Genomic DNA, 123,686 nt, shown 5'->3' on the forward strand with positions numbered 1-123,686 from the left:
GTTTACAGTATTCCGTGCATATGCTGCAAAGAATACATTGGAGAGACCGGTCAAAAAATATCAACTAGGCTCGAAGAACACGAAAGAGCCTTACGACTAAGACAAATAAACTCATCAGCAGTTGCCGAATGCTGTGAGATACTTATGAAATACGCTGTATTATACTAACTATTTTTATCCCATGCTGCACATCCAAACTACCAAATTGCGCATTTAAAATTTGCAAGAAAATAAGCTATCACCGAAGTATAAAATAATCACACAATACCCTACATAATGTCGAGAATATTGCATTGAGTAAATCCCAAGTTTAATAAATTATTGTAGACAAGTTTTTTCATCGTGCTTTCCTTCAGAATTGTTATGCGTTATAAAAGAGACGATCCCGTCATAAATTTTCGACTTTACGACCTAACAGACGTCTTACAGTTGCGTTCGATGGCACCTTTTTAACTTCAAGGCTGTATATACCTTCTGTCACGTGACGAGTTTCCGTCGGCCTGTAACTTAGTTGGCCCTACATTTTTCGTCTGCGTTGTAAAAGCACTTGTAAAACAAATATTTGCTCTGCTCTTGCCGAATTTCTAAGAGATATTTTTCAGAGACAAACAATATCGTTGTCTTTAATGACCAATAGGGTTATTAACTAACCAAAACTATAAGCGCTAAAAGGCAGGGTGTCCCAAAATTAGTAGGCCACACAGTAACAGCATATTGTACCTCCAAAATAAGGCCCAACTTTCTAGGTAAACATATTTTGAGAAAGGCAGCCACAGGTCTTAAACGGAATTGTCCTCAAAATGGTATTTAATTAATATTTCCTAAACAAAAATATGCTATCTATCCATTTATTCATCAAAAAAAGTAGGTTTGGTATTTGTTAATTTCTATTTGATAATCCACAAGCAGGTTATTTTTATAAAAAATAAAATAAAATTAACCAACTCATAATTCCGCATTGAATCGTTGACAATGAATAAAAAAATCGACACGATTGTTACTAATTTGATTTTTAGCACCACTCATTCGTCTCAGTAACTCGTCTTCACTTTCTATGCGGCATAAATAGAATTACACATATCACAGATAATAATGTAGTGAGTCAATTTACTGGGCAACCTCAACCACTTATTTTCAAAATTTTAATCTAACCAGTTTCTTACACACTGCTCAAAGAAAGCTGGCGTGATATCATGCTGGAAAAACAGTGAGTGCGTGTAGGAATATTATTTTACAATTAGGCCAGATCATTTGTAAGGAAATTTAAGTAAGTGTAATAATAATATTAATAATAATAATAATAATAATAATAATAATAATAATAATAATAATAATAATGATAAATAATAATAATAATAATAATAATAATAATAATAATAATAATGATAAATAATAATAATAATAATAATAATAACAAAAATAATAATTATGATAATAACAATAATAATAATAATAATAATAAACCCTCAGAGTGTTAAGTTTGCTATGTTAACATTTCAGAAATGTTATAGTTAACGTTGACTGATGTTTTTTCAAAACAATTTTTTTTTTAATTTTAACACAGTATGTATAATTGTCCGATAATAAAATATAATCATTTTATAAATTTTACCTTCATATACTCAGAAAAGGATTCTCCTGCAGAACGTATTCAAATGACACTTTCCTTTTGCTTCGAAATTTTCATTAACTCACGGTCTAAACATAACAAATAATGACTGTAGCACCACTAATGGCAAAACTCAAATGATATTAACAGTTCGACACCACTAAAATAAAAATATCACCCTATAGTAGTTTATTGAGAGTGAATTGCTTTGAGTGCTGGACTATACAATGCGATGCCAATGGAATTCCGCTAAGAGAACCGAGTTTTACAGTTCAGAACATAATATGACCGATTTTACATAACAAAAGTACCTAAGTTTTTTAAACCGCAATTTTTACTTTTATTTTATTTATTTTTGGCCCATCCTGCGTATGTATAATTTGAAAACAAATGTGCGCTACAAAAGAATACAATGTGCAACTTTATCGGCGCCATGCTGGCAGCATCTGTAACTTTTTTTTCGTGTTGTCGCTCGTACAAGTGGTTGGTCATTTAAAACGAACGGAAATTGTTTAATCAGACCGACTCGTCGAAGAGTATAGCCTAAAAATTCGAACCAACTAAATGGCATTTCTGGTATTAAATTTGATTAAGATTGCACGTAGATCACAAACAATCTGTATGTGCAAAAATCTAACTAGTATTACGTTAATTACAGAATTTTGTATAATTTAAAATAAACGTGACTAATAACAGAAAGGGAAGGAAAAGTGAAAAGGAAAAAAACGGGAAAAGAAAAAAATATGAAACCAATACCAAAGGCGTTAGGATCAAAATACAGTAATACGTTATATGAACCCGAGGAACGTTCTATAATTGATATATACAACTGGCTTACACTTCCTGGCAAATATTTTGTAATTAGAGAAATTTCTTATGCAAACGTGTAAACAATTATATAACTTTAGACTCAAGCCTGCAACAAATCTGTGGTTACCGTCCTTTTTATAGAAGGGAACAGATAAGTTCTGGTTTGATATTTGTTGGGTTTGGTATGCGTGCTCAACTGTAAATTTGTGTTTCTTTCCATCAGAAGACAGGTGTTATAGAAATATAACATTATAATATTTAATATATTTTCATTATATAAATCGTTATTTGAAAAAACATCTTTTTTTTTTAAATACAATTTTAAGCAACGTTTAGAGGTTCAAGTGTAGAGACTACCCCATACAACTATAGCATATTGAAAAATAGACTCAGCCAATGTTTTATAGATAGATGTCAAGAGTTTCTTACTCATAAATTTTCGCAGTTCATAAAATTTGTCGACAACTCTTCTAGCCTTAACCTGATAGGACAACTTTAGATTTTTGTCAATTATAACACCCAAGTATTTAATGTTATTCACCTCATCAAACTTCAATCCTGTTCTTGTTAATTCTAAAGAACTAAAGTCCGGTTTGTTTAAGTTCGTAAGAGAGAATGCAACATATTTAGATTTATTGACAATGATCGTTAATTCATTAAAGTCTAGTCAATCCTTTACAATTTCAATACCTTGCTCTGCTTTATATTTAATTTCATGACAATTTATTTATTATTTATGACAAGTATTTTATTTGTTTATTGAATTAATATATAATAATATAATAATAATAAAGATATTAGTATCCTTTTCTAACTAATCTAAAGAAGGAAAAAGTACAAACTACAAAAGTAATAATAACCAAAATAATAAATAGCTTTATTGCTTAAACTGTTAATAATAAAAACAATAGCCAAAATTTACAAAATTATACCCTGAATTAAATTTGTTAGCAAAGGGCTAAGAAAGTTAAACACACAGATACTGTTGCAGCCCAAAATTTAGCATAAAATTAACAGACACATAGAAACAGATAACGCTGGGAGTGGGAGTGGCAAGGAATTAAGCATATGTAAGAGAAGGTTTAAATAGGTAGAAAAGAAAACCTTGCTAGCTTTGCTTACCAAAGGCAACTGTTAATCTTATTTTTCAGGACCAATAGCGTCACAGCTTCAGATTTATCCGTCCGAAATCTATTTTTGTTATACAGGGTGAGTCAACGATAGAAAAAAAATCATTATTTCATTAGTTTCAAAATTAATGAGAAATACGTAAGTTGTAAAGCTTGTTAGGATGCACAATTTAAAATTATTTTAAAGAATGCACTTTTTAAATGGAAATGTTTAAGTTCTGTTTTCAATTAGTTTTGAAATTCTTCAACTTTTATATTAATAATAATACATACCTAAGCTTTGAAAAAATTAAGATTAAAAACTGAACAGAACTTTGTTGGAGCCGTAGCTAAAAGCAATAGATAGCTATTAACAATTCTGATAGAAATAAAAAGTCAATAATATTAAATAACTATTACTACAAATTAACTTATTTTATTTTTAATTATTATTATGGCCCAACAAATGTTCAAAAATATTCTCTTCTACTTGGATATTAATGTTTAGTCTTTTTCGTTGCGTTTCCATATCTTCTGGTGTTGTAAAGACGATTTTTAACATATCCCCATAAAAGGAAATCTTCCTGAAACCACGTTTGTTGGATCTCAATGTTAACTTCTTGAAGATATTGAGGTAAATCATGTTGAGAAAATATTCCGGGATATCATCCGCTCGCTTGTTGAACTCCGACACTTAGCATCTTCAATGCTCGCGCTTCGAAAACACTTCGAACACTCAAAGAATTAAAAATTAATAACTAGAATATATGTTACAATAGAATAGAATATTATTATGCTAATCTTAATAATGGAATAACCAATATATAAAGTGAGTTTTACCTTTATTTCTCTGTTTGTCCTATACCATTTTGTATTTTATATATTTTGTATTTAATAAATTCAATTTAACCAAGAACTTTATAATTATCACTTTGTGTTTCCCTTGATATATTAATTAGGTAAATCTATGTTATAATTATACAATGTTTTTAATGTCACAGCCGCAAGTACCCCGAGTACAAGAAAACGCCAAATCGTAGATAAGAAAATGGCAACAAGAGAAAAACGTGTTTCAATTTATGCCTTTATTGATCAATAGTAGAATTTACCAGATACAGATAAAAATATTAAAAATATTAATAATATTACCCGGAACATAATAAACCATCCCAAGCAATTCCTGCCAAAAGCAAGAGAAATAGAGACAACAAAGATAGAAAAAATCTAAGGTATTATCACTGCGCTAGATTAATATGCTAATATGATAATATTGCTGGAAACCTACGACAAAAACACTCAAGAAAAAAACACCTCTTCCAAATTTCTTCGAAACTTATGAATATTGTTGGTTAAAAAATCAATATGTCTATAAACAGAGTTCACAACATACTGCATTCTATGGGCAAACAACATTATATTTATTTTGTCCTTGGGTATATAGAAACAATTTCCGTTGTGTCTAGATAATGTCCTAGGGATAGAAAAAAAAGTATATATGACTATATAAGTATATATGACTATATGACGAAAGAGTTCGATAAATTCCACTCATTTTTAATTTAATAATATTAATTAATAATATTAAATAAATATGTTACAAATTTATTTTGAATTCTTTCAATTTCTTCATGAAAATATTCATAATTCTTGACCCACATTATATTATCTTATAATTATCTAAAATTTTTATTACGTTTGCATTTCTCAGCTCCTTGTAATTTCTGATCAGAAAACGCAGCATATTAAAGGCTTTGCTAATAGATTTTTCCAAATGATCTGAACATGTAAATTTCGAATCGGCGTACTACTCCAGGTAGCTAACTCCTCCCTCTTTAAAATATTGTGCATTTTTTTTTAGATTAAAATAAAGTTGGTTTTCTATACTCCGGTTAAGTATGCTGTTAATATCCTGTTGCAGATTGCGACAATCCTCAATTGAGTGTACTCTAACGCAAAATTAAAAAAAAATATATTTACTATGGAATATAACATTATGAAGATCATTTACAAAAAGTAGAAAGAGTAAGGGACCCAAATTAGTACCCTGCGGAACTCCTGATAAGACATCATATATTAAAGATTTATAATTATTAAAATGACATATTGTTTTTTTTTTGTAAGAAGACAGTTGATGTCATTAATAAGATCATTATCAAAATTAAAGGCAGCTATTTTTTTAAGAAACAATGCATGAGGCCTTTGCCATATCAGTATATCCTGATTCTTGCATGCATATCAAAATGTTTGTTGTTTTTGACATGCTGAAAAATTTTATTAATTAAGAATTATCATAAGAGGATATATGCAGGTATTTCATGTGTTCCCACACTCTTTTCTTGATTTTATTTGTCCGATAACAGCTATATATTTTACTAAAGTTTTTTCATAGAAGGCAGCACTAATACATCTATTTTAATGTAAAAATTGATTTTAAATTATAAAATTACCGGTTAGCTTAATAACAAATTCAAAATAAATGGTCCATCTAAATAGACACTGGATCTCAGGAGGATAAAATCATTGGTAGCTATATCTTTAATTACCAAAGAGACTGGTCTCAGTGGCGTATCACGACCACTAACAATGAAATTCAGATTACCCTAAAGCAGATCTAACAAGATTGCTTTCTAAAAATCGTCGCCGGGAGGGGCATGTTCGTCGCAAACAACGCTAATCAGCTTTTTGTTTTAAAAAGAAGGCGCTTCGTGGATTCTTGTCCTAGAGGGACGCAATGTTTTTCTATCGTGCTCCTGCGAACGACTATGAAACTTTCGCAAAATCGATGTAATTTGATTGTGGATACACCCTGTATAAAGTGTCCTTCACATATCGTCGAACTTCAAAGTTACGGCACACTTCGGTAAATATTAAAATTTGTACTTGTAATTGCAATTTACAATTATATTTTTTGAAATATCTTGCGTCCCCTGTATTATAGACGAAACCTTAAACTATTTTTCGACACAGTTTACAGTTTTTCATAATTAACCCACAAAAGCGGAAATTTCTAGGATCTATCAGAATTTTTGCCCACAAACGACGTACCCTGTATATAATTCCAACAATGTTCGAAATAAAGGATATAGCCCTGGATCTCCTTATCCGAATTTTTCCAATGGAGTAAATGGTTTTCAGAAAACTACTTGTTTTCTGAAACCATGCAACACGTGGTAATATTAAATGACGTCATCGCGTCTAGATTGTGGCCGAGAAATGGTGATTTTTGTTTGGATTTTTTCAAATATCTCGAACAGAGTATGTGATAGACGAAAACCGTAAATACAAAAATTGTAGCCCTTGATACGGCCTATAACACTGTTTACGGTTAATAGTTTAATCTCTAAAAGATCAATTTTCAGGGTCTTTTAGATTTTTGTCCATAACTAAAACACCTTGTATATACTCGAAAAAATGCGTGAAACCAAAGTTCTAGCGCCGGGTGCCCCATATATTACGGATGTAAAGTTTTTCCGATCGGATGAATGGCTTTGAAGGAAAAGCTGTTTTTCTGGATGCCAAAATAACCACAAAAAAAATTCTAAAATTAAAAGAAAATACTTCGCGTTATTTTATTGCTCCCAATGTAAAAAGTCTAAATGCGGGTCCAGACTGCTACTCCCAAGTCAGAAGTCGGTAGCTGCAAATTAATTTTTCATTTTTTGAATTTGCAGCGCACTCCGTATATTTTTGAAAAATTGTCAAGAATAAAAAATAATGGTGTCGTTTCCTCTGCGTCTTCTGGTTCAAGAATTTTTTCGGTCTTGTAAACGGTTTTTGAAAAATTGTAGAAAAATTGTAGACCCTTGAAAAAGCGATTTTTATTTTTTTTTTTAATACTTCCCGACCCCCCAACCCCCATTTTCAATAGGTTCCGTCACGGGGCAAAGCTGCATAGATGTGCCAAATTAAAGTCTATTGCTTCAAATTTCGGATACTTATCGTGTTTCATAGCAAGGTCCACAAAACAGTCGAAAATCGCGAAATAAAGATGGATACCGGCTTCGGATCAGGGCCATTTCTTATAAGCTTATGTGCCTCGTGGAGGGTTAAAAAGGGGGCAAATTTCAATTTTGTAGCTCCAACGGTTCGAAAGTTATTCAGCAAAAACTAACAGACGAGTACAGAGAACGGAGAACGGACAGACAAAAAAAAATTTTTTTCGACGGTGATGATTTCTGTACCAACGGCGATCCCATAGGACCTACCGTTACCGAGATATAAAATTTTTATACGAGCGCAGATATTTTCGAAAAATTCAATTCAGTAACAAGCAGTGATTCGTATTTAAAACAGGATATAACAACAGTACAACAGAAAACTCGACTTTTGACACCTTTCAGGGATAAATTATATTTTAATATAATAATAATATAGCAATTTCTGATTGTTGTTTTGGTAACCAAAATTCTATATTTATTGACCTTTATAATGGTCACGTCGAAGTTTCAGAAAAAAAGTGTGGTGACGTATTTTGCTGCTTGGGAAGTCACCTTTTTTTAATGCTAAATACAAATGCAACGCGCAAATTTTAATATAACAAAGAATAAACTATTAGATCTTTAATTCATTCTGGTTGGTTAGCGGTATCGGGCATAATGCTGACTGTGGTTGAAACAAACCTAATTATTAGTAATAAAATGTGACCACTTTATCCGATCCCAACCTTCACTTTAAGACCTTCCACTTTACTATTAGAGTTCACGGAGAGGCTTATTATTAGTATTATCGCAATTCGCCATCTGCATCTGACTAGGTTATAAATAACGGAATTACACTGTCAATTTTAGTTGAAGCTAGCTTTGTTGGGTTATAAGTCATAAAAATGGATTACAACACCTGAATGGATTTTCAGTAACGACCGCCCGCAGCAAATAAAACAGTTAATAACTTTAGGGTGTTAAGTTATTAATTTTAGTGCCCGTTTATATCGTTCAAGCTTAGGCATCGGACGAGAGTTTACGAAATTGCTTCCTGGTATTATCGGATAGTTACAGTTCTCCAAAAACTTGGGACAAATGCACAATTGAATTATTGGTTTGGCAACTTCAAAAGTAATAAGTAAAAGCAAAAGCCTATGTTACAAGTTAAGAAAAAAAAATGTATGCTCTGTTTTGTTATGTCATGCTTGCTCGAATCTGTTTCCTAAACCTACCCTCAGTAGTGAAAAAGTCGTTCGTTTGTTAAACTCAAGTACTTCCACTTGAATGAGAACGCCATACATTTTTTTTCAAAATATCAATTGTCAAATATCAATATCAAAATATTAATGTGGACGAAGATGTTGCTCAAGGTAGTATTATTGGTCCACTTATGTTCTCTTTCTATACCTCAGACTTCAATAAACTAATTAAGTATTGCTCCTTTCACCAAAAAGCGGTTGATAACTCCACTTGTGCTTCAAATACCTGGAAGCTATAGCGGCTCTTAATAAAAACAATCGAGATCTAGAAACTCTATTAAGCACCTTCCTCAGCACCTCAAACTAACTACCCTCCCATCATCAAATTTAAATCGTATATAATGCAAGTTTATACACGTGATTTCTTCTCCTTTAAGTTATATTTCTCTTCCCGTTAACTGCCTGGCATGTTTTGTTTTTTAGTGAAAAAAATAATAGCTTTTCTGTTGTGTTAAAATTATTATTTAAGTAAAATTTGTAGCTTCTGGAGTTGTATTACTTAAATGTAATCTTTTCATTGAAGTTTGAAGAAATAATAAAAACTCTTTATTATTGTTATTATTATTATTAATATTATTATTATTATTATTAATATCACTATTATTATTATTATTGTGCGCGCCGTGCCTAACCTTTATTGTGCATTTCTATCGTCTCTAAAAACAATCTCTGTTTGTCTATTTCAAGTCAATTTAATTTATTAAAAACGGTTCATCGTGCGATTTAGTGTGTGTAGTACGTAATAAACTGTTATCAGCATCTTTCGTTTCGTAAAAAGTGTAATCTCACGTGCAACACGTGTTCACGTTAGAATTTAGACAATATTTTTTTGCTTCACGTAGTGTCACTGTGCTACCGGGAAGCGACGGCGTGCACGGTCGGTGAATAGTAGTCAATTTTTATTGAGATCAATATCGTTTTACAAAGTAAAAATCTAGCCGACTGTGCGGTTGAAGGCTCTTTTGGTATAGTTAAAATTATGGCTGATCAAAGCAATGCTAAACCCGATATCGCATAAATCGTGCGTGAAAATCATGAAAAACACGAAAATTTTAGGAGGCAACAAGATTGATTGCTGTTCCTACTCCAATTCCTGATGATTCGGGAGCAAACGCTGCATTTGATGCCGCAAAAGAAATCATGTATTTAAAAGAACTTTTGAAGCAAAAAGATCTTGTTATCGAGAATCAAGCCATAGCCATTACCGCTCTAAAAGAACAGGTGAGCCTACTAAAAAGCAACAGACTCCTTGAAGGGCAAACTCTGGATTCTGCAAATAGGGCTAAATCATCACAGACAGGTCCAATTAAGCAAAACGCCCCCAAGTCGGAGCACCTGAATAAAATTACAAATAAAGAACTATCTAGTGCAGTCAGTGAGGCTGTATCACGTCAGATATGCTCTGAAATAATAGAACTGGATGGTGGGTCCAAACGCAAAAGTTCCAGAGTCCTAAACATAAGGTCAAACCGCTTAAAGGATCTCTTAGCGATAACTCTAAATGTGCACTTCGAGTTGCTGAACGTAAAATCAGTTTTCACATTACTAAACTGCATCCGAATACCAAAGCTGAGGAGGTCCGACAATATCTAGCACCGATAGTTAGTGGAGTAGAAGTGTTCCAGGTCCCATCAATGTATCCTGAGAGTTACTCCTCGTTTAGGGTATCGGCCATGGATCACGAAGCGCAAAAAATTCTGGATACTTCCATCTGGCCCACGGGTGTGTTGATAAATCATTTTTTCCCCAGGCGTCTGACAAGAGGAAAAACCGATCCAATTCCAGTATCAACAGAGAGACGTCTAGTGAGGGAGAATCCCGACCCAAGACTACCGATGGAGGTAGGAACAGCATTAATATCTTCAGCTACAATGTGCAGGGTCTCCTAAGTAAAGTCGATGTGGTTACTGAATATCTAAATTCTATTGGTTTTGACATTGTATGTTTCTGTGAACATTTTGTAAATGGTGAGGTGTTGCTTAATATTATTAAGGTTCACAATTATAAATTAGTTGGATATTATTGTCGTCTCAGTACCTCCAGAGGAGGAACTGCTATATATGTTAAAAATAATATTGCCTATAGCAGCCTTAATCTGAGTAAATATTGTCTGGATCTTCACGCAGAGTTTTGTGGTGTGGAGATACCAGTGCTTAATCTTATTTTAATCAATGTTTATCGCTCTGGCTCTAGAGGCAATTTTTCTATATTTGTAGAAAAACTTGAACTCTTGCTCGCTGAAAGCTTAATATTTTGACCTTATATTTATTTACTATACAGTCACTCTCATACATGAGTTAAAGAACGATATGCCTAAGCACTGTGATCGCCACAATCACTACACCAGGGGATCTGAATTAATTGTCCAGGGCCATTCTAGGCTGCGCACATCCGAGTTAAATAAATTGTACATTAATTACTACAATGTTCTACCAACCGTTGTCAAGGATCTGCCATTCACTAAATTTTGTAATATAATAAAACAATTTCTATTGGAGAACGCATTCTATACTGCAGATGAGTACATCCGTGTTGCGTCACGAGTGTCTCCATAATACTAATTGGGAATTTATTTATTTATTTATTTACTTATTTTTTTTTACCTAATTTTTGTTTCAATGTTTGGTGTTTGTCTATCTGATAATTATGTTGCTCTCTATGAATGTTATTAGAATGTGTTTGATATTGTGACTTGCCATTTGTTGTTCTTGTAATGTATTTAATGGCCAATAAAGTCTAAAGTCTAAGTCTATTATTATTATTATTATTATTATTATTATTATTATCGGGATTCAAGAAAGATGTAGCATATTCATATTCCTAATGGTGTCGAACAAGAGTACAATACAGGAGTTTTATGGAATTCACATTTTGAAAATCTAGTTATGACCTCTTAATAATGCCCCACAATTTCTTTAACATTTGTTACAGCTTTTAGGTTTTCATTCATCCAAGTATATTCGAAAACTATAGCACCGACTGAAAACCATATTGATGATCTGTAATTGTATTTTTGAAAGAAGTTGTTACTTAGTTTTCGAACAACTTTGGTATGGCACTTAATATGAATACAAGTCTATTTATTGCTTTCGAATATACGTGGTGTCAAAGATTCGCCAGTTTTGCATCAATTATAATTATCCTGTTGAGTTCTTCAGACTTAAAATGAAGAAAGTTCGATTCAGCAACAACCAACGCAGGAGAAATCCATAAGATATGTAATTAGTACAATAGCCTGTGGAAGTTTCTTCGAAAAATTAATACCAGAGAGTAATTGGAGACAATGTGTTAATCATGTTCTTGAACTATTAATTATATCCTATGGTGATACTAACTAACAACTAACCAAAACTATTCTGACTAATAATTTGATTTAATATGCATTTATTATTTATATAATCACAATTATACAGTACGCAATACAACAGAATGTGTTAGTATATTTTGTGTTTTAATTTCCTAACTACTACCTCAACCAGTTTGATTTATTGGCCCGAAAATTCCTTCGAGTAAATGAAAAATATCATTTATCGTGTGTCGGACTATACTTTTACCTCGTACAAGAAGAATATCATCTGCTTCTGGGATTATTGCCTATTTATTTACACTAATTCGAATCTAATTTTTGTTATCTTTTATTTCATCATTGAAGTAAATAAGCAAACTCGTATAATATTGTTATTATTCAGTAATCAAAATGAAAGATAGACTTTTTCTTCTCTTAGAAACCGCCGAGTGCCGTTTTAATTGTTAAGAAGTACCATTGATTGGCTACCGCACAGTTCCGGATTTATAGCGTTCCGCGTTCCCAAGGAAACGGCTTATAGTTTATGTCGTCCAATGAAAATAATAACCTTATATCCGCCCGCAGGTACGTTATCTCAGTTCGTTGCAACTTCTTTTCCTTCGTGCGCTCAGACATCAATTATTACGCTCTGGAGCAGCTAAAGTTTTAATATGGTTTTTATTTGTCCAGTTACTTTCTGTCCGAAAGTGGAGTAACTGAACTAAACTAAATTAAAATCTCTAAAATTTGATATGTATTATACTACTTATACTAAACTAATAGCCGATGCACTGAGGGCCCCCATAAACTAGGTTGCAATAAATCATTATTAAAAATGCAAAATTTGTCAATGTTTTCAATTTAAGAACATACTGAAACATGTAAAAACAGTATTGCCTTCTAAAAATACTTTACCAAGAATTTTTTATGAAGGCACAGTATCAGATGTTTAAAAGAAAGTCTATTTTTATTGCAATCGCTTCAATAAAATAATGAATTTTTCGTACTTTTTAAATGGCTTAGTAGGCCTTGAAATCAAATGCCGCTTTAAGTATTTGACAACTGATGTCAGTCCTGTTAATTATTTTAGTCCTGTACATGCAATGTAGAATGTTTATGTTTTTTCTGCAATTTGACAAGAAATGACGGGATAAGTACCATTAATATTTAATTTTTCAAATTCTATAAAGTAAAAAAATATGAAGGCCAACGAGTGCCAAGCAAAAATATACATTTTTTATTAGGCAAGGGTGTAAACTACTAAAAACTGTTAGCCAAAAATGTCGCAAATAGTCGCAAAGCTTATGCCAGTTAAAAATGTCAACCTCTGAGTGATAAAATTATTAACAATTAATATGCTCTTAAAGTTGTTTATCGCATGTATTGCTTGCGCAATGAGACAATTATAATGCATTATTTTTACACATATTGTTTTCATTTTATACACACGTTTAAACTCCAAATTGCAAGACTACTTTTGTTTTTTCGTTTTTAAAAATGTACGAAATATCGAAAAAAACGTTTCAATTCAGGAGTGTCTCTAGTAAGAAAAACCTTATAGAAGAAATATTTAAAATATTTTAGTCTTTACTCGTGGTATTATATGCCCATAACCGTCCAGAAACTGCTATACCATTCCACAGATATTATTAAACATTGTATTGTGCCTATTGGGCAGCTCTCTGAGGAGGCCCAAGAGGCACGTCACAAAGATTGTCGGCGATATCGTGAGCATCACACCCAAAAAAAATCGCGCATTGCCATGAATAAAGACTTGATGCGAATGTTATTAGTGTCCTCTGACCCCGTTATAGCCAGTTACCGACAAAAAACTGTAAGACCAAAAAAACCACTATCACCTGATATATTGACTCTACTTAAAAGCTTCCATGCCTTACAAAAAATGACTATTTTTCGGAGACCTCCGAATATGACTGTGAGTGTATGGGTAGTGAGTCTGCCATGTCATGACAGCGAGAATGACTAAAATTATAATTTACCTAATGGGTTTCAGGGTTAAAAAAAGTATGTTAAATAGACAACATTTCTGCCAAAAGGTTATTTATAAGCCAATTCTAAGGCTTTTTCTTATCCTTTAAGTTTTTTGTGTTTTGTATGATCTCTTACTTGGTGTGTTGTTTTAATAAAATAGTTATATTTTCAATATGTTAATGTAATTTAAGTAAATAGTTCATATTTGGAATTTGTTAACCAGTGTGTTTTCTGTTTACTTAAATACAGTTAAATTATTTCACGTGACTGGAGATGCTTTTTGAATAAAACTGTGCAGTAATTGCAAAATGGTTCCAATTTTTTTTATTCTAGTATTGGTATATCTTTAAAATATACTCCGAAAAGTACTAATGTGGCAACGCTAGAAAGTTGAAAAAAAATGTATTATTATTTACCGGAAATGTATAATACTAATAAATAATAAAATATTTAAGGTTTTTAAGTAACTAGAAAATAATCGAATTAATGTAACCTAGTTTGGGCAATGGGCCCACAGTGCCATGGTTGTCAATTTGCTTATTTGTCTTATCTAAATTTGTTCTTTTCTAATGCCCCCAGATTTTATACACATATTCCGGGCGTCTATCGAACTAAGATATTTTCAATGTTGCCGCTTGTATCCAAAAGATTTTTTAAATGGGACAATACACAGGTGGTCTGTTAGAGTAATATATTTTATGGTCTGTTAAAGTAATATATTTTATTTATTACTCCTTTTCGAAAAAATATTAAATACAAGCGTTATAGATAACACTAATAGAAACAATTTAACAGTATTTTTAAATATACAGGACAATTCATAAATATGTGGGAAACATATGAAATATGTTGCGAAATATATTACTTTGACTCACTACTTGAACACCCTGTAATTCAATAAAATTTTGGGCTTTAAGAAAGGCAGGATTTTGAAATTAACGGAAACATTTTTTTCATAAAGTTATAAATTTACCAATTTATTTTTATTTTTCTTGGCTTGTTGTGATACTTTCTCATAAATTGGCAAAGTGAAGTTTGTTCGTAAAAATATGTTTGTTGGTAATATCCCGGAAATGTCTAAAGTGGCTCGGATCCGTGCAAAAGGAATCTGACGTGGTAAAGTGACGCTTCTCGCACGCAAGATCGGTTGTGTGAATTAGGTGTTTTACAGACGGGAGTAGAAAAAACTTATTTTGTATACTAACTACTACCCTGCTGCTTTGATTTGTTGGTCCAAAAATTCCTGGGCATAACATGATAATTTATCGTGTATCGAACTAACAGTTTAACAAGCCGGCAACTATGTGGAATAAAACCAAAGAAACCACTTGGGCATGCAATCCCTGCTTAGATATTGCACAGTCTCAGTCAGGAAGCAAGCAAACTTCGAATAGCAACCCTCGGCGCTCAATTGGACCGGGTGCTGCGTCGCTCCAAGATATCTCTGGTGGTGATGTCTCCAACCCAGCAATAACCCATAACCAAGTATCTTTGAACGACATAATGGAGAAATTAATAGTCATCGAGGCTCAGTATGTCAACCTGCTGGCGAGATACGAAGATCAAATCAAAATTAATGCTGATCTTAGATCTGAAATGGCAGAGTTACGGAATCAAATTGCTAATAACAATCGCAGTGACAGCACTACAGCCGCCGAACAAAGTCATGAAAACGGCATTCTGCAAGAAGTGCTGCAGAGACAGGCACGCATTAACAATTTGATGATTTTTAATCTTCGCCGAGACGAGAGCATTCCTAAATCACTTCAAATCTCTTCACTGCTCTCCAGCAGTGGGTCTACTCAGATTGAAGTCACCAACGTTGTTTCCGTCGGTAAACCAAACCGCAATGGCTAAAAGCCAGTTAAAGTGACGCTGTCTAAACCCAGCGACGTGTCACTTGTGCTGAAGAGTAGGAGAACACTCGCTGTGAATCAAGAAATTTACGTCGAGGCAGATCTTTCTCCGGCGCAACGTAAGCATATTCAGGATATTAAAGAAGAACTGCAACATCGTCGCTCGAATGGTGAAAACAATCTGATTCTAAAATACATCCGTGGTGTTCCCACTATCGCTACAAAAAACCCAGCTCCGCTGCCACCCCAGCCAAAGAATTGACCTGTATGTACCAGAACGTTCGGGGTCTCAGAACTAGGACCCATGTCTTTTACAGTGGCGTAACTTCCTCAGGGTATGATATCGTTGCTGTTACTGAATCCTGGCTTCAACCAGATTTTCGGGACACTGAACTCTTTCCTAATTCTTATCTGGTCTACCGCTCAGACAGACGGCAAGATCTAACCGGAGTCTCCAGGGGCGGTGGTGTCATGCTCGGTGTTCGTGACAGTTTTGAGTCCGCACTTTTGGATACCTCCGGCATCAGCAACAGTGCTCCAAGCATAGACTTTTTAGGCTGTAAGATCTCTTTAGATTACTTTGTATTTTATGTATTTTTAGTATACATTCCTCCCACTGCTGCCAACTTCGAAGTTGAGAACTTTTTTGAATCTTTGTCGTCGCTGGACTTGTTGTTTGGTGGATCTGTCTTGCTATTGGGTGCCTTCAATATTCCTTCTTTCACTGTTTCAGCTCCTGTCAATGTCCGACATAGATCCCTATTCAACCTCAGCGCCATATTGAATCTTAAACAGCAAAACTCTGTAACTAACCTAAATCACCGTTGCTTAGATCTCGTTTTTGCCAATTTCGACGTTGCGATAGTGAGAAACGCAGTACCACTTATCGACGAGGATCCACACCATCCCTCGTTAATAGTTTTTCTCCAAGTCGCTTTTCCACACGTCTCTAATTTTCCAATCAATAGGAATGATCAAACCGAATTTAACTTTAGGAAGGCCAACTATCCTCATATGTATGAACTGATGCAGCATGCAGACTGGAATAGTGTTATGGAGTGCTCGGATGTCGACAGGGCTCTAACACTTTTTTACGACATGCTAAACAATATTTTTGCCCTTTGCACGCCCACTAAAACACCGAGACGAAGGCGATTTCCATCATGGTTCACTAAAGAAATGATCGCAACTATATTTGAGAAGAAGAAAGCTTTCCGCAATTTCAAGCAACACAAATCTGCTTATTATTTTGGTCGATATACCGCGCTACGCAAGTCAATCAAGTTCCAGTCACGCATTGCCTATACTGATTTTCTTCGTCGTGCTGAGTTAAGTATACATGATAGTCCTACCAATTTCTGGTCATTTATTCAGCGGAAGAAGGCAGATTCGCGAATCCCAGTCTCGATGTCCTATTCTAGTCAGCCATGCCAAGGACCTAATATGGTTGTTGCAGCTTTTGCTAAGTACTTTCGTAGCGTTTACACCATATCCCAGCCAGATCCATGTTCATCTTCAAGCATGTCCTCTAATCCGGAACTAGTGAACATATCTAAGCTTACTATCCAGGATGTCTTGTCAGCAAGCAAAGCACTCAAGAACAAAATTACCGCTGGTCCTGATGGCATACCAAGTTTTATCGTGAGAGACTGTTCCCACGCACTGTGTGCTCCTTTATGTCACGTTTTTAACCTGATACTTGAGACGGGTGTTTATCCAGAGCCTTGGAAATATGTCAAAGTTTATCCTATTCTCAAAAAAGGTGATCCCTCTGTTGTTGAAAACTACCGGCCTATTTCGATCTTGTGCAACTTTTCTAAAATATTCGAGATTATATTTAATAAATTTATTTTTGCTCAAATTAGAAATAAACTATCTACGCAACAATATGGTTTTTTTGCGAAAAGATCATGTATCACTAACTTATGCTCCCTGTCTTCGTATGTCTGTGACTCTCTGAACAAGCAAGGTCAAGTTGACGTTATATACACTGACCTCCACAAAGCATTTGACCAGATAGATCATCACTTACTGATTGAAAAAGCATCTCATAAATTTGGTTTCTCTGATTCGCTGATTACAGTGTTGAGGTCCTATTTGGTGAATCGTCGACAGTTTGTTGAGATTGAGGGGTTTAGATCAGTTCCTTTTGTTCCAACTTCTGGCGTGCCTCAAGGTTCTAACCTTGGACCTCTGCTTTTCAATATATTTATAGATGACCTCGTATCTTCGATCATCTGCAACAAGCTTGCCTATGCGGATGACCTAAAGCTATACGAGAGCATTGAAACTGGCATGGACTGCGCGACTCTCCAGGACAACATCAATATTGTCAGTCAATGGTGTACCAAAAATAAATTACATCTAAACATCAGCAAGTGTAATGTGGTTTCTTACCACCGCACAAAAACTCCTATAGTCTTTGATTACAATATGGATGGTACTGTCCTGACTAGACTTGCTACTGTGAAGGATCTGGGGATTTTATTTGACCAGTCGTTCTCTTTTGTACCTCACATTACAAAAATGGTTTCCAGTGCAATGCAAATTTTAGGATTCGTAATAAGAAATTGCAGGCATTTTTGTAGCTCAGCTACTGTTAAATTGTTATTTAACTGTTACGTTAGGTCCAAGCTTGACTATGGCTCACTGATATGGTCACCAATTTATAACTGCCACACTCAGTCCATTGAGAGTGTGCAGAGAAGGTTACTAAAGTATCTAACGTTCAGGGAGGACGGTTTCTATCCTGAGAGGGGAGTTGATCACGATCTTCTACTAAGAAGGTTCGCTATACTACCTGAGCTTGCGCAGAGACTTGCAATCTCTTTCATTTCTCTATAAGTTAGTTCATTACGGAGTCGATTGTCCTTGTCTTCTGGAACAATTACGTTTTCATGTGCCGCGGCTGAAAGGGAGACATCAATCAACTTTCTTACCGCAGTTACCCAGGTCCAATATCCATTTTCAAAACCCTATTTACAATATGTTTGCTACCTTCAACAAACTATCATCGTACTGCGATTTATATTGTGATGGTCTCCAGGCCATACTTCAGCAACTTCGAATGGCGTCGAGTTATGCGTACCGATAAGTCTTATCCTTTTCTTTCTCTTTCTCATTCTATCCTTCTTCATTTTTTTTTTAGTTATAACATTAGTTTCTACGTCCCCTAGTATATATATTGGATGATTTATTTTTAATATTTCCTGTAATTGGGTCATGTTACCTGTTGGAAATAAAGTGCTATTATTATTATTAAACCCATGATAATTTTCAAGCGTTAAAAAGTTATTGGCAAAGTTCCTTATTGAAAACGGTAAATACTCAGTTTCGTTCCTCCTACGTCTGCCATAGTCACTGATAATGCCAGCTACTACTAAAGACGGAAAAAAAACTAAACCCCTTTGTACTCAATTTGTTGTTGACGAAATAGCCATAATAGTTTTACATGGTTTGTGAGAGAGAGTGAGTGAGTAATATTTAAGTAGGCTTGAGAGACTCTTTCCAAATATTAAGTAAAAAATGCAGGTCCGTATTTTAAAAAAATAAATTAGTGAGAGGCACACTAAACCGAAACGTCATACTTAAAACTTAATAATGCCAGGGAAGAAAACGTTGCAATGAGAAAGTGTCATTTATCTTGTCTCTATTTTCCGGTATTCCAACATTCTCCCTGGGATTGGGGACACCCCGTACATTTTAACCATCAATCGGAAGTAAAGCTCTTAATGTATGTTTTAAGCTAGCAATAGCGAACCTAAAGAAAAAAAAACAGAGAAAAATCGCCAGCCAAAATTGGTTCACGAAAAATTATATATATTTTATATTTATATATAATTTTTACAGTTCAATTCAGTTTTCTCTTCAACTTTAATTAAGTAATTTGCTTAATAGAAGAGGGCTTTAACTCATTTAGTTGTGAATTTTGATAATTATAGGGGGTGTTTCACGGCTGACGGTACCTTACGGTGAACGGTAATTGTTCTGAAACTTGGTTGGTTCCGTAACCGGCTATGCTCTATCGATCTAAAATGTTTTCAACCCTCCGACGTTGTTGCCTCTTCGATAAAGCAGCATCAACATGGGACACCATGTATATCATTGCATTTTCAATCCGCCAATACTATATGGTTGTTTTAGAGTAATATGCTCCCGTTATATATAATAACGTAATATTTTAAATCAATCATACATGGTATCATACACCATACATTTAAAATTTCCATGTTGATTCTACTTTCTCCAAGAAGAGGCGACGTTAGCGTTAAAAATATTTTAGATTGATAGAACAGAACAATCCAAATCGTTCGCAATAAACGTCTAAATTGAAACCATCAAAATTGAAAATGCAAAAAAAGGCAAATAAAGAAAATCATCCGATATGTGGAAACCTTACGGCCTTATCTTATGGATTATATGCGCGCATTATACGCGAGATGGATTTAGCTGTAAATAAGCTGCAGTAAAGTTAAAATAAACACTGAACAGTTCTAAAACAGGATGGTGCACCCTAAAAAGAAAAAGAAATTATTGCTAGAAATAATAACTTCAAAATATTTTTAAACGGAGAAAAAATATTGATATTAGTCTTGAAAAATATTGTGTAGTATCGATTCTAGTTGGCAGTTGTATAATCATGTTAATAAAATATTGCAAATATTATATTATATACATAAATCCCTATATTTGCCTAAAAAAATGAATGAACATATAAAACGCAAGCTTTGTGAGAGTCTTCTTATTGTTATTGTGAAATAGTCTACTGGTCAGCTATAATTATTAATACGGATAGAGGGACCCTTCAAAGGCTTCAAAACTCACTGCTATGAACTGCGCAAGTTGTATCACATATAGATGATATAATAAGAGCTGTTTTCTATAAAACTCAAAAAAGTGGATTTCACTTGACATGGTGGTTTGTATCGCATCGCCTGTAATGAAACAGCTCTGTTTAAAAGGTGTTCTAGTTACAATATCATGAAGTGAAATCACACCAACAAGAAAAAATCTGACTAACGTTATTATCAGAGCATTTGAGTTCGAAATCAGGAAGTTTTGGTAAAATCATACTGCATGTGCATTTTTTTTTTAATTTTTATATGCTTGCCTTTTTTGTATTTTGACTATTTAATCAAATTTTGTTTTTAATCTTGTTAGCGTGCGACCTTTTGTTTTCTATTTTTGTTGCTTTCTTTTGTTTTCTGGTGGTTCTATTGAAAAGCGTATTAAATACGAACATAATTTTTATATTATTATTATAACTGTTTTAAACGAAGCATTATTTATTTATTTATATCTTACAATATTAAACATGGAACCTCAGTTTGTTGAATTTATTGAACGGATGATACCCCGGAATACTCTAAACATTCCATAAATAAAGTTCGTAGTTATAGTAGTTTAACTAGTTATCAACAGAAGTAAATGTTATTTCAACTTGAAGAATATGTCTGTGAAATATGGTTATTGAATTTTAAAAAACATTGTATTAGGAAAGTAAATGTTATCGAATTACACGTATTGTCGTTAACTTAATTTCAATGGGAATCTCTAGAATTTAAATGTCCTCTGAACAAGGATATAACTTTTTAAATATTTAAGGAACTACCCTCGAGTCAATTGGCAATAGCAATCTTCCGTTATTATACGAGAAAACAGAAATCTTTCTACCTGCTTAACTCCATTTTTATTACTTTCTGCGCACCAATACATTTTAAACACAAAAGATTTTTGTAGTGTATTGGGAAGTTGAAATTCGAAATGTAAGGTTCGATAGTGTGCGGGTGAATTTAGTGCTGTCTAAAAACACCAGAGGACCAAAAGACTAAAGAAATGATGAGTTTTGTTTTCTAAAACATTGATGATTAAAGGTGAGTTACTAATTTACTTATTCGTTCGATAAAACTCAATAAACAATTATTGTTATAAAAACCATGTTACGCCTATATTGTACATATCATATCAATATCTATTTGACGAATTTCATTTTGAATCACCAGAATAAAACAAAAAGAAATTTGCTCTAACGTGCTTTGTTAAAATAAAAGGCAATATTATTATAACTTTATTTTCTATTTAACTTATACGAACAACGTCACAAACCAATCTTGGCTTTGATTCACCTTAGTACTGCATACGCAATTTAGCACATTATCTGGAAAATGAAATAGATGTTTTAAAATTAAATTTAAAAGTTAGTCAAATTTTATAATAGAAAATTATGATTAATAACGGGTAAAATTGTCTTCCTCTTTCTCATTCATACAAATCGGAAAATGTGCTGTTCTCATTATTTGATTTTTTTTTTACTGTTTACCGAAATAAAATCATTTAAACTTACATATTTATTTGATGAACAAACTTTTTTTATTTAAATATTTTAATATAATAAAAATACTAGTTGATATTGTAATAGTTAATTTTTATTAATTTGTCTTTTCTATGGTATTAAAAAAAATATATAGGATGATTAAAGAAAAACTTAAAATACGGCTCAATAATATTTCTTTTTTTAATGTTAATCAATACTTACAATCCAAATAAATGGGGTGTTTCAAAACACATGTACCATCACTGATGTTAATAAGGGGTGTTTTTTTTCGATGTATTGAACTTTAAGTTGCAATAAAACAACGATGGGTTATTCGATTGATATGAATTTTATTTATGCGAAAGATAATCTTGTGGCATTACATTTTAAATATGACTTCTGGCATATCACCGCCAAGGCTGGCGCGGATGTAGTCCAATCTGGACGTGCAATTTTCGATGACTTTTTCCGACATTTGTGGCCGTATATCGGCAATAACACGGCGAATGTTGTCTTCCAAATGGTCAAGCGTTTGTGGCTGATCCGCATAGACCAATGACTTTACATAGCCCCACAGAAAGTAGTCTAGCGGTGTTAAATCACAAGATCTTGGAGGCCAATTCACAGGTGAAATTAGGCGGTCACCAAACGTGTCTTTTAATAAATCGATTGTGGCACGAGCTGTGTGACATGTTGCGCCGTCTTGTTGAAACCACGTCTCCTGGGCATCATGGTTATTCAATTCAGGAATGAAAGAGTTAGTAATCATAGCTCTATACCGATCACCATTGACTGTAACGTTCTGCCATTTTCGTTTTTGAAGAAGTACGGACCAATGATTCCACCAGCCCATAACCGCACCAAACAGTTAGTTTTTCTGGATGTAACGGTGTTTCACTTGAGGATTAGCTTCGCTCCAAATGCGGCAGTTTTGTTTGTTGACGTAGCCATTCAAGCAGAAGCAGCAATAGCTTCTTCTGTACGCACCGTACGGCGTCTCTGGGGATACGAGTTATCAATAAGAGTAAACGTGGTGTAAAAACGTTCCATGGTTAATCGAATTAACTGCTCTGATGAACGATTTTGTCGACGATAAAATGGACGTAGTGCGCGATACGTATTCCGCACAGAACCATTATTTTCTAAATAAAATTGCACTATTTGCAAGCGTTGTTCAGGTGTGAGTCTATTCATGATGAATTGCCAAACCAAACTGGGAATCAGTCACTTGACAGCTGTTAAATTGGTGGCCATCTTGAACAGTAATCCCAACTTAAAGTTCTGTACATCGAAAAAAAAACATCCACTATATCAACACCTCAACACATCGACTGGGTCCATTTGAAAAGTAAAAAAGCACTATGTATCCTAGTGTAACACATTTTTTGTTAAATACACCAGTGGCGATCGCCCGAAATTTGACCTGCAGATTTTGGCAGATGTTAAGATAGTATGTCCGAGTTTTCTCTTAAAATAACAATAATTCTAAGAATCTTCAATATTTTTCTAAAGAAATTTAATTTCTTGAATTTTTTCAACCTGTCTATCTGTTTTATGAAAACAGCAGGCTGGAAAAAAGATCTGAATATCTCGCACATCTTGCTTTGGAAAATTGTTGGACGATTTTCTATTGTACCCATATCGTATTCACCGTTCAAGCGTTACTTCCCAGAGATTTTCCCGTGCTTGTTTATTTTTGTCAATGGTTTTTGCTCATTATATCTTGTGTGGCTATGAAATACTATTTACCGATAAAGCTAACTTTTCCAGAAATGCAAGTAGAAATTTCCACAATAACCATATTTGGGCCGATGAACACCGCCATACAGTTGTAGAATTTAAACAAATTAAATGTTTGGGCTGGAATTGTTGGAAATTACTTAATTCCCGACAGAAAAGCTAAATGGTCATAATTATCGTCGGTTTTTAGAAGAGAAGAAGAAGAAGTGATCACTTGAGTGTTGAAGTAATAGAATTTTTTTTTTGAGTGCATATTAAAAGTATGGTTTATCGCACCCCAGTTAACACTGAAGAACAACAGCTGAAGGATCGTATAAGAGCTTCCTAAGATTTAATAAGAAACACTGGACGTATACTTCAAAAATTGTATTCATCATTTACGATAATTATTCCCTTTACCTGTACTGATATATAATTCTTTTAGTGGCAAATATGGCCTAACCAAACAAATTATTTTCTGTTGTCTACAAAATTTGCAACCCTTACCAGTTCTGTTTGGCAAATGCTCAACACCTAGTTTTCTATCTTCTACTTTTTTTTTAAATGTTATTAATACTTTTTATAAAACTTCTGGATTCTTCCTGGGTCGGTTTTTGTTGAGTCGAACTAGCTAACGTTTCGCCAATAATGCTGTTGGCTTCTTCAGAGCTTGATTCAAACCGGCTCGCATTTTACTCTGTACCTGCTTTTATATTGTTTGAGGAGGGCGGAGCTAAATAAGTGACATGTACGCAGTCTCGGATGACTGATTCCCATATTGATGACAAGTAAAGACCTAAGTCGCGATTAAGATTGTTAGGTTGCTTATAGATTTCTATAGATTCTCGGATTTTTCGTTGGTACAAGGAATTTTAGTGTTATGGAATAAAATTTTATGTCCGGTTTCCTGATTGTATTCGAGCACTGCTGATGAGTTTATTTGTCTTAGTCTTAAGGCTCTTTCATGTTATTCAGTTTAACTAATATTTTTCGTCCGGTCTCTCCAATATATTCTTTGCCGCATATGCATGTAATGCTGTAAGCTCCTGGCATCTAAAATGACGTTTTGACGTTATATTTCTTTAGAACTTTTGATATATGGTGAGTGACGTTTTGAATGTAAGGAAAGTGGCAAGTGTGGGATTGCTTATAATTGCAATTTTTGAATAAACGTTGAGCTATGGGTTCTCCACTATCACAAGTCATCACGAACATATTTAAGGCTTTGAGAAGAAAGCTCTTGACAACTTTCATCTAAAACCAAAATTATGGAAACGCTACGTCGATGATACTTTTTTGTTATTTGGCATCATGGTCAGGAATGCCCAGTAGGTTTTCTTAGAAATTTAAACTCTATACACCCGGACATACTTTTTACTATTGAAATAGAAACTAATAACAACCGTCCATTCTTAGATATTCTTATCAATAGAACATCAGACATTGGATCATTGTGCATACAGAAAAACTACGGACAAAGACCGATACCTTAATGCATTGTCACATCGCCATCCGGCCCAAAAATCATCGATTATCAACTCTCTTGTTTACAGAGCCGTAAAAATATCTCAGCCCGAGTCATTGAACCCAGAATTAAAACATCTTACCCCCGCTCTTCTCTCGAATAATTTCTACATTAAAGATATAAAGCGTTGCATCATAAAATACACTTCACCTCAACCTTACAATAGCACTGAAACGGAAAGCAATCCCACACTTGCCACTGTTGTCCTTCCTTACGTTCAAAACATCACTGACCCCACTGACAAAAGTTCTAAAGAAATATAACGTCAAAATCAGAATATCAACCGGGCTCAAAGAACATGAAAGAGCCTTAAGACTAAGACAAACTCATCAGCAGTTGCCGAACACAATCACGACATAAAATTTTATCTGATAACACTAAAATTCTTGCATGTAATCAATTCTTCTACCAACGAAAAATCCGAGGGTCTATAGAAAATCTATAAGCAAACTAACAATCTTAACTGCGACTCAGGTCTTTACCTGTCACCAATTAGGAAGTCAGTCATTCGAGACGGTGTTTATGCCCCTCTTTAGCCGCCCCCCTCAAACAATGTAAAAGCAGATACAGAGTAAAATGCGAGCCAGTTTGAATCAAGCTCTGAAGAAGCCAACAGGACTATTGGCGAAACGTTAGCTAGTTCGACTCAACAAAAACCGACCCAGGAGGAATTCGGAAGTTTTATAAAAAGTATTACAGTAACCTGTGAAAGTTTCTTTTAAAAAGTAAGGTTGTTATTAATTTATAAACACAAAATTAGTTAAAAATTATTAATATTAGGTAGCGTTTTTTTTTTTAAATTAAGAATCGTTTATTATTTATCGTGTTGTTAGCATGTTATGTTATTTCATTAAAACTGTAAATGTAAAAAGAACCGTCTTCTTAATTTTTTTTATGAAGGGCACTAGTTGGTAACTAAGAACTGGATATTTTGTTTTAGACAGATTTTTTGATTTTTCATAAGTTCTCAATTTAACCAGTGCAGTGGCGACTTCATTAAATAAAATATTATTGTTACGTTTATAGACGGTCATTACCACGCCACTGATTTCCTTGAAAAAGAATGACAATTGCATTCAAAGACCGTCGCACTAACTCTAAACTAACTTCTCTGCATGCTGTCGTATTAACGATATTGTACTGTTTTGATCATGCGGAGAAGAAGTCTTTAATTTTTTAAGTGAAAATCGTACATGGAATTACAAAAAATCAAGTAGTTATTTTTTTTTTAGAAATTATTAAGAGAACATAGTGGCGTACAATGTCTGCCAAAATATATGAGATTCCGTACTCTCGCCACTGGCGTATTTTACAAAAATAGCAGAACACTAAATAATCCCTCTTGATACTTAGTGAAAATATCTAGTGGTATTATACATATTAAAAAAATGTGTCATTTTTTAAACTTTACCGTTAAGTTAAGACGTTTAAGATATATGTTCGTATATTTTTAAAATGAACCCATAAAACTCCCCCTAATTATTGATATTCAATTAGAAAACATCCTGTATTAACTGGTCTAAAAGTTGTCAATGCCATTGACTTGTTTGTCTTAGAAACTGAAATTTTACTATTTGTTACAAGTTATTTATAAGTATTTTGTCATTTGTTGCCTTTATAGTTCTGCTATGTTTGTTAAACATTGCACGCCTTTCAAATGATCTTTTGTCATTAGAAGTTGGCTGAATTAACTGACATGTTTATGGGAGAGTGAGGCAAAATTTAAGAGAACCAACTAGACCAAGGCAGATTTCCAGAACGAAGAGCACTCAGCAAAAATATTTTTGAAAATATCTGCAGCGGTTTAACAGACACATACCGGCGAACTGTTCGAATTAAGCAGTCAGTTCTCGATCCAGTGCAACTATACCTATATACCTTAAGTACGACACTAAAAAAAAACAGTTAAATACAAAAACAGTTTGACCCTAACTACATATTTTATTTATAATACTTTTTGGGCCCAACTTTATTTTTTTAAACTGAATACTGTTAATATTTATATAAAATCAAATTACTCGCTTGATTTTGAGTACTTTTTGGCATTACATAGTATACGAAATTTTGAGTAGTATTTGAGAAAAATGAACTTTTCCATTTTTTTGCGGAAAAATGTGTTATTTACAGTTAAAACCTAAAATTGGAAATTTTTATTATGCATCGATGACTGCTATGCTATGACTTATCTATGACGAAAATATATTTCACAGGGTGGTCACAATAGACCATCAAAAAATGATTTTTCTAATTAAAAAAAACTCGTTCTTGTTAAATAGAAGATCCTGTATACGGCAGACCAAGGAAATTCGAAGACTGGATGAATTTCTGTTTCGCTCGAAAGACTTAGACAGATCTTTAGCTGCAGTTAAAAAAATGCTTGATTACCGGAAGAGAGGAGGCGAGATGAACATTGGTAATAAATATATGAATGGTCGTCAGCAGATAATACATTTAAACTGATTGATACTCCCCATTACACCCAGTTTTACTGTTATTACCTCTGCATAGGAGGCATTAATAGTAATGGCAATATATAATGCAGTTTTTGCATGTGGGTACGAAATAGTTTGTTTATCGGATGAGGTCGTTCCTGGCATACTATGTTCATCAAACAGTAGTTTTCTGCTAAGTAACAATGATAAGATATTCATTCCAGAATCTTTTATGCTATATTTTCGTCTTAAAATTCGTGCTCCTGCGGACCGCTATGGAACTTTCGCAAAATCGATGTCATTTTATTGTGAATACACCCTGTATAAAGGGTCCTTCACATCTCGTGGAACTTGAAAATTACGGCAAACTAAATATTAATAAACTAAAGATTAATTATAATTAATTATAGACGAAACCTTAAACTCTTTCTCGGCACAGTTTACGATACTGTTCATATCAAATTATCACATCTTTAAAAGTTTTTCGTTTATCGCCAATAATTCACCCACAAAAGCGAAAATTTCTAGGATCTATTAGAATATTTTGCGCTCAAGCGACGTGCCTTGTATACAATTCCAAGAATGTTGGCAATAGAGGATATAACCCTGGATCTCCTTAGCTTTCTGGTATACGAATTTTTCCAATGGAGTAAATGATTTTCAAGAAACTACTTGTTTTCTGAAACCATGCAGTACGTGGTAACAAATGGTGACTTTCATTTGGATTCTTGCAAATGTCTTGAAAAGCGAATGAGATAGACGAAAACCGTAAACACAAAAATTGTAGCCCTTGATACGGTCTATAACACTGATTAGCTATTTTTCTACGAATTTTTCTTAACTCTCTAAAAGAATAATTTTCAGGGTCTTTTAGATTTTTGTCCATAACTAAAACACCTCGTATATAATCGAAAAAATGCGTGAAAAAAAGATTATAGCGCCGGGTCTCCCACGTATTACGGTTGTAAAAATTTTCCGATCGGATGAATGGTTTTGGAGGAAAAAATGATTTTCTGGATGCCAAAATTACCAAAAAAAAATCAAAAATTAAAAAAAAACTTTCCGTTATTTTGTTAATCCCAGTTTAAAAATTTCTAAATGCGGGTCCCGACTTCTACTTCTCTACCAAGCCTGAAGTCGGTAGCTACAAATTTGGGGCACTTATGTTTTTTTATATGGCACGGAATATCGCGAACACTCTGTACAATATCTAAAAACCTTAAATACAAAAGTTTTGGCTGTCTATGCAGGCTATATCGCAATATAAACAAAAGTGAGATCTTAATCATAGTCTTTCAATTATAACCAATTTTCAATAATAGAAGGCCCATTTTTTAGATTATTTTTAAATTGCGGCGCACCCTGTATATTTTAGAAAAATTGTCTAGAATAATAGCTTATGGAGCCGTATCTTCTAGGTCTTCTGGTTCAAGAATTTTTTTGGTCTCGTGAACGGTTTGTGAAAAATGATCTTTTTTGTAGACCCTTGCTTGCACACGCGATTTTTATTTTTTTTAGAATACTCGTCGACCCCCCCCCCCCTCTTTTTCAATAGATTCCGTCATGGGGCAAAGCTGCATATATCTGCAAAAATGAAGTCGATTGCTTTAAATTTTGGATACTTATCGTGCTTCAAAGCAAGGTCCAAAAAATAGTCGAAAATCGCAAAAAAAGATGGATACCGGCATCGGATCAGGGCCATTTGTCATTATGTGCCTCGTGGAGGGTTAAAAGGGAGGCAAATTTCAATTTTATAGCATAGGACTTACCGTTACCGTTATATGAGCGCAGATACAAGTGTTCTACTTTTCTTCTCTTTATGGTGTTGAACAGTTGAACAGTTTGGTTTGCCGCCTATCATGCTGAGGACGTTCTCATTGATTGAAAATAAATACTTAAAATAAGTATATAAGTACTTTCAATGGAGTCGAATAAGACCTGATTTTTTTTTTCATTTCCAACTACTTCGAGGGTGGACAGATAAAGCAAAAAGTAACCGCACGAAGGTCTGTAAGTAGCATGGCTATAACCGTTGTTCTTTTAATATCATCCATACAATTGATGCATCAGTATTTAATTCTGCTACAATTTTCATAGTAATTGCCTCCGGTTGTCCTTCAACAACACCAGCAACTTCTTTTGAACATTTGATAAAGACACGGTGTCGTCGAAGCAATTGTCATGTCAAAATATATAATTTCGTGAAAATCTGAACTTGTAGTTCTTATTTATTTTGGTAGATGGATTTTCATCAAGTAAAAGCTACCTCAGTTCAATACAGCAACTTCTAATACGGGTATTCGAACTTTGCGATATATGCTATATCAAAACTCTTTTTTAATGTAGCCTGATAGACAAGCTGTTATGAGGAACTCCACGATTAGCAGACGCTTGTATATTAAGACGACAAACTTACGAGGAATTTCCGTTCGCATATAAAGGGCATATCTGCCGTTTCTGTGTTAGAGTTGTTCGACATTAATGAGTTGAAACAGTTAGCCATTGCATAAGTTTTTCTTTAAATTTAGTTAAGAAGAATGATAGGGTTAGTTTAATTGAATTCCGTCCTCGTTCCAAAACAAATAGCAAAATATGCGGAAAGTGTGTGTTTATAATATAATGCTTCCGTAATATTTTATTGCTTTTATCTGCTTTCATTGTCAAGATGTCAAAATAAATACATTATTACACTAATGCTTTTCCATCGACCCAGCTTTTATAAAACAAGTTACACTTTATTTTAAACAAGGACGTGCCCTTAAGTTTTTCGCATTTCTTTTGACGGACCCTGTAATAATAATAATAATAATAATAAATGCCTTTATTGACAAAAAAATACAAATAAAATGTACGTTATCTATTGCTCTAGGCGAATTTAAGTTCAGCCAGAAAACTTATAATAATATAATCTTTCTTTAGCATTAAGCTACATAAAAAATATAAAAAATACAAAATACAAATTCTAAATATAAAATATAAAATTCCAGATAAACGGAAACCAAAAGCCAAACACACAGATATCAGAATTTTGCCAATACATCGTGTCTTAAAAGTCTTTTAAATTAATTAAGAGTATCACAGTTTTTAATATCATGCGGTAAATTGTTAAAATGATTTAGGTCTTTATGTAATATAGAGTTTTGTACTTGACTAGAATAACATTCTCTTAACATAAAATTGTCACAATTCCTTGTATTGTAAAGATGAATGTCTCTGAAATAGGTAACTTTTTCACAAACATAATTGGGAACACACTGCTGTTTAATTTTAAAAATAAATACATAGACATTGTTTTAATACATCAGTTCCATAACTGTCTGTTTGGTTAACCTAAGAGTTGACTTATAAACTAGACACCAAAAATATATTTTTTATAAATTATAAAAACAGTAAATCGTATGAAATTTGAGAAAGGGAATAAAGCAACTTTGTCTGAAAATTAAAGAAAGATAATTCAGCCACATAAAGGAAGGTAATAAGAAACTGTCAAATATTATTTTGCTCGTACATAGATGCAGTGAGAAAAAGCAAGTATATTCAGTAACGTTTAATTTGCATATTGGCTGCAGAAACGCCAATGCATTAAATGTTTAGGTGACAACACGGCGCGATTATATGCAACCAATCATACGCTTGCGAATTTTCTCTAATCCGTTAAAAAGTTTTTTTTTTCTTGATTGTAAGAAAAAAGACCCGTTTGCTCAACTTTTTAAGTTGACTCCATTAAATCACATTTTTATTACGGACAAAGCATCCTACAGTTTCTGAAAAGAACAGTTGACTATTGCTGCCCTGAAATAAAAGAAAATAAGAATATGAAGTTACAGTTACAGATACAGCGGTACAAAAATTGTTTTTCTGCTACGTAACTAAAAGGAGCCCGATTGCGATTACTTTAGAAAACACATACAAGGAATCGTATCATTAATAATGTATCGATCGTCCATTCGAATATCCCGCCAGCTCGTCTACAGCGCCATCGTTGACGTGACGGCTGAAAGGCGAGTGATCGCTTGACCTGGCGTCACAAAGTCGTTTGTGTGTTGATATTTTTTAGACATTTTAGCCGTTTTTCTGACAAAATTGTGCTCGGAGGTGTCCCAGCAGCGTTATTTCCTACTCGATAAAGGTAAGCACCTCCGTGGTTGGTTAATACGGGACAGGATTGCAGCGGTGGACATTAGCGAGGCATCAAATGCTCTCTGACTCGGTCATATCTGCTTTATTTTTGTTGTTCGCAAAAAAGCCTATTCAGTTGCTCCTGATAAATACCAAGTTTATCGGAAGCGCGCTCTTAGTGCTGCACTTCTGTTTGAAATGTGCGCTTAGCGCCACTTTAAATCATGGCTACGGATTATGAATTTTATGTGACTCATTTTAATAATTCGTGAGTCACTTGAATGTTTGTTATTTACTAGATCAATTGCTCTGTTAAACCGTTTGGCCATTTTCGCAGGTTTAAGAGCGACTGATCTAGAGTACACGCGCCCGCTTAACGTAACAAAGTTGTTTGTTTGTAGCTTTAATATGGAAACCGATGAAGGCGAATCTTCAAGTAGTGGACCAATTTCGACACTAAATAGTCTTTTTTCGTTCACGAGCCCGGCGGTGAAAAAACTCCTCGGCTGGAAGCAAGGTGACGAGGAAGAAAAATGGGCAGAAAAAGCCGTGGACAGTTTGGTGAAGAAGTTAAAAAAACGGAAAGGTGCCATAGAAGAGTTAGAACACGCATTGTCATGTCCTGGACAGCCTAGCAAATGTGTAACGATTCCGAGGAGCTTAGATGGACGGCTTCAAGTTTCCCACCGTAAAGGCTTGCCGCACGTTATATACTGTCGCGTGTGGAGATGGCCTGATCTCCAAAACCAGCATGAGCTAAAACCACTGGAGCATTGCCAGTATCCATTCTCGGCCAAGCAGAAGGAAGTGTGTATAAATCCTTACCATTATAGGAGAGTGGAAAGCCCAGTGTTACCCCCTGTTTTGGTCCCAAGACACAATGACTTTGTACCTGGTCACTCATTGCTGCCTTTCCAGCAGCTGGTGGAGCCCACTTTGCCTCACAATGTTGGTTACTCTTCAAGTACATTTAACTCAAACCATTTGAACCCGGGTTCACCAAACTCAAACGTTTCTAGTCCAGCCAGTGTCATTTCCAACAATCCTCAGTCGCCCTATGCGAATTTGGCAGAAACCCCTCCGCCAGCCTACAGTCCGACAGACGAAAGTGCCACAAACACTAATAATAATCCCAGCCCTGAGCCGTCTCTTAGTCAAGATGTCCAGGCCGTCGCTTATCAGGAGCAACCTTTTTGGGCTTCCATAGCGTATTACGAACTTAACAGTCGGGTAGGTGAAGTGTTCCATTGTCACTCGACATCGGTTATAGTAGATGGATTCACAAATCCTAGCAATAACAGTGATCGTTTTTGTTTGGGACAGTTGAGTAATGTGAACAGAAATTCCACCATTGAAAATACTAGAAGACATATTGGCAAAGGTGAGTTTTGTATTTTTATAGGGGAGTACAACTGTTTTTTTTTGTCTTATGTGTCTTACTTCATGAAATAGTTTACTTGAAAAAACCCTTTGTTGACTTTACTTATCATTTTGTGGTTCTATACTAAATTTATTTTGAACACTCTGGTGCTGTATTTTATTGCAAAACAAAGTGGAGTTAAATTCAGTTCAAAAAATTTATTGAGATGCATTCCTTCCAAATTAAGTGAATATAAAAGGACTATTTTGAACCATCAGCAAAAACTTTCAAGTCATTTTTATTTTTTACACGCTCGCTGAGAATTTTTTGCATCGAAAATGAAGTAAATATAATTTTTGGGGGCGATTCAATAGTTTAATTGGTTAAACTTAATTAAAAAATCACCACCACTGCTCAAACCAGCATTGCCACATGGGGTTGAAAATTTAGCTTATAATGCATATATTTTTTTTAAATCCCTATCTTTAGTGTTTAATGTTTATAGGGTGTTTCTTTGTGAGTTATTAGTATAAACTCTCGAAAAAACTATTCTTGGATGGGATCCATTATTTTAAAAAGAATCAAATTCTATAATAAGTAAAAAACCAATGAAATCCAAAGCTAAAGCTTAGTTCAAAAATTTTTCATGCAGAGTTAAACAATTTATATATTGACATATGAAATCCATATATCAAATAATATTATTTCCATCTTTGTCTTTTAATAACTAATAAGTAGTTATTTTGTTAGTTATGCACCTAGTTTCATGATATACAGGGCAGGGCAGGGAAGGGAGATACGGGGTGATTCTTGGTTTATAATAAAGGGTACTTTGTTATATAAACGTTCAAAAGTCAATCTTTAGAGATATATCGCGCTTCAAATACCTCCGAAAAATAATGTTTTTACTTTTTACCTCAAAAACGAAGTTAAAAAAAAACAATAAAATATTACGGAAGTATTACTATTATAGAAATACTTACTATTTATAATGTTAAAGAAAATTACGCTATGACATCATGAAAAATAAATTTGGAAAAACATTTAATTTTTATTTTAGATTTAATTTTTTATTTGTTAACGGTGAGTATTATACAAAAAATGCTGGAAACAAAAGCTTATAAATATAACAAAATAAAAAACATATATTTTTAGTGGTAGCCTAGTTCGAGGTCTATCAAATCTATGAAATTTTGAGTTTTTAGCAGTTTCCATTAGTTAGATCATGTTTAAAGAATAAACAAATTACTCTAAAAAAATCGAATATGTTATTAAATAAATATTTGAAACTTGTATTAATTTTCTTTTTTTTTTAATGAACTGATGATTCACGGATAGAACATTATTATTTGTTGAATTCAACAAATTTTTAACTTTATTAGTTATAAAGCATGAGAAAAAAAATATTTTCTCTGCTTTATTTCTTTAATTTAATTACCTTCGAAATTGCTAACTAAAAAATTAATCTAAAAATTAAATAAAAAACCAAAATTTTGAAAAAAACTCGGAAAGAACATTTACGCCGTTTTGAATTTTCACCACTTAAGTGTAGTTTCTATATATTTTTGCTTAATAGTTTTTTAATTACTACGGAATACAAAAATTATCCACATAAGCTAAAAAGTATTTTTTAAAGTTGCTGAAACCTGGTGTACCAATTTTGGACGGTGATTTATTTGTCGCTCCGGAGCAGTCTAAAATGAAGTATATGCAGCAAGTGTCTTTTATAATAGTAATATTTCCATCGAGACTTTCATTTTATTATTCTATCCATTTTCGTTTTTAAGATAATAGTTGGCTTTTGACCGAACGTTTATCTACCCTTCACCCCTTCAATTATTCGCATTTGTTTTGAAACACGATGCTTATTATATATCGTGTATTTTTTAGGTGTCATTCGATTTAGGAATAGAATTTTTTTCTAAAGTGACTGCCGCCAAAGACATTTCTGTTCCTTTACCTATATTTTTCGCGAGATTTTCCTATTCAAACGGGTATTCCTACTGTTTTTACAAGTGTTATCATGAAAAGAATAGGAATAATTTTCATCAATTATAAAATGAGTGCATCCGAAGGACAGCAAATAGTAATGTCTAAAAGTTCAGATTTTCACGAAATTATATATTTTGACATGACAATTGTTTCGACAACACTGTGTCTTTATCAAATTTGATAACACCAGTTCGGACACGGTGTTGTCGAAACAATTGTCATGTCAAAATATATAATTTCGTGAAAATCTGAACTTTTAGTTCTTATTTATTTTGATAAATGGATTTTCATCAAGTAAAAGCCTCCTCAGTTCAAATAGTAACGTTATATTTCTTATTATTTTTAAAAAATCTCGCCTCTAAGTACCATTCTTGTTAAGTTAAAATAATAAACTCGACAATAAATGAATCACTGTATTATCAGAATCGAGATTAAGATGTTGCCAGAGCAATTTGTAAAAAAAAATTGCAAACGGTTGCTTATGTAGCTCATTTTACGTACCCAACTTGTTCCCACATTTTTGTTATATTGTTAATATAATTTGTTTAATATAAATAACCGCATTCGAAAAAAGTCCGTTCTTAACAGCAATATTTTAAAACCATTTAATGTATTTATTATTTAGGTTTCACATCTAACAAGAGTTGCTGATCTCTAAATGGTCTAAATGATTTTTCAGATTTCAACGATCTTGAAAAATAATTTTTAAGTTGTGAAAAATTTTTCTATTCCACTTTTTTTTTTCGTCCAAAAAAATAGGATTAAAGCCAATTAGAAACAAAGTTTTATGCCTTGTATAGTATAACCTTAAAAATACCAAACTTGGGGGAATGAAAGTGAGGAAGGATCTTGCCGATTATTATTACTAATAATCATTGTTATCATAATTAAAAGATTTATTCGAACATCATGCAGGAAAAGTCAACACGTTATTCACAGTTAGTACGATAAAAAACATTGGTATCTTTCATATATATATACTATCATTTTATTTTCAATTTAATTAAAAAAAAAGCTTAAAATTTACTGAAAATATCAAAAATATTTTTTTTTTAAATTGCTTATCAGTGACTTAGTGTGACGAAGTTTTGTAAATATTACGCCCGTCAAGTTTGTTGAATGCAGAATTATGTATACATTTTTGGGTTCATTTTAAGAAGAAAACTTCATATGAACATATGACCTAAACGTCTTAACTTCTGAGATACAGGACCATAAAATTTTCAAAAATAAAATATATATTTTTTTAATAACCATACCATTTTAGATATTTTAATGAAATTTGACACATATGAAGCATTATTTAGTGTACCACTTTTTTTTAAATATGCCAGTAGCGGGAGTACCGAATTTCACCTGTCTATTTTGGCAGACATTGATGGTACGCTACTGATTTCCCTTGAAATATAAATTATTCTTATGATCTCCAATCATTTCTAAACAAATTTAATTTATTTTTTTTATCGGATGTACAATTTTCGCTTAAAGGAATAAAAACCTTTTCCCTGCATGGTCATAACAACATCGTTTATATAACAACATGCAAAAAGAAAAAGTTTTTATTTTTATGTGAAAACCGCGCGATGGACTAATTAAAACTTGAAAATTAAGAGATCAATTCTGCTCATAAATGAATGTAACTGTCTTTTTTTACAAAAATCAGTAGCGTGCCACTGACTGTCTATAAACAAATAATATTTTGGTTAATTAGGTCGCCACTACACTGGTTAAATCGTGAATTTTAGAGAAATTAGGAGACCGTTCTTTTTAGTTTTACAGTTTTAATGAAATAGCGTAACATCGTAACAACAAGGTAAATAATAAGCGAATCTTATTTTTTCAAAAATACTACCTACTATTGATATTTTTTGAAAAAAGGAGAACATATAAACTAGTTAAGTTGTCCACCTTGAAGGATACGCCCTTGAGCTCTTTTTATCATATTGCCACCTACTACAATGATAAAAAATAATTAAAAATTAATATTAATAATTATACCTACTTCGTATTCATACTTCAATTTTTGAAGTATACTTCGACCAGAATTATAGTGCTTTTACAACCGACCCCGTGATTAACTTTGCCTACTGTTTATTACTCCAAAACTGCAGCGCCTTATAGAACACCCTGTCGAGCAGACCCTTGCCCGTAACCATCCAAGACCCGTACTATTAATTTACATACCTACACCCACAACCGGGATATAAGTATGTTTTCAATCTTTTTCGCCGAACAATTCTTGAAACATGTACATAAAAAACTTAGTACAAAGTAACAATTTATTACGTTCTAGGTCACTTGTTTGCTTGCTTTCTGCTTTTGCTGCTCCTATTTCTCCTTCTGAATTTCTTATTATTTGCTGAGGTAGTTCGTCTTCTAAATTGTCATTTGGTTCGACTACCATCTCCACTTCGTCTTCAAATTCTGCGTTGTTTTCCATGTCTTCTTCTAACAGGGGAACATCTGCTTTATTCCACGGTCTCCATGGTGTTAAAAAACCTTCAAAAAATATTTAATTTTAAAATTGTAATATATATTTATATGTATTCTTATGACTATCTATCCTTTATCTACCGCGAATATAATCTATAGTCTTAAAAAAGACTGTTGTTATTTATAAATCGACGAACTACGTAGAAGACACCAAAATACAAGAAGAATGTTGTTAATCGACAGGCACATAAGAAAAAATGATTATTTTCAAACTTATCTGTAAGATGGATAGAGTACAGGTACTTACCCTTACCCTTTGAACTATCGAGTGAAAACAGGCTCTCATAATTAAAGCTGGAGAATCAGGTAAAGTCTGTTCATAGATATAAGAAAGTAACTTACTGATACGAATTAAGGAAAGACCCGGGCAAGCTGTAAGAATTAAATATGGCCGAACAGGTTCGTACTTTGCTTAGAATTTAATTATTTAGGATTTTGTTAGGAAAGATACTATACAAGATTTATTTATTTATGTATGTATTTATGTTTAAATCTAAAATAAAATTACAAATTATTATTATTACCTACTTAAATTACTTAAAATTATTCACATAATATATCGGTGTCACTATCGCTGTCATCGCCTGTTCTAATTATTATTTGTTCTATATTATTTGCAATATTTTAACAGAATTTGCCCAACTTTATGGAGGGATGTTAAAAACTTCGGTTTCTATTAGTTTGAGGACCTTGGAGTTAACACGGAGAAAAACATTGTTACGACGAATGGCAGATTTCAGTTGGTGCCAAACATGTTCAAATAGATTAAATATACAATGGTAAGGTGTAAGCCTTAAAACTGTATGCCGTAGATTTTTTGCATAATTATCACAGACGTATTCTTTTTGTAGGTTCAAGCTTTGTAGAACCTCAATTAATTGGTTTTTAGTATAATCTTCGTGAAAATAAATGTCGCTATTGTACATGTAGTTTTGGATTGTTGCTTTTGTGTCACATGAGAAAGGGGTTTTAGTCAACTGTCTACTCTGATAACTAGCATTGTCCATTACAATTGCGCTATTAGGAGGAATGTTTGGAACTAGTTTGTTTTTAAACCAACTTTCAAATAAATCAGCGGTGGTTTCTTCATTGCAATCCAGAGAAGAATCTTTAATATTTTTCGCAGACAGAGAAAATCCATTTGGAATCCAACCATCTTTAGAGCCAGCATGCAAAATAGTTATTCTTTTAACTCTTTTTGATGGCGCGTTTATTTTACACTTATCAGTTGAGTCAACCCAACCATTTTTCGGGGTATCATAAGTGTCGAACCAGGTTTCATCCAAGTAAATAATTGGCCTTTGTTGATCTCTGTAAATCCAAATTTTTCCTAGATATTCCAGTCGCCATTTCCGAATTCCTTAAGCTTCCATTAAAACTTGCCTTTTGTCAATTTTTTTAAATCTAAAACCCATGTGTTGAATACACTTCCATAAGATAGTTCTGCCACATTTAACGCCGGTTTCATCTTTTTCAAGCCTCCTAATTAAGTTATCTAATGTAGGCACGCTTTGTTCCTCGTATAACTGGTAAATTTTACGTCGTATTATATCTTGATCGCTTTCATCTACACTCAAGAAAATGTCAGCATCGCATCTTTTTTTCATCGCTGAAAATTTTCATCAATTTGGCCGTTTCCTCTAAAGATGCTTGCTGGCACCACGTTCAATGAGAGTCAAATAAACATTGTTTATAATTTCCTTAGTCTCAATACTTGGGGCGGGAGCATCTCCTGAGATATACTAGACTCACACATATTTTGCATAATTCGCAAACGATTCAACACACGCTGTATTACACATGAAATAAGAATGATTAGGAATAAACTTAAACTAAGTAGTATACCAAACCAATGAATATTAAACACAGGTAGGTATAAAATTGTTTTCTATTACGGAGCACAATTTTACCTGAATTTAAAGTTCGAAACTTTAGGTAATAATCTTGTTGCAAAAGCAATTGGTCACTTTTTTATATCTATGAACAGAACATACATAAATACGTACTTACTGGAAGGATCACATTCTAATACCTCCGTATCATATACGAATATATTGCAATTTAGATTAATCTCAAATTAAAAACGCTATATTTACATTTCAAATAATAATTTCAAGTTTCTATAAATATTCGTTACGGTCCATCTAAGGCAAGACCTAGTTAATGCAGAATAAACATCTGTTGTAATGGGTTTTACCACGGTCCTGGAAAGGTCTGCGGTTAAGGTACAGTAAAATACTTAAAACGTCAAAGCAATAAATGCACAATAATTTTGGTCTTACAATATTTTAATAAAACAGAGAGACAAATAATGATAATAATTCTCTGCATGCCGACATTTTAGCGATATTAAATGAAGAAATTAATTTCTTTAGAAATGATTGATTTATCAATATCTGTCAGGTGAAATTTCGTTCACCCGCCACTGGTGTATTTAATTAATAATTAAAGTGGTACCACCCTCAAAAGTTAAGACGTTGGGAACATATGTTCATATGAAATTTTCTTTTTAAAATGGACCCAAAAAATCGCGTCCAAACACTTTCTGGTGTCGCGCTAACCATTTTTTCATTAATGTGCTTGTCAATGTAAATAAGTGGCGTGTGTAAAATGATTTCGTTAATGCCGGTATTTCCACGTTCCCATTCAAGGTGTCCACCTGTACTACGTGAATGGCGAGGTATACGCCGAATGTCTCTCGGATTCACCTATATTCGTGCAGTCGCGAAACTGCAACCACCACCACGGTTTCCATCATTCGACGGTGTGCAAAATACCAGCCGGTTGTTCCTTGAGGATATTCAACAACGCCGAGTTCGCTCAGCTCCTGTCTCAGTGCGTCAATCACGGTTTCGAGGCCGTTTACGAACTGACCAAAATGTGCACGATCCGGATGAGCTTCGTCAAGGGTTGGGGCGCGGAATACCACAGACAAGACGTGACCAGCACCCCCTGCTGGATCGAGATTCACCTTCACGGACCGTTGCAATGGCTGGACAAGGTCCTGACCCAGATGGGGTCGCCTCACAACGCCATCAGCTCGGTATCGTAATATATTGGGGGGTAAGTCGTGTGTTTGGTTTCGTGGCGAGTAGGGTAGGTGAACGTCTCATAGGAAGTCCTGGTTCCAAACTTTGTCCCATTTAGGATGAAGACAGGCTTGAAGTTTTGCACATTCACACAGATTGATCGGTCACATTTTTTAGGTACTCAACGGAAATTTAAGTTTTAAACGCGGATATTTTGCTTAGCGTTAGTGATATCGGAAAACGTTATATTATTCTAACCCTACATACCAAACTTAATGACATTATTTTGATCAGCACTCTTCATTTGTCATAGACGGCTTTTATTGCTTATTTAGGTTTTTCCTTTCTTTTCGTTGTAATTTTATTAAGAAATTTTTTTTATTATTACAATACTGGTTGTTTAGTGTGTCCGTTTTGTATTATTTCTGTATCATATCTCTCGCGTTCGGTTGTACAGTTCAGTACCGACCAACTTTTTCCATAAAACCCCTTAAAAAAATACTTAAAATTCTCGCATGTTATGCAAGAACTGTGAATATTAATTCAGTTTCATTTCAAGCGGAAAGTCCATGAGGCTAAGTCACTGTTAGCTCCAAACGCTATACCGTTTTTACAATATAATCCGGTATTTTACTTTGGTAAATTTTTACGAAGGTCTAACCCCAGGCCTACCTCGCTTGGGTTTCTCTTTGTCACCCTGAATAATTAGATTCGCAATTCCACAATGACGTTCCATTCGGTACTTCGTGCATACAAATGCTGAAAGTTGACGGATTTGTGTAGAGTTTTATCGGTGAGATACAGTGAAAAATACATTCTTACTTTAAAATGTTTATTATAAATATAAATGAAGGACTAAATTTATAAAAAAAAGTTATTCTACATCAAAACAATCACATTGATAATTAATTCTGGCACTAGTCAACTTCTGTAAACATTTCCTTCTTCGATGACATGTTCTACACATTTTTTTTATCTAAAAGCAGATATGTTTCTACTTCGCTTCTAATTAATTCTGTTGTCCCAGAACTAAATTTCGACGAAGTGTTGGGTATGGAAGACGGACAATAGAATTCCCGCTCCATTTCCACATTATACTTTTTGTCAAACGTTCCCGTCCTAGGAACTTCCTTTCTTGGCGGTATCGTAGCTATCAAACCAGGTGTCATATGATGATATGAAAAATTATTTTAGAGTCATTATGTTAAATTCTTAAATTGAAAATCAGTTTAAGCTTTCTAATTCAACGACTTGAAATCGAGCTACCTCAAGTATTGACTGTTTTAGGAACATTTATAAAAAGCACACTAATATGAATTAATAGTTCAATCAAAGAAAATTTCCCAACTCTTAAAATGCAACAGTTCCCACGGCACAGTTCTTGTCTGCTAACAGCTTAGGTACGGCCCTGGCTTGTGGTACACGTGCTAAAAAAAATTGTCCCTTCCGCTTTACAACGGCTGTGTCTTAAACTCATTCCGAAGTCAAAACCATAAAAGTTTGTAAAACGCTATATGGTTTGGTAAACTTTACACGATTGACTTGAACTCACCCATAACACCCGCTACGGGGTGAAACAAATACCTGCACAAAATTGTTAACAGTTGATTTTTTTTATTTGATAAATTGCATCTCAGGCAGAACTTTGAAATAATAATAATAATAATAAAGGTGTTTATTTGGATTATAAACAGTATAACAATAGCAAGATTCAGTCTACTAATGATTAGTATACTAAAATCTTAAAATATTTAAAATATTTAAATACGGTATTTCTCAGACAGTGGATTGGTAGAAAGGGATCAACGGCATGCAAGGTCTCCCGATATTACCTCCCTGAATTTTTTCGTCTGGGGATATTTAAAATGAAAATTATATAAGGAAAAACCAAGGAAAAAATTGAGATGATTGAAAATTTAGAATTAGATGCGAAATAAGGCAAATTAATGATATGCGTGAAATTTGACACAGAATGAATAATCATAATAATAAAAAATAATTATTCCCAAAAAGGGACTGAAAGCAATTGAGAATTGATCCAAGTTCAGCAAAAAAAGTATGTATAATCGGGAAAAAAATAATAAATCCTCAGAATTATATGTGTAGACTGAAATAAGAGTTGAGTTTTATGATACTTATATTAGATTTTGGATTAACAACATAAGTGGTAGAGAAAACAAAACAGGATTTAAATGCGTATTTAGAATTGGGGGTGCTGTTTATATTTTTTTTTAAATTGACCATCAAAGATTTAAATTTTCTAGGAACACTATTGCGTAGTATATAAGGGCTCTAAGAAGACGACCTTTCTTCAGACGTTCCATAAAGTAAGGTATAACGAAGAAGAGGTGAGAGATAACTCCAAAATCTTTCTAAAGTTCAAATTATGAAAATCGGTTCTGTATTTAAACTTATTTACTAGATATGAACGATATTGAATATGTATAATACTCTATTAAGTATAATAATAATTATAATTAATTATAATTGAAATGTGACTAAGCATTTTAGATCTTCATTTAACCTTTCTTGGGTGGCTACTGTTTCGTTGGGCGGAAAAAAGCTGGGTGTATCATCTGCGTATAAATGTACACTACCATAACGTAAACAATTACTCAAATTACAAGTGTAAGTGGAAAAAAGAAGCTGCCCAAAATTAAGCCTTGAGGTACCCCACAAGATGATATTTCGCTAGATGATATGCCTTTTCTAGTTTGTACAAATTTCGCAAATAGGTTCTAATAAGTCCAATTCGCGCTCTCCGAGGCGCCAACAAAGTACAAAATCGCTAAAAGTAACTAATGGTTTAACTTGTCAAAAGCTTTAGAATAATCCAACAGCACAAGTTGCCTTACCAACATCAGCAGCTCGAAATATGTCATCGGTTATGCTTAACGCAGTTGCACAACTTTAACCTGGTTTAAAAGCAGACTGGTGCTTTTAAATATATTAAAGCTTCTTAAATGTTCCTTAATTTTACAATTCACAAATTTTTTCTACAAGTTTTGAAAGACTAGTAGTATGGTATCGACATCTATTTTTTAACCTGCAAAAAATTCGCTAGAAAAAAATTTGATTGACTTGTGCGAGCATTCACTGTGGGAGCTTGGTTTCCAAAGTTATGAGAAAATCACGAATACAAAAGTTATAAAGATTGGTCTGATGTACAATTTAAAATTATTTTAAAATATATAGGGCAGCGTTTTGAAATTCTTCAACTTTTTTTATTAATAGTAGTACATACCTACCTAATAGTTTTTTCAATTTTTTAAACTTTCTAAAAAAATACTAGTTTTCACACAAAAATTACGATAACATCATTATTTTTCCAGGTAGATCACTCGTATTTGTATTAGCATTATTTGAAAATTACGTAACGCAACGAATATATTTGCACATTTTATTATTTTTTGCCAAAGATCTTACAAAAACCGCTATACCTTTTATATACCTACCTTTAATACTTTGCGATTTATTTTAAGTTTGCCAATATTTACCCTTCTTTCTGTCTAAGACCAAAACTAATCGCAAACAGGGCTCTGTTAAGGTTAAAAAATGAACAGGGAAAAGAACTTTGTTGGAGCCGTAGGTATAGCAGTTTTGGTGAGAATAACTTAAAAGTTTTAAATGTACAAACAAAGTAAGTAATATGAATTACCTATTACTACAAGTTAACTTATCTTGTCCTTAATTATTGTTAAGGCTTAATAAATGTTCGGAAATATATCTTTCTACTTGGATGTCTTTTTCGTATATTTCTTGGACGTGCTTGTGGTGTTGTAAGGGAATTCACGTAAACCCGATCTTTAACATATTCTCACAAAAGAAAAATCTAGTGATGTTAAGTAACAGGATCAAGGGGGCTATCCGATTCATTTCTGCGTGTAATGATTATTTAAACATTCTCGATATTCTCAGTAGTAATGCGGAGGAGTTCCATCTTGTTGAAACCACATTTGTTGGATCTCAATGTTATCGACTTCTTCAAGAGATTGAGGTAAATCATTCTGCAAAAGGTTTAAATATCTAGGTTAACGAAAAAAATTTTATCGGCTCTATTGCTTTATTTATAACGGCGCGGAAGTTTTGCCTTTGTTCAAAATTACGGGTCTAGGAATTCTTCGTTCCATAAGGAAAGGGATTGGGCTTTAGAGTGGTGAGATTAACGGTAGATTGGCATGTATCACTGATTGGCAACTGACCTGGGGGTTATTTCCAATTCCTCTTCTTCATTGGTACTATTCCGGTTTTCCACTTTCCGTTTTTCATATTTAATACGACCACTCCATTTACCACTGAAGAGATTTTCTAATTGGTATACGTCTATTAGAATCCTTCGCCTTAGAAAGTCCAAATATATGCGTTTATTTTGAACACCCTGTAGCACCTAATTCAAATTCTGTTATATATATCTTTTACGTCATCTTCCAATTGCGCTTATATCAAATATGCGCTATCGTATTTTTTTTCCATTGTGTGAAAACTAGTACCTAATTTTTTAGAAAAATTAAAATATTGGAAAAACATTGAGTTTAGGTATGTATTATTAAAAAATAAAAAATATATCTACGTTCTTATGTTTCTAGGACTTGGTTCAAAAAGTGACAACTGTACTAAACAACTGTGGTGTCGACGCTCTTGCGTCGCCTAGGGAAGCATGGAATAGAGCCTGGCATTCGTCGTCCATCCACCGCAGATCTCGATTTACCGAGGGCTTTTGGTAACGTGTTAAAGGTGGAGAGAAAAATGTGACCATCAACAGCTACAGCGTCAAACACAACGAATACGGTTCGGTGTTTAATTCGCTCCCGATGCGATTAGTGGTTGGATACACGAATCTAACTGTGATCTGTGGCGGAGACCGAATTAAACGACCGACACTTCCTTCGTGTCCGGTGGTTGTTCCGCGAGTTCATTTTCCCACGTGCGAGAAACCAGTTCCACGATGACGAACGATTTAGCCGCCGTGAAAATTGAAAATTGTGTTTGTTGTCGATAATTTGCCGTTATTTAGCGTAACAGGTGGGACTTTGCGCATAATAAATACGCTTTCCGTGCGACTCTTCCACATTACACTGGATGTCCTACGACCGCTATTGAAAGATACAAATTAAAAACCATCTTTAATGACGGCTTTTAATTTGTACGTTTGAAATGTCTGCGGAAGAGTTTTTTTTTATCTAGTGGATACGAGGGCGTCATTGGTGATATTAAATTGCCCGTTCGCGGTGAAGAATTTAAACGTTTATATTTACCAAAATACTGAAAACGGTGACGGGGCAGGTGTCACAAAATCTCGTCCCGTAGAACTATTAATTCTAGTAAAATAATTCGAAATATTTCGTATTACAAACGCAAGACAAAATATTTTTTTTTTATAAAAGGGATGTTTATATATATTTTTTGTTCAAGTTCGCTATTTCCTTTTTTTTTTTTTCATCCGTTGGTAATGAAAATCGAGTGTCTCAGTAAGGGCGACGAAGTACGGTATTAAAAAAACGGACGTCCCTAGAAATTAGAACAAAAATTTTGGGTCAATCGGTCAAATTATTGATTAGTGTCTGAAATGGCCGCCAGGGCGGACTAGCTGCCATCAAAAAATTTTGTTAGTACTATTTTAAAACTGGAACATAATAAAATCTTTTTTGCTTAATGCTTAACGCTGTCTCTCTGACTTGTTGATATCTCCAGAAAGGCTTAGTACGTTTTAGTAAACTTGCAGTCGTTAAAAGTGCTTCGAGTTATGCACCACCATAAATGCAATTTTTTTTTATATCATACAGGCTGTTTTGTAATTTGTGGTTTTTCTTTTAACGATTCCTATAGTAGCGCGTCAAACAGTAGTTAAAAAAATTATATATAGGTTATGTTGAGAGCTTTGTTTACAATGTTTTATGTTCTTATTTGTAGATTATGGACGTAGAGTTCATAATTCCAACAGGATTGGTATCCTAACAATTATTATAAAACTAATTTTTGCATAACAACCTGCCTAAAATCATAGCAAAACTTTTTGTTTTAGTGTTTTTATTGAATTAGATCGATTACAAGAACCACCCAAACAACCAATTTTTTTTAAATAAAAATGTTCACCTACATGTGTCCATTTAGAGAGCTCTTTTTAACAAAATTACACATACATTACAATACATAATATATTTTTCCCATCTTAATAGATTCAAAAAATGTGTAAGCACATGAATGTTAATTTTAGAAGAAATTAAAAATGCAATCGAAACACCTCAAATTTTAATAGTGTTTCTTTTGAAACTGTGTAATGAATATTAATATAAATATCCTTTTCCTTATATTTACTTGCATTTTGTTCACCTTGAGTTTTATACAAAAACATCTGAATTTCGTTATCTAGGGCTTTAAATCGCTCAATCCGGCATCATTTTCAAATAACTGTTATAACACTTTTTAGACCAATATCCCTTATGATGTTTCTCAAATTCTGACAATCTAAGTGGCTATACCTCTCAAATGCACCGTACAAAAAATTACTACTTACTAATGTATAATAATTAATAAAACAGGTTTGTCTAACAATTAATTAATTGTGATTAGTTTACTAAATCCAATTTTTAATGACATAATAAGTGATAATAATAAATTGATTGAAAACGGGCAATTTTATGGACTTCCAAAGTATTACAAAAAAGTAAAATATAAATAGCATTTTATTTTGATTTTCATTTGACATCCTAAATAATAAATTTATTAATAGCGTTTTATTTAATAAATACTGGACGACATATATATTTATAACCACCCAGAAACTGGAAATATATTTATATATGTTAGTATAAAAATTATGAATAAATAGTATTATTTTTATCTTTTTAAAACGCCACCTGGTGACAAATTTTACCAAGTTTTTTAAAATACGTCAAGCTTTTTTGCAGCTGTGGACATTTATTTTCGATAATGTTCTCACACTCCTCAGTACTATCTTTGCAGTGATAGAGCAAAGAGCAGTAAACAAAAAGGATTTCAATTTGCTTCAGCTTTAAAATAGTATATTCGGTTTATGGTTAATAATAGAAAATTTAGAAATAGGAAAAACTATCCTTGGCCAATTTACTTACTAAAAGTTTTTTCAAATACCTTACCTCGTTGCCGATATTAGGACAGTGGTATAGAGCGTCTTTTGGCGGAAGGAAAGCATTAAAAATATTGTCATTTACCTCGGCTTGAAATTTGAATATGTTTTCTTTTTTTTTTCGATTTTGCGAGGAAGGTACGCTTTTCGTGCCTTTTGTGTCGGATGTATTTGGGTACTGGGATACAAAAAGCTAATTCGAACGAAACCAAAGTTGTGATCTCAGTGATTTTTTTTTAATTTAATGTCAGCGGTGAAATGTTTCCGCAACTCCTAAGCCGAAAATTAATGAGTACTTTAAAAAGTTGCCAGTAAACCAAAAACAAAAAAGTAACACGCCTTCGGGACTCGATTTTATCGATAACTATTCACTGCTTTTTTGTAAATTCTTTTTGACTTCTAAATCGTTTAAAAATTTGAATGGTCTTGAGTATAAAAAAATGCTCTTTTACTTAAATTGAAAAAATGGTATTGTTTAATAATAAATGACAATAAATTTTGCTGCCCATTACCCTTTTTTCGCGTGTGGAATTTTGTAGGTGACAATATTTTCGACCAAAGAATCTTTGTATTAATTGATATTTCTCACTCAATCCGGTACAATAAAAAAAAGTATGTGCCTATTAAACTTGCAACCCGGACGCTCTGTCGGCTGGGGAGAGATAACTTCGCCTAATGTCACGTGCCTGTTTTTGTCAGTGGGTTTTTGTCAACGTTTCTACAATAAGACCGAATAACCGCTGTTACGATGTAAAGAGTTTTTAAGAGAAAAAGTCTATTTTTAAGATATTCAATATTATTCGTATTATCCAAACTGCTATGTCTACTGTATCGGGAATCGTATGTGTTAAGTAAAAATATGTTGTTAGTGTCGCTGAAAATGTATGCAAAATATTTTCCTGTCTCAACATAGCGTCAGTTGTGACTGTATTGTGGCTTAACAGTTAACTAACTTACCATTAATCTTTCTATTTAAAGGATAAAATTATATCGATGGGTTCAAGTCAAAACGACAACTAGAAAAAAACGTCTAATTTGGAATAACTATTTAAGTTTTTTCTTTTCCCCAAAAAAATGATTTTTTTATTTTGGCACTTAAAAGAAATACAGTGCAACATCTGTAATCGGGAGAATTGCATGTAACAGTAGATAACGTATATGAAATAGATTTGCAGATATATAGGAGCATGCTATTGAAACTATTCTATATTAGAGCTCAGGTGTTTTATTTAACATATTGAAAGAAAATTAGTATTTAAAAACAGTACATAATTATGAAAAAAAACGTAATATATACAAGTACTTAATAAAAAAGTGAATGTAGAAAAAAAACAAAGCACATAACTTGAATTTACAAAATAAAAAAGAAGTCTGTAAAAACAGAAGAATACAATCTTCAATTGACTTTGGTTTATTCAAATTCATCTCTTTATCGACAGCTTTATTGAGAAGGTCGATAGTTTTTTACAAGTGTTAAAAGCTGCTTTACTATGTTTAACAACATTTGAATGAACTTCATCCTCACTGGAGCTAGATTCTTTATCTGCAACCTCGTTGATTGTATCAGCATCTGTCAAAAATATCGCCGTCTCATTTCTTGCTGTTGCGCAATCTTCAACCTCTTTAATTTAAAATTGTCCTCGGCTGCTTTTTTTATATAAATTTTAGTTCAGTTAGCCCTTTTAGAGTACATATCAAAAACTGACAACGTATGAAATCTTCATCATCAAGCTGAGGTAAGATAGGCTTCATCCATGGTTTTTTTTATTGAGTGGACAAAATCCTTCAAGTTAATGTTTTTGAGTGTTGTAGGAATACCCGGTTCCCAATCAAAGATTGTTTTCGGCAATAAAGCTCCAAGGGTTCAATAACATGCTGATCGATAGATTGCATTAATGACGTGCAATTGGAGGGCATATACATAACGGTTGGTTGTCATCTCTCGTTAAATCGTCAGGATGACCTAGAGCGTTATCTAAAATTAGAAGCACTTTTTGAGGTAAATTTAACGCGGCATAAACTCGATATGGACCCTTTCCTTTGCCCTTGAGTGAATTTTTTGTGTTTGTGTTGTAAATCTGGTCTATTTTAAGATTTTTCAACGGGTCTACTGCATCGGAGTTGCTGGAAAGTGATACTCGTGATTGTCTTACCAAACCTGGTCGAATTTCTGAAGCCACCCTGAACTCGCTTTTAATTCCCCATTTTGAAGGGTTATTTGACGATGAAAGAATTTAACTTCTTAATATATTTCACCTGACAAAGGGGTACCTGTTGATAATCAATCTAATCGGGGGTCGAACCATGAACTGTAGAAAGGCTATAATAATTTCTAATAACTGCTTTCATGTTAGTATTTCCTTGAGTCTATGTCTATGTCTGTGTTAACCATGTGGATAGTCCATTTTACATGATAGTCGTAAATTATTCCTAGTTATTTACTACTGCTACTACTACTCTAGCAGTTTATTTTGATGGAACTAGGAGTATATAATATCCAGAGTTCATGACATGGCTGTCGAAAGTTCGGATCATGATTTTGCTTTGGCAATACAGTATCATCCGCATATACTATTAAGTTATTTTGCAAAACCAACAAATCATTTATATATAAGATGAACAATATTGGTCCAAGTATTGAGTCCTGAGGTACTCCAACCTTTATTTTAACTTGTTGCCTTGCTGCATTTACCCTTATACCTTGGCGCCGTATCTTTCAGATAACTTGCTATCGAGGTGAAACTTGATTTTTATTGGTATATTATTATTGTCAATAGATAATTTCGTTATCTATTGTTACTATTCTAATGTATTCAAAGAACACTTCATTTTCACGAGCTATTATATTTAATCTAATATTACAGCAGTTGTCAGTGTTTAGTTGGGTTCTGTTGTAGCTGTTTTTTACCTAGCACCATTTCTTTGCAAAATGGCAGGGGCAAGGCAAATCCTTTTTTGCCTTTCTTGGAAAAATGTAAAAAACAGTCATGTATAAATTTAAATTAAAAAAAATACCAATAATAACAGTCAAATGAAACTTTAAAATAGGTCATAAAGATACTAGTTCGCTTTAACATTTTGTTCGAAATGATTGAGCTGTTAGTTGATACCACTAAAAGTAATGGTGTTATTATTGATATCGATGTATATTTAATGATTAATCTATATTAATGAAAATAATAGTTACACTTAAGGCTTAAATTTCAATTTTTTGGCGCTTATGTCGTTTTGTCTTGAAAACGTCGATACTTTGACTCGTCACATGACCATGAAAAATTTCAAGACGCGGAAATGATTTGCTAACATGTTTGATGTACTTAAAACTGATTTTTCCTTGCCTAAATGAGTGCAAGCGTGTCTTAAAGCGGCCAGTTAACGGGAAAAAGGCTCGCTTAATTGGACCAACCTCTGTAGAAATAGCGTCCGTGTATGTGCAATTGGCGTTTGATCAAAAATGAATTTTGGTTATCTAATTTCAAGCCCGTATTGTAAAATATTTTCGCAGTTAATTAGTGAATTAGTGTTTTTTTTTTTTCATTTTTGTAGCTTAATGGTAGTTTATAATATGACCGTACGTATGCGGAAATTCGTTTGTTGTATACCTAAGTGTCCGAAATTTGTGATCGGTCGTTATTAGTTTCGTAATGTTGCCATTCTTGCTTATTTTTTTTTTTTAGATAATTATGTTACTTATGTATTTAATATGTTGCAATATTTTATTTTACTTTTCTGTTACTACTTGTATGTTTTGTATATATATATATATATATATATATATATATATATATATATATATATATATATATATATATATATATATATATATATATATATATATATATATATATATATATATATATATATTATGTGTGTATATAATATATTTATATATGAATACCGACTATCCCGAAATTAATCCGCAAAACCGAGGCAAAAGTCTATCAATGATTTGATATCGATTTGGCGTAGCAAACCCCTAGTAATGAAGTATATTGACTTTTTTGTTTAAATCAGTTTACTTAAAATGGTGAATGAAAAGGCAGAATATCAAAATGCGTCAGTTTAAAAAATAAACCTTGGTGTGTCATGAACTTTAAATTTGGATCTCCATTTTGTATGAAACTGTAACATTACATAGAATTTGTTATTATTTAGTTGGCTCTGGGTACGGAATAAAAATGCTAGTCACGCTTAACATAATACCTACTATAAATTATTACGAACAATTTTAATGTTTTGTCATATATTTTTATGATTCAGGTTTAGTTTTTCTTAACACACTAAGCATTCCAGTTGACAAAAAGATCCACATTAGAAGAATGTATTCACATAAGAAATTCACATAGAAAAATCTATTCACATAACCAAAGCGTGACTGTTCTAGATAAACTAATAAAGAGTTTAAAAAAAGCCATTCCCCCTTTGAAAACATTCTTTAAAAAAAACTGTTGGTAAAAGCGATTTGCAATCAACAGAGATCGCTGTTTTCGACTATCGGTTTGGTTTCGGATCGTCCGGTATATATAGTGTGAGTAAAAAGTATGGAACGATTGCGTTTTATATCCTAGAAATATGCCTTTTTGAGTTATTTGTCCGTATTCCTGTACCGTATACACTTTCTTCCATAAATTGAACAATTCTATCAGAAACTTGTGATATTTTTTTACAAGCATTTTCCATACTTTTAATCTAACACGTATGTATACACACACGATTTACCTTTAATTAAAACGAAATAAAAAGTTGCTGGACTTTGGTTGAAATCCTTTCCCAAATATCACTTCGACATGAAATGGCTACACGGGAGGATGAATTGCAGAAATGCAAGAACTATTTGAAAAAAATGACTAAATTATCAATATGCTGCATATACTCTACTTCTTACCTCAGCCCAATTTTAAAATTGGGACTAGTTTTCGTTGAGCTACAAATGTGTCGAAAACGAGATGTTTATATGAAGCGTAACTTTTTGCTTAGAAACCATCACTTTGTCCTTATTAAACTTACACATGAAACTGGCTCGCATTCTACATTGTACCTGCTTATATATTATTTAAGGGGTCGGAGCTAATGAGGGGCATAAATTGACTTGCTGATTCCCATATTCGTAAAAGTCGCTGTTAAGATTGCTTGGTTTCTAGATTTCTATAGACTTTCGAATTTTTCGTTAATAGGAGAATTGATTACATGCAGGAATTTTAGTTTTTATCGAATAAGATTTGATGATCAGTAACTGCTGTCCGATCCGGTAAATGTTGTAAACTACTGGTGTGTCAAACAGAAATTTGTCTTTGACGGACGCAAGATGTTTTCTTGAATGTGACGAAGGACAACAGTGGCAACTGGGGTTGCTTTCGAACTGATTGTTTTTGGAAGGTTGTGGTGAAGTGCATTTTATGATGGAGCATTTAATTGCATTTTATGATGGAGCATTTAATATCTCTAATATGGAAAGTATGTCTCGGGTTGAGATAGTTTTAAGGTTCTGTAAACAAGAAAGTTGATAACCGGTGATTTTTGGGCGAGATGTTCATGTGACAATGCATTTTGGTTAGTGTAGGTTCTCTGTAAACAGAAAAGGTTTTGTTACGTTGCATATTAACATCATACATATTTTAGAAAATGATACTTTTTCTCATTCAATATTAAAAATTGAAATATTTTTATTAGATTCGAAATGTTGCTTCTCTTAATTTTTTTAAATCAACCATGTACATTTTTGCATTTTGAGATAGCATTTTAAAGAATGAATCCAAGGATATATATGAAACACTGGTCTGGACGAAATATATTAACGTAATTAACCTTAATTCTGAATGCATCTCTAATGTTTTTTGTAAAAATATTTTATTTTTAAAATTTTGAACAACTCAAGTGTGCAAGTATGGCATTTAATATATAATTGGTCGCATTTAGTTGATTAATTCCAGCCCGAATTTGTTGTAAAATATTTCTTTGCAAGTGCCCCACAAAAACAAGTTCAGTCCATAAATTTTTGCTCCTTGGTAGCTACAAAATGGTTCCCTTTTGACCAGTCTAAGTTTCTAACATTTTAAAATTTCCATTTAAAAATTCACTTATAAGGACGCCATCTTGGTACCAAATTAAATTTGGTTGTTCTATTTCCGGAATAATGTTGCGAATAAGAGGTTTAATAAAATTATTAATAAAATGCTGCACCAAACTTTAATCGATCTTCTATTTTGTTTTGTTTGCCTGACATTCTCAAAAGGTTTATTTTTAGAGCGCCAGTAATGCATATTTTTTCGATTATGTAATGTTACTCATGTTATAAATATGATTAAATTAATATTAATTGAATTGAAATGATTAAATAAAATAATATTTATTTCTTTATTTTCTAATAAAGATTTTTTATAATATTTAACGGTATTTGAAATATCCAGTATTTCCATAAAAAAAATATTGGAAACGCATTCAGAATTAATTAATGAATTAACTACTCAGCATGACCGTTGCCTTTTTTAAAAACTTTATTTAAATTTACAACCGTTTAAAATTGTCTGTTACAATAACATATCTAGACAGAACTCTGCGTCAACGCCGTTAAACTACGTTTTTATATGTAGAAATAGGCCTCTGCTGGGTCAGCATTCTTGGATCTTCGCTAGTGAGATAATTCCTCCCCCGTAAGCTTCAACTATACCGTCAAGAGGGGCAGTTGAACACATTTTTAGGTTCTTCGACTTGTTGCTCCTGTTTCTTGCTGGATTTGGTACATCTCGGCTGTAACAATCTTCTATAGCAAATAAATAGACACAAACTGATTATGGCCATGTATGCTCGGATATTTGTAAAATTCCGAGAACTTCAGAAGTGGGTAATTTAACTGAATTTCATCCTTTAAAAGGTTTAGTTCGTCTAACTTCATTTAATTTGACAGTTAAATCCGTCTGGCTTGGTTGTGTTCGAATATCTGGCAGATCAGGAAATAATATTGGCTGAGTACTAAGGTTGATTGATCTGACATCACTAATTATTTGTTTGATGATCAATTTTGGAATATTGGAATTTTACCTGTTAAGGGATCAAGAATTTTGTTTTAGAATGCCTTCGGCTAACTCATTTTGGTTCCGCTGCAAGTTTTTAATAAGCTGTTCATAATGCTCGCCTTCAAATGCGTCAAGATTTCCTGTAATAGCTTTAAAAATAGATCCGAGTACATTTATTAGCCCTTTCTTAGATCTTTTTTGATGCGGAAGGATTTCTATAATTTTATTTTCAATCCTAGATTCCAAAATGTTTAGAAGTTTAATATAATTTTGACTATCGTTATTGTAATATCCCGGGTGGCTAGATATTATTTTTGAGATATTTTCCTTTTTTAAATATAATTTATTTATTGTTAAATAATGGATTAAAGTGTAAGTGTATTCGATTGATTTTGCATTTCCCAATTCTACTGGCATAATTCCGGGGTTGTTGTTCAATTTTCTTAAAGTTATTTCATCATAAACAAATAAATAAAATGTTAGGAAAAGGTATAATCCGTCCTTCAACGAGCCCTTAGAGCTCACCCATTTGGATCGTTCCAAAAAAAATCGATGCTTCAAACGTACAAAAGTGGCGCGTAGTAATAGATTATCGTAAATTAAACCTTAAAACAATCAACGATCGATACCCCATTCCAAACATTTCTGATATACTAGATAAGTTAGGATAATCACAATACTTTTCGGCTTTAAACCTAGCGAACGGTTTTCACCAGATTGAGTTGGCACAAAATTCGATAAAAAAAAACAGCGTTTTCCGTGGAAAACGGACAATATGAATATCTCCGAATGCCATTTGGATTGAAAAATGCGCCGAGTACTTTTCAACGCGTTTTGGACGCGGTACTTAAAGATCTTCAGAATAAAATTTGTATGGTCTATATGGACGACATAATTATTTTTAGTACAGGCTTGCAGGAACACATTCAAAATTTGCGCCTTGTATTTTCGAAATTACGCAATGCAAAATTAAAAATTCAACTGGACAAATGCGAGTTCCTAAGAAAAGAAATCGAATTTTTAGGACACGTAGTAACGCCAGAAGGCATCAAACCAAACCCGAAAAAGATCGTGGCCATTCAAAAATTCGCGATACCCCGTACACAAAAAGAAATTAAACAATTTTTAGGCTTGCTCGGATATTATCGTAAATTTATACAAAATTTCGCGAAGATTAACCATTAACTCAATGCCTAAAGAAAAACCAGAAAGTAATGCACTCCAAAGAATTTGTGGATTGTTTCCAACATTGTAAAAATATACTAAAATCAGAACCAGTACTTGCGTACCCCGATTTTACCAAACCTTTCGAATTAACAACTGATGCATCAAATTATGCTATAGGAGCAATATTATCGCAAAATGTTCACCCAATTAGTTATGCATCCAGAACGTTAAACCCCGCGGAAATAAACTATTCGACCATCGAGAAGGAACTGCTAGCAATTGTATTTGGTCGTAAATACTTTAGACCATATTTGTTTGGACAAAAGTTCTCACGGACCATAAACCCTTAATCTGACTTCCAAGTTTAAAAGAACCAAATAGTCGCTTAATTCGCGCCTCAAACTCGAAGAGTTTGATTGTATTTTAAAATCTCAAAAAGGAAAGAAAAACCAAGCCGCAGACACACATTCGCGAAATCCCGTAGATACTAGCGAAAACATTGACCTTAACGCCTTGGAAACTTTATCTACGACTAATGAACTCGGTGACGGGAACGAAACAATAGAGAAATTCCTGGAAAATATCGAAGAATTACCTGAATTAAATCCGGACGAATTAAAATCAATTCTAGGCAACAATTCCCAAAAGAAAATAAATATTTTGTCAGACATTATTCTGCGACCCGCTCAATATTCACAAAATCAACCGCCATTACTAGATACTAGCGATTTAGAAACGGTACATACATCTCACGAAAATTCAATTTTTAACACTCCCTTTACAGAAAGAATATTGAATATTTATAAAAATCAAATAATTGTAACCGAAGGAGATATTAATCAAATCCAATGCCAATTTTCAAATATTTTCAATAATACTAGAATTTTAGTGGTATTTCCAAAACTTGAGCCTTTCTCACATATAATTAAATTCTTAAAGGAATTTATAGACCCCAAAAATCTTTACGCACTTTATTTTAAAACCGAAAAACCAGCTCAAACCTTTACTGTAACACTACAAAAAATATTTCTAAATTCTTCCTACAGGTTTGTTCAATGTTCAAAATTCTTAGAGGATATTGAATCCCAGGACGAACAACAGGAAAAATTCAAAATTTACCACACCACAAAAACTTGCCATAGGGTCAGCTCTGAAATGAAAATAGCATTGACCACTAGATTCTATTGGCCTAAAATGACCGACGATATCGAGCGGTTTGTAAATATTACAGATATTACAAATACGACAGAAATCCCCCTGCCATTAAATTTAGTCCATTAGAACAAATTCATATTGACTCTTTTAAAATCGACAACCAAATATTTAAAAGTCTGACAGGAACAGCTGTCATTGATTGCCTTCTAATTTTTGTATCACACCATGGTATACCTTTATAAATCACGTCAGTTTAAAAATAAAGACATAGAGGATTTTTGCAAATTGTATAAAATTGAGTTGCATTATACTACTTCAAAGAACAGTAACTCTAACTCCCCCGCGGAACGTTTTCATTCTTCTATAATTGAAGCATATCGATGTCTTAAAGAGGAACATAAACAATACAACCCGGAACAAATCGTAAAACGCGCTTTATTAAGATATAATAAATAACTCCATACACAGTATCGCGAAATTTACGCCTTTTGAAATAATCAAAGGTCATATAAATGACACAAATGTTTTTGACGTTAGTGACCACGTGATAATTTCGGACTATGTTCAAAAACACAAAGAGAGTTCGAAAAAGTTTTACCAATTAATTTCGGAAAATAATCAAAAAACAAAAGAAAAAATAATTGATAAAAGAAACAAAGAACGCGAGGACCTCCTGAATTTCGATATTGACGAACCGGTCTACATTCGTACTAAGTTACGTAATAAAGCTTTACCTAAATTTAAGAAAACTACTCTAAAAAATCAAACAACCTATAAAATTGAAACCAATTCGGGAACGTATCATAAAAATTCTGCCAAACGACAAAAATCTAAACAAAAATTAAATTCGCAGGAAAATGAACCTCCCGAGGATCCTAGTGGCATCGGCGTTAGCAACTCTAGCCCTTCGACGAGTAAATAGTGAAGATATTAAACTAATCCTCTTGAAAACTTTAAACTCTCAAATATCTTTATCGAAACGGCTGATTGATAATTATAACTTAACGATTTCAACCCTACACCGTAATCAAAACCAACTAGAGAAAGCAATGTATATATTCAAAGGATCTGTTGATAACACGATCAAAAATCTTCAGTTATATATAACCTTTCAAAGTGTTTTATCCCACATTATACTTGACTGTCAAAACCTGATAAATTTTCTGGATAATATAGAGAACGCAATTGTGTTTGCACACAGTAATGCTTTACACAATTCAATAGTTTCTGTTTTGGAAATTCAGAAAATGATCGATTATTTAAAATCAGTTTATGATATAAACGAATTACCAAAATTTAATAACACGTTATCTTATTACCAATTTTTAGGGACTCAAGTAACATTTACAGATAGTAAAATAATTTTTGTTATTCTCTTCCCTATTTTAAGGCTTAAATGTTTTTCTTTCCATCACCTGTTTCCTGTTATCCAAAATAACACGATAATTATTCTAAAATACCCCTATGTCGCACGAGAAAAAGAAGATATGCATTTCAAAGAGTCCTGCTGTCCCGAAATCGAGCATACTTTCTACTGCCATGAAAACTACAACTCGAAGGGTGAATGCACGATTCAATTGCTTGATCAGCCTATAAGCAACTGTCGAAAACACCATATCGAATTATTACAACCTCTTGCAGAGCAAGTAACGCAAGAAAAAGTGCTTGTCTTACCTGTAAAAAATACGTTGGTATTTGCTAAGTGTAAAATTGATCGATACCTTAACATCGATATTCCAACACATATAGAAATTCCAGCTGCTTATCAAATTACCTTGGGCAAGAAAAATTATTATAACAATGCCAAAACTATGAAAGGAAAGCCTTTGCTTTTACCTGAAGTCTATATAGAAGAATTTAAACCAATTACGTCACACAGATTAGCGAACATCAGTCAAATTAACTTGCAAGACCTATATCAATTGGTGATATAGGTCTATATCAAATTGGCGAGTCTATGTCTACAAGTTTAATAACTAATATTATTGTTATTATATTTTTTCTAGCGGTCATTGCAGCCCTAATGATCGTTTTTAGAAAGAAACTTCTACCGAAATGTCGACATAATCAATCCGAACCCAATAAATCCAATCAGCCGGAGCAAACTCATTCCATTATGTTTGCTTCTTGAGGAGGGAGGAGTTATGTACAATGATTTCTACGTAATAAGGATAGGACAGCGTGAGATCTACGATGTCAGCATTTGGCCACGAAGGTACTATGAAGAGACCGTGAGATTCACATTGTCAGCGTTTCGGACACGAACCTATAAAGTCTTAGTTTTAAGTAATATGAAGGATTCTTGTTGTAACTGCTGCTGCAGAAACTCTTAATTTTCGATTGTATTTTGAAAATAAAACCTCGTCTTTGCTTGAACATAATACGCACAAATTACATGTTTCCAACGGTTCTGTGTGCAGTGTTACTCGAAAGAAAGCACCGTCTAAATATACCTGATTTGCCGCTAATCCGACATGCAATATCCGTTTTTCTCAATATAGACATTTCTTAACCTGGCGCCAATTACTATTTTGTTACTATGTTTGTTAAAATACATTACGCTGATAATGCCGCACCAAACAAGATTGCATCGAACTTTATAGTTAGGGCTAACTTCGGAAAATGCAAAAGTTTGTACTAGTAATAGCGATTTTCAATGATTTTCATTTTTTTCAAAGATCTCGAGCACCCTGTATGATAAACGAAAACTGTGCAGACGCAAATTGTAGCTCTCGACACAGTTTATGACACTATTTAAACCAAATTATCCCATCTTTTACAGTTTTTCATTTATATTTTACCGCAAAAACAGCGATTTCCACGGTCTTATAGAAATTTTGCCCATTACTGACACACGCTGTACATAACTGAAACTTCCACAGGCTACTGTAATACTTACTAACGTTTCGCCAATCATCATGTTGGCTTCTTCAGAGCTTGATTGAAACTGGCGAAACGTTAGCAAGTTCGACTAAACAAAAACCGAATCCCGAAGTTTTGTAAAAAGTAACTGAAAAATTGCCAGAAATAGAGGTTATAGCCCTGGACCTCCCACTTTTCCCGGTCTACGAATTGTCCCAGTAAATGGTATTCGAGAAAATATTTTTTTTCTGAAATGATGCAGTAGGCTGTAATAGTAAATGACTTCATCGCGTCAAGGTTAAACGCAAGAAATAGCTATTTTCATATGCATATGTAATACAAAAATTGTAGCCTCCGATGCGAGCTGCAGGACTTTATAAATGATATAGCCATCTTTTTTACGAATTTTGATTTGCAGCTAATAATTTACTCTGAAAAAGAACAATTTTCAGGGTCTCTAGATTATTACCCACAACTAGAACACCCTGTAAATAAACAAAACAATTCTTAAAATAAAAATTATAGTACCGGATCTTCCGCGTCTGCTGGTTAAATAATCTTTCCGATCAAGTTAATGGTGTCCGAGAAAATATTTTTTTTCTGGAAGTCAAAATAAACCAAAAAGAAATTTCAAAAATTAACAAAACTAAACTCTATACCTGTGCCAAATTTAAAGTCAATATATCACTTATCAAGTATCATGGTGATATCCAAAAAACAGTCGAAAATAAAAAAAAAGATGAATGCCTGCGTCAGCCCGGAACCATTTTTATAGGCTTATGTGTCTCGTGAAGGGCTCAAAAGGAATCAGATCTACAAAGAAACGGTGAAACGAGAATAGAAAAAAAAAAGATTTTTTCGATGTTGATCATTTCTGTACCATTGGGGGTCCCCTAGGACATATCGTTGCCAAACGCGTATGCTTTCGAAAAATTCGATTTCATCGATTTTTAGAAAGCAATAAGAGAAAGGACACAAAGGCGCATATGAAATTGGTACCACAAAGTAGTTAATAATAATAATAGCATTTATTTCAAAATTGTTATATAATATAACAACGTAAACCGACGTCAAAAAGAAAGTAACAAAAGGGTCATACGAACAAAGACATATACAGAAAACTTAACAAGCCTAGAACATATTAAATAGTAATAATAAATCAACAAAGCAAAACTGTTCCAACTGAATTAATATTTTTCTAATTTCTCCCTTGGGCCATTGCAGACTGTCAATGCGTTTAATACTCGCTGGTATTATACAATTTGACAAGCATATATTCTGGACCTGTTTCAGTGGTTTGTACGTGATGTAAGGGGGTAATTGAAATTGTCACCTCTTGTCGCTCTCCATTTCGACACTATTGAACCCCACCCATTTTATCTACAACTCCTAAAGAACCCATCCACGCCCAATGGCCAGTTTCAAATTACTTTTACACAAATAAAACCAACATGACAAAATTTACCAATATTATTAACTAGGGGGGCTGTTACTTACTTAAAGAGGGGCCTAATTTTTTTGTAATATTACATACAGGGTGGTCAACTAAAGTTTTATTTTCTTAAATGAAACACACTATAATTTATTACATTTTTAAATAAAATACCTATATTTCGCACGTTCTTAGCAAATATCTTCGGGGTTCAGTTTATGTTAGAAAGGTTGTTAGTAGTTTTATAAGATACGGTAGAACTGCCCCATTCCTCTACCTTTTGGGGAGTGTCCTCCTTCCCCACGGCCACCTAGGACCTCCCACAAGGCCTGTAGACCCCGCCCACTTTGCCCACAATCCCTCGAAACTCTCCCCATTGGACAAGCAAGCACCAATGTGGATTTAATCAATCCTCCTCCTCTAATATACTCCCTCCTAAGCGATGGCGGCATATCTAATCAGAGCCCAGATATTTTCCCACCCGTAAGAAAACTAATAACTGTTCCCAAAGGTGTTAATGAGACAAGGATAGGGGAAATAACACACGAGAGCTAAGAAGTTTATTATTTATATCCCACAAATCTGCAAAGAAATTTAGAAATTTAGGGGGTGAGCGTTATTGTGGAAATAGCTTGATGATGGTACTTTTAAAAATGTTCAACTGCCACTTCTTCCAAATGTAGCTCTCTGTGCTACTCCTCGAGCTTGGTGAACCCGCTCTAACTTCGTCTTCTCCGCCAGGCCGTGGGCATTCGACTGTCTCCACGCGGAACTCGTCGGAATCAGCGTCATATAAGCTACTTGTAGTTAAAAAAAGATATTAATATTTTTATTTTAAAACATTATTTAACTTACGCTAGGGAGAGTTCTTCATCTGCTACCAATATGACCGGGTCCGGTGTTAGCCCCACATGGTCTACGCTGCAACATAAGTTATATTTTAGCTCCAAAAAAAAATCAAATAAGGGTGAAATTAGTTACTTCGGCATATTTTGAATATGGAATCCGGATGGAGGGGTGGGTATCCTCTGCATTTTTTGCCGTTGTTCATAAAGAACAACAACAATGTATTTTGCTTCCTTATAAACAAACATTTACCTTTCTTCTAAAAAAGCCATGCGTTTCAGCACCCTTGAGCGATAAATAAAGATTCAGCAAAACGGGCATGTTAGCGGGGGTACACATTGCAACCATCCTTGCACAGCGACACATGAAGCGCAGATCGTATGTACCTCAACGCCCTCGCAAACTAATATCGCTTCACGAGAAACAGTGTCTACTCTGACTAGGCACAAGCACCATCTTAATACCTGATTAGCAATGCACTTGGATATTGCGGATAAAAAAATAATAAATTAAAAATAATGAAACCGTTGCCCTCAATTAAACCATAACAAACCAATAAGTAATATTCAAGAAAACAAGCATGATATAACTACTTTCGACAAAAAAAAATGCACCAAATATATGCAAACTCTAATGTAAACAAAAATATGAACAAAAAAACGAGATAAATTTCGGCATCAAACAAGTAACTATGAAGGTTTGGCAGCTGTCTTTTGTGCGTTTAAGGCGCCAGAAAACGAAATTGCGGTAGTGGTCTTAGGGGTAGATATATCGAGAATCATCTACGAATCTGGGAGTTTTTAGTATACAAAGAAACAACACATCTTGCAAGTTGAGGAGTTTATTTTAATCGCTGGCTAGGTATATCGACCCACCCACGAATCAGTGGTTTTTGGTATACAAAGAAACAGCATATCTTCCAAGTTGAGGAATTTGCGACATATGCAGAGAAAAGTGTGAGAAAATCCCTTTGGACGGGAATTCATCATGCAGGGGCGTATTTTTGAAATTGATCCTCCATTCTGGTGTAATTTAGGTAACGTATTATGCAGTCATTAAGCTGAATATTTTTCTTTTAAACATTTTCTCTTGATCAGTGCATTCTTACAAAAGCTCAAATAAGAATATTTTTATGAATAACTCGATAATATCACTCAATATGGAAATCGCACTACTAAGCCAAATCAAGTCCGGTCCTGTATTTTTAATAGACTTTTTTATTTAGAGGAAACCAAACGTGATCAACGGTTTAATATCACCTTGTTTTGATGCGTGATACAAATTGATATTTATTCGTTTTAATACCATTATTATTATTTTGCTCGTAACCAAGTAAACTAGTTTGTGGTGACTTTGTCGTCAATTTTGGTTAGTTTGGTGTTTGTTGAGTTTCCAAATAAAAAAAAACAAAAGCTATTTTGTCATTTACGTTAAAGGTTTTCTTTGGTAAATTAACTGGAATGAAGCAAAAATGTCTGTTGAATTTTATTACATGGTCGGCAATAGTATGTTATGCAACAAGTGCTATAAACGGCATTTGACTCACTAATTTATTTGACATGAGCGGAGCGAGTGTTTAATAAACGAGTGACTTAAAAAGTTTAATACTAATTTTTCTGCGACCGTTAGTTTTTGGGTACACGGCCCCAGAGCGACCCAGTAATGTCCCTATATACACTTCGAACACTGTGTTTTCGGAGCGCGAGCATTGAAGATGCCAAGTGAGATTTTGACGAAACGTCTGCAGGATTCCAGTCGGATGCAGGATTTGCAGGATTCCAGTCGGAGTTCAACGAGCGAACGGATGATATCCCGGAATATAGTGTCATCACATTTTTCCATCCGTGAATCAATACGTGAGAATATATATATATATATATATATATATATATATATATATATATATATATATATATATATATATATATATATATATATATATATATATATATATATATATATATATATATATATATATATATATATATATATATATATATATATATATATATATATATATATATGTATATATATATATATATATATATATATATATATATATATATATATATATATATATATATATATATATATATTTATTATTAATGTAGAGGTTACCTTTGTTACCTAGGTTACCTTTGTCCTAAAAATAAAAAATATATTATAGGATTTTACTTGGACAAGGCACTGTGGATTCTATGTCAAATACATGAAAATGTGGATGGAAAAGAAATATGGCGGAAATACTATGTGTTGGGAATAATTATTAAAATACTTGTGCTTAAAATTTTTGTTTCATTTCAACTTTTTGAACAGTTTTACATCATAAAAGAGAACAATCAGTACAAATATTTTCTGCTACACCAATTCAACAACAAAAGATTTGATGGGGCGATTAGGGACATTACTGGGTCGCTCTGGGGCCGTGTACCCAAAAACTAACGGTCGCAGAAAAATTAGTATGCAACACGTTCGGTAAACTTTTTAAGTCACTCGTTTATTAAACACTCGCTCCGCTCATGTCAAATAAATTAGTGAGTCAAATGCCGTTTATAGCACTTGTTGCATAACATACTATTGCCGACCATGTAATAAAATTCAACAGACATTTTTGCTTCATTCCAGTTAATTTACCAAAGAAAACCTTTAAAGTAAATGACAAAATAGCTTTTGTTTTTTTTTATTTGGAAACTCAACAAACACCAAACTTACCAAAATTGACGACAAAGTCACCACAAACTAGTTTACTTGGTTACGAGCAAAATAATAATAATGGTATTAAAACTAATAAATATCAATTTGTATCAGGTATAAAAATAAGCTGATATTAAACATTCATCACGTTTGGTTTCCTTTAAATACCAAAAAGACTCCTAAAAATACAGGACCGAACTTGAATTGGCTTAGTCCTGCGATTTCCATATTGAGTGATATTATCGAATTATTCATAAAAATATTCCTATTTGAGCTTTTGTAAAAGAAAAATACTCAACCTAATGACTGCATAAGCAGTTACCTAAATTACACCAGAATGTGCTTTTTTCGAGAAAGATCAATTTCAAAAAAAGGCCCCTGCATGATGAATTTCTATCCGATGAGATTTTCTCACACTTTTTTCCGCAGATATCGCATAACTTACGCCTATATAAAAAATTCCTCAAAATGTGAATACCAAAAACCCTTGATTCGTGGTTGTCGATATACCTACCCTTTTCTGCAGGTGTCCTATAACTTCGAGGAATTGTGGTCAGTTTTGCCGAATCTTCAGCCCCGTTTACTCGTATTTCTTTGTGGATGTTCGAAATACGTAATTATGTAAAAAGTAAATATTTAAAAAGGTGCAAGTATCATTTAATTTTCGAAACGTTTGTGGTTTTTCGGTGTGTCGGTTACGGAGAGAGATACAGTTGGGTTAAGAGATCGTTTACTTTTTTTTTGAGATTATTACCATAAATAATGAACGGGCAGTAACTAATTAGATATTTATTTGTAAATCTGTGAATGCTTTATCCTAAGCATTTTAATTAACTATTCGATTCCGGTTTATTGAAGGTTGTTTCGCAACATTCAAAATGAAAAGAAAAAGGAATGCCTCTTCGAAAGAGCAATAAACCAAGGGTAGATTTTTTTCCTGGTGTGTAGCCTAGAGAGGTAATTTAGCTGATTTAATTGCGAGCGCTTTAAATTTGTTTTTTTGATTACTTATCCATTTCTTTTCGATGATTACAGTTATCGTTTCAATAACAGTTACTTTTTTGATATCGAAATTTATCTCTTTTTTTTGTTTTGTCAAAAGTAGTTATATAATGCTTGTTTTTTTGAATATTACTTATTAAGCGATGGAAATGGCTCTCTCTTTTAACGGATTGTTATGCTTTAGTTGAGGGGAACGTTTTTATTATTTTTAATTTATTATTTTTGGATCCGCAATATCCAGGTGTATTGCTAATCAAGTATTACGATACTGCTGGTGCCTAGTCAAGACAGACACGGTCTCTCGCAAAGCGATATTCGCTTGCTAGGGCGTTGAGGTACATACGATCCGCGCTTCATGTGTCGGTGTGCTAGGATGGTTACAACGTGTACCCCCGCTAACATGCCCGTTCTGGGTGTTGAAACGCATGGCTTTTTTAGAAGACATGTGTTTGTTTAAAAGGAAGCAAAATAAATTAAATTAACTCGCGATATTCTTGTTCTTCATAGACAACGCCAATAAATGGAAAGGACACCCTTTCTTCCAACCGAATTCCATATTCAAAATATCCCGAAGTAATTTCACTCTTATTTGAATTATTTTTTTGAGCTAACATATAATTTGTGTTGCAGCGTGGACCATGGCGGGCTAACACCGTACCCGGTCATAGAGATAGCAGATGAAGAAGAACTCCCTATAGGGTAAGTTAAATAATATTTTAAAATAAAAATATTAATACTTTTTTTACAAAAAATAGCTTACATGACCCTGATTCCGACGCATTCAGCGACGAGACAGTCGAATTCCCCCGGCCTAGCGCAGTGGACGAAATTAGCGGGGGTTAACCAAGCTCTGGGATTAGCACAATTTTGAAGAAGTGAGAGTCGAACATATTTAAAAGTACTATCATCAAGCTATTTCCACAATAACCCTCATCCCCTAATATTCTTTGCAAATTCCGGAATATAAATAATTAACTTCTTGCCTCTCCTGTTTTATTTCACCTTTACAAATGTTTTGGTCAATATTCACTAGGAAAATCTTATTCTAAGACTCTGGTTTTCATTCCAACACTATAGGATAGAATGTATCTAGCGCAGTTTTTTTAAACCAATTTGCGTGTTATGCTTTAAAAACAATGCGGTATTCATTTTGGCTAAAAACTAATTAATAAATATTTTACATTTCTGTATATAATGTTATCTAAGCTTAAATCGTCAAAAAAAGTTTCGAGACTATCACAACCATCACCATCATCGCTTTTCTCTATAGGTTTTTAGTTTTAATTTCGATTTTCGCGATCCTACAGACAAACTTGAAATTAATGGTTCTCATGTATCCATCCAAGCTCTATTGAATATGTCGGTAAAAGTATTAGTCCTGCTGTTTTTTCGTGCATGGTTTTCCCGGTCTTTGTAAAATTTATTGCGGAACTCTGCTTCTTTCTTCCCTAGGAATGCTGAGTGGCAACAGACAGTTTTGTATAATTTCTCTATTATGAATAAGTACCTTATGGGGACTTGCTGGCATGGAGAACCAAGAGTATGTTTTCAAAAAAAAATCAGATTTAACCAAATTTAAAGGTAAAAGGTAAAATTAAGTAAAAGGAAAATAAGTTTACATTCGAAAACGCTTTTTTGTGGGTATTTCCGTCATTTGTTGAACCAAATCCGTTAGGTTTAGGTTTGTCAACGGGCAACGAAAGTTCCAGAAACGAACTTGAATAGATTTTTTTCTTTCAGCGAAAAGATTTTTATTTTCAACCTCTAACTTGCCAAACTTTAAGATGGACTCTATAAGAAATATGTAAGATGCATTTGAAAAATCGTATCCAACAGTGAAGAGGACTTATGCCATATTAACGTAAAGTTATTGTCATAATTGTCCATTTGGAAATAGTTTCTAAGAACATCTTCTTGAACCAATAATATTCTCTTAGTCGTATGATGAAGAAGATTTTCTAGGGGCACCTTAGCTATTCCTTCACTTAATTACAATTATATCTGGTGGTCTGCATTCAATTTAGGCAAATATTGTTGTTTTGTGAACTTGTTTTCCAGTAAAAAAGATACAATACTTGTTAAGAACTGTGGTCTATTAAAATTTACAAATAACCTGACATTTCTCTTAAAAGCATAAACATTAGGATAGCTAAAAATCGTATCATTTCAAAAACTGACGTCATCTTGAAATTCATAATGGCGTTCGGTTTTTTTACCAAGTGGACGGGCTTAGTGTTTTGCTATCATTCAATGTTTGATTTATAAAAATCGGTCAAAAAATAAAAAAAGTTATTAAGAAAAACATTTGTTTGGCTTTTATGATCCACTCGGCATCGGTAGTAAAAATATGCCTAAAACGTGTTTATGCAAAAATATACCACACGCTATTTAGGGTAATGCTCCAATACACAGTAAAATGTTACTTAAATATCAATGAATTGCAATCAAATTTTTGTAGCTCTTACTTAAAAGAAGTATCGAATATTTTAAACAACTTTAAACCCTGTTTAGGTTTTTTAGATGTAAATCTACACATTTACATAATTAATTATTTTGAACTTACCCTGAGTATTGGCTTCACTTCAAAATCTATTTAATCACGCCGTTTAATTAAAATGACACTAAATTGTCACAAAAACAAACAATTGTTTTCTTTGACAGGCAAAGTTAAGTTTTTCATCCGTTTTAAAATCTGAATGATTAAAGGGGTATTTGATAATGTGTATGTATTGTTTTAATGGTCAAAATTAATTCAATCTATCCCAAAGTGTAACCGCTAGAGGGTACTGACGGTCATTAGAAAAATGTCTTCATGTCAAGTCTCATTGACACCTTTGGGGGCCGTCATTACTTTTCTCACGGGTGGGAGAATATCTGGGCTCTGATATATTGCAATGAAATTGAAATATTTTTATCAAACGCGCAGTGTTGCGATGTTTCGCGGGATGTTACGGCCCTCAATTTTTTAAATCAAACAACGATATGCATGAGATTTACCGTTTTGAATTTATTAACTATTTTTATTAATTCCGAGACCATATTAATGCAATTAACCTTAATTCTCAAAACGTCTCTAATATTTTTTTATGAAAGTGATGTATGGATAAACATTTATTTAAAATTTTGTAAAAATTATAAATTCTTTCATTTTTAAAACAGTAACATTTGACAAACCTTTCTAAAAATAAAAGTAATAATTTTATATAAAATGTTCCACTAATGCAAGTGGAATATATATTATATATTGCGTTTATATTCCCTGGGAATTCTCAAAATCGCCAATAAACTAGCATCGCACGCCAATGTTCACATATATTGTTGGATTCGTCTTTTAAAGGGCTATCCTAAAATGCAAAAATATACAGAGTGTTTCATTTACAAAAAATTGAAAGAAGTAACAATTTGCGATGCATCGCAACACAGCGCATTTGATAAAGACAATTAAATTTTGATTTCGTCTTTTAAAATGGTATTTAAAAATATAATAAAATATCGGGTGTTCCTTTTAAAAAAACGTAACTTTATTTGACCACCATGTATCTAATTGAGTGACAACTGATATAATAGATGAAAATTAAAGATTATTTTACTAGAAACAATTTTTGTATTCAAAACACTCATAGATTTGAAGATAAGGTATAAGCCGTTCTTAAATCGGCCGCCCCGTACATATACACAATAAATATACATAATTTTGGACAACAAATATCACAAAAATGTCAACTTATGATTCTTTTTTAACATTTTGTTAAATATAAGGATCAAATTTTCGAAAACTTTTGTAGATGTATTTCAAAATTGATTAAACGGAAGGGTCAAAGATCAAATATTTCAAAAACGGTAAGACATAGGTATAAGACATTATATAAAAAATATGTTAACAATTTCACACAGAATCTCAAAATTGAATAATATACGGGGTGTTCATTTGACATAATCAAGTTGACAACAATTTCCGACTAAACAGGAAGTGGCCAGGCGTTGAGACACTTGCCCCTTACGTTAACCCCAAAAATAGAAAGGTGTTTTCTGAATTACATCCTAATAAACTTTAAACGAACGGGTTGGGTGAAAACGCCTGTATATGTATATATAACGGTAACTATTTTCATTGCATGGGATTACTTTCATTCAAATATCACTTGCATTTAAAACTGTTCGATAAAGCTAAGTTATAAGGGTAAAAGAAGTCCACTGTAATGATCTACCTTATGCATTGGAAAATATAAAAAATACACTTTGTGTCATTTAAAATTCAACAGTGGCTCTCATTTCCAAAACTTGAGGTATAATCATTATAATGTTATAATATTGAGGAGTTGGGCGTATAGGTTACAATATTCTTAAAACACAAACTGCTTAAATATATTCTTCTATTCTTATTTTGTGAGTACAGAAAACAAGAGGCAAACCGTCTCGTATCACGTGCCGATATACATGTGGGTACCCAGCAATTAGAGTTTGAACGTTTCATCTTCCTTCATTCGAGATTTCTCTGTTCAATACCTTAACTATGAGTCATGGTTTATGTTTCAAATTACAAATGGCAGCTACTCATTTTTCTTTGGTATTACTAATTTGTACAAAACGCATGACATGAGGATACCTGAATAATTGAAACTAGTTTGAGAAAGGCTTCAACAAGAGATTGTGATACATTGGTAAAACAAAAAAAAATCCACATATCAAAAAATCTACTAACAAAAATGATTAACAAATTGGCAAACCTCAACAAAACAAATCATAATCTGGACACTGTCTCTGTTGCAGTGACACTAGTTCTTCTATAATCATATTTGCTACTAAACCAACTACCCAAACCGATAATTATGTAGACCAGTGCCAGAATAATGTGATAAAAACCGTAGGCGAAATACTGCCGCCTGGGAGGAAGAGCAAATCCCATATCGCCAGTAACAATCCCCAATGTCAAAATAGTTTGGAATGCTAGTGCTGCAAATGTATTAATCCCAAAGATCAGACCATAACTATCTTCTTTAATATGTTTCGCAATTTCACTACTAGCTACAGTAATCATTAAATGATACAAAGCACCAAATACTATGTAAGATATATAACTAATTACCACTTGAGTCGTCTGAGAAGCAATTATCATAGTGAAACCTTGCAAAAGAGAGCAACATGCTAATGAAAGGTCCCCTTTGGTTTTCCAATCAATTTTTAACAATCCAGACACCAGGGCTCCCAGAAATCCAATTACAGTAAGCACAGCTTCCACAACTCCATTGTAAATCTTTTGCTTTGGATCACCAACAATTGCCCACCATAGAGGCTGCATATAAACTTGCACTTGGATAAACCCACAGGTAGATAATGCCCACCAAACTGACCATTTGGCAGTATATTTATTAGAATATGCCTGTACAAAGTGAGACCACATTAATGCATAGGCTTCCTTACTTTTTTGAAGAAATGGCATCTGTTGCATCATGTTGTGATGAAAATAAATAGATTCACCAGCTGGTGGCAAGAACAAACTCCAGAATGTTGCTCCTATCATAGCACTCAGGGTAATATAGTTGAGTTCCCGGTAGTCCATGAGTTCAAACGAAATAAGTAACTGGGCCATAATTCCTGACAAAGCACGGCCCAGTAATATAGCCGCACGAGTGTGGGATGTTACTAGTTGATACCATTCGCGGTCAACTTTAGCATAAATGTATGTAAAATATGCAACCTCACAGGCGCAAAATGTTCCATAGAGTACCTCCAATATTTGAACTTCAAGGAGGCTAGTAGTCCATAACAACATTGCCCATACTATGATACCTGTGCTGCCAAGTAATACAATGAGAGGTTTATATCTGCACAAATCTGTTATCAAGAAAACTATCACCAACTGTGCAAGATAACTGTAAGTGCCCACAGGATAAACCTGTTGATTCACTTGTAAATCGGTCAAATTTCTCCAAGGCCCAATCAGGAACTCATAAACAAAAGGTTCAGATGGTCTGATCTCTTTCAGAAAGCCAAAAATGCAGAGGAGGATGGATATGATCAACCATTCGTCCAAGCCCCTACGTATTTTTTCGACGAGCATGGTTTGAAAGTGTCTACTTCAGGACTTGCTTTAGTAGGGTTCACGTTTCAACTGCTGATGGCTTCCAATAATTGTTCAATTGCATAATTAAACAGGCACCCATAGAATGCCACCAAACACCTAATTAGAGACAATCTAATCTAATCTATCATAGATTAGAAATAGATTCCCAGATATTCCTATTACCTATGAAAAAGATTGTGGGATTAGCTTGCGATACCATCAGCTGCTTCAAAGTTGACACAGAAATTGACAAATTTAAGGATGCATATCTATATCACAGATAATTCTTCTTTTTGACAATTTTCTTCCAAATGAGATGGCATAGGTAATAGGTTCAGACATTCTTCCACTTGCATTACGAAATGACTGTAGCCTTTAGCATTGAATGGAATCTTTTTGGACCGCTTTTTGACACTCCGTTGTGGTTGTGGTAGCGGTGGCGCTGCATTTTGTGTACTAACATATTTTTAACCAAAGGTCACAAATCCATTTCGTTGTGGTAGTGTTATTTTTTATTGTTAAATTTTGAATATTTTCAGCATGATAAAATATCAGATAAAAATGTGAAATATTAATTTTGTAAAATAAGCTCAAATTTCTTTTTTTTTAATGTCCATTAACCAACCAACTGCAACTAACCAATGTGCAACCTGTGACGCGTATTATTAAAATTCTGATAAGTTTGGCCCGTGATAGTCGTAGTTCGAATTTGATTTTTTTTCTTTATTTTTACATCGCAAATCTTTTCAATATTATAAACAGCTGGGGTCGCCTTGCCGCTGTATACTCTGTTCTTAACTGGCAGGAATATATTAACTAACCTAATGTAACTTAAACCCCCTAATTATCGTGTTTGAATCAACATATATTCGACTAAGACTATTGTTTTGAATTAGAAAACTGGGTACAAAGTTAGGTAAGCAAGTCGAATTGCCTAATATTACTTTGCCCAAACAAACAGAAAGAAGAAAATGACAGGTGGTTTTAGGGCATAGAACTAATGTTTAACGGCCAACATTAATAAAGTTCAAGTTCAAGTATGCGTTTCACAAAAAAATGTTGGGCACGACTGCTAGGATCCTTCGCCCATTGCCGACTTCCGTCGAGGATCTTCGCTTTTGGTCATGGACCAACACGTACAAAGAAGACATATAACCAATATTTGCTCAACTAGCAAAAAAACAAATTTGACCGATACCAAAAAAAACCGACACCCCCCGCTTCCGCCGCGGACCATCCGGGCCCATCCGGCCTCTATACCGGCGTGAACGGGGAAAAACGAAGGGATCGGCGACGATTATCACTTTACAACGTTCACAAAATACTGAAAACACTAAATCCACTCAGTGGAGACCGATTTCAAAATTTTTGGACGATTACAACGGATTCTGTAGGGAACGAACGGAGGTTAAACCGCCGCGTGCAATGTTCCACCACAGAATCCGCCAACATTAATAAAATTTATTATATTTGTGGTGCTTCCAAAAGAACTTGAGTCAACATCTTTATAATAAAATGTCGGAATTCCTGCCCCTATACATGTACATTCTCTTTTGTTTCGCCCATCCAACCTCGAATTTATTGCACCCGTTATAGGAAAATTCTTGCACGCTTGTGGTATTTGCTTGTAAACTAACTAAGTGGGTGGTTTATGGCTGGATCTAGTTGTTTCTTCTGGTTCTAATTGCTTTAGTAAACCCTCTTTCTTTATTTCGTTTACATAAACGCAGATTAATATGTCTCTCAAGCCGGAAAAGAAACCAGACTCATCAGTGGATACCGGAAAATGGGCGAATTAACACTGGAAATGTAAACATAAAAAGAAGAGGCGAAGTAGTTAAAATGAACGATTCCTGTATTTTTTTTAAATAATGTATCAAAATTATTATAAACTATTTTTGTGTAAAATGATACTTACGGGCCTGCATTTTATAAAAATTTAAACAATGGATGTGATGGGTAGCAAGGATGGAAATAGCACCTCCAAGGCAATATATCTCCTTTTTTTTTGTGATTATATCCTTTTGATTGTATAATTTCACAGCCTACTACCATCCAAGGATTTATTGAGGATGTTTCGTCGGTTAGGAGTTTTTCGAAAGACCTGAAAACTTTTCAAGATCAAAGGAATGAAAAAGAAACATTACATCTTTGCAAGAACACAAACATTGAAGGTTGTGTAAAACAACTCAGTATAGCTGAAGACTCTGAATGGATTACACTGAATGTGGGAGGAAAGTATTTTACCACTTCCAAGAGAACTTTAACTACTAGTGAACCATCCAGTATGTTGGCCAGGATGTTTTCCGAAGATAATAATTTGTTTTGCCCTAGTAGTATAGATAAAAATGGAGCATATTTGATAGACCGAAGCCCAATGTACTTTGAGCCAATCCTAAATTATCTGCGATGTGGTCAATTAATTTATAACAGAAACATCAACCCAGAGGGCATTTTAGAGGAAGCAAAATTTTTTGGAATTGAATCAATAATTCCTATGCTAGAACATATGATGAGTAAATCAAAAGAATCACGAGATAAAGCCCCTTTGACTCGGAGGGATGTTATAGATGCTCTGATTAGAAGTTCTGGAACTACAGAGTTGAGGTTTCAAGGTGTTAACCTGGCTGGTGCTGACCTAAGCAAGTTGGATTTGCGTTGGATTAACTTTAAATACGCCAATTTACAAGGGTGTAACTTGTCCTGGGCTAATCTAAGCTGGTGTTGTTTAGAGCGGGCTGACCTTTCCCATGCCATTTTGGATAATGCTCAGCTATTAGGTGAGCTGTATTATGGTAGATATTTGTTAACAAAGATATTGCAGGAAATTATGGATCAGTTCTCCTAGTTTCCTTTTGGAGGTTAATAGTTCAACTGTATTGTCAAAAAATATATAATGATCCTGTCCTCTCTGCTAATAATATGTAAAGGAGAACGACCTGGTACATATTGTTTTATCTATACATAATTGTTATTAAAATATTTAAACAATAAGTTTATATTTGTTGTAAATACATTCTGATCTCGGTAACACAGCACATTTGCCAAAGTTTTAGATTAGGTATTATATATTAAGCCAATATTTGGAAAGTTAGGTCTTCATAATTTTAGTAGGGCCTGCACTTATCCATAAATCACCTGCTGTATTAAACGAAATTCAAAATACTCACCTGTGACCTTAGACTTCAAAACAATTTCTACTTTATGGCTCTGGTCCACCTTACCACTTACCATGGTTGATTGGTATTTTGTCCAGACGCCCTGTATGTTATAAATGATGACATTTATTCTAATTCTGGCCAACATAATTCATCACAGGAATAGCCTTGTTTTAAACTGAAGTAGAACCATCATATATAGAAAAGAATACCAAACTTTAAAAAGAAAATGCAAATTTAGTTGAAATTCAAAGCTTTCTGTAACATGAAATATTTTATTTGATTTGTTTCATTTTGATGTATTTTGGATTAGGTATCAAGGGTCTAAGGGCCACCATGGAAGGGGCATCAATGAAAAACTGCAACTTTAAAGACCCCGCGGGGCAACGGGCGAACCTGGAAGGGGTTAACCTTAAGGGCGCGTGTTTGGAAGATAGTGATATGGGCGGAGTGAACCTCCGCATTGCCAACTGCAAAAATGCTAACTTGAAGAACTGTGATCTTAGAGCGGCAGTGTTGGCGGGAGCCGATCTTGAGGTAAGAGCTTGCCGTAAACAATACAGATGTTGTTTAACATTCCTTTTAGAAATGTGATTTATCTGGAAGCGACTTACATGAGGCAAACTTAAGAGGTGCCAATTTGAAAGATGCAGCTTTTGAGTTAATGTTGACCCCTTTGCACATGAGCCAAACTATTCGTTGATGAAATTTTCCGCCTTTTTGTATTGTGCTTCTTTTAGTTAAATGCGAATCTTTATAGCCTTTAGAGCCTTCATTTTTGCTGATATCATATATAAAAGACTATTTCTATATATTGTGATGTTTCGAATAATATTGTTCAGCTATTATGTTTAATTACTACCAAAATATACAAACATTAAAATGAAGACTGATGCACCTTAATATTTATTATTTCACTGCACTGATTACTTTTCATTTAATTTCACATAAAGAGAACAATCTCTTTTGCGTTTAGAAAAAGCCACAAGCCTGTGTTCGATTTTAATTTTTTTCCTTCACACCATTTGTTTATCCTCTCGAAGCCTTGTTACACCTTACTAAAATTTGTAGGAAACGGACAATATTAAATTAACTTAAAAAAAAAACTTAAAACTTAAAAATTCAACAAACCAAAAAAGCTGCTTTTGATGGCTTTATCGAAAAATCAACCAATAAAAACAAAGATGTCTGGAAAATCGTTAACTATGTGATAAAGAATCTGATTTATCAGCAAATAATCTTAACAGTTTTTTTAGTTCTGTCTCGAGTAATATTATAAAGATCTTAACGGTGAATCACAATATACAGAGTGCATGTGTTGAAGGGATTCCACTGGAGGAAACTACTTTTTTTTGCATCCAATAACTTGTGAGGATACGTACCGAGCCATACTAAGATTAAAAAAATCTTATTCTAGCGATGCTTATGATATCAATAGTGTCTTCGTGAGGGACTGGTTGAGTACATTACACTGCCATTAACCACTTTATTTAATAAATGTATTGACACAGGTGTATTTCCGTCGCTGTTTAAGATTTCGAAAGTAGTTCCAATCCATAAGGCAGGTGATATAAATGATGCTAACAACTACAGGCCGATTTCAATCGTGCCTTTGTTCGGAAAAGTTTTTGAGATCTTACTAAAAGATCAGCTAACTTATTATATTAATAAGATCGAATGTCTTTGTGCTGGTCAGTTTGGATTTAGGGGAGGGTGTTCGACGATCCAAGCAGTGTCTAAAGTTGTGAGTGGGATAGTTGAGGGCCTCGAGGGGGGTGAATTAGTTGGTTTAACCTTGAGTGATCTCTCCAGGTCCTTCAACTGTGTTTCTCCACCCGCTTCTTATTAAAAAGCTATATAGATATGGTATACCAGGTCTGCCCTTAGATCCTATAGCGTCCTACTTGCAGGGCCGACAGCAGTTTGTAGAATACCAGGATGACCGTTCATCACTTGAATCAGTAGTAAGCGGGGTGCCCCAGGGTTCCGTCCTGGGCCCGCTACTATTTACATTCTACATAAATGACCTTTATCATTTCTTGGCCCCCAATCAGTGCGTGATGTCTGCCGACGATACATCCTTCACTACATCTGCTAAGAGTATCGAGGAGTTGTCTGTTAGGGTTGGCATGTTGGAGGACAGGACTAATGTCTGGTTCGAAAATAATTATCTTAAATTAAATTTAGACAAGACCCAGAGTATTGTGTTTTCCTCCAATTGCTTGGTAAATAGTGGACAGTCCGTCAAGTTGCTTGGCATTAGGATCGATGATAGTCTAAATTGGAAACAACATATCTCAGACCTGAAAAATAGATTGTCCAGCAACATATTCGTTCCTCAAAGACTAAGAGGCCTGATAGGAACAAGGACTCTGCTTATGGTCTATTTTTCTTTGTTGCATTCACACTTATGCTATGGCACGGTACTGTGGGGTGACTCCTCAGCTGCTGTGGAGATTTTTAGAAGCAGAAAAGGGCCATTCGAGTCGTGGCTAATATAGGATATAGGGACCATTGTCAACCTTATTTTAAAAAATTCAAAGTGATGCCCCTTCCTTGCATCTATATCTACTACCAGTTATTAGAGATACAGAGAACGAAAGGAAACTTTAGCGCTAATTCCGAATGCCATACCTATTCAACTCGTTCGGGGGATCTCCTTAGACGACCTAGGTTTAGACTGAGGAAGTCTGAGAACAACTCATTGAACCTGAAATTGTATAATGTTTTGCTAGGTACCGTGAAAAAGATGAGCAATAGAACATTTAAACATACTATTAAAGAATTCCTGCAACGTCATTGTTTTTACTCCCTGCCAGCATACATTGACACTGTCACTGGTATCGATGCGCTATAAAACTGTATAGTACTGTCTAATTTTGTTTGTATTAGATGTGTGTTTTTATGTTATTTATTAATTTGATTTTATTGCACTTGAATATCACTTCTGACTTGCTACAATTGTACGTCCCTTTTGTACGAAACGTAGTCAAAAAAATGAATCTATCTATCTATCTATAGCCAACATCCGACCGACAACAATATGTTAAAATTAGTTGAAATTAGTTTAAATTTGTAATAAGATTTGTGACGTCTCATGTGATTGAAAGGTATTTTTGTCCATGTACAACTTGACTTTATCAAACCATACAAGATTAACGTGGATTTAAAGATTTATTAATCGGCAACAATGACTATTTTAATTTGATCAAAGTTAAAGGTAAAAGTTTATTTAAAGGAATATCTTTTTAACTAAATTATCCACACAAATAAAACAATTTTTTCACAGTGGTTGCTATAAACACTAATTCTTTAAGCTTTTAATCTATCTATAATCTAGTCCCTTTCTACCCGTTGAGTTATTTAATATTGGGTTTGTTAATATATTTGTAAAAACCCGTTACAAAATATTAATACCAATTTAAATTTTTCATTTGATATAAAATAAATTTTTGATGGAAAATAAAAATACATATTCCAGCAGGTGCTATGTACTGTACTCGTTTTAACTGGCGATCGCCAAGAATCGTAAACCTAATAGGATTGCCCAATCGCATAAGACATACGTTCGCCAAAACTATCGATCGCACGTGGTCGCTTGTGACAGCAAGTCCTCTAACGGTTTTTGTGTATTCTCTCAATGCATTTGAAGGCGTATTAAACCGTTGTATTTTGTGTTCTTTGAACAATTAAAATAATTTGAACTAGGGAGTAGTGCGCTTATGTTTGTGTTAATTGTATTCCTGAAAAAAAAGCTTGGACAAAACAGTGTTTTTAAGCTTTAACAAATACTTTAAAATTGTATGTGCTTGAGTGGCGAGAACTGAGAAAAACAGTATTTTAAACCTTAAACAAAGAATTAAAAGTTATGTGTTCATGCTGCTTATTAGCGGTGTTATTAGTAAGGAGGTAAGCTCAAAATATTACACATAATAATATAGGTAAAGGTTAGAAATACATTTCTTTTACCTTTTTCAGTGGCATAAACTACATCAAAAAGTAGTTAGGTATGTCTGGAACGAGATGTGCCATGCATGGGTGAAATAACTATTTTGATGAAAAAGCAAGTTCTCTATTCGGAACGATTGGATTGTTCAATGTAGAAGGGAGGACAAACTTAATCCAGATAAAAGCTATGTCTGCTCAGGTCGTTTTACAGAAAATGTTTGTGACAGAGACTTACAAAATCAGTTATTAGGTTTTTTTTGTCTTGAATAACACATTAAATTCACCACAAAATTTAAATTTTAGGTTTTCCTTTAAAAAAGATTCTAAAAAAACACTGCTGTTCCCACCCTATTATTATTTAACCAGAAGCCACTAACAGAAGCAGGATTATCTAGATCAAAAAGACTTCATTCCAAAAAGAAGCTCAACAGGTATTGTCTGAGCTTTTAGCAACAACATCGAATGCCACAAGTGAAATTCTAGAGAAAAATCTATCTCCAGAACCCATGCCAGAAATAAAAGCAAAATAAAAGTTAGTCTAAAATGAAAATATTTGCAAGAGGATACCTGCAGAAAAAAATTAGAAAGTATTGTAAAATAAAGATTTAAGGATATATGTATTTTTTATATTATGTACATACGCGGGGGGGTACATATAAATACATATTATTATTTACCTACCACCTATAAATAGTTGTTATGTATTTTTAATATATTTTTTGTTTTTTAATATGTTCTTTAATATATCCAAAATTAGGGATTTCTAGTTTACAATTATTTGTTGATTTTTGTATATTTAAAACGGTAGAATGCCCTAAAACACAAAGTTTTACAAGTAAATCGTTTTGTTTACTAGTTTTATGTATTTATGTGTAACAATATTTAATTAATATATGTATTTCAAGATAATACATATAAGCCAATCTTGATTGCAATAGTATTATTTTTACCCTACCTGAGATCCTACCATACCTTACTTCCCAATAATTATTAAATAAGTACTAAAACGATTTAATGTTGACATTAAATGAAAATAACGAATGATTATCCAAACAAAATGCTATATTAACTACTCAAAATACTGGAAGTCCATCAAAACTCGGGTCAGTTTCAGATTATTTCCATGCATTTACATAATAAACGCGCCCATACAGGACTTCACTACGTCACAGCCAGCGAGAGTTTTCGCATTTCGCTTGCGTACATATTTGGCGGATTAGGCAATCCTATTAGGATTGCGATCCTTGGGCGATCGCAGTCATAAGAGCAAGTTGTGGTTAGTTTGGTACCGTTTCAAGTTCTGTCATGATAAATATTCAGGTAAATATTCTTTCATGGTGTTCTATGGTATGATGTTTATAGAATAACAAATTTAAATATTAAAATTTGCTAATAATTTTAATAGAATAACTTTACGATCAAAACAAGCAAGTAAGCAGAATGGAAAATTTTCACAACAAAAAACAAAAAGTTGAAGGTGAGTTATAAAATATTTTCGAACTTTTTTAAAATATATTTAGCATTTTATTGCGACATCTTTGTTATAATTTCGGGTAATTTTCTGACATACATTAATGAAAAGATGTTGGTACTGTATCCTAACAAAACTGTGCAAAAATTTGTTTTTTTCACCTAACCATTTCTTCTGTTGCCATTTACATAACCTAACAAATTTTGTAAACACGTCTTGATCACGCTTTTAAAAAAGGCGTGTGAAGATGTTCCGCCGTCAGGCGCGCCTCCGGCGGGAATATTTGTACCGGAAAACAGTCGAAGATAAACAGAAAACTATCCAAGACCGCAAAAACAGGATTAAAAACAGTATTGAAAATAATACCCACATACATGGAGATTTACAAAAGAAAGCTTTGCACTACTCAAAAAAACTTGAATGGGAAGATGGAGGTCCCGAAACTACAGCGCTATTAGGTGGCGAGAGCGGCGGTGCAGTTGCTAATTCCCAAGATGATGAGTATCGTTATGCTGGTGTGGAAGATCCGAAAATCGTTATCACCACGTCGCGAGATCCCAGCGCGAGATTGAAAATGTTTGTTAAAGAACTAAGGTTGATATTTCCGAATGCGCAAAGGATGAACAGGGGTAATTACGAGATGAAACAGCTGATAAGCGCATGTCGTGCAAACGATGTTACTGATTTCATCATTGTGCATGAACACAGAGGTTTACCCGATGGTTTGGTCATTTGCCACTTGCCATATGGTCCCACAGCTTATTTTAATATGTCTGATGTGGTTATGAGGCATGACATCCCTGATTTGGGAACCGTTTCCGAGCAATATCCTCATTTGATATTTCACAACTTTAAAACCAAATTGGCAGAGCGAGTGATGAGTATTTTGAAGTATTTGTTTCCTGTACCCAAGGAGGATTCAAAACGAGTGATCACATTTGCGAATCATGATGATTATATAAGCTTCCGACAGCATACATACAAAACTGTGGAACGTCAGGTTAGTGAATTTCATTCAATTGAATTATGGCACAAAATAATATTGTTATGATTAAGTGAATGGGACAGATCAGATAGTATTCAACAAATAATATTGACAAACAACTTAAAAACTTAAAATAATTGCATTTTTAGATCGACCTGAATGAAGTAGGACCTCGGTTTCAATTGAAACTGTATGAAATAAAGTTGGGTACTTTAGATATTGCTGATTCAGCCGATACTGAATGGGCCCTTAGACCTTACATGAACACATCTGTTAAAAGACGATTCTTAAGTGACGAAGATGGATGGATGCAAGATGATGATATTGAGCCTTAATTCAATGTTGATGTTTCTTATACATGTTTTTATTGGTACAGTTATATCAGCAAACATATTTTATATATTTGAATTATTTACTTTTGCAAATTTCAGTTGACTATGCGACAAACCAGTTGTATATTACTCAAGTCATTAATAAAATTTACATATGTATTTATGATTTTCATAAAAAAAGAATTTACTAAGGTTCCTTGAAGGGCGCAAACATTGCCTCCAAAGCCAGAAGCAACTTATAGAAAATTTAAAGTCAACAGTTTATAAAACTCAGAGAGCTAATCCCAATCAATTGAGAAAAAAAAGGGAGTGCTAGCTAAAAACTTTGACTAATGAGTGAAGAATTTTCAGAAGAAATAAATATTTTGAACCTGTATTACTGTCAGCTTTAAAATCTGACTGCTTCATTGATTGATGTATACACTTGGATCATTTTTGGATTTGTTATCTAAATTTGAGTTTCTTTACACTTAATCTGAAGCAGTATTAGAAAAACATCTAAAAGCTTGCCAATCCAAAAGATAATCTTATTTTTCTATATAAAAAATTGTCCTGCTCTCAATTACTATAAAGTTAAGTTAGTTCTCAGCATTATACTTCCTTAAGTGAGTAAAGTAATGTTTTATCCCTTGCAATAAAAGCTAGAAATCATGATAGCAGCTTTTGACAAAGCACGTGAATCATAAAATTCTTGATATGTATTCTGTGATACTTCTTATACCTAATTACAACTGTTTTCGAGATATTGAGTTGAAAACTTGCCGTTTTGGACATACTCATCTTAACTTTTCAAAGCTTAATACTTAAGCCCTCTTAAGAAAGTATAAAATTAATTAATGAACCCACCCTGTACAACGTCATTTAGAACATTTAAAAAAAAAAATTTTGTGGTACATTGTTGTAGTATATTGTTTTGAAAATATTATACTTTAATAAAAAGTTATGTAATGTATTCAATTCTTCCTTAACAATATGTAACTTTTAATTGATTATTATTTTTATTTATGGCATACTAAATTATACATTTTATTTTATAAAATTGTCATTTATTTATGTTTTCTGAGAAGAAGTGCATACTATTACACAAACACATTTAAATTTAGGAGGTTTACAAATTAAATATAATTTGAAAAAGATACTGTGGCTCTGACTTGGACAATCTCTTAAGAATTTGTGATAGACACCGTCTTCAAATGAATCTTTACAAATCTTTAGCTCTGTTATTCTATAATGATCACATTCGAGAAGAGTTAACGGAAAGTATAAAACTCAGATTGGGGAACATTACAATCTCATTTAAAGATTCATACAAAAACTTAGGTCTTGTTATTGATGTGAATTTAAAATTTAACATAAATAAAACATAACTTGATGTATAAAGAGAACATTTTCAGTGTTAAAGTGTTATATTCGCAAAGACATTCATTGTCTCAAAAAAAAAAAAAAACTAAGATCATTTCTGGATTCTGTTGCCATTAAAAGGATACAAAGTCCAAAATTCTCGTATAAGGCCAATATTCGGCGGAGGCAAAGAATTTCGTATAACCTTGAAGGTTTGGGATGGCTTTCCGTGGTTCAGCGACGTGCTTTGCATTCGGTATGTCTCTATTACAAAATAATTAAGTCGCCCTCCTTATCTTCATGAAAGACTAACATATTGTACGGATGTTCGTAGGCAACATTTGTTCTTAAAAAAGAATTTTTCAAAAAGTGCTTCTCCTCTCAGATTGCGTTTATAATTAATTAGCTCACTCAAAAGACACATGAAATGCAAATTTTCGACACTTTGATAATTAGCACGGCATTTTAATGATGGTCCATTAATTAACAAAGCATTTTGCTTAAATAAAGAAACACCTTTTTTTCTCTTTTCCTATAACCCTGACTTATTTCTTTCTTTTCTTTTTCTTTGTATCCTGTCATTCTTCTATACCGTTCTCTTCATCTCTCTGAATTATTGTATTTAAGGCGAATATTAAATGTTAAAATATGTATTATTTCTTATTATAAGTTTAGTCGGCTTCAGCAACATCATAAATAATTAAGTAATTAAGGCAAACGGTAAAACATACTGAGTGTACAAAAATTATAGCCAAAAGAGTATTTTATATTTTTCACAAAACTTCAGGAGGAATCCAGAAGTTTTGTGAAAAGTATTACAGTAGCGTATGCAAGTTGCTTTGGAAAATTAAAAAAGTATTTTCACCACACATAAATTTTATTTCTCATACAAAAAAACGATGTATCATTTTAGTAAAGAGTGGGACCACCTAGATTGTTAATGGCGGCTCTATATCTGCTGCTCAGGCTTTGAATGAAGTTATCGTCGTCTTGGGAAATTAAACGCCATTGGTGCTCATTTGGCAACTCATTTTTTTTTAAATATTAAATTTTGTGCTGATACATGTCTCTGGAGCATGTCCCACGCGTATGGCGCAGACCATGGTAAAACGTCAATATCGTTTTCTTCTAAAAACTTTGTTACTGTCCTTGCAGTGTATGGTCGAGCATTACCGTGTAGTAGAATAAGACTTCCGGGGCCCATTATAAACGGCTAGCTCGATTTCCTCTGGAAAACACAGGCACTCGTATCGGTCTTCTCGAAGTCCATAGCTATGTAGTCTATTTCGTTTAGTCTGTCCACTTACAGCCAAGTTGTGAGTTGGTAACTCTTGTAGTGCCTCTATAGTGATCAATCGCACTTTTGGAGATGTTAATAGCTTCTGCTGTGGCTCTGTCATACCCCCTTACAGCTGTACTGTACTATACTGATCAACATAAAACAATTATGGCCAGTATGCTCCACATATCAAATAAAATTATTTTATTTAATAAGTAAAAATAGATTTGAAGATTGTCTCCCATTCAGTTATGATGTGTATATATTTTTGAAAAAGGTAAGAGAAAGACAACTTTTTCTATAGAAAGAATACATCGATAAGTTTAAGAATAACGGAAAAGTCAAAAAGGGCATGTATCTTAAAAGCTAAAAAGTAGGTAGGAAAAAACGAACGGAACAATCTATAAAAATTACTGAGATACCTCGCAAAAATACCCAAAATGGGATATCCCATAAAATCATCATACTTTATTTGTATACCTTTTGTGCCTGTTGAGTACGGCAAATACAGAGAAGCGCATAAAAAATACTTTTGGAGTTGAAAAACAGAAAATCCTTCTTCAGAGATACACAGTTCACACAACAGTAACCAAAAACTGCTGAGCCCATTCTAAACGAGAGAGTTCCTTTCCGGATCCAGCAACGATCTATTGCCTGTGTACATGTGTGTCTAGCAATATTTTGTCGGCAATGTTTCTAGTGAACCCTTATATTTGTTTTAGACTTAGAAGTGACTGGAGTTTCGAGAAGTGGGAGGGTGAGAAAAAAATCGTCCAAGTTGATGGATTTCGAGTCGCCTGACGAAATAGAACGATCTTACGCCAAAAGGGCTGCCGCAACTCCGAAAAAACCGGAACAATTCGACGCGGTGGCTCCCCCAAAGAAACCCGCGAAATTGGAAAATGTAAGCGAATGCCTTGACCAAGGTTTCCACCAAAATCTGAAATTTTCCTGACCTTTAAAATTGAAGGTAGTTGGTTTAGTTTATAGATTAGATCTATAATTCAAAACCAAATAATTCCAAAACAACCTAAATGCGTTTTTCTACTCTCTACTCTAAAATACACAATTATGCACCAATCGTGGATGGTATTTTGACATTTGTCAATCCCGACTGTCACGTCGCACGTCAATCGGTGCATGGATTTTTTCGTGCCGTCGTAGACTTGCAGAGTTATTATTAATTGAAGATGGGACCTTGTTATTTAGTTTAAGCATGGCGTAGATCTTTAACTCTCGTCAAGTTGGTAACATTATGAAACTCTTAGGCCATAAACAGATGGAGCGACTTCAAGTGCGGGTTGTATTTTATTATACTTAGGCTAAAATATGGAATAAATTCATTTAAGTCAGGTATTCGATTTAAAAAAAAAATCTAGCACACGTCCATCAGTAAATGATTAAAGGGGGTTTCGATGAACATAACTTCAAAATACAATCCCGTTGCGGGGCACCGATGCTTGTAGGGAGTGCTTCGCCCCTGGAGTGGGGTCATGATACTTGCAGAGGGTATTGCGCCCCTAACGGGAGGCCCCATATTTTTTCTTGTTCGTTTTTGCAGTAAACAGAAAATATGGGTCGAAAAGTAAATGGCGATTCAACGTTTCTTTTTGAAATGGGACACATTTTTTAAAAATCCATTTTCGAAATCTGCGTGAAACTTCACGCAGAATTCATGTAGAATACCCTATACCTATCTCTTACTTTCTATGAGTAAAAGAATAAAAGCCAGTAAAGTTCCTAAATTGCCACAATTACATTTTTTCTGTCAGTTAAGGAAGTGAATATAGCGCAGCTATATGAAACTAAGACACGTGAAATTTATTGGATATGGAGGCATAACGAAAACTCAAGAAGTTGGTAATTTGTTTAATCTAATATATTGAGAAAGACCCAACAGGGCGCGTGAGATATTATTTTATTAGGTGTTGAATTTCTTTACATCCTAATCGGTTTAAAAACCCTTTCAAAACTATTACAATCGGTGGTTTTATTACTTTGCTTTATTTCGTATCTAATTCCAACTTTAAATCATCTAAATTCTGTGGGTTTTGCTTTTAAATAGCCGTTGAGCAAAAAATCCAGTGGAATAATATCTGGAGATCTTGCAGGTCATTCTACTGATCCCCTTCTACCAATTCACTGTCCGGGAAATTCCGTATTTAAATATTCACGCAATTGTCGTGCAAAATGTAGGGGAACAGCATTCTGCTGAAACCATTTTTATTTGATATTTTATATTTGCTATTATTTATTTGATATTTGAAACTACATCAGAACATGCACAATAGGGACTATCTTCAACTTTTAATAAAATGTTTAATCTCGTGTTCTAATTAGTTTTTGAACGAACTGGCTGGCTGTAAACGATCTTTTACATGTCCTGTTTCTTTAAATTTTCTCTCAATTTTAAAACGTACTATGGTTCTACTGATTAATGCTCTGCGTCAGTTCGGAACCATAAAAGCCGCCACCCTTAAGGCAAAATCTAATATGTGGCACAACTTTGAATTTTAATCCGTTTTTATGTACACGACCTGACTGCCATAGCTTGGGAGTGTGTTGCTGGGATGATTTCAAGTTAAACATGTCCAATAAACATACACCCGCAAAACTATTCTTACTGAGCTACAATTGACATAAACATCAAATTACATGTTTATTTTCGTGTGTTACATTAAAATACTCTTCAAGGTACAATGTTTACTTTTTTCAATGTTGAATACGCCGACATTCACGTTGTTTATGGATTGTGTAATGGCAACAACGGTCGAGCGGCAGTTGATCAATATCGTCGGCGATTTCCCACTCGTAGAGTTCCTTGTAAAACTGCTGTTAGCAATGTTCATCGATATTTAAGAGAAACAGAGAAGCTTCCTGCAGCTACTTCTGATCGTCTCGTTCAACTAGTGTCCTGTACAATCTTTAAAACTTGCCGACTAAGGTTCAAATTTGAATTTAGTCGCTGGATATTGAGAAATCAGAGGATTTGTCTGATAATATTATCAATAACACCAGAAATTCACAGTGTTGGGCACTTGAAAATGCACGACAAGCTCGGGAATTCCATTTTCATGATAGATTTTCGATCAATATTTGGTACATTACATTGAAAATGATTTTCAATATTACTGGATGATGGTCCCCTTAAAATAAGGCAACGAATGTGGATTCAGCACTATGGTGCACCTCCTCACTATGGTCGACAAGTAACAGAATTTCTTAATCAAAATTATACAAGCTGGTGGATTGGAAAAGGTTCAGCAGTTGCTTGGCCAGAAAGATTACCTGACCTTAATCCGTTAGATTACTTTTTATAGGCAAGACTCAAAAATTTTTAGCAGAACGTATTGAAAACAGAGAACAACTGGTAACTAGAATTATTTGTGCTGATCCTGAGACTGATAGCAGAGCTACTAATTCAATTCGAAGAAGAGCTAGACAACAGAAATTGGGTGGACATTTTGAACAACTATTTTTTATTCTTTCTTTTAAATGGTCTTTAAAATTCAAATAGCGTTCCGGGTATATATTCATTTGACATTTTTAAGTTGAAATCACCCCAGCAACACACTCCCAAGCAGTTATGGCAGTTATGTCGTGGGACACCCTGAATGCAAAAATATATAGGGTGCTTCATAAGAAAATTTTAATTTTATATTAGCAGCCCAGAAGTGGAACACCCTGTAGAAAAACTTTAAACGTTTTCGTATTTTGGATAAAAAGTTGCAGAGGAGATGTTTTTTTCAAATTTGAGTGCCTCTAAAAATGGTCGCTTTTGGAGTACACGTTAGCACTTCTTCTATCATTTATATTGCAGATGTATACCAAGGATTCCGAGTACGACAACTTCAACGTCAACCAGGGGGAGGGGGCGAGCGACTCGGAATACGGAAGCGAATATGAACCGACAGCGAACGCGACAGAATCTAGCATCGACGAATCGGTGGATTCGGACAGCGACTACGATGACAACGAGGGTGGTTTTAAGAGGCTCGATCCCTCCAAAAAAAAGCAACTCGTTATTAAGGATGGCAAAATCGTCAAGTCGGAGAAACTCAAAGGGAAAGAGAGCGGTAGGCATCCTTATAGTTTGTTTACATTTATTTCAAATCCAAAAGATCCCAATAGCAATATACAGATTGTTTCTGTCATAATTAATAGGGCGATTTTTGAGTCCATTTTAAAAAGAAAACTTCATATGAACATATGTCCTAAACTTCTTAACTTTTGAGGTACAGGGTGGTTAAGTTATCAAATATATTTTTTTAATATCTCTAATACCACAGTAGATATTTTTATGAAATTTGGCACACATGTACTGTGTATCAAGAGACATTATTTAGTGTACCACCATTTTTTTTAAATACACCAGCGGCCGGGGCACTGTGGGCCCATTGCCCAAACTAGGTTGCATTAATTCGATTATTTTCTAGTAACTTAAAAACCTTAAATTGTTTTATTATTTATTATTATTACACATTGCCGGTAAATAATAATACAATTTTTTTCAATTTTCCAGCGTTGCCACATTAGTATTTTTCGGGGTATATTTTAAAGATATACCAAAACTAGAATAAAAAAAATTGGAAACATTTTGCAATTGCTGCACTGTTTTATTCAAAAAGCTTCTGCAGTTACGTGAAATAATTTAACTGTATTTAAGGAAACAGAAAACATACTAGTTAACAAATTCCAAATATAGGAACTATTTACCGAAATTAAATTAACTTATTGAAAATATAACTATTTTATTTAAACAACACAGCAAGCAAGAGATCATACAAAACACAAAAAACTTAAAATTAACTAAACCCCTAACTCTTTGTCTAAAAAAAGAAGCGAAAGTAATTCATTCGCCCGAATTTATACAATCTTTCGAAACTTGTAAAGACATGTTAATAAACTCGCCTATTCTACAATACCTTAACTTTGAAAAATCATTTAACTTAACTACCGATGCTAGTAACTTTGCTGTTGGTGCAGTGCTCTCCCAAGGAGACGTTCCTAATGATAAACCTGTGGCTTATGCTTCTCATTTGGCTTATAAATAAAATTTTGACAGAGATGTTTTCTACTTAACATACTTTCTTAAACCCTGAAACCCACTAGGTAAACTATAATTTTAGTCTTTCTCGCTGTCACGACATGTCAGACTCACTACCCATACACTCAAAGTCATATTCGGAGGTCTCCGAAAAATAGTCATTTTTTGTAAGGCATGGAAGCTCTGGGCTTTTAAGTAGAGCCAATATATCAGGTGATAGTGGTTTTTTTGGTCTTACAGTTTTTTGTCGGTAACTGGCTATAACGGGGTCAGAGGACACTAATAACATTCGCATCAAGTCTTTATTCATGGCAATGCGCGATTTTTTTTGGGTGTGATGCTCGCGATATCGCCGACAATCTTTGTAACGTGCCTCTTGGGCCTCCTCAGAGAGCTACCCAATAGGCACAACACAATGTTTAATAATATCTGTGGAATGGTACAGCAGTTTGTGGACAGTTATGGGCATATAATACCACGAGTAAAGACTGAAATATTTCTTCTACAAGGTTTTTCTTACTTCAGAATTGAAACAACGTTTTTTTCGATATTTCGTACATTTCTAAAAACGAAAAAATAAAAGTAGTCTTGCAATTTTGAGTTTAAACGTGTGTATAAAATGAAAACAATATGTATAAAAATTATATTATAATTGGCTCATTGCGCAAGCAATACATGCGATAAACAACTTTAAGAGCATATTAATTGTTAATATTTTTATCACTCAGAGGTTGACATTTTTAATTGGCATAAGTTTTGCGATTATTTGCGACATTTTTGGCTAACAGTTTTAAGTATTTTGCCTAATAAAAAATGTATATTTTTGCTTGGCACTCGTTGGCCTTCATATTTTTTTACTCTATAGAATTTGAAAAATTAAATATTAATGGTACTTATCCCGTCACTTCTTGTCAAATCGCAGAAAAAACACAAACATTCTACATTGCATGTACATGTCTAAACTAATTAACAGGACCGACATCAGTTGTCAAATACTTAAAGCGGCATTTGCTTTCAATGCCTACTAAGCCATTTAAAAAGTACGAAAACTTCGTTATTTTATTGAAGCGATTGTAATAAAAATAGACTTTCTTTTAAACATCTGATATTGTGCCTTTATAAAAAATTTTTGGTAAAGCATTTTTAGAAAGCAATACTGTTTTTACATGTTTCAGTATGTTCTTAATTTAAAAACATTGACATTTTGCATTTTTAATAATGATTTATTGCAACCTAGTTTATGCATGGGGCCCACAGTGCGGCGTACGGAATTTCACCTGTCTATTTCTTTTAAAATAAAAATTATTCTTACAATCTCCAATCTCCAAAAAAAAAAACTAAGACATCAAATCTGCTCATAAATGAATGCAAATCTCACAATTTTTTTAAGGAAATTAGTGGCCTGCCACTGACTGTCTATGAACAAATAATATTTTTTGTGAAAAGTAAAATATCTAGTCGGTACTTACCAACTAAAATTCCAATTTAGGCGTACACATGGACTCCTTTTTAAGATGGGATGTCCAAATTAACAAAGTTATGGAAAAATTCAGGGGACGGTTATATAGATTCTATTAATTTGGGAAGTTTATGTGTGAAAAACATTTAAAAATTATGTAGTCGAATGTTCAATGTGGAGCAGTTTTAGATTTATTATACAGAGAAACTAACGTAATGAACATAACGGCAATTATACGCCAAAAATATATTCATCATTCTCAACACATCTGTATGCATACTCCAAATTTTATTGGATAAAACAGCTTTGTATATTTTGTCCTAAAATTGTTAATATCTTGCCTCGTTTGATAAGAGAAATTGGTGACTAAAAAAAGTAAGTAAATGGATTTTGACACAGGGAGACATGCGCTTGAATTTGGTATTTATTAACCCTCTGTAAGTAAATCAATTAATTGATTAATTGAGCGTTTATCTGTTTTTTTGCTAAATTTATTAATTTGTGAAAATAAATAAAATGTGAATATATTATGTAATAAGTGAATAAACATTTATATTATTATTATTATTTATCTAAGCGATTTTTATCTCATGACTTCAGATTAATTAATTAGGAAAATTTTAATTTCAATTATTTTTTTACGGTTTTCCACACGGTTTCTTTTGGCTTCAAGAAATTAATGTGAATTACGAAAACAGAGGATATACAAACTCAGTTCAGGGTCATAAAATAATTTTTAATGGCATTAACGAGGACCCAGAGGCACAGCGCATTTTAACTGAAAGTTACACTTGGAGACACTTTACCTCTGTTCAGAAGTAAACTTTTTTTTTGTTGTTTCTTCAACTGTTTTATAGGTAGTTTTTCTTTTTTAAGATTTTGGAGCTAGTTTTAAAGGATCGACTCCTAGAACCGTCACCAAGCTCATAAACAAACGGTCGAACATCGGCAAATCGTCGGTGAGTCCACTGTCAGCGTTGCAGTCTGGCACTTCGAGCTATGAGAACGTTAATGTTTCGCCGCCTAGTCCCAGAGGAAAAGACGGACAATACAGGGTGAACGGCATCAAACCGATCGACGTGGCGGCCCATTTGAAGCTTCTGGGTGAAAGCTTGACTATTATCGGGGAGAGATTGAAAGAACACGAGGTAAGACTTGCTCCATACGTAACTTTAAACGGTTCATCTTGGCTGCATTCTAGCTGTTACTGGAAATTTTAAACACTCGTTTCAGCACCTGCAGTAAAGTTAAAAAACCAGTCATTAGTCGGTTCTTCTACCTGTCATTTTAGTCACGATTTGGCAGAGCGCTACAGAGCTAGTGCTGGATAAACAAGTAACTGGAGAAGTTTATCAAAGTGTTGCTTACTCTACTTACTTACTATACCATTAGTTTTTGGGTATAGTGACTTTCTGGGAAACGTCTTGCTTAGGTAAAGACGTATACACCGACTCCAAGGCGTTTGAAAAACTTGAAAGACTGATTCTTGGCAGCTCACTTCTACTTTGTTGGGTTAGAAATGATCTTATTGAAAAGATACAGATTGCCTATATTAACAACTACAATTCAACCTATTCATTACATGCATTAACTCTTGCTTTTTAAGTTTATTCTTTTTCTTTTCTGATGACATAAAGTTGTTTATGAAAATTGTTACTTCTGCTGATTGTCTCATACTGCAGGAGGCCTTTGACCTTGAGGACCGGGCTAAGAGTATGTAAAGTTATTAAATTTCATAAAACCAGAGTTTTCAAGAACTGTATTTATTGTACATGATCTGGGTGTCTTGGTGAGCTCCAATTTTGCTTTTTAGTGCCATACTGCAAAGCTCGCAACAATGTAACACAAGAAATTGTGTTCTCTATCAAAGCTCTGTGTTTTTAAATCATGGAAAATTTTCAGCGTAAATGTATACTTTGTCAATTTGTGACACACTTTCATATCTTTTTAGATGATCCATCCCGCAATACTCCCTCGAATTTTTAGTCAACAATTTCACAGAACCCGTGCAGTTCGCTCATTTATTTCACGCACCCTTAAGCCTTTTTTCCCTTAGAGTTATATTATATTTAAACGCTTATATCTTTCTTTAGTTTATGCAAATCTTGTTGCGTTGCTTCATGGCTGTAACGTAATTTTTAGCTGGGCTTGACCCGAGAATAAATAAGTAAATAAATTAACGAAATGGAGTTAGTTAGCAATATCGTCGTCTTCAAAGTAACCTAGAAAAGTCTATAAAATACGCTGTATGCAAGATATGATAATGTTCCTAGACCTTAGATTTATTTATTTATTTAGACTACATGAGCAATGTAGTGACGATGGACTCAATCAATATTCGATCACAAAAACATCCATAAATATCCATAACCAGGTCGACTACATTTTAATAGACGCAAGCCATAGTAGTAACGTCATTGACGTAAGAAATTTTAGAAGCAGACAGGGACCATTTCCTAGTCAGAGCGAATATAAGATCAGAACGAATCCCAACAACAACAAAGAAAGAAAATGTCGACACAATATAGCAAAGAAATAGCATGTCATGAATCCATTGCACCAGCAACACCATAGGGAATACACATAACACAAAAAAAAGGACTGGTTTGATTATGACTGTGAAAGAGAGCTGAAACTCAGAAACTTGGCTTGACAAAGAATGCTGCATTGGACCACCAGAACAACATATACAACAGTACAATCAGGCTATGGCTAAGGCAAAAACAACTATAGAAAACAGAAAACAGACCCAATGTGAACATAAATTTCTTGAAGGCATTGAATTACATAGACAGAACAAGACAAAAAATTTTTTTCAGGGGGTGAATAAAAATAAGAAAAGCTTTTTTTTAAAAGAAACTTCCACAACCTATTTACAAAACTTCTAGATTCATCATGCGCTGATTGTTGATCAATCAAATTTGGTAACGTTTCGCCAATCATCCTGTTGGCTTTTTTCAGAGCTTAACTGAAATTGACTCGCATTCTACTCTGTACCTGCTTGTATATTGTTTGAAGGGAGCGGAGCTAAAGTACGGGCAAGAAATTTTCCTTGAATGATTGGTTGATGGTTTCCATAATTGGGAAAGTAAAGATCTGAGTCGCGAAAGAAGTAGTAGATATCCTTCATCAACATGGAGAAATTGACCTCCTACTTCGAGGATCAAATAGGTGACTACCAGTGTGGTTTCCGAAAAAATCACTTAATAATATACAAGATTTTCAGAATCAAATGGTTAATTAACTCAACTCTATTGATTTCAAACAGATCTATGACGGTATAATAAGAGTGGAAATGTATAATGCTACTGCAGGACTTGGGATACCCAAACAGCAGATTAATAATCTCACAAGTGTGTGGAGGGATTGAGAAGTGCTGTCAGAATTGGAGCCAAAAACCTCAGGCTTCTTTACAGTTTACAGTGGGCTCAAACAGTAAGATGAACTGTCGCTATTGCTCTTTAAAATCGCCGTTAGTGGTGATCGCAACTGTCAATTTTAAGGGGGAGTTGATCAATCTGGAAAGTTCTGCTTAAGGATCAACGAAGACAAATCAAAATACATGGTAACTGGAAGTGCACAAAATGTCACAATGGACCAATATAATATTGAAAGGATTCAGGAATTTAAGTATCTGGGAGTTAGCATCACCTCAGACATTGACATGACTAAAGCTATCAATAATGTGATACAAAGGGTAATGAAATCAAATGTCTTATCCCGAGACATGATGAACAACCTGTACCTGACTTGATTAAGAATTGCAGGGAGAAGAATCCTAATTCAATAAAAGCTAACAATAAACAACAGATACTGCACTAGAACGCACAAGGAATTGGAAGAACTATGTAATCACCCAGACGTTGTCAAACTAATAAGGTCACCGAGACTCAGATAGGCTGGCCATGTTAAAAAACAAGTAAATAAGTGTCGAATTAGACTGGTGCGGGAAGAGGTGCTGGCTTGGAAAAAACCGTTGGGAAGGCCGAGATTGCATTGGAGAGACAACTTAACATCAGAGAGAGAGATATTACGCAACTCAGACTCCCTGTATACACATACATGCGCTTTTTGTAGGCACAGCTTTCCTAGCGATCAAGTTGGCAACTTAAAAATAAAATTTCAGCAATTTTTCTTGACTTTCTTTCTCTTGGTAGTTTGTCAACTACTCATCACCCAGCAGCAATTATCCTAACAGCTTTTATTCCCTACAGCCACAATGAAAATATTGTGTTGAGAAAACTGTTTGCTCCTATTTATGAAAGGTCAGTTCTGTCGTTGCCAAAAAGACTAAAAATTCGTTACATTCACTTTCAGGGTCAGATAGCGGTATCCGGCAGCCTTTCGGTACTGCTCGACTCGCTGCTTTGCGCACTGGGCCCTTTGTTGTGCCTCACCCAACAAATACCCGAGTTACAGGAAAACTGCTGCAGTGCCGAACAGTTGCTGAGTACATTGGATAACGTCGCGTTCATCATGCCCGGATTGTAAATTTATTATTAGAAATAAAATAGACATACTCCCGTCACAAAAGTAGTTCTTTAGTTATTGCTTGTGATTAAAACAGTGGGCTTTGCAGGGGTCCGTATATTCGCAGTCACCATCCTTGGGTTTCCAGTGCTTGCAGCAGGGCCGCTTGCAAGCCCCGGCAACATACGCACCCGTTTTTTTCTTTGGCTTCTTGGGACAAGGTTCGATTTCGGCGCACCACGCCCCACAAGGATGACAGTTGGAGAACGGTGTTACCTTCATGGAGCATAGCTTGAAACCTTAAACGACCCTTTATTTATTTGATTATTAATAGGCCTGAAACAGGTCTAAGCGTTTTCATCCATAGAACACCAGCATATTCTTGGTATCAAAATACTTAACGGTGATACCGACTGATAAAAGTAATTTAATTTTTCGTTTTATATTACATACGTTCACAATTTTTAAAAATACAGGCACAAAAATTCGAAGATGGAAAATTAGTTGGTGTAATCAGTTTTTGCGATAGCTTGTAGATGGCGACGCCTGCACATACTTTTTTGCAATAATAAGGTACTCATTTCTGGTATCTCTATTTTAAGCCGTAGACGAAGTAATAACCGATTAATAATTTATCATTGAAAATATTTCTTTTAAATAAACCCATTAATAGTTGCGCCGATACAGCGCTAAATTGAAACTGGCTCTTATTCTACTCTGTACCTGCTTATATACTGTTTGAAGGGGAGTTGTTGGGGATCACCAAATCGTGTTTAAGATTGTTTGGTTCTTTAGACATTTATATGGATTCTGAGATTTTTTTTGGTAAAAGAATTGATGACACGCAAGAATTTTAGTTTGCTGCAAATGAGGTTATTTGTCGTAGTCTTAAGGCAATTTCATGTTCTTTTAGCCAAGTTTTTTCGTTCGGTAAGTGTGGCTCTTGGACTCATTTACTTGAAGTCTTTGGTTATCAACCTTCTATCTCAACCCGTGTAATTATTTCCATTTTAGAGATATTAAATGTACCATCGCACACCACAACCTTCCAAAGAAAATGAGTTCGTAAGCAACCCCACACTTGCCACTGTGGTCCCTGCTTACTTACTTCTAAGGAAATATAATGTTAATACCAGATTTACCACTTGCAGAAACAGGACGAAAAAATATCAACTAGACTCAAAGAATATGAAAGAGCCCTAAGACCGTGACAAATAAACTCATAAGAATATGAAGAGCCTTAAGACTATGACAAATAAACTCATCAGCAGTTGCGTAAGCTAGTCACGAAACCGGACGTTAAATTTTATGCGATAAAACTAAAATTTTAACAGGGGCCGCCTAAACAGGACCTCGCGCGCTTAGTAAGTATCTTTGCTTGCTAGGTATTGGAGATGGGTGCAGGTGGTGCAGTGCATGGAAGGGGAGGAGACCCGTATCATCTGCTCACCGAGTGCCCTGCTTTGATATGGGCTAGATTTGGAGTCTTCGGAACGGCCTTGATCGATCCGGATTCAGTGCAAGGTATTGGGCTAAAGGAGTTGCTGACCTTCTATAGGATGGGCGGCATTCTGGACACCCTCTAGCACGGTCTGGTGACACAACGGCCTAAGTGCTTGGACGCCCGCGGGGCGCGCACCCCTTTAATACCAATACCAATAATAATACCAATACTAAAATTCTTCCATGTAATCAATTCTTCTACCAAAGAAAAATTCGAAGATCCGAAGAAAGAATTCATAGTAATTTCTAAACAACCAAACCAACCAAATCTCAGGTCTTTACCTTTCACCAATATATGGAAATCAGTCATCCGAGACAATGTTCATGGCCCTCCTTTACCTCCACCCCCTCAAACGGCATATAAGCAGGTAGAATAGAATGTTTTTCGAAACTTCCTCAACTTCTATTTATCAACACCGGTTCGAGGTGGACCCCAGAAGATTCGTAAATAGTATTACAGTATCTTGTGGAAGTTTCTTTAAAAAATCCAAAATTCGACTCGAACGTGATTTGATTTGGTACCTGTAGGGCAGCCCTTGTCTTCTTCGACTTTTTTCAGGTTTTCACTGTCGGAACACCGAGGGCTCTTTCCGTCTGTCGTTACCCCTCTCCACTTGTCGGTTCGTGGATCGGGCGATGGCTGCTTATCACGTGCACTGTCGGAGTGCCAATCGATATTGTAGTTGTTATAGAAATTTGCGTATCTGATGCGTTCGGCTTCTTCGGTAGACATTTTTGGCTAAGGGGGACGTTTTTAGTATTACTAAACCAATTAGGTCCTTTTTTGCACAATTGCAGTAAATATCTTATTAACGGGGATTGAAACCTTTAATGAAATGTAGATCAAAAACTGATCAGCAACTACTTTCTTTGCCAGTTTCTTAATCTCAGATAAATTTAAAATTACTTGCCAATCTTACCTACCAACGGCGCTCCAATTAATTTAAAAAATAAGTTATAATTCTTAATATCAAAATCTTACTCGCATTTTATTTACTTTGCAAAATTGATTTTTGAACCTCTCGCTCTCTATATTATGGATTTTAGAATATCTCGAACTTTTACGAAGCATGACTGTAATTTTTATCAAATGAGTCCAAAAAACCCAACCAGTAAGATGCTTCTTAGTAGCCAATTCAGCTCTATCCATGTTAGGGAGCCAAAATAAGGCAACCCTAATATGGTCCTACCCACCCTGGTTACAATTACCACGGTGGTTTACCAGGGTAAACCATGATATGGATATATACCGAACACAAAGTTCAAGATGTGCATGGATGATGAGCAAACGGTGATGGGAAGTATCAGATATTCAAAACTAAGGTATGACTTTGTTTTTCCATTCCTTTCTGTCTTCTGATTTTCTTCTGCAGTTTTTAATCAATTCATTTACCTCTCCTCCCCCTTCCTCCACTATATTCTTTAATGTTTTTTTGGGTAATCTGTCATTTTCTTATGTGTCCTCTCCATCTAAATCTATAACTCTCTGGTGTGCCTACAATGTTAGGTTGGTCAAATAGCTCTTGTAGTTCCTTATTGTTCCTTCTTTCTCATCTATTACCAACTTTCTTTCCTTTAAAGATTATTTTGCGCAAACACTTTCTTTCCGTTTTGCTCACTTTTGTCTATTGTCTATGTTTGTCTTCCAATTAATTTTATAGGTCTCAGGACTGACTTGTAAAATCTTAGTTTTGCACTTCTAGACAGCAATTTTTAGTAAATTCTGCGCGCAAGAACAAAAATGGTTTCACTTCCTCAAAAGTATATACTTGTTATTCTAAACTGCCCATTTTCCCTAGCTTCCTTCCTTCTTAGTCCATGTACATGTGTAATTTATTTTCATTTATTTCAAGTTCCATTTCCGCTGCCCTATATTCGAGACGTAAGGTACTCCTTGTTTGATTCTTGTCACTAATACAAATTCGTCTGCAAATGGTAGTCATTGGTGCCTGTCCTGTTCTTTGTCTATCGGTTTTACGTGAAGCGCACACCACTCCACAAATTAACAAACTTCATATTTGATTGCAAAAATAATTAATTGAAAGGGTGCCTCAATAAATAAATAAATAAAATATTGTGGCACTACTGAATAAATCTGTTTTTTTTTTGCAGGCAACTGCCTGACATTGCCTTTAGTTAGTGACAATTTACACAATGTTTTGGCATCACTGGCAATTTTGCAGTATTCAAGTCGGGAAGAATGTTGCAGCTTGATGAGAGTCGTTAGTTATCTGGTGGATAACTGAACACGGGCAGTGAAGTAATAGTAGTTTTTCGATAAATTTTAAAATTGGTTTTGGTTTATTTTTGAAACTATTTTACAATTTCCATTGATAATAACAATAATATTGTATTTTCCTTTTGACAGTGTATAACCAAACTCGGATAGAAAGAATACAAACATTTTCTATATATTTTATCTTCCCCGGCAATCTATTAAAAATATTTTTTAGCGGTATAGGTACCTAATTTCTTCTACACTCCTTGTATAAACATTTATTTATAGCAGTGAAGGTGAAGTGAATGTATTTCTATGAAAACAATCAAGAGCAATTTAAATGTATTAACAAAAACCAATTAACTTTTATAACTTTTACTCTCTATCTGATTTAAAGTTGATTTCAATTAGCCAAACTAATTTTCTTAGGTTCAGCTATGATATTGCTCTAATATAACATATCAAACTTTTTTTGAGGGGTAATATAAAACTTGCAATTAATGTCGTTTCCGTATTATAACCGTGCAATTAAGTGATTCTCACTTACTTCACTTTAAACTAAATTGAACTTACACTATCGTTGGAGTAGAGAAAACGAGATGTTCTGAAAACGCAAACACACTGAATAGTTTTTTAAAGTTACTATCGAAGCAAAAATGTAGTTCTGGATGAGATAATATTCAATTCTGTTCGGATATCTAAGTGCGCTTATATAAAACAAAATAAGGGTAAAACTATAATAAGGAAAAATCGTATGCATGGTAGCTATTACTAGGGTAAAAACTGATGCGCCTCATGCAGCATTTATATTTTCGAAAAGAAAGTTATGATTTTCCGCGCATGCCTCTACATTTCGAACACCAACCGGCACTTTGCATCATTTTCTTGCTAAACAGTGATCTCCACACACTTAACTCGTTTTCCCAGAACATTTAAAGAGATCAAGGCATATTTTGAGAAAATATTGCCTTAAAAATGCTACATCCAAACTTACTGACGGTCTTTCAGCGGCCATATTTTTTGTTGAATGTCATTGGTTAAAAATAAAATTTTACATCTCGCAAATGCGCATAATGAATGAACCTTCCCAAAGTTTTTTCATAGCTGCATAATAAGTTCCTGTATTATCAAATTCTATACCTCTAGTAGATAAATGGGAAAAATGGTACAGTTAGTTACCTACTTCTGATATTGTTCGTTTTGGCAGGGGCCATTGCAAAGGCCTAACAGGTTGTGGAGCTGTGGGAACCAAAATTGGAGGGGGACAAAACAGGTAACAACATCTCTGGAGCGGCTTCGTTTGGAAGTTTTTCTCTTCATTGCAGTTTCCATTGCTATAACCGAAGTAGATAGTATATAAGGAGTCAAATTGGGCGGTTTTTAAATGTAAATTCCCATAAGAAAATTGAAGCTTCATCTTATCGACACACTACTTCATTTCCATGTAACCAGCGCCTGGCAACAGGCGATCACTACCTCAAAACCTTCATCCTCTACCCTCATTCGAATAGCTCCTGAAGTCGTTACACGAAAGTTTTGCTTTTGTTTTAACTATTAGTTAAAACTAGATGAAAAATAGTAGATCTACATTTCCAAAAATTGATATTCATCACTAGAGAGTGAAATATATCTTGAAATTATTTTTGTGATATATCACTAATTTTGGCTACTATTCATACAATTTATTCAGTAAATAAGTTCGTAAATAACTGATATTAATATTAATAACGGTTGAATTCAATATACTCACATGATGAGAGGAAAAGTGAGAGAGAATTGAGAATTTTAAACGCCCATACCATGTGAACAAATGTAGTGAAAACAGACAAAACAAAAAACAAATGTTTTGGAAAATGCATTTTGTAATGATAAGTTCAAAAATACTAAAACATATTATAATGCTAACTAATATTTTGGAATGCATTTATACTGTTTTTTATATCAAAAGCGGCAGTTTTTATTATTTGACTTTAAGTATATCCATATGATAAGACAGAAAATCATCCGTATTACCCCTAAAGAAGGCAATAAAATTGTGTTTTTCATTTTCCTACGTACTAACCCCAAAGAAATTTTTATTATTTATTTCATGTATTGTAATGTAAACATTATTTTCTTGAGATATCGGAACAGTTCGGCAGAGTATCAACTTTAGGATTGTGAATAAGGTAACCAATGTAATCAATGAAAAGCTTGGACTTTACAGGTCACGGTAAATGTTTTACACTGGTATAGCTTACCCGTGTTCATATTCTTGTATTAAATCTTTTAATCGGGACACTAAGCAAGCCATAATTCACATAAATTTTCGTCAGGTGGATACTAATTCACGAAAAGAAAAAAATTGAGACTAAAATTTGTATGACTTCTAAACGTCATATGAAATGACAAGTGTTTGTTTTGACGACCAGTACTTTTTATTTTTAATAAATGTAACGTTTTGGTTGGTTGCACAGGATAATTTTTGAGGTAATGATGGTATGCTTTGCTCCTTTCTGAGGCCTGTTACTGATATTAGTACCTCTCTTATCTTAAAAATATTTCATTTGCCTGTCGTTAGTTAAATGTGCTATGGTTAAGCAAATTCATTAAAAAAAATGAGAAAGGGGATATCGGTGACTACAAGGCGATTGCTTTGTTTTATGTCTTTTCAAAGGTTTTTGAGAAAACATTCTATACAAGGCTTTTTGGATTTTTGTGACAGGTTAATTTTTTTTAGATATTGGAAGTTATATTTCCAAACAAATATAAAGAGGTTCTAATGTCAACAATAATGACCACCCTTATTTTTTTAACCATTAAAGATATAAAACTGAAAATTTGGGGGTTTGAAAATTGGCCTGATTCGAAAGATAGATTTAATGTGCTTATTTTCCTAAACAATTTAAAATAATTTAAGAACAAAGAGTAACACACTGAAAGTGTGTTACTCTTTCAAATGGACCTAATTCAAAACCCCTTTTCAGACATACTAAATAACTGTAAATTACTAATAACATTTATCCAATGCAATTCCAGAGACATCACTTTGTTTTTAATTTTCGCTGTATGAGTTTCTAGCTATTTAAAGTTCCTCCGTTCCAATGAGCTTATACCTTGACTAATCAACCAGTCAAATATTTTATACAATTTTTAAAAACGGCGGTTGTAAGTAAAACGCGTGCCTTACAAATTACTATGTTTATTGTTTGTCTTTCACAACATAAAAAATCACAGTTCAAAACTTACTCAAATAAACCTAACCCATCGGTTAAGTTGTACCCAGCGAAAAGAACTTAAAACTAAATCGGAACTGATAATGCTTAAAATTAAATTACCTCGTTCGAGTATTTCGATCAATTGATACAGTTTATGGTTAATAGATTTATAACAAAATTTACATAGTACATTTCATTTCTATGGGCAAAAGTGGGATCCATTTTTGGAAAACCGTTATTAATAAATTATAGGTGACGAAAAAGGATCATCTAACGTAATGCTACTCATGAATCACTTAGCAAAATTAATTTAACCAAGCTCACAATCGCGGTGGGCTAAAAAGGATACAAATCGAACTAACCAAAACAAGATTTTTAAAATTTCCTCTAGAGATGCATGTGTTTTAATCGAGAATTCTTAATTTTCACTTTCACAAATTTAGGTAAATATTTCAGAAATTTGCGTTCACTACCTATATTGAAAACTCGTATTATTATTATACAAGTGGTCAGAAATTTTGGATCAGCTCTTCGTAGGGACATTTCCTTCTTATGGCCCTTCTTAAAATCCTTTTTCTTCAATTAAAGTTTACTTTCTAACATTTGCTCAAGGCGGACATTATCTCTATACAATCCATTGTTGTAACTTACCATTAACAAGATCAGATTAGCTAAGAATACCGCTAAAACAGCTCTCAGGAAGTGATATTTGGAAATAATTTCGTCGCCGGAGGGCAGCTGTGTTTTTCCTTGAATCCTCGTATCAATTATATGAATGATGAACCCGATTGTAATAAAAATGATTATATTAACAGTTCCGGAACGATTCCAAGTTGCGGTATCACTTTTTGATATTTAAAGTCATTGTATACTAACTAAATATACTAAGGTAACCAGAGATGGCGCTGGCAACACCGCTTTGGAATTGAGGAGCCAGAGATAGAAGTACCATGGACCAAAAGTGTTGCGTTGCGTTTGTCATTGTTTTTTATATATTCCTATTTGTTATAGACATGTCAGAAAATATTGGTTGTGCTATTTCGGTTAAAACTAAGTTAACTAAAGCGTGTTGTGTATCTGAATGCCGAAAAAGTCCCCAAATTTATTCAGTGTATGGGTGGAAAAAGTCCCCAAATTTATTCAGTGTATGGGTGGAAAAAGTTCACGAAGTTTTGACTTCATTTGTGATTTTTATTTCATTACAAATGATGTCAGAGAGGAATATCCCTGGTGAGTTTTCACATTATGTTAGTGTTATACTGATACAGATATTAAATTATTGAAGTTACATTTGGCGTCATAATATTAAGTACATATCTACTAAACATTTTTTCAGGTTTTCAACTTACAGTGTCCAATTTTTAATAGATCTACAATTACAACTTGGCCCGCTTCATTTGATCAGTAATTTCAGGAAGTTTTTTTTACCGTTCTCCATTAACATTTGCGAAAAGATACATTTTCCACTCTGCTTGTATTTATTTTTTAAATCGATAAACTGAAAGACATTTTTGTTTTCTACCTGCACGTATCGGGTGGCCAATTAATGTTTGTAATGCTGGGATAAATTTGCCTCTTTTTCGTTAAATGGTTTTCGCGTTTGTTTTTTGTTTATTGCTCTTTGCTCTATCTCTGTGAAGAAAAGGTGAGGGGCGTTCAACCAATTTTAAAAAAAATTGCCATAACTCCAAAAACATATTTTAATAAGTTTCAAGTTGTTGACAAGAGCTTTTTCATGGCTATCAACCCTGCTCTGAGCAACCGATTTAGATTGCTTGTACCGCCACTAGAGGGCGTTTATTTCCCTAAAAAAAGCACTTTTATTCTATTGCAACAAACGACAGTTAAATAAGAATTTAACACGCAAGTGAAATCCGTATTTCGATATCTTTTTCCCAACCGATAATATCAATAAAAAGAAATAAAAACTCGAAATTATGTTTTAGTAATATCTTCAGTACACTTGCCAGTATTAAATCTCAATTTTCGTTCTTTTTGAAAACAAATTTACAGTTAAAATACAGAAACTTTATTAAAGATATCAATAATAATACTCATGATTGAATATAGCCCACATGTCAACACAAATTTCAAACTCTTTAAAATTGAAGTGTGCTCAGGAAAAGAAAATATGAAAAACAGTGATGCCTAAGTGTCAATAAAATTAAGCTATTTATGGTATATTTTAGTGCCCTTATTTGCAAAAAAAAGCTTTTTCGTGTTTCGTGTTTATTTCTATAAGATTGAAAACTCAACTGATTCTGTTAGAATCTATACAATGCAGTACTACATTAAAACACAAAAAAATATGTTTATCTGTGTTATTGTTTTTCATGATTAGAATTATACATATGTATAATATATGTTAATATACATTTTGCTCGAAATTAATAAGGTATCTTGAAACTATTCCCAAAGATGGCGCCCTTATTTTCTTGTTATAAATTCATTTTATTTGTAGTGATGTAAAACGTACCCTAGCGGCGATAAAAGCAATTGAATTCAATTCGCCCGGGGCAGCGTTGATGGTGTAGGAGTCCTCTTCGACGACTCTGAGTTTGACAAAATGCATTTAGATATCCTGAAGTTATTGACCATTTATTTCTGGAGCTTTAAAACAGTGTTTATTTTAGTTATTTGTAATATGCGATTATTTCTCAAAAAACGGGATTTAATATTCAAGAAGGCGCACCCCAATTATAATGAGTTTTCGAAATAGTGCCGGGTACCATTCTTAACTCTTTCAGGGTCAGATCAGTGGTACATCAACTGTACAAAAAAAAGTTTCTATTTGTAGTGAGGTCTAAAAGCGGCTCAATTTGTCGACCACTAATAAAGGGTGCATGCATTTTCAACAAAAAATTAGTAAGCGTCAAGTTTTATTAGAAACAAGATGTATTTGAAAATAGATATTTTCCGAAAAAGCACGATTTTGTTGTTTTTCTTAATATTGTTTTCCCACATGTAAGGTGGGAAAACCTAGATTTAGAAATAAAATACATTTGTACCATCTCACTATAATAAAGAAAAATATAATAATAACAGGCGCTAATGGAACCCTTACCATTTAGATTACAAGGAATGTCATACGAGGCCCTTATAGAGGAAATTGAAGGTATAGACGCCCCATCTGACCCAGAAGCAATCGTAAACAGTTCCAGTGAACAATGGAACTCAATACTGATCGCTATTTCTTTTGCGGTCCCAATTAAAAAACAGACAAGAAATAAAAACCTTTCTTTCGATAAACTTGTGAAGCAGTTCTCAGTTGTCATGATCCATTTATAAACTAACTCTTTATTGTCTGTAAAACGTTTTAGTTGGGTCCTTTCAAATTTGCATTTGAATAATGTAAAGGATTTACCTCAAATATGGAATTGGTAGCAACAAAATGACGATACAAGCGAAGCGTCCATGTATTATCAAATTTTCATGATCCAAGAAGTTCCAGGAAAGACAGAAACGATAGATATGAAAATATCAACTTCGTTGATAAGTTTGGCGAAAACCAAAAATGTTTTATAAGATCGATCGAAAGTTTAGTCAATCTTTTTTTATTTTGTTGATGCAGCGGTTGCAAATGCATTCGTTTTATATAAAGAATTAAATTTACCGATGAAATAGATTATCGATGGGAGAAATCGACATAAGAAAATAGTTGAGCATGTTGGGCATCTGATAGAAGTTGAAATAAAGGCAAAACTCTAAAGTTCGGTGCATTTTCCGAAGTAAACAAAACTGTTTATGGGTCCTTAAAGAAAAGTCTAAAGGTAAGAGTACAACTTTTGTAATCAATAACAGGTAAAAAGCTGTTTTGCTGGCTAAAATTAAGGAACGTAAAATTGAAGAACTTACCATCTAAGGCTGTTCTTTTGTTGGATACACAGAAATCGTGCATGGAAGATAAACAAATTTTCGCTATATTTTAAATTACTGAAAAAAATTGTGGCCTCAGAAATATCGGACACTAAGGCAGAACCACCTAAAACCGATTGTAGTTAATCTAGACACATCCCCTTTTAAGCACAGAGGATGTTAAGGACTGAAAAGAGGAAAATGGGATAATATAAATCAGAAAGCATCAACAAGTTACTACAAGAAGAACTAACTAAAAGATTGCTTGGATAAATTTGACCGACAATGACATTCTAAGAGATATTCAAAACGAAACCAAATTCCGAAGAAGAATTTGAAAAAACCTAACCAACCCATGTGACGGAGAAAAAAGAGAAATTGGAGAAACAACTAGTCTGAAGCAAAAAAAAATCACAATTTTTTCACTCGTCTATCTTAAGTGAAATTTGTAAATGTATTTTTTTTCTAACGCTTCTTTTTAATGATTTATGCATTCATTAGTCAGTGATGTTAGTTTTACCACATATTTTGACTGCAACCTTAGCAATAATTAGATAAAACTATAACTGTTTCTGCATTGCACTGTTTCTGAAGTACACTTAATTTTTTAGCTTGACATTTAAGAAATAAAGATAAACCGCCCCTCTAGCATTTGTATTTACCTGAAAGAGTTAATTGACCACCCGTGTTTAAGAGATGTCGCTTTTAGTTCAAAGTGCCTACTAAAAATGGACGCAGCTCCTCAATTCAAACTATTCCGGAACTGTTATCACGACTGATTTTGATCGTACTAACCACTCAAGTTATGAATGAAGGACCTCGAACCAAATACATAGTTTTAAGGGTCGTTCAAGAATTAGCGCAAACCAATCAACTGAACCGAAGTAACTAGTTGGTTGAAGGAATTCGCCCGATCCACGAACAAGATACCAGCTTCATGGGCACGTAATGATCGATAGGAAACATATAACGACGTAAACCATACATTTACGTTTGCCACCACTCCCCGGAGTCATATAAATATTCGTCGGTTGGAAAACCGGGTCGATTGCGAACGACTTGAACTCCCGCCCACAGGAGACCGTCTCTGAGGCACACCTCGTACTCATTCCGGTGATCTTTGAGGGTATATTTCGACGACTCCGTGACGTCGTAACCCATTGCCAGCACGCCGTTGCAGCAGATCCGGGGCACCTTCACTGGCGGGAACTCGTGCCGTTCCCACGTCGGAAACAGTTTGTTATCGCCACCGGGCTCGATGACGTCGAACGCGTCCGTAGTTATGTTCCACGTGAACAGGAAATGAGCGGTGTAGTTTTCGATGTTTGGGTTCGAGTCACAGGCCTTCGCGGCCCCGATTTTGATCACAGCCTGACATAGTATTAGCCCGTTTAAGGGGCACACCTGCGAACAAAACGCGCGGGGTAAGGGTGGGCCCACACTGGTGCGAAATGCGGGAAAAATCCAAAAAAATCCTTACCTAAAGAAATGATCTGGATATATGCGAGATGCTAAAAATTTGGTTCTTGCGAACTCTCAATTCACACGTTTACGTACATTCATGAAATTTTAATAGACTGATCGACTGGCTTTTTAGCACACGATAAATGATCTTGTCTGCCCTATCATAAACCGTTAGGGGGATTACAGTCATTATTTACAAAACTTCTGGATTCCTCCTGTGTCGGTTGTTGTGGAATCGCAGTGGTAAAGAGTATTTTGTGATAGTACGCTTAATATCTAATATCCCTAATGTGGAAACTATTAGAGAAAAGCAGATGTATGGTATTTTAATTCGGAGTTCAGTGACTCAGGTTGAGATAGTTTTACTGCTCTGTAAACAAGGGAGCGCCGGATGGTGATATAACAATGCATTAAGGAATCGGTTTGTGTGTGTAGATTTTCTGTAAAAGAATATTTATTACAGTAGTCTGTGGAAGTTTCTTTGAAAAATTATTTGTTATCTTTAGACCCCGTGTGAGAAGAGTAACGAACCAAAAAGAAAGTGCCATTTGAAAGAAAAAATGAATGAATTAAATTAATATGAAAATTTATACTATGTATTTATTATCGGAGAATTGCACAATCATACTGTTTCTCTATATGCTGGCAAAATTTGTTTGCAGGTTTTGTCAAAACGTCAGAGGACATGAAAGCTGCCACTGGGAGGGCAATGGCGTTAACTGGGATTGCAAGATCAACCTTCCGTCGATTCTTTGATAATGATTCACTTGAAAGGAAGGAACGATGTGACAAAGACATAATGAAAGTGTCTAGGATGCAGAGAGGATTCGCGGGGAAGTGTTGGCGATGTATAAGAATAATCAGATTGCGTCACTTTAATAATTACAACAGAAATTAAAAGAAAATGGTAGATATACTAGCGGCAATTGGTAAAACACAGAAAAAAGTATTTAACTAAATTCATCAACTTCGTGAAGAAAAACGAAATATGTATTATTTAGACGAGACTTGGTTCAATACGGATGATGAAAGAGTGGTAAAATTCTTCATCAAACTGCTTTTCAATGTACCTGCATTATACATTGTGGCTTGAGAGAAAGTTGAGTGTCAAACGCTTTGCTACTTTGAGCAAAAAACATCATAACTGCTCATTAAACTACCATCAAGTCATGACAAGTGAACTTTTTGAATATCCCATCACGTAATCGCTTGTGATAATGGTAAATATCACCGCATTTTAGCTAAAACGGTATCAATGACCAGCAGCAAGAGTTTCTTAGTTAGCATGATCTTTAGTTTCAAGATACTTATACAAAAAAAATAACTAGTTGAAATTTTAAGAAGAAGAATCGTATGATAAAACTTATTTCGTATACGAGGTCATAAAAAAATCCGGTAATATACCCCTTAAATTACTACTGCCACTTGAATCTTATAGAAATGATTTACGCCGAATTAAAAAACAAAGTCAAACGCAATAATATAAACCAAAAAATGTCCGCCAAAGTAATTGATTTAATTAAAACTCAGTGGGAATTAATATCAGAGACCAGTTGGAGAGAATTTGTTAATCATGTTAACTTGGGATAATGTAAAACCATTAATTATCTCCCTTAATGATAGTGCTAGCACAAATTCAAACTATTTTGACCACTAATTTTATTTAATATATATTTAATAATAAATTAATTACCATTACACAGTACAGCATACAACCGAAGGTATTCATATATTTTGTGTTTCAATTTCCTTACTACTGCGCTTGACCGGTTTGACTTTTTGGCCCAAAAATGTCTACGAGCAGATAAAAACGTTAATGGCATTATTACAGTTATGACAGTTATGCAAATATTCCTATAACAAGGATCTCTAAAAGATAATGCGAACTTAATGTTGCGGTCAATTCTAACAGAATACCTACTGAACAAAAACTAAACACCACAAAATAAGACAAACAAAAAAACGCCATTTTCCTGAAACCCGTTAAGATGGCAACCAAAAATGAGTGATTAATAACAAACGACCTAAGTTTTAGACCTACACAGATATCCACCCCGGCTCTAGATGCAAGATTATCCAGTTTTTTCTACAAAAAACTCCACTGAAGTATAAGCATAGAACAAAATACGAAGTTGTGAGTTTTAGTAAGGAATGTTTGGCAGAAATATTTAAAAAGGTATAAATTCAAAGACTCCTCTGAAAATCGGTCAAAGGCTTTGACAGTGGCTGAAGCATTTTCGTATAAGTTCTTTATAACATTGATGAAGTTGGGACTGACAGCACAGTAAGTTACGACAGACAGAGCTGACGGCTCTACGAAAATCAACAAAGACGGCATTTCAGGTAACAAGATACGTACTAAATTTTACATACTTAAGAGTAGCTTAGTAAACATCGGTGTTATAAAAAATCGACTGAAAAAAAAGTTTTTTTAAAGCTACTTCTAAATTTTACACAAAGTATTAATTAATTTTCCTTTACTTGCCGAGATTTTTTTTGTCGTTTTGTATTATATATAAACTTTTCTTTACCTAAATCCACTACTGTTTTTTTCACTTTTTTCGAATTTTCCTCTACTATATTAATTTTGATTGATTTTGTGATATATTTGTTATTTGACATAAACATCGTCAAAAACGAGTGATTTTTGCCAAGACAGTAGACCCATTATTAGTGAAATTAATGGTAATTTGCCCATATAGCAGAAGGAAACTGTAAATGTAGAGCATCTCTCCGTTCGCATAAATTATATGAACAAAAAAATTACACAGTTCTGGAGAAAACACCGCTACAGTGATGTAAGAGTTTTACAGCGTCATGCAAACTGGTTGGTTGCTTCTGAAGTTGTAATCTTACCAAGAATCAGTCAACTGCAGCATATTGGCTTGCGCAATAAGTAGCAAACTTTCTGCATCGTGGAACAATTTTTTTGCAACATTTATAGAAATAAATAATTTACATGGAAGCTACTGAATAATATTTTCCGATCACCTTTTACTTACATAAATTATCTTAACATCATAATCTTCGCAGTGCATGAAGTCGAGTTTGGCTTCGGAGCACAACGCCTGGGCGCGTCTCTGCATAAATTGTTCACAGTCCATTGATCTCTGAGTAACTATAATGTGGCGTTCGGGTACGTGATCTGCCTTGCAGTCTGGCAAGATGTCCATTTGCTGTTCGTTGAGGCTTTGGACCAACAGGGGGATTTCTATGGGAATGTTGTAGTCATCTAAAATGAATGAATAATGATCAACATTTTTGGGGTAATCTACCAAAATCAAGCTTTTTGAGAAAAATATTAATGAATCAACTACACAGGTGTACAGTGATTTTGATGTTTGAAAGCTGTTTGCTTATATTTTTGGCGGCCCTTTTTCCAAAAAAAAACGCAATATTTTTGTTCTATCACGTCATTTTTTTTATAGCGCTCTATATCTTAAAAATGTTATTTTATTAACCTGTTGTTACATGTTATTTGTTCCGTGTTAGACCTGATTTTTAAATTAATTTTTATGAAATTAAATGTGATTTGGCCACAATGGAATATATTAGATTTCTCTGCAGAAACGTCAATACAGCGTTGTAATCTGCTTATGCGCAGTTTGATTGTATTGCTCGTCGTCCTACTGTGTTCGCGCCTGTTGTCTCCGTTGTTGCATATTTATTGACATTATATGAATAATCCGCATAACTTTTGTTATATCTGTTGTGGTTATATCGTAGTAAAGCAAAGACAAAGTATAACTTTTGTGAAAAATGTATACTACGCTTATTTTGGAGTAAAAATTGGCGACCAAGAGAAGTCCTGGGACCCTCATACTGTTTGTTCCATTTACGTTGAAGCATTAAGCCACTGGCAAAAAGGTAGGAAGAAATGTTCAAGCTTTGGTGTTCCTATGATATGTCGAGAGCCTAGGAATTACAGTAATGATTGTTATTTTTGTTCGTGTGATGTTCAAGGATTCAACAGAATAAATAAGAAACAAATTGTGTATCCCAATCTTGACTCTTCTATTCGACCAGTTATACCGATATCTACCGCAACAAAAGAACTAGAAAACATCATACCGTCAGAATCAGAGGAATCTAATTTCGACCCTGATAACTCAGATTTCCAATGGATGCATTCGAATTGATTGCGAAAGAGTTATGTCAATGCCATGAAGGACCGATAGTGTAGTGTAGTGACTCATGTGACATATATACAAGAAGAATGGCGCCTTTTTATTAACTCAAGTAAGCGTAAAGCGTTTTATAGCACAATGGTAAGGAACTGGCCTTGGTTCCTATTGCACATTCGGTACATTTAAAAGAAACGTATGTTAATGTAGGACTTCTTTTGAAGAAAATAAACTACCAAGAACATCAGTGGATACTTTGTGGTGACTTTAAAGTCATGCTCCTAGGACAACAGTGGGGGCTATACAAAATTTCCATGCTCTATTTGTGAGTAGGATAGTCAGGCAAGAGATAGATATTGGACTCAAATAAAATAGGCCTCTAGAACAAGTCTTACAGCGGGTAGCAAAAATGTATTAAGAGATAGCTTAGTCGACCTCAAAAAGTTTTTACCGCCACCTCTTCCAGCCAAGATAAAAGAAGGAATTTTTGTTGGGCCGCAGATAATAACATTATGCAAAGACAATGATTTTCAAAACACAATGACCAATGTCGAGAAAAAAGCCTGGGTTTATATAATAATATAATATGAGTTTGAAAGAGCATTTCCTCTTTTTACATTGGAACTATTTTCCTGAAAATCTTAGAGCAGTTAGTGAAGAACAGGGAGAGAGGTTTCACCAGGACATTAAGGAAATGATGGCGGACTACTGCGGGATGTTAATCTGAATATGCCCTTAAAAATATCCAGCCGAATATCGGGACAACGCAGCTTTCTGGAAAAAAGAAAAGATTTCATTCAAAAAACTCTGAGCAAAGTATTTTTTTACGTTTTAAACAGAGAGTTCACTTTTTTACTGAATAAAAAAATTAATTATTTTAGACATATCGTTTTTTTGTCTTTTTGCAAAAAATCCTTACGTGATACAAATAAATGCATAGAATAGAATAGAAAAATTATATAAAATCAGTTTTCAAAATAACAATATCTGTCAAAAAGTTTAATTATGTATGCCTGTGTTAAACGTTTAATGGTTATAAACATTTAAACACCATAGTTTTCCGCGTATAGGGTTGAAAAATTGAAAATTTTTCCTACATTGGACACAAGACCAGTAAATATAATGGGGTCCTAGGCACCGAGCAATTGAGATCTTGGAAACCGTTTAACCGTTTCTAATTGTTTTGAAAGAGGACCTCGTTCTGAAAAAAAAAACATGTATCACACTTAATGATTGAATTGACAATAAATTAAAATTTGGTGATCATTTATATCAAACAGTTTTGATCTATTTTTTAATTATTAAAGTGTCAGTTATTTTTTACTATAAATTATAGACTTTAGACTTAATTTAACTTAAAAGGTTGCAATGAGAAAGTGTCATTTGCTTTCAAAAAAATTGTAAAAAAATGTCAGGAAAAATTTTAGAAATGCCGAGTTTCAGTTTTTTCCAGATGGAATTTTATAGATTTTGAAACTGTTTTAAGTTAAGCACTAAAATGCGCAACGTTGTATCTCGAACGGTTTTCAAGATCTCAATAGCTCCCCTGAAATTTGGTCCACCCAGCATAATAAGGAATTAAAATCTGGTAAGAAAATATCATTGAGTGGGAGAAATGAAGATAAATGGGCTAGCGAATACTGTCGTGTTTATTCTGAATATTTTACAGAAGATTTTAAACATGACTTGCATATTAATCAATAAGAAACCAGCTAAGTTGAAGACATTAAGACAAGATGAAGAAATGTTTGAAGATTGGGATTTTCAACAATATGAAATATGAAGTAAAGATTAGATTCCTGCATGCGAGCTGGAGGTGGTCCGTTTCAACAGTTTTTGTGTGACAAATATTGTAATTTTTAGTTGAATTGTTCACAAATATTTTGCGAATGTTGAAAAATGTTTTTTGCAATTGATATAAATGCAATAAAACACTTTTTGTGAGTTGTATTTTTATCTTGCAAACGAAGTAAGATATGAGAAAAATTCAAGAGACAAAAATGTAGCAGTTTTAGTCGCTTTATCTCAATTTTTCAAAGAAACTTCCACAAGCTACTGTAATACTATTCATAAATCTTCTGGTTTCCTTCTGCTAGGTTGTTGATAAATCGAATTTGCTGATGTTTCGTCAATTTTTCTTTCTGAAATTCGCATTTTACTTTATACCCGAGACTGGACGAAAAATATCATCTAGACTAGAAGAGCCTTGGAACTAAGAAAAAATAGTTGATTCTTTTCGTCCTGTTTCTTCAAACTATTTTTATGGAATGCTGTAAATTGCTGGTATCAAAGATGTGGTATGTAAGGACTGAAAACGGTGGTAAGTGTAGCTTTCGGAATCATTTATTTTGGGTCATCGGTTATAAAATCTCTTGATTACAAATTTGTAAAACTATCTCAACCCGAGTAATTTTAGCCACATTAGACTTATTAAGTGTTCCATCACAAGATACACTTCACCACAACCTCGCAGTTGCCTTTCTTACATACACAACGTCATTGCAGGGACAGGATGAAAAATATCAACTAGGCTAATAGAACATGAAGCAGTCTTAAGACTACGACAAATAAACTCATCAAATCTTATTCAACAAAACTAAAATTCTTGCATGTAATCAATTCTTCTGCCAAAGAAAAATCCAAAAAGCCACAAAAATGTATAAGCAACCACACATTTTTAACTGTGACTCAGTTTTTTACCTTTCATCAATATGGGACACAGTCATGCAAGACAAGATTTAGCTCCGCCCTCAGTATGTAAGCAGGGACAGAGTAGAATGCGAAGATTTGTAAATACTACGTCAGGAAAGTATCGAAATTAAATTAACGTTATTAATAATATTAAAAATTGATATTTATTTAGTTAGTTAGTTGGAAACGGCGCTTCCAAATTTCAAACAAATCCGTGCGAATATACTTAAATTAATTTAAAAATTTACATTATTTAAAAAAATTAACACCTCGTTAAATATTGCTATGTGTTTTTTGCACAGCACGGACGTTTTCTTTCAAAGACCATTTATTCATTCAAACAAATTTTTGAAACTGGATAGAAAAGAACGCATTAAAATGAGTGAAAAAGAGAGCCTTTGATATGCGATTTAAAAACCAGATTCCTGACCTATGTTCTCCAATTCTAACGTTCAAAAGTCTTTCTGGCTTCTGGACCCTTAAGAGAGGGCACAAATGCTTGTCGTCCAGGCGGAACAACCTCACCGACTTCGTCACGGTTGAACGCTCTGTATAGCTATTGAGTTTGGCATATCTTTAATTGAACCTACCGATACTAATGCTAATTAAAATGATCGCCGCTATCGCTTACCTCGACTTTGACCGGACAGCAGCGAACTATTCTCAAAATCGCCGTTGGAGAAGCGACGCACGACTTTCCTGATCCACTTGGGGCTCTCGACCTTCGGGTCCACTATAAGCAGTCCATGGTTAAACCGACAATCGGCGGAACAGTTAACCGGAGCCCGTAAAATAAGTCTACTGTCCGAATCGGAGCAGTCGCTGTCCAAACTCGGAGAGTAGACGTTGAATTTGCGGGCCGCCTCCTTCGGACTGACCGGCGACTTGGAATGGTGGGGGTAAATGCTGCGCGCGCCGCCGGGTGAGAACTGGCCGTTGCGCGAGTTCGGACTCTGCATCGGCGAGCGCCACCCGGACGAACGCGGACTCAAAAAGAGGGCGCTGGTATCCGGCGAGCGGACGCAACGCCCCTGGGACCGGTACAAGTAGCGACGCTCCCGTCTCAATATGTGAAACGGCACGATGTTCTCCGTGTTGTCCTCGGAGAACTCGTACTTTTTGTCGGCCAGCCGCTTTTTCCGGAACAGACTGATCTTCTCGTACTTCTCGTTCTCCTCGATGAACTCGTACGCCTTCTCGGCGATTTTTTTATCGATCTTGCTCTTCTCGGACGTCAGGCCGACCTTGATCGGATTCTGGAGCCGTTTGATCCTCGGATCGAAAATGTTTTGGACGAGGGCGTTGTGGTAACTTTTGCCGGTGACGTTTAACGGTTCGCAACTAATATTGAGCTCGTGGAACGGTTTGTTACCTTCGTTCGACTCGAGATCGTACTCGTTGAAGTCCTCCAGGATCGAGTCCACCACGCTGTTGTAGCCGAAATGATCGCTCGGAGATTCGGACAATTCGCTAAATGTGTCGCTGCTGGCGAATGCCGCGGGGTTGCATTTGGCGGGCGCGTCCAACAGCGGGTTGGCGGTCGCCTGGACCGGTTCGGACGTATCTACGTTTACGATGTAGATGTGGTGGACGGTGTTGATGACCAAATGGTCGGGGAAGCTCATAGAGACGTGGGGATCGAACGCGGGGGCAGGCGGTGTCATGGAGAACATGAAATGGACCACGAAACCGTGCCTCGCGCACCATCCCCGATGAACAAGATCTAAAACGGGAGAAACGGTGAGTTTTAAGTGCCGACAGGAAGCCGACTACCACATGTCGAGTTTCTAAACAAGCTGGCTATAAATTATGTTTTCGTTTGGGGTACTTTAACCCGTAATTATGGTCGTACGGTTTGCGATGGCATAGTCGGCCATAAAACCAAGAGAGAAGGTCCCTCAGTATTTTAACTGCGCAGAAAATGTGAGTTGTTAAAAATTGTCAAATTACAAAACAAAACTTGCCGTATGGCATAAAAGAAATAATTACTGAAATAGGTCAGCAAGTGTTAGTGGGCTCAGTGCAACATGTTTTTTAATAAATATATTGTAAATGAGGCAAGGCACGATGATACTGCAGTAGTATCCATTTGGAAAGAAGCTCTTCAGACAGTTACCAAAAAAAATTGGATAAGTTGTATAAAACATATACAAAATATAATAAAGGAATACCGGACAAAAGGGAATATGCTTGATATAATGGTATCACCAAGATGTTACCGTAAACCAAACTAACTATGTTTTACTTGTATATTTACCTTTGGAAGATTATATTTCATATGGCATGAAATATATTTTCCAAATTTTCAGATTTTTTTTGGGATTGCATCAATTTTTGTTGCATGGACAGAGTTTTCGGACAATAGTTTATTTACAAAATTATCATAATTTTTTCATGTAGATTCACCTACTTAAATATTCGCATATTATTATGGAACATCCTGATCTGCTACTTCATAGAAAATACATTATTCCATTTCAAATAACTAATATTTAAAAAATTAAATTAGAAAGTTCATAAAATAATATTGATGCCACCAAATTTCCGACTTTAAATATAAATTACGATTCTGAAAAAGAGACCAATAAGAAAATATTGTCCCAGTTTGCTCCATTTTTTATATTGAATTTTTAAAATTGTTGCGTTTTGAGTAATTTTAAAATAAAAAATTTAAAGGGTTCGCACAATATTTTCACCAGAGTCCGCAATTGCCACCTGGAATTTTAAAACTCGTTTTCTGCAAAATATTCGTATTGCAATGATATTTAGAGTGAACACTAGCTTAAAGCTCAGACAAAACAAAATATGAGGATATCACAACGTAGTAATAAAGCACAACGAACTTTTTCAATAACAAACCGCACAGTAGAGATGCTTACCAAAATTCACTTCTTTTATTCATATTTTAAGTTAGGATAAAAATATTGACACGTGGATTCCACTGAGTTGTTGGACTCTTGTTTGACTATCTAATGACTACGAAAATTTATATCGCTGCATTGATTTTTTTGAAAAAAATATTTTTTACCATTATCCCATAGAACGCCATCTGGTGGCAGCGCACTCAATTGCAATCATCGCACTCGGGGCACGTTTATTAGCTTAAGAAAAACCTTTTTTAATGACTCCCAGTTTAATCGAATCCATTCAACCTTTTTAAAATCATTAACATTTATTTCCACTTTTTTTTTAGAGAAGGAGTAAAAAAGTATCTAACAGAAAAGATTTGAATTTTTCAAAGAAACTTCCACAGGCTACATACTTTTCACAAAACTTCTGGATTCCTCCTGCGTCGATTTTTGATGAGTCGAACTTGCTGACTTGTCGATGTTTCAGCCAAGCTCTGAAGAAGCCAAAAGGATGATTGGCGAAACGTCAGCAAGTTCGACCCAGCAAAAACCGACGCAGGAGGAATCCAGAAGTTTTGTAATAAGATTTGAATTTGTCTCAGTTTTAAGTCAGTGTTCACTCGAAGGATCATTAACGTAAGAAAATTTTTCAAAATGACAATTACGCTCTCTAGTGGCCGTTCCAGAACCTCAAAAAATAATATAAAGCATTTTCTCTTGGCAGATTAACTTTTTTTTTCTTGATTTCCTGAAAAAAGTAAACCTGGATCGCGGGTTGCATTTTCTCTGAGATACAGGGTGCTAAAAAAATATTCTTATTAAAAAATGTTTTTTTTGTTCCCATTAGAAATTAATTTATTAAAAACACCTGATATTTCTTTAAATTTAGATTACCGAATTACACTCACTCGGTTCCGATTTTTCTTTTAAAAAATAGTAGGAGTTAGTTTTTTTTGCTGAAATGCGTGTTGGTTCTATTATAGGTATGTACACACATATAAAGTACACAGTATTAAAACAAAAAATATATTTATATCTATAGCCTTTTGCCGGAAGTAGTCGGGAGCCTTGCATAATTTCTGGTAACCCCTATTAGGCCAGCTTATCTAGAAATTCGACCAGTGTGCCCATGGGACGGTGAAGTTACCTTCGACGGGTTTCCCATGGCAGTGAACGCAGCTTTTCGGTGATGGCAGAGTTAAGATGCTTATGTGAACCACGGGATTATGTATACTGGAAGGTAAAGGATAGAATTCTATTTCGATTATGTAAAACAATCCGGTAGTTTTTTTGCTTTTGGGTAGTAAATTTTTTAAAAAAGGTTTAACGCGAACTGAACATTTTTTAACATCAAATCTGTCGTGAGATAAGTAGGGCGCACTGAAAATTAAGTATTGCAGCTGTAGCCGTCAACTATATGGTTTTAAATAAAGCAATCGGTTTATTATTGTTATTCGAAAATTGATTGAAAATTGAAAATGAAAAAAAAAAAGAAAACATAAAAGCGATTTTTTCCCAATAAAAATAAACCATAATGTTGCTGTCAGTTGTTATTTGAACATTATTGTCATAATCTATATAGTCTATGCACTGTATATTACGTATTACATCTGTCAGGTACATATTACATCTGGGGTGCCACAAGGTTCCATCTTAGGACCCTTCCTCTTACTCCTTTATTTGTTTGTCAGATATAACTACAGGTATTGGTTCAGTGGATAAGACAACAAATTTGAGACGAGTAATTGACAGTATCTAACATTAGGTTTAAGCAACAGTTAAAAGCTATATTCCAAAGAACTTTTTTGTCTACAAAAATGCTTAACAGCAACCGACATATTTTAAATTTCAAACTAAGGAGAACTTTGTATGAAACCTAAGCACTGTCACATTGCTTCTGTTAATTTAACAAGATTTTGTAGTCAATATGCAAACCTAACCCGAAACATTTCTTTTTATTTATTGGACCTAACTAGGTAATCAGATTTGCCCTTGTTTAACTTATTGGCACTCTTTTCTACATTTCCTTCCACCACCTTGCTCTCTTAGACTTCCAAAAAACAATGTTCCCTTTTATTTTTGAGATTTTAAGAAAAACGCAAAAATTTATAGTAATTTCTTGGGTAATGCCTTACTTAAGGAATTCTAACTCCTTCTTCAACTTGTCATTTAATCCTTTAGGTTTCCCTCAATGACAACATTAGGGAATCATTACACTTTGTGATATGCCAACCAGTTTATTTGGACCCAAAAATGATCAGACTATCGGAGACAGCTAGACAAGACAAACAAGGGAGGTTATTTCATAATACTATTTTTATAATATTTTAAGGTTTTTACTCCTTTTGCTTCTTGGTTTTTGAAGATTTTGGTATAACATAAACACTATTGCATATACATTATTTGTGAAGGTGGCCAATACAGCTACATTGATATTTTTAAAACCCAATTAAACATTAAGATTGAACAATTATATTATAGTCAATTATAATTGAATTTATTTACTTACTCTTCTAAACCATAGCAAACTATTTTGTGCAAATTGCCAGGGAACTGCATAAACATGACTTTATCAAGGGCGATGGCGCCATTGAGGTGCTTAAAAATCTTGTGCTTTGAAGTGAACTGCAAATGAGATCCAGGAAGAAACCTCCAAATGTAAAGCTCATATTCATACATCTCATTAAACATGTAGGTCCTGTTGACAGTTTGAGGTCTTGGGTCGTCATACACTCTTTCAGTGTAACTCAGAAAATACTGACCACATGTTGTAAAGCCCATAAATATGTGTCCCCTAAAAGTGCTACTGCAAAGGATTGTCAGATATAAGTAAATTATACTTACAGCGCCTCGGGGTCTTTAATAAGAGAGCTTAACGAGTATCTACACTTCGTATGGATATTATGAAACGCTTTTTCAGTCTTTGCTCGAGGATGTTTGGTAAATCGTCCGTAAGTCTGAAATCGGCTTTGAAAATAACCAACATTTGAGGTTAATGCACACAAATTTACCTGTCTGTTAATTACATTATTTGCTAAATTGGATGGTTTACTAAAAGCAAACATGTTATCGCTGTTTTCTGAGTACCTATCTAAGTACGCGTCGTCCCATGTATCGTGAAAATCAGAGGAATTATCCTCGGAAACCCCATATTCGGATGTTATTGACGCCATGTTTTTCTTGTATTTTAAATTGTACCTTTGGTTGCATATCTTGCCTGAATTGATCCTAGCGGTAGAGACAACAAAGGTTGTATAATTTTCATACGCAGTGTTAGAAACTGATAAACTAACAAACACAAGCTATAAATAATATACAATATATAGTATTGATTAATGTTGTGTGTCGTATTAGAATTACTAAAGAACTAAATAGGTTTGTTTTCCAAATCTGGTATCTGGCCATCTTTCTGAATATTTGAAAATTCAAAAAAACTTAAGGGCGAGATTCCTTGTTTAAGATAGAGTGTAATTTTTTATCAAAAATTTGATTAATTAATAATGTTTCTATTTTTTTTATGTTAAAAACGAAATAGGTAGGGCAATAAAATATTAGTATCATAAAAAAACTTTCTGCATTTTTTCATGTTTTTTTTGTGGCGGGGATTGAATTAGAGTGCCCCTATCATTCTTAACTACTTACTAACATACTAATTTAAGGAAAAACTTCTGTAATGACGGAGTATTCAGTAAAAAAATAAAATGTAAAAGGAATAAAAGTATAAAAAATCTACGACTAATTCGTTGGAAGCTTGTTCACTTTATAAATAAGCATATTCCAATGGTTCAAATCAAAGACTACAATACATAAAACGCGCGCAGAATATTAAGCACCATTCACTTCATAATTGAGAAAATCGTCAAAAGAATAATAACACTTATTAATAAAAAAACTCTTTTAACCTTAATTTAGAAGTTCTATTGACATTGTAATCTTTGAATTTGTCAATTAGTTCATTTAATTTGTTGAGTCACATTCTCCCAAAAAAGCTCAGATTCTGTTGACACGTTGTTAAGCTGGAACACAAAAGTCTCAGCAGACTATAAAGGGGCATTATTTTTAATGGTTTAACATATTTTTAGCTACACATCTGAAAAATATTTTTTGTTGAATTTGCTGCTGAATTTCCCCAGTATACCTACCCATGACAAGAACGACCCCAAAATATAGTAACTTCTTTTCGGCAAACCGGATATTGAACACATCATCGCAGAAATCAATGTTGGCTCTGACAGGCCACGTTCCCTAAAAATACCTCTGTCAGATGAAAGTTTCGTACAAAATTTACCAGCCCGTTTGCTTATGATAGAACTAAACGGCAAATGGAACATTACAAAAACTTTAAGAAGCAATTAATCCAACTTCAAGCTGGCAACAAAGGAAAAAATCGCATTAAGTACTTAAATGGAGATAGGCAGGTAAACTAAATCAGCTCTACAGGAAATCTGAGCTCAACTTACATTTTCAAAATGCGAGCGATCTTAATACGAAAGTGGGTGAAGGTCAGTGTGAATATCTTTGTTGTTATATCGGAAACATAGTTAAGGGAATCAGTAAATTCTAGTGAATTAGTTTCATCGGAATATAATGTTTACAGAAAGGATCGAAATTTGCCTTTTTTTTGTTGAGAAATGATATTGAAACTGAAGTAATCGAAACTGCTTAGTATGATCAACATTGATTTCCTAATTTGTAAGTGCACTCTACAATATAATTCATTAATTATAGCAATATTGTACATACCACCAGTTCAGCTCATTCAAAATTTTCACAGCAATAATGTTATATGCTCGGGAATATGTTAACCGTAGGAACAATGATCAAAAATTTTACTGTCAATTGCATGGTCAGATTTTTTAAATATGAAACAATACAATTCTTTACTAAATGACAGGGAAAAGCTTTTTGATTTACGATACGTCCGTATTAATGATCTGATGATTGATTCGTGGTGAAACGAAATGCCAGATACAATGTTAAATCATTGCATCATCTTCAGCGCACCTCAAAACGCCCGGAACCACCTTGAAATTCCAATTATTACGAATTAGTGCTCTGAAGATGGCTTCGTGCTAAAACGAAACGTCGGACACAATTTTAAATCATTGCCACGTCTTCAGCGCACCTCAAAACCCCCGGAAACACTTTCAAATTCCAATTATTACAAATTAGTGCTCTGAAGATGGCTTCCTGCTAAAACGAAACGTCGGACACAATTTTAAATCATTGCATCTTCAGCGCACCTCAAAACCCCGGAATCACCTTGAAATTAGAATTATAACGAATTGATGCTCTGAAGATGGCTTCCTGCTAAAACGAAACGTCGGACACAATTGTAAATAATTGCATCGTCTTCAGCGCATCTCAAAATCCCCGGAATTTCCTTAAAAATCTTAAAATATTTTCCTTCGATACCGTTGTCATTAACGACGTTTTTCCAACTAAAATCTATAATGCAATGAGTCTTCGACGAGATGCAAAGCTTACTATTTAAGGCATAGACCAATAGGATTAAAGCTTAAGAAAATGGCATGTATAATCGCTGAACCAATCAAAATAAAGGATACAAATAAATCTCCTAGCCTACTTCTGAATTGGAAACATTATTCTCAGAATATTTACATTTCTAGTGTTTTTTTTTTTAAATACTTACGTTGCTCCAAGAGGGTTAAAAAATTTTTTCAAGATGGAGGTCAACAAGATCTATTCGCAGATACTATAAAATCCCCCCAACCCCCATTTTTAGTTAATATTTTCGATTTATAGTTTTGATCATCATAATTTTCTTTAGAAATATAGATTTTTAATTTTTTAAAATACTTACGTTTCTCCGAGAAGGTTGAAATTTTTATCGAAGATGGAGGTCACAGATACCATACCATAAAGTTTCCCCAGCCCCCTCCATTTAAATATTATTAATTATTTTTTTAAAATTTGCAGCCTCACACGTAAACCGCTCCCGACGGCAAACGGTGTAAATTAACGGTGTAAATTATGGGAATCTTTTTGGTATCATTAAATAGAGGAAGGACCAAAGTATTTAACGTATAAATTTCAATTTCTCAAAATTAAAAATAAATAAGATATAGAACGTCCCAAATTGATCATTGATTTTTAAGCCGATTTTTCCAT

At 33.9% G+C, this 123,686-nt stretch overlaps 6 protein-coding genes across 21 annotated transcripts; 3 read left to right on the forward strand and 3 right to left on the reverse strand.

The window, feature by feature from the left end:
* The first annotated feature begins 31,835 nt into the window (after window positions 1-31,835).
* Window positions 31,836-51,686, forward strand: LOC132703418 (protein mothers against dpp-like). The gene is made up of 4 exons (XM_060672665.1): window positions 31,836-31,959; window positions 32,351-33,330; window positions 40,446-40,857; window positions 45,410-51,686. The coding sequence occupies exons 2-3, from the start codon at window positions 32,358-32,360 to the stop codon at window positions 40,844-40,846; spliced, it is 1,374 nt and encodes a 457-aa protein (XP_060528648.1). The 5' UTR covers window positions 31,836-31,959; window positions 32,351-32,357; the 3' UTR covers window positions 40,847-40,857; window positions 45,410-51,686.
* Window positions 51,687-70,469: 18,783 nt separating this feature from the next.
* On the reverse strand, window positions 70,470-72,588 carry LOC132703907 (thiamine transporter 1-like). The gene has a single exon (XM_060673435.1). The coding sequence runs from the start codon at window positions 72,158-72,160 to the stop codon at window positions 70,841-70,843; it is 1,320 nt and encodes a 439-aa protein (XP_060529418.1). The 5' UTR covers window positions 72,161-72,588; the 3' UTR covers window positions 70,470-70,840.
* Window positions 72,589-73,611: 1,023 nt separating this feature from the next.
* LOC132703485 (BTB/POZ domain-containing protein KCTD9) lies at window positions 73,612-80,078 on the forward strand. 3 transcript variants are annotated; one of them, XR_009619085.1, is made up of 5 exons: window positions 73,612-74,151; window positions 74,208-74,943; window positions 75,635-75,858; window positions 75,908-79,519; window positions 79,573-80,078. XR_009619085.1 is itself a non-coding variant. In XM_060672773.1 (4 exons), exons 1-4 carry the CDS (start codon window positions 74,110-74,112, stop codon window positions 76,022-76,024), a joined length of 1,119 nt encoding a protein of 372 aa, XP_060528756.1. In that variant the 5' UTR covers window positions 73,612-74,109; the 3' UTR covers window positions 76,025-80,078. The 3 variants fall into 3 exon arrangements, 1 of the variants encoding a protein (XP_060528756.1); XR_009619084.1 differs by having other exon boundaries at window positions 75,908-79,230; window positions 79,300-80,078; XM_060672773.1 differs by having other exon boundaries at window positions 75,908-80,078.
* A 297-nt stretch (window positions 80,079-80,375) lies between these two features.
* On the forward strand, window positions 80,376-95,820 carry LOC132703486 (U3 small nucleolar ribonucleoprotein protein IMP4). Of its 14 annotated transcripts, none has more exons than XR_009619089.1 (7): window positions 80,596-80,746; window positions 85,400-85,581; window positions 88,498-88,753; window positions 92,060-92,331; window positions 92,385-94,880; window positions 94,943-95,448; window positions 95,501-95,630. XR_009619089.1 is itself a non-coding variant. In XM_060672777.1 (6 exons), exons 2-6 carry the CDS (start codon window positions 80,710-80,712, stop codon window positions 95,672-95,674), a joined length of 921 nt encoding a protein of 306 aa, XP_060528760.1. In that variant the 5' UTR covers window positions 80,376-80,589; window positions 80,675-80,709; the 3' UTR covers window positions 95,675-95,820. The 14 variants fall into 14 exon arrangements, 8 of the variants coding, with proteins under 8 accessions (XP_060528760.1, XP_060528761.1, XP_060528759.1 ...); XR_009619088.1 differs by having other exon boundaries at window positions 94,951-95,448; XR_009619087.1 differs by having other exon boundaries at window positions 92,385-94,618; window positions 94,687-95,448.
* LOC132703487 (uncharacterized) lies at window positions 95,729-101,784 on the reverse strand. The gene is made up of 4 exons (XM_060672783.1): window positions 101,615-101,784; window positions 100,558-100,708; window positions 97,679-97,895; window positions 95,729-95,952 (listed from the first exon to the last, which is right to left on the reverse strand). Exons 1-4 carry the CDS (start codon window positions 101,665-101,667, stop codon window positions 95,729-95,731), a joined length of 645 nt encoding a protein of 214 aa, XP_060528766.1. The 5' UTR covers window positions 101,668-101,784.
* Window positions 101,785-102,393: 609 nt separating this feature from the next.
* LOC132703484 (uncharacterized) lies at window positions 102,394-120,728 on the reverse strand. The gene is made up of 7 exons (XM_060672772.1): window positions 120,566-120,728; window positions 120,399-120,511; window positions 120,064-120,348; window positions 118,702-118,787; window positions 115,337-116,428; window positions 110,893-111,122; window positions 102,394-107,830 (listed from the first exon to the last, which is right to left on the reverse strand). Exons 1-7 carry the CDS (start codon window positions 120,725-120,727, stop codon window positions 107,414-107,416), a joined length of 2,385 nt encoding a protein of 794 aa, XP_060528755.1. The 5' UTR covers window position 120,728; the 3' UTR covers window positions 102,394-107,413.
* Between the last annotated feature and the right edge of the window lie 2,958 nt (window positions 120,729-123,686).

This window comes from Cylas formicarius, unplaced genomic scaffold, assembly GCF_029955315.1.
Source record: "Cylas formicarius isolate icCylForm1 unplaced genomic scaffold, icCylForm1.1 PGA_scaffold_6__28_contigs__length_40554024, whole genome shotgun sequence".
NCBI classification, from domain to species: Eukaryota; Metazoa; Arthropoda; class Insecta; order Coleoptera; family Brentidae; genus Cylas; species Cylas formicarius.

Excerpts from the sequence above, each read along its gene's own strand:
- LOC132703484 (XM_060672772.1), bottom strand. The coding sequence starts at position 120,727 with ATGGCGTCAATAACATCCGAATATGGGGTTTCCGAGGATAATTCCTCT. Across the intron at positions 118,788-120,063 it reads GTTTGCTATGGTTTAGAAGA|TATACATAATCCCGTGGTTC; the intron begins GTAAGTAAATAA and ends TTTACCTTCCAG. Across the intron at positions 116,429-118,701 it reads CCATGGGAAACCCGTCGAAG|ATCTTGTTCATCGGGGATGG; the intron begins GTAACTTCACCG and ends CTCCCGTTTTAG.
- LOC132703418 (XM_060672665.1), top strand. The coding sequence starts at position 32,358 with ATGGAAACCGATGAAGGCGAATCTTCAAGTAGTGGACCAATTTCGACA. Across the intron at positions 33,331-40,445 it reads TAGAAGACATATTGGCAAAG|GTGTCCACCTGTACTACGTG; the intron begins GTGAGTTTTGTA and ends TTCCCATTCAAG.
- LOC132703487 (XM_060672783.1), bottom strand. The coding sequence starts at position 101,667 with ATGGCTTGCTTAGTGTCCCGATTAAAAGATTTAATACAAGAATATGAA. Across the intron at positions 97,896-100,557 it reads CAAAACGAACAATATCAGAA|CCAAAAATGTCTACCGAAGA; the intron begins GTAGGTAACTAA and ends CGTCCCCCTTAG. Across the intron at positions 95,953-97,678 it reads AGACAAGGGCTGCCCTACAG|GTTTCAAGCTATGCTCCATG; the intron begins GTACCAAATCAA and ends GGGTCGTTTAAG.
- LOC132703907 (XM_060673435.1), bottom strand. The coding sequence starts at position 72,160 with ATGCTCGTCGAAAAAATACGTAGGGGCTTGGACGAATGGTTGATCATA.
- LOC132703485 (XM_060672773.1), top strand. The coding sequence starts at position 74,110 with ATGGATGTGATGGGTAGCAAGGATGGAAATAGCACCTCCAAG. Across the intron at positions 74,152-74,207 it reads ATGGAAATAGCACCTCCAAG|CCTACTACCATCCAAGGATT; the intron begins GCAATATATCTC and ends ATAATTTCACAG. Across the intron at positions 74,944-75,634 it reads GGATAATGCTCAGCTATTAG|GTATCAAGGGTCTAAGGGCC; the intron begins GTGAGCTGTATT and ends ATTTTGGATTAG.
- LOC132703486 (XM_060672776.1), top strand. The coding sequence starts at position 80,988 with ATGTTCCGCCGTCAGGCGCGCCTCCGGCGGGAATATTTGTACCGGAAA. Across the intron at positions 81,741-81,874 it reads ACAAAACTGTGGAACGTCAG|ATCGACCTGAATGAAGTAGG; the intron begins GTTAGTGAATTT and ends TTGCATTTTTAG.